At 42.8% G+C, this 144,179-nt stretch overlaps 2 protein-coding genes across 3 annotated transcripts in view; one reads left to right on the forward strand and one right to left on the reverse strand.

Moving 5' to 3' along the window:
* Window positions 1-2,905: 2,905 nt before the first annotated feature.
* On the forward strand, window positions 2,906-80,760 carry LOC126483931 (cytochrome P450 6k1-like). Of its 2 annotated transcripts, XM_050107208.1 has the most exons (8): window positions 2,906-3,081; window positions 11,845-12,082; window positions 21,545-21,783; window positions 35,368-35,630; window positions 43,237-43,427; window positions 55,049-55,255; window positions 59,938-60,183; window positions 80,335-80,760. In XM_050107208.1, exons 2-8 carry the CDS (start codon window positions 11,854-11,856, stop codon window positions 80,514-80,516), a joined length of 1,557 nt encoding a protein of 518 aa, XP_049963165.1. In that variant the 5' UTR covers window positions 2,906-3,081; window positions 11,845-11,853; the 3' UTR covers window positions 80,517-80,760. The 2 variants fall into 2 exon arrangements, with proteins under 2 accessions (XP_049963165.1, XP_049963166.1); XM_050107209.1 differs by lacking the exon at window positions 11,845-12,082.
* Window positions 80,761-94,162: 13,402 nt separating this feature from the next.
* Window positions 94,163-144,179, reverse strand: part of LOC126484767 (cytochrome P450 6k1-like) — a 77,668-nt gene continuing 27,651 nt past the window's right edge. Inside the window, exons 4-7 of the mRNA XM_050108364.1 lie at window positions 141,685-141,878; window positions 127,084-127,305; window positions 109,438-109,689; window positions 94,163-94,332 (exon numbers count right to left, since the gene is read on the reverse strand). Coding sequence (XP_049964321.1) covers window positions 94,163-94,332; window positions 109,438-109,689; window positions 127,084-127,305; window positions 141,685-141,878 — 838 coding nt within the window. The remainder of the gene's footprint in view (window positions 94,333-109,437; window positions 109,690-127,083; window positions 127,306-141,684; window positions 141,879-144,179) is intronic.

Here is a 144,179-nt window from a genome sequence, read left to right on the forward strand (position 1 = left end):
CCATTACACCCAGATTGCCACGAGATGGCGCAGTGGACGGTCGAGCATCGTGTTCTTGCTGTGGAACAGTTTTTCAGAAATGATGAATCGTTTATTACTGTGCAACGATTGTTTCGACAACGTTTTGGTGTAGCGCGTGATGGACCCATTCCAGATCGCAGACCCATATCACGTTGGGTGACTGCATTCCGGACAACAGGGTCTGTCAAAAGTGGTAAATCTACAGGGCGTACACGTACGGCAGTTACTCCACAGAACATTGATGATGTTAGAGCGTCAGTGCTGCAAAGCCCGCGTCGTTCCACTAGGCGTCGTGCTCAAACTTTAGGCCTCAGCCGTAGTTCGTTGCAGCGTATTTTAAGCCGTGAGTTACAGTTTCACCCATACAAAATTATGATCACGCAAAAGCTGTATGATCGTGATTTTGAGCAGCGAAGACGATTTTGTGAATCAATGCTTGACATTTTGTACTCTAATAATGATGTTGTGCTTCTTATGTCAGATGAAGCCCATTTCCATTTAGATGGCTATGTCAATAAACAAAACTGCAGGTATTGGGCAGCAGATAATCCCAGAGAATTGCACCAAAAGCCTCTTCATAGTGCTAAGGTAACAGTCTGGTGTGGAATTTCAAGATTGGGGATTGTTGGTCCTTATTTTTTTGAGGAGAACAACGCTACAGTCACAGTGAACTCGAAACGTTACGTTAACATGCTACGTAGCTTTTTGGTGCCGAAACTGCGAGAGTTACATGTAAATCGAGATCGAATTTGGTTTCAACAGGACGGGGCCACGGCCCACACAGCCAATGACTCCATGTGTGTTTTAAGGCGGATGTTCCCCCACCACATCATCTCGCGTTTTGGAGATGTCCACTGGCCCGCGAGATCACCTGACCTCTCAGCCTGTGATTTTTTTCTTTGGGGATACCTAAAGTCAAAAGTCTACGTAAAGAAGCCCCGAAACTTAATTGATCTGAAGGAGGCAATCAGTGCGGAAATTATGGCAATTCAAGAAGAAACAGTAGTGAAAGTGATGGAAAATTTCGAGGAAAGACTTGTGGAATGCATCACCGAGGAAGGACACCATCTTCCGGAAGTCATTTTCCGTACATGATTTTTTGTGGTTAGTTCTTGTAATTGGGTGCCTGGGAGCATTTAGTTACGTAATTGAATAAAATTAATTTGTAAAACTGATGGAGTTATAGTTATTTAAAATGTGACCATCCTTTTTGGGCCACCCTTTACTACAACTGACATGTGATTACATTTTCACGCAAATTGGGTGCATAGATCCTGAGAAATCAGTACCCAGAACAACCACCTCTGGCCGTAATAACGGCCTTGATACGTCTGGACATTGTGTCAAACAGAGCTTGGATGGCGTGTACAGGTACAGCTGCCCATGCAGCTTCAACACGATACAACAGTTCATAAAGAGTAGTGACTGGCGTATTGTGACGAGCCACTTGCTCGGCCACCATTGATCAGACGTTTTCAGTTGGTGAGAGATCTGGAGAATGTGCTGGCCAGGCCAGCAGTCGAACGTTTTCTGTATCCAGAAAGGCCCGTACAGGACCTGCAACATGCGGTCGTGCATTATCCTGCTAAAATGTAGGGTTTCGCAGGGATCGAATGAAGGGTAGAGCCACGGGACGTAACACATCTGAAATGTAACGTCCACTGTTCAAAATGCCATCAATGCGAACAAGAGGTGACCGAGACGTGTAACCAATGGCACCCTATACCATCACGCCGGGTGATACGCCAGTATGGCGATGACGAATACACGGTTTCACTGTGCGTTCACCGCGATGTCGCCAAACACGGATGCGACCATCATGATACTGTAATCAGAACCTGGATTCATCCGAAAAAATGACGTTTTGCCATTCGTGTACCCAGGTTCGTCGTTGAGACAACCATCGCAGGCGCTCCTGTCTTGTGATGCAGCGTCAGGGGTAACCGCAGCCATGGTCTCCGAGCTGATAGTCCATGCTGCTGCAAACGTCGTCGAACTGTTCGTGCAGATGTTGTTGTCTTGCAAACGTCCCCATCTGTTGACTCAGGGATCGAGACATGGCTGCACGATTCGTTACAGCCATGCGGATAAGATGCCTGTCATCTCGACTGCTAGTGATACGAGGGCGTTGGGATCCAGCACGGCGTTCCGTATTACCCTCCTGAACCCACCGATTCCTTATTCTGCTAACAGTCATTGGATCTCGACCAACGCGAGCAACAATGTCGCGATATACGATAAACCGCAATCGCGATAGGCTACAATCCGACCTTTATCGGAAACGTGATGGTACGCATTTCTTCTCGTTGCACGAGGCATCACATCAACGTTTCACCAGGCAACGCCGGTCAACTGCTGTTTGTGTACGAGAAATCGGTTGGAAACTTTCCTCATATCAGCACGTTGTAGGTGTCGCCACCGGCACCAACATTGTGGGAATGCTCTGAAAAGCTAATCATTTGCATATCACAGCATCTTTTTCCTGTCGGTTAAATTTCGCGTCTGTAGCACGTCATCTTCGTGGTGTAGCAACTTTAATGGCCAGGAGTGTATGTACGTACATCGTCGCAACTCGTTAGATAGAATGCCCTGGAGAGTAATCGATATGCGAAAGCTCTTCATGTTCACGCATCAAAATTTAAATGTCACCGTTACAAGTAGTGGAAAATGCAGGTGGCCCACTAACGCAACTGCACGAGAATCGCCTGGCACGGTTGCGACTTAGTAATCACACAATACACGTGCCCCGGTTCAGATAACATTCTTTATACACTATAGATACAGGCGCTCGGCTGCCACAGACCGCTTGTGACCTGTTTTTGCGGAAATTGTGGTCAGTTTCGTATCAGGAAGCTGCAGCAGAGCTTTCAGTCTGTGAGTAGGCTGCACAGGCGTCGGTTCACCGATCACGTCTGTAAACGTTTCAGCCTCTGATGTGCAAATACGCGAAGGAGTAGAAGGTTGCATTAGAGCTACGGGGACGTGTGCGTTATTGTCCATGCAATTCTCCGCATTTCCTCTACCGATTACCAATCTCTACGAAGCTTCGCACTCGTAACGGTCAGTAGTCACAATAACGTGTATTATGGGTTTGAAGCTATGTCCTACAGTTGCTTGTGTGTCTGTCTGTCCTTGTGCTATGCTTATTGTTTGCTTTAGAGTTTATAATTATCATTATTATTAGTAGTAGATCATAATCATTTAGTTTACATAGTTATTGTTATTGCGGTTACTTTTTATGTCAACAGCCCACCGGGTTTTCTAAGGTGTGTGCGTTAGTAAAAAAGAAAATGTTAAAGGCTGTGGTATGTTTGTCAGATTTACAGCCGGATCAAATGGCTCTGAGCACTATGCGACTTAACTGCTGAGGTCATCAGTCGCCTAGAACTTAGAACTAATTAAACCTAACTAACCTAAGGACATCACACACATCCATGCCCGAGGCAGGATTCGAACCTGCGATCGTAGCGGTCACGCGGTTCCAGACTGAAGCGCCTTTAACCGCACAGCCACACCGGCCGGCAGCCGGATCAGTCTGACACTAGATTAGATTAGCAGATGATGTCATTGACAAAGACAGTACACTGAGGTGACAAATGTAATGGGATAGCGATACGTGCACATACAGATGGCGGTAGTACCGCGAACACAAGATATAAAAGCGCGGTGCATTGACAGAGCTGCCATATTTATCCAGGTGATTCATGTGAAAAGTTTTCCGCACGACGGGTATTAACAGACTTTGATCGCGGAATGGCAGTTGGAGCTAGACACATAGAACATTCCATGTCGGAAATCGTTAAGGAATTCAGTCTTCCGGAACCCACGATGTCACGGGTGTGCAGAGAATACCATATTTCGGTTATTACCCCACACCATGGAAAACGCAGTTTCTAACAGCCTTCACTTAGCGATCGAGAGCAGCGGCATTTGCGTAAAGTTGTCAGTGCTAACAGACAAGCAACACTGCTTGAAATAATAGCTGGACCAAGGTGGGACGCACGATGAACTATCCGTTAAGACAGTGCGGCGAAATTTGGCGTTAATGAACTGTGGCATCAGGCGAACGACGAGAGTGCCTTTGCTAACAGGACAACATCACCTGCAGCGCCTCTCCTGGACTCGTGACCACATCACATGTTGGCATCCAACAAGTCAGCTGTAAGGTCATCTTAGGGGCCTGTGGACTAGATGGTTACGATGTCCAGTCTATGACCGTTTGTCATTGTGTATGGCTCTCCTGCACACGTGTCATTTGTGTTAAGGGTTCAAATGGATCTGAGCACTATGGGACTTAACTTCTGAGGTCATCAGTCCCCTAGAACTTAGAACTACTTAAACCTAACTAACCTAAGGACATCACACACATGCCCGAGGCAGGATTTGAACCTGCGACCGTAGCGGTCGCGCGGTCTCAGACTGCAGTGCCTAGAACCGCTCGGCCACCCCGGCCGGCTTTGTGGTAAGAATGTGCCCCATACTAACGCGATGTTACGCTATGTTTCCGTATGTTACCTAGCCTGTTAGGTTATATAACGGGCGACAACTGCGACAGATTTTGAGTGATCACTGTGGAAGTCGGGCAGCAGTAGAACAATCTCTCGTGGTGTTCCAGGCTGTCGTGGCTGCAGGTTGTCGTCACGTTGAGCAATGTTTGTAATCTGGAGCTTACACATCGTACGAAATTAACAAATGTTACCCTCAAAATATGGAAATTAAAATGTGTTTCCCTCAATGGATCATTCATTAGTACTCTTCTGCATGCCCTTGCAGATTTTTCCACAAAACTTCATTGTCCTACTATCACTGATTTTTCATGGGGTCTCTTTGCAGTATGAAAGTCTAACATAGGCTTCGAAACTATCTTGAATCCTAGAATTCACCGACAATGGTAGTCTGAAGCGCAGCATAAAAACAGAAGTTGTTGTGTTTTCAGCTGTAGTCGGCGAATACGTGATAAATACTTGTACGACAAACAGCAAGACGTACAAACAGTTGCATGGGTAAAATTTGCATACTTTTATTTACAATATTTACAGACAGCGAAGCTGAAACAGGCAATAACAGTATTTGATTTCTGTTGGATTTACAACAGTCTTTCTCAGTGAATTCTGTCCTTGGTTCTGACTAATGACTGTAAGTAATGACTGTAGTACAGGCGTCGAAAGCAGGCTTAAATATTTGGTGTGCCTTCTGACGGATCTCTGCGAGCGCCGACTAACAAAGAGGCACGTAAGGATGCAATTATTTGCCCCACTGAGAGTGTGGCCATTATCGGGGACCACTATCTTGATACGTGGCGCCGCCTGTGTGCCTTGAGCCGAGTGACGGAGATTCCGGAGCGAGCGCTGCGCCTACTTGCGGTCAGCCTCGAGTTTCCTCACTTGGATGAATTCAGAGTGGGGCGTTTGCAGCGTCGCGTGCGGTTGGCAGGAACATTGCCAATCCAGCAGACGCTATAATCAGCAGTACGTTTGCGCTCCTACCTCCCACTGCTGATCTTCTAAGTTAGTAGCAAAGAAAGGTTGGCTGCAAAGTCTTGAAGCTGTCAAATTCGTTCAAGATAGCTATGTCAAATGGTTTGTCTGTAAATAACTTTCCTGCTAGCCAGTCACGATTTTCTTTTATTTATATTTTACACGACGTGTTTCGGGAGACGATTCCCATTTTCAAGTATTTTTTTCCCTTTGTACCGTGCCATTTCTACGTAATGTTTTTGGTTTGTGATGTTCTGCTTTGTTCTGCTGATTTTATTCTAATACATTAAAATGGCGCAATTCTTTGTTCATTATCCATATTTTCGTATAGTCAGTGGCGTAATTTGTAAGAACTTGTATTACAAATTTCTTATGGTCCGTTTGTGCAGAGTCTTGCACATGCCAAACATGAGTCACATTTTTTTTCACACTAGCGAGAGTGGCTAACATACTCAAACAGTTACAAGGTGGTTTCAGATGTGGTCGACACACAGGATCCGACTCCATGGGGCCTGAGGGGGCCCAAGCCACCTCAAAAATTAGTTTGGGCGGAGAGCTTCTGTAAAGTTTGGACGGTAGGACACGAGGTGCTGGCAGAAGTAGAGCTGTTTAAGGACGGGGCGTGAGTTGTGTTTGGGTAGCTCAGATGCTAGAGCACTTGCCCGCGAAAGGCAATGTTCCCCGAGTTCGAGTCTCGGTCCGGCACACAGTTTTAATCTGCCAAGAAGTTTCATATCAGCACACACTCCGCTGTAGAGTGAAAATCTCATTCTGAAGTTTGCAATGGATAAATTTGTTACCAAAAAGGCGCGCTTCGAAGTTGACGATACTGCAAGTCAACCTCCAACAATTATTGTGTCGTCAATTGCTTCATCGTCTTCAGGCGAGAACCATTCACAGCCTAAACCTGAACAATCCGGCAAGGGAAGATCATTTCAGAAGCGTTGGTTGACCAGGTTGATCAAAATATGAAGCGTCTACTGAAAAAGTTTTTTGCAAAACCTACAAAGAGGTAGATGCTACAAATCTATTACAATTTTCTTCAAAAAAAAAGAAGATAGATTTATTTCCATAGGGTTTTCTACCTGGAAAAAGGGTTTGGAAAAAATCTGTCTTCATGAAAATACGTTTACTCATACAGAAGGTGTACTGAAAGTAAATTCTATCACTATCCTAAGTGTGGCCTCCCAATTGAATGAACAGTTAGACAGTGATATGATGAAAGGCCGTTTAGCTCTTGAGACAATTTTTAATACCGTGCAATTTCTATGGCGACAAGCACTAGTAATTAGAGGGCATGAAGATGTAAACTCAAATTTTTTCAATTGTTGGAACTCCAAAAGAATGACATACCTGAGTTTAAAGATTGGTTAGGGCATTCGGGGTATAAGTGAACGTCCCTCGATATTTGAAATGAGATCATTGATCTACTAGGAAAGTCTGTATTGAGAAAGGTATTGGCTTCAATGAAGAAGACTGAACATTTTTCTATTATAGTTGACAAAACAAGTGATTCTTCGCTTCACGAAAAAGTGTCATTTTGTATTCGTACTGTCGATGATTTCTTAATTATTAATGAAGACTTTATTGGGTTATACGAGACTCCCAACACTGATTCACAAATTCTGTTTAGTATTTTTAAAGACGTTTTTGCTAGTCTTGATTTGTCAATGGATAACTTAAGAGAACAGTGCTATGATGGTGTCTCGAATATGAGATGTAAGTTCAAAGGACTAAAAAAAGTCAGTTTTGGATATACAACCAAAAGCACGTTATGTGCACTGCGCTGCTCACAGTTTAGACTTCGCAGTTGTAGACAGTCTCCGCCATTTTACGTCTATGAGGCATATTATGGTTTTAGCCAAGGACTTAATAAACACCGTAAGGGAATCCAACAAAATGATGGGACTTTTCAGAAGCATACGCTGTGGAAACGACCAAGCTGTTCTACGACCCCTATGCCCGACTCAGTGGATTATGCGAGCTTTTAGTATCTTGAGAATACTGAAAAACTTTGAAGAACTTCTAGAGTTTTTTGAAACATTTTCTGCAGAGGACAAAACAGAGGCAAATGTGAATGCAGGCTTTCTCAGCGAATTTCGTACACGAAGTTTTCACGGGTTGTCAGCCGAGTAGCGTCGTCATCTCGTAACAACGTTTCGATGGAATGTGTCTCCATCGTCTTCAGGCGAGACGCATTCCATCGAAACGTTGCTACGAGACGACGACGCTACTCTGCTGACAACCCGTGAAGTCTTCATATATAAAATAACTGAGGTAGGTTACAAATGTGCAGGTTACCTTGAGTCAATGTTACAGTTCAAGGCTTATTTCTTTTTACATCTTTATTGCCATGCAATGAACCCAATAGAGGATGTCAGTGAAAACATTCAATGCCTTCATCTAAGTGTTGCTGATCTGGAGAAAGTACATGAAGGCTTGATTTGTGCCGGCAGCTGTGGCCGAGCGGTTCGAGGCGCTTCAGTCTGGAACCGCGCGGCTGCTACGGTCACAGGTTCGAATCCCGCCTCTGGCATGGATGTGTGTGATGTCCTTAGGTTAGTTAGGTTTAAGTAGTGCTAAGTTCTAGGGGACTGATGACCTCAGATGTTAAGGCCCATAGTGCTCAGAGCTATTTGAGCTTGGTTTGTTTACTGAGTGGAAGGCGTCGTACTTTCGAAAACTTTTGGGAATTGTGTTTAAAAGAAAATCCTTCCCAAGTTGATGAGCCTTCACTTCCTCGGAATCGAAGTATACCAGAGAAGTATGAAAATAACGAAGCCAGTTCACCGCGCACTTTCAAAACCCCAAAGTATTACTACAAAGCAATTTACATTGAAGTTTGTGAAACGGTGCAATCTTGCATTACTGAGAGGTTTGCTTCAACTGGACTCACACAGGTCATTAAAGTTGAACAAGAGTGCTTGCTTTAAGTAAACAGAGATGAAACAAATTTGGAAAAATCAACCGAGCTTTTAAAAAATGGCCTAGACATTGAGAGACTGCGCTTACACTTGAATATGTTAGCCGATATCGCTAATAAAAAGCATACGTGATGTAATAAACAACATTACACAAGAGCCTGCAGTTGGAGAAATGCTATGTGAAGTAGTGAAGTGCATTAAGCTTCTCCACGTAGTTACAGTCACGACAACAACAGCAGAACGGTCATTTAGCGCCTTTAGACGTCTGATGCCTTCGATCATCAATGGGACAGAAGCGATTGAACAACTTGGTTGTTCTTCATGCACACCGAAAGGTTTTGGATGAATTGGATATCCGACCAGTCATCAAAGACTTCATATTCAGTAATCCAGTAAAACGGTTGACATTTGCACCTTTCTAAAGATACTCTAGCCTTAATAATGGCATTCAGAGCAATATAAAAAATCTTCATAAAATAGAGAATTAAATGCATACACAATGTTAAATTTTCAGTTTCGAAACATTAGTACTAGTTTAGTACTGTATTACTATATTACTATAGTACTGTATAAGTAATTTTCAAATACATAAATATTTTTAGGTTGTAAGACCCAATTTAAACCCGCTTTTTGCATACTTTTTGACTGAAAGTATTAGGCATACTTTATTAACTGTATTAAAGTATTAACTTTGAGATACTGTTTTTATTTAATGAACACTGAGCCTTATTCAAAGTAAGCTTAAATTAGCTAATTCACTTATTAATCAAAGTGCTAGTACTGTGCGACAGCAACATTTTATGTTTTATTCTTTTAATGATAGCTTAGGATTTATTTAAATATAATTTCGCTATAATAGTCTGTAAGCATGATGATTACTGAAAATTAAATTAGCTTTTTACGAAAATACCGAGTATGTTTATGTTTTGTTTCTTTTTTCAAAGCCAAAAAATGTGTCAGGCTTGTCGAGTTTCCCAGAGTTTCGAGTTATCGAGAGTCCAGTTTTCGGGGTTGTAATGTTGGTCATGTGACTCTAAAATGCTTGAAAAAACTTTAAAACCCACTACTTTTTCTCTAAAATTAAGAAAATTTCCCGGGGCAAGACCCCCAGTATGGGCCCTCCCAATATCTGTTATAAGTCGGCGCCCCTGAGTCGACAGAGATAATGTTATAGGTCTCCTACAGATCATGATATGTTTTTGTGTAGAGGGTATTTATATTAACAATCTCGATCATATTTTGTTGATATTTATTTTCTAAGGGTAAGCATCATTGTAAAATAAATATAAACAAAATATGATCGACATTGTTAATATTAAGTGCCCTCTATACAAAAGCATATCATGCTCTGTGGAAGACCTATAACATTATCTCTGTCGACTACATCCGAAAACAACTGTGTAACTGTTTGAGTATGTTAGCTACTCTCGATATTGTGAACAAAACAATGTGACTGATGTTTAACATGCGCGAGACTCTGCACAAACGGACCATAAGAAAACTGCAGTTCACGTTCTTACAAATTTCGCCACTGACTACATATAAATACGGATAATGAACTACAAATTGCGCCCTTTTTATGTATTACAGCAAAATCAACAGGACAAAGCAGAACCTCACAAATCAAAAACATTACGTAGAAATGGCACAGTACTCTTGAAAATGGGAATCGTTTCCCGAAACGCATCGTGTAAAATATAAATAAAAGAAATCGTGACTGGTTAGCAGAAAAGTTATTTATAAATAAACCCATTGTTTTCACAGTCGCAAGTATACACAGACCATTTATAATGGATCAAATCAGACAGTTTATGACGGTGGAGCCGCGTATGGAGCCCTGTCACGATTCTCGATGAAGCGACAAGAACGAACTAGAAGACGCACTGACAATACACCCAAAGTGCTGCAGACACAGGTGCTGAACAATGAGGTAGACCCTGCTACAACTACAGGTGGGACTGCGAGCATTCGTCATAAGCATGTTGACAAGTGTGTCGCAAACAAATGAAGAAATACACTGATATTATTTATAGATGCAAAGTTGGACTGTATTTAGCAATTTATGCACATCTTACAAAACACTAATTAAAGGACATATTCGTCAATTTTTAGTGATTTACAATGGTACTTTTCATAGCAAACTTCCATTCCTCGTAGAATTTTGTATCGATCTGCGTCAGGCTAAGTATGTTCATATCAATGACTCAAAAACGTTTAAAAGTTCAGGGTTTCCACACGAACACTCCATGATTTTCAAATACAATTAAAAAACTACATGACATAGATACTTGTAACTTGCGGTAACATATAAAACAACGCCTACAGTTTTGTACAAATAATTAATATGCCACTACACGGGCACCTTTCGTAACCCTGAACATATCTTTACAATACCCTTTCTCGACCTATGAGTGCTGAAGCATGTCTGGGGAGATGGAGGCTATCACATCCATATTCCTTCTACGGACATCGCCAACGTCATGCGTAGGCGAGGCACATAACCCCACAGGAAGAAATCCAAATTGGTTATCTCCGGAGACCTCTGTAGGCACTTTGTCAGCCCATCACGTCCTTTTCACCGCTGCCAGAACCTGTCCGCCTGTTTATACTCCCGGTGGCTAGGAACCAAGCTTTAATCATTTTAACTTGTGGTGGTTACCTTCGAAATTCACGTCCGGAACTTCTTTAGACGGCAACGGAAGATTTCTTTACTGCATACAACATCACACTTTGGACCACCTCTTAATGTGCAGTGTTTCTGGCGATTATTCATCACCTGATACAAAAGAAAACGAATCGCTTGGAAAAAATCTACGCAGAACTTTTTGAGTTGCTTTACATGATGGCGCAAAGCTGAAGTATCGATGTCTCACATCCAAATTCCATTTGGACCTCATGTAGGTTTCATGTGGACACCTGTTTTATCTGATGTCTCTTGAGTAATTATGCTCAGAACGCAGTTTTAATGCGGCGCAATAATTTTTGGTATCCATACGTAATATTGTGCTTTCCCTGTTTGTCTCAAGTTTACATGCGGTTGCTCTTTAATGAAACTGCCATCTATATAATTAAATTATTCATTGAAATGTGGCCTATGAAGTATTTCACACATGTAATAAACTCCGAGTTACGGTATAAAGTAAACATTTTCTCCTTTACAAAAATGGGTAGTAAGCGTATGTGACTGCCATGTGGAAGACCTTGTTTCGAATTCCAGTACTGTCAACGATGTTGTCCTTCGCGCGAGGGCTGGAACAGGATGTACTTATACTCGTAAGTCTGGGAGATCGGCAGACTGTTCACATGCCGTTCCTACCGCAGCCAACGACGCCGTTGGCAGTGAATAGCACTACAGTCGGTTGGAATCGCGTGGCCCTCTGTGTCTGATCGCAGAGTTAAGTTGGATTCTTTTCTTTTTGTAGCCTTCCAGGATGGTCACAGAGAGCGCCCCGCTGGGCTCGTGGTCCACTGCACTACTCGCCGCTGTTGTACTGGGTGTTACGTCTTTCTCCTCATTTTTCGCGCTACGCTTCCGGTACTGGAAGAACAGAGGAGTACCATATATACCGCCAAGCTTCCCTTTTGGAAATATGCGTCGCTGCTTCTTAGGAAAGATGTCAATGGGCATGAACATCGCAGAGATATACAAAAGGATGAAAAGTAAGTGTGACATAATGCTGTGCCTATTTTAACCTGTACATAACTTGGTCTCATAGTTTTCCAGATGTTTATCTGTACCTCGTGGCAGGTTTAAGGCCCAAGCAACGCAAGCGGCCGCTCGAGTAGCCAAGTTCAACATTTGTATATGAAGTGTACCATAGCAGCAAACAACTGGCCTGTGTAAAGTATACGATAGTGGAACCAAAAACATTCCGGTGAAAATGTGGCCGCATACGAGCTGTTTGCGAGTTAATTGCTTGTGTGTGATTAGGTATCGTCCCTGACTTCAATCTCTGTATATATAAGGCAATGTCGCGACCGCCTGACTGACTGACTCATCTTCGGCCAGCCCAAACCGCTAAGGATAAGAACTTGAAATTTGGAGAAGGAGTGAATCTTGTGTTGTTGCCGTTGTTTAAGAAGGGATTTTTCGCAATTCGAACCCTAAGGGGTTGAATTAGGGGATGAAGGTTTTAGAAAAAATTCGCTATTAAGGTAATTTTGAAGCTATAACTTAGAAAACTGGTATTTGCTTTCTCGGTCAAAAACAAAGAAATATGTGTTTCAGCATTTTTGGAAGTTTAACCCTTTTGGGGTGAAATAATGGGCGAAATCTTTTTTTGAAAATATGTCATTATTAAAGAACTACTAAAATATTTTTAAACGTACATGCATGAACACTGGTATTCCACTAAACGGTTACAAACAAAAGAAATACGTAATGAGGTTTTCACTCTACAGCGGAAATACTTTCATAAAAGATTTCACCCTCTATTTCATTCCATATGGGGTGAATTTCCAAAACCAGTGACATGCGTATGTTTTATTTCTTTCTAACAGAGAAGCCATATACAAATTTTCGTAGATTTAGTTTCAAAACTATTTGCATAATGAAATATTTCCATAAAAACTTTCATCCCGGTTTTACCACCGTGGGGCTGAATTTCCAAAATCAGTGAAATAAGTATTTTCTTATTTCTAACGGAGGAGGCATATTTGCGGACAAGTGCTCTACCATCTTTATTTTTTCATTTTGTTCGGTTTTCTTCTTTGCGTTTTGTCTGGGCGAACGTCACAAGACATCCGTTCAAGTTGATCGTGGATTCCTTTTACTCAGTTTTTTATTACAGAGGGCGAGCAGCCCTCTGATCGAACTCGCTGAGCTACAGTGCCGGCTAAATGACGATGAAGGACACACAACACCAAGTCCCCTGCCGGGAATCGAACCCGGGCCCCCTGCGTGGTAGGCGACCATCTGAGCTACCCAAGCACGACTCACCCCGTCCTCACAGCTTCACTTCTGCCGGTCTCCTACCTTCTATACTTTACAGAAGCCCTCCTGCGAACCTTGCAGAACTAGCACTCCTGAAAGAAAGGATATTGCGGAGACATGGCTTAGCCACAGCCTGGGGGATGCTTCCAGAATGAGATTTTCACTGTGCAGCGGAGTGTGCGCTGATAAGAAACTTCCTGGTAGATTAAAACTGTGTGCAGGACCGAGACTCGAACTCGGGACCTTTGCCTTTCGCGGGCAAGTGCTCTACCATCTGAGCTACCCAATCACGACTTACGCCCCGTCCTCACAGCTTCACTTCTGACAGTACCTTGTCTCCTACCTTCCAAACTTTACAGAAGCTCTCCTACGAAGCATGCAGAACTAGCACTCCTGAGAGAAAGGATATTGCGGAGACATGGCTTAGCCACAGCCTGGGGGATGTTTCCAGAACGAGATTTCCACTCTGCAGCGGAGTGTGCGCTGATAAGAAAGGTTCGCAGGAGAGTTTCTGTATAAAGTTTGGAAGGTAGGAGACGAGGTACTGGCAGAAGTGAAGCTGTGAGGATGGGGCGTGAGTCGTGCTTGGGTAGTTCAGCTGGATAGCCGGCACGGTAGCTCAGCGTGTTCGGTCAGAGAGCTGGTTGGCCTCAGTAATAAAAAAAAAAACTTAGTGCGTCCGCAACGCTCGAACTCAACAATCAACAACGAAAAAAAAAAAAAAAAAAAAAAAAAAAGAAGAAGAAGAAGAAGATGGTAGAGCACTTGCCCGCGAAAGGCAAAGTTTCCGAGTTTGAGACTCGGTCTGGCACACAGTTTTAATCTGCCAGGAAGTTTCTTAAAAGAAATACATGTTTTCGTGTTTCTCGAAACTCAACCCCTAAGGGAGTGAAGTAGGGGATGAGGCTTTTTACGAAAATATTTTATTATGAAAGCATTTTAAGTGTATGATAATTTAAATATGGCTTCTCCGTTAGAAACAAGAAAATACTTATTTTTCTGTTTTTGGAAATTCAACCCTAAGGTGGTAAAACGGGGATGAAATTTTTTATGGAAATATTTCATTGTGCAATTAGTTTTGAAGCTAAATATACGAAAATTTTAGTATGGCTTCTTTGTTAGAAAGAAATAAAACATACTCAAGTCACTGGTTTTGGAAATTCCACCCCTAAGGGATGAAATAGATGGTGAAATATTTTATGAAAATATTTCATTGCGAAAGCGTTTTTGAAGCTAAATCTCTGAAAACTGCTCTTGGTTTCTCGGTTAAAGATGAAAAAAATACGTGTTTTACTGTTTTTGGAAATTCAGCCACTAAGGGAGTGCAATAGAGAATGAAAGTTTTAAGTAAATATTTCGTTACATTAAGAAAAATTTAAACCTAAATTTATTGAAATCATTATTTAACTTCTCGGTTAGTTACAAAGAAATATTCGTTACGGGATGATATTTGCTATGGAAATATCTCCGCAAGAACATAAAACGCATGTTTAACATAACCTTTGAACTCCAGCTACCAGAATCGCTTTTTGGTCAGAAGTACATTCGGAAAAGATCACGCTTATATGGCCTTAATTAGCGTGAAAAGAGTAAAAGGTGTTGCACTTTGCGAACGAAAAAAATTTCGATGAAATGAAAAGAAAATAATCTCTGCATGCCATACAGTCTACGTGAGCGAAGCAGCGGGTGCTAAGCTAGTATCAAATATTGTCCTAGTTAGTATGAACGTGCTTGAAACGTAAACTTTTCGATTATGTCCCGTCCAATTCGGCTTAAGTTTCACCAAGCGATGAAGACTTGATCTTGGAGGCCACTCCTTGTGATTTAAGTTCTCCAGAGAGCTCATCATCTTACATTAGAAAAAACAATTTTACTGACATTTTTCCCATTATTTTTGCTAGCACATGATTCTCTTTAGTGTAACTATATAATTAGTCAGTCATGAAATTAGTTATTCAAAATTCAGTACTATCTTAGGTCTATGCTTTCTCAAGGACGATTGTGTGGTGTGCAAATTTAGTCACTGAAAGTGATATCTTGAAATCAATATATTCAGATTCTATGTTGAAAGATTTTGCAAAGTTAAAACGTAGAAAAATGCTGATTTGTCTTTGTCCACGGGAAATTGTAGAAATTATACATGACTTTATTAATAGAATATTTCTCATTTGTATCAGTCACAGACTGGTATTTTCATTTTCAGTTGCGTACATAGTAACTTTGATCACGTTCACCAACATTCAGTTGCTTTTACGGCAATTTTTCTTAGTTTAACTACTTCCTGGTGAATTTTCTGCACATGTAACACACAACTTACAAAGTCTTTTGTTTAACACCTCAGTATAAAATTAAAATATATTTTTGCATTTCTGTTTCATTTTTCCCAATGGAAAGTAAAATAATTCTTAAGTTATAGAATTAAAAGTTTCCATTGTTAAACTATCACAAATTTTATATTTCCATTCTTTCCACTAAGATTACTATATGGATTATTTATTGAAGATAGTACCATACAATAGGTCTAGTTTTTTCTGCTTTCGCTAAAAGTATTTAAAGATGTCAGGAATCATTTTAAATACAAATGAATTTTTTCCCATCTAACATTTAGAGCTCGAATGAGATGAAGAAATTTATTTCCATTACAGAGAAATATCTATGTAGTACTAATTTTAAAAGAACATGTAACTCATTTCCACGAGAACTAGATTTACATTCATTTTTAAATGTCTAACGAGAACTCAAGGAAAGGCAGCTTGTACCTGGGATGGGAGGGGGCAAAGAGGGGCTCCAAATGATATGTTGCTTCCGTGGAACAATGCCCTTACATTGGCCCTACCTTGAAGACACATAATATGGTATGCATTGCTGTATTATCTACAGACCTCTAAATATGCTCATAGATCTAATGATACCTGCTATGATTTGTATACTGATAAGTTCACTATTAAATTACACTTTGGGTAGGAAATCTACAGATAGTGAAATACTCAGTACAATAAATATAAACGAGTATGTTTTTCATTTCAAGATTGGTAACACACAAAGCCGAAAGAATCGTTTCGTACTATCCATATGTTAATTATAATTTCCCATCTGCTCGCGCTATTTTCTACGAACAATGCCAGACATAATGGTCTGCAGTTACCACAAGATTTTCTCTACTGTACTAATACGACGTTGTAAGCTTTGAACGTTGACACTTGCACTGCCATTAACGTACCCGTTCTAGATTGTGTATGAAGAACTTCACTCAGTTCGCTTCTGACGACGGACGAATTGATGAGGAAGACATTTGTAAATTTTTTGTCCATGAATACTACGTTTTACAACTTCATTGAATGTAAAGGAAATGCTTAATGAATAAAATACTTCCATTAACATGGCGGTTACTTTTTTGGCCAAGGAATCAGGTGGGCATCAACAGGAAATCAACCATGCCCCTGAAATAAAATTTGGGATTCTGAGCACAAAAAAAAGGGGATAAGATGAACACCAAGAGAATTAAACAAGGACAATGGAATGTACTCAAATTATACCATTACATTAGAAAATAAGACACTAAAAGTAGTTGACGAGTTTAGCTATTTGGCAGAAAAATAATTAATGAAGTCCTAATTAGAGAGGATATAAAGTGCAAATTGTGCAACATCCATAAAACTATGCCTGAACAGGTATATTTGTTACCATTGAATATAAATTTAATTTATAAGAAGATAGTTTTGTAGGTATTTTTCGAGAGTTATAGGGTGTAGCCTCATATTCGGATGATAATCAGTTTAGGCAAGAAGAGAATAAAAGCTCTTGAAATCTAGTGTTACAGAAGAAGGCTCGAAATTAGATTAAGTAGATGAGATAACTAGTGAGAAAGTACTGAGTTGAGTTGAGGAGAAGATAACTTGACTAAAATAAGAAGTCTGGTGATAGGACACGTACAAAGGCAGCAAGGAGTCATCAGTATCCAGAATGAGATTTTCACTCTGCAGCGGAGTGTGCGCTGATATGAAACTTCCTGGCAGATTAAAACTATGTGCTAGACCGAGACTCGAACACGGGACCTTTGCCTTTCCCCGGCAAGTGCTCTACCATCTGAGATACCCAAGCATGACTCACGCCCCGACCTCACAGGTTTACTTCCGCCAGTACGTTAATGAACTGTGGAAATGGGGGAAGTGGGCAAGAGTAGTGGGAGACGAAGGCTTGACTGTTGATAGAAATGCGTGTAAGTTTCAGTAGTTATGCAGAGAAAGACCCTGTACAGGACAGAGTTTTTGTATCCCGCCTGGAAGGCGGCGCGTGGGTCTGCTTCTGAAAACTGGAAGGTTGGCCGAATGACGAAAGCGAGTAGGAACAGGAGAGGTAAAACACTTCGGTACTGCGAATAAAATTATAGATGTTTACTATAGGCAAAAAAAGTTTGTACGTTGGTGCGAAATCGTATTCCCGTCGTAAGTAGTACAAATTCTCAACAGCAAGCCAACACCCTCTGAAGTTGAAGCGATGTGTCCCGGCTATCTGCTCGTGATCAAATGGGCTGAATCTGGAGCGGCGCTCGTAGAGCTCAACAGCACCTGCTAGAGGGCGCTGTTGTCGGTGTCGGTCCTTACAAGGGAACCTCCCCATCGCACCCCCCTCAGATTTAGTTACAAGTTGGCACAGTGGATAGGCCTTGAAAAACTGAACACAGATCAATCGAGAAAACAGGAAGAAGTTGTGTGGAGCTACGAAAAAATAAGCAAAATATACAAACTGAGTAGTCCATGGGCAACATAGGCAACATCAAGGAGATTGTAAGCTCAGGAGCTCCGTGGTCCCGTGGTTAGCGTGAGCAGCTTTGGAACGAGAAGTCCTTGGGTCAAGTCTTCCCGCGAGTGAAAACTTTAATTTTTTATTTTCAGACAATTATCAGAGTTCAGGCACTCACACATAATCAATATCGCTCTCCAAAATTCCAGGACATGTTCAGATTTGCTTGGACATATGCAGGGTTTGACGGTCTACACACGGAAAAATTTGAAAACGTTAAAAACATATGTTTTGACAGAGCACAGAGAAAACTGTGCGACTGTGAAACTGTTGCATTCATTTGTTACAGTTTATGTGACACACTCTTACGTTTCCATCACTTTTTTGGAAGTGATTATCACATCCACAAGAAAACCTAAATTGGGCAAGGTAGAAGAATCTTTTTACCCATTCGCTAAGTGTGCAAGTTAGGTGGGTCGAAACATATTCCTGTCATGTGACGCACATGCCGTCACCAGTGTCGTATAGAATATATCAGACGTGCTTTCCTGTGGAGAAATCGGTTGACCTATGACCTTGCGAACAAATGTTTTACGTTCCCATGGGAGAGGCACGTCCTTTCGTCTACTAATCACACGGTTTTGCGGTGCGGTCGCAACACACAGACACTAAAATTATTACAGTGAACAGAGACGTCAATGAACGAATGGACAGATCATAACTTTGCAAAAATAAAGTAAGTAAACTTTTCGCTCGAGGGAAGGCTCGAACCAACAACCTTTCGCTCCGCAGCTGCTCACGCTAACCACGAGACCACGGCCCGCTTATGCGCACTTCCTCCTTGATATTGCCTATGTTGCCCATGGACTACTCACTTTGTATATTTTGCTTATTTTTTCATAGTTCCATACAACTTCTTCCTGTTTTCTCGATTGATCTGTGTTCAGTTTTTCAAGGCCTATCCACTGTGCCAAATTATAAGTAAATGTGAGGGGGGTCCGATGGGGAGGTGCCCTTGTTAGTGCCAACCTATGAACTTGCACCTACGCCGTGGCATCGTAGCTATCATAACACAAGAGTAGTGTGAAGAGGAGAATCAAACCAGCTTTCGGGCTGAATACAACAACGACAACAACAACAACAACAACGTGATTCCGAGACCTATCTGAGTTTGATCGAGGACAGACTGTGATGGCCCATAGGCTCGGCACGTGCATTTCGGAACAGCACGACATGTCGGGTGTACGAGGAATTCTGTGGTGCCTTCAACACGTGACGAAACCAAAGTGAAACCACTTCCAGACGTCGTGGGGTTGGGCGGCCATCCCTCATTACAGATGTCGGACATTGCAGGCTAGGCAGATTAATAGAACAGGACAACCTTTAATGCTGGGGAGAGTACAAGTGTATCTGAACACACAGTGCACCGAACACTCCTAACGATGGGGCCCCACAGCCAACGATCCATGCATGTACCTTTGTTAACACCATGACATCGGCAACTACGACTGAAATGGGCACATAACCACCGGTACTGGATGTTGGCGCAGTGTCAGAGCGTTGCATGGTCTGATGAATCCCGATACCTTCTTTTACACACCGATGGGAGCTCGTGAATCCGTCGTCTTACAGGAGAACAGCTCCGAACCACCTGTACTGTGGGACGAAGACAATCTGGCAGCGGCCATATTATGCTATGGGGAACATTCACATGGGCGTCCACGGTTCCAGCGGAGCTCGGTGCAAGGCACCATAACGGTCAACGAGTATCGTACACTGGTTGTAGACCATGTACACCCCTTCATGACCCTCATGTTTCCCGAGGGCAGTTGCATTTTTCAACATGATCAAGCGCAATGTCACAAGGCCAGGAATGTGATGGAACACAGTGGCCAATTTCAACTCCAACCTCCGCCAGTCGCCAGACCTGAACACGATCGAACACATCTGGAATATGACTGAACGTGGCGTCAGTGTTCATCGCCCCCTCCCCAGAATTTATGTGAATTAAGCGATTTGTGTGTGCAGACGTTGTGCAGCTCCCTCCACGACCTACTAAGGCCTGATTGCCCCCATGTCGCGACGTGTCGCAGCTGTTATCCGCTTCAAAAGTCTACATATCGAGTGTAAGGTAGGTGGTCATAACGTCTGACTGACATATTCACTCACTCATTGACTCATCACGGGCCATTCCAAACCGCTAAGGATAAAAACTTGAAACTTGGAGAGGGTGTTGATGTTATACTGTACGTGTCGTTTAAGAAGGAAGGGAATGAAATGCCTTTTTTCAAATTTGTATGTGGTTCAAATGGTTCAAATGGCTCTGAGCACTATGGGACTTAACATCTGAGGTCATCAGTACCCTAGAACTTAGAACTACTTAAACCTAACTAACCTAAGGACATCATACACACCCACGCATGAGGCAGTATTCGAACCTGCGACCGTAGCGGTCGCTCGGTTCCAGACTGAAGCGCCTAGAACCGCTCGACCACTCCGGCCGGCTTGTATTTGGTGTCTCGGTCAGAAATAAGTACATGTTTTAGCATTTATGGAAATTTAACCCTTAGGTGGATGAAATAGTTGGTGAAAGTTTTTTTGAAAACAATTCGTTATTAAAGAACTATTAAACTATTTTGAAGCTACATCTGTGAAAAGCGGTATTTGGCTTTTCGGTTACATATGAAGAACTACGTGTTTCAGTGTTTTTGGTAACTCAGTCCCTAAGGGGATGAAAACGAAAATAAAAATTATAATGAAATAGTTAATTATGAACGCATTTTCAAAGCTAAATCTATGAAAATTTGCATTTGGCTTCTCGCTTTGAAACAAAAAACTACATGTGGCCCTGTTTTTAGAAATTCAGCCCGTAAGGGGGTGGAATGGAGTACGAAAATTATCAAGAAAATATTTAGTTTCATTGAAAATTTTTAAAGCTAAATCTATGAAGATTGGTATTTAACTTCTCGGTTAGATATAAAGAAATATGTGGAAGGGTGTGGAAGTTTCCATGGAAATATCTCCAAACGAACGTAAAGGCGTGATTAAAAAAACCTTGGATTGTAGCTATCAGAATCGCAGTTTGATCAAGTACATTCGGAAAAGACCATGCGCCTATGGCCTTAACTAGCTTGAAAAGTTTAGAAGGTGTTGCAATTTGTGAACAACGTAAGAATTCGATGAAAAAAATATCTGAGCAGACCATACAGCTTACGAGAGCGAAGCCAGTTTACCACTATACTTAACAGTTTCAACGGAGATAATGCAAAAATACTCCACGAATTCATACTTTGTGAGGAGATTGTCCCCAGATGTTATCAGTTGTATGGCTTCATCCTCAAGCTTAATACAGTACATTTTTTTCCGATGAGTTACAGACTAAATAATTTGTTTTCTGCAAGGTGTCTGCTATTGGCTACAATCCTGAAGTTAGTTATTCTGCACAGGCCATAGATTCGTGGGAATCTACGCTCTGCTCCGGCCCGTTCTGGTCATTATCGACCCCACCCTGGTGCACTGCGTGCTGGTGAAGGATTTCCACATGTTTTACGATCGGGGCATGAACCTGGACGAAACAATGCCACTCAACAGGCAACTGTTCTGTCTCGCTGGCAACAACTGGAAGAGGCTGCGACTCAAACTGGAACCAGCATTCGCTGCTAGCAAGCTGAAGATGATGTTTCCTGTAAGTACACACTATTTATATATCATGTACATTGTATATGTGGTTCTTTGAAGTATGTCCGTCGACATTAGTGTTTCAAACGATTCAACCTCTTTTACAAGACTATGTTGTAAAAATGTAGAAACATGAGGTAATTTTGAGCTTATGCATCAGAACTTACTACCGGTGGGGCCCTCAGTGGTGCACCCTATCGTTCATTATCCAAAGTGTGCCGAGTCAACATGGCAACAACACAGCAACAAAAGGCGTTTTGTGATCTTCGCTTAAACATGTGCAGTTCAGTTAAAACTGTGCATCGTGATTTTCTCTGAGCGTATGGCACTGTACCTCACACAGCTCAAACCATTCGACGATGGCGCCAGCAGTTTTGAGACACTGGTTGTTAATACAAATCTGCCTGTCGCTCCTTTGTGTTTGTTCAAGACGTGGAGCACACTCTTCAATCTGTCACTCGTCGCATCAGTTGAGAGTTAGATTTTCTTCATGTGTCTGTGTGGCGTGTTTCACGGCAACATTTGTATTTAGAAGCACATAGTAGTCAGTAACTACAACCCGTTCATGATGGTGATAAATAATAATGTGTAGAGTTTTGTGAATTCATATTGGCCCTGGAAATTCAAGGCCATGATTTACTTTCAGATAAGATTAGGAATAGATTTGTCTCTGAACTGGTATACAGAAAATGGCTCTAAGCACTATGGGACTCAGCATCTGAGGTCATCAGTCCCCTAGACTTAGAAGTACTTAAACCTGACTACCCTAATGACATCACACACATCCATGCCCGAGGCAGGATTCGAACCTACAACTGTAGCAGCAGCGCGGTTCCGGACTGAAGCCCCTAGAACCGCTCGGTCACACGGTCGGCTAACTGCTATACAGGATGTTCGGAAAATCCCGCTACAATCTTCCAGGACTTGTAGAGGGGAGTGAGTACGTAATACTTTGAATAGGAACCCATGTCCTGCAATGTCATCCAACGACGCTACAGAGCTTCAAACTTATAAGCGCCGAGGTCTGTAAATGTATGTATATACAGGGTGATTCCTTGATGATGTTACAAATTTTCCAAGATGTTGGAGAAGGTGAAATGTATCGATTTGAGATAATGGTTCCCGTACCGGAAACGAATAAGTCGAAAGTTATAAGCGAAAGCCGTTCTGATATCTCCCCCCCCCCCCCGAGTCCTTTTGTATACCCCTCCTCTGCCGCCTTTCCCCACTCCCTGTCGCGTCTGCCCAGCACCCACCCCCCTCTCTTATGGGTCCTCGTCCTCCATCGGCTCCTTTCCCCCCTCCCCCCAATTCGTTTTTTCGTCTCCTGTCATCTGTCCAGTTTCCCCCCATCTGCCCTCGGCTGTGGTATATCATATTTGTGCCAATTTTTTAGTGCAGTGTTCAAGTGAATGTTCAGTGTTGTTCTTCTTTCCAAAGTGTTGCGAACAGAAACCATGCTGTCCGTGGGTATAAATTTTATATCTCTTGCGAACAGAAACCAGACTGTCGCCGTGTTATTTAACTGTCTGTCTATTTTTTTACCTGCCTGCTTCATATGTATTTTATTAACATCATCACTTCTTTGTTCTATGTTTCAAGTTCCACGATTTTCCACCATTTTGACATTTAAGTCACCGATTTTATCGTCTGCTTTTATTATTTATTATCTTCATGTTTTTAAAACAAATTCTGTAGGCTGAAGAGCGGCGTACTAGGCTGCTGCCAGCCCGCCCCCTTCGGGGGAATCGAAACTCAATAAAGAAAAAGAAAAAATGACATCTCTGGCAGTAGAATGCATGTAGTGGTACCATTGTTACTAAGATTGTAGGGTAGGCAACTTTCAGAGGAGGTAGTATTGACCAAAAAAAGAAAAAAATGTCCAGTAAACGTGTGCTAGAAAATGCGTGCCTTAAAAGCTATGAGCACTTGTTCATTAGAGGAGATGTATAACCGGCCGCGGTGGCCGAGCGGTTCTAGGCGCTTCAGTCCGGAACCGCGCGACTGCTACGGTCGCAGGTTCGATTCCTGCCTCGGGCATGGGTGTGTGTCATGTCTTTAGGTTAGTTAGGTTTAAGTAGTTCTAAGCTCTAGGGGAGTGATGACCTCAGATGTTAAGTCCCATAGTGCTCAGAGCCATTTGGAGATGTGTTTCACAGTAGCGAAGATGAACAAATGATCATAGCTCCTCAGGTACGTATGTTAGAGACCATGTGTAATAGAGATTTCTTTCCTTGTTTTGGTCCATGTTACCACCTCTGACGGTTGCTTACCCTACAGTCCTAGCAACAACAGTGCCAATATAATTATTCCATAGTCAAAGGTATCAGAACGGTTTTCGCTTATAACTTTCGACTCGTTTCTTTCCGGTACTGGAACCCTTATCTCAGACTGCTACATTTCTACTTCTCCATAGTCCTAGAATCACGGGATCACCCTGTATAAACATACATTTACGCTTCCGGACATGGGTTCCCTTCCAAAATATTATGTACTCACTCCCCTCTACAATTTCTAGAAGTTTGTAACTGGATTTCCTGAACACGCTCCATATAAATCCTCGTATAGATACCAGGTGCATCTGAGGATGAGGCAATAAAAACAAACTGGCAGGGCTTGGCAAATGATCCCACAATATAAACAAATGCATCGCATTGCTTATAAGTAGGCGGAAAGATCTGTATAATTACGTGATCGTCGAACAAGTACTGGAAGCAGTCACGCCCATTTAATATCTGGGACTATGCATATGGAGTTATTTAATGTCGAACGACCATATAAAACTGATCATAGGCAAGTTAGTTGGTAGATTGAGATTCGTTGGATGAGAACTCAGCAAGCGTAGTCCACATATGAAAGAAGTAGGTAACAAAACCCTCGTGTGAATGATACTATAGCAGTGCTTGACAATTTTACAGGGTAGGGTTTGTTGAGGAAGTAGGTAAGATCCACAGAATAGCAGCGCCCTTCGTCACATACTGACATATTAAACGCCAAAACGACAAGGAGGCATACAATAAAGTAGCTTGTGGGGTACAGATGTTGACGTAAATTTCGTTACTGGCCGCAGAATGTGAATACTTGATGTTCGTTGATGTTCCGAAACACTGTTTCTCAGCCACTTAGCCATAAAAATTACTTGAGGGTAAAGGAGCAAGTTCACCTTTCTTTCCCATGGAGATAAATATGTATACAGGGTGGACCATTGATAGTGACCAGGCCAAATATCTCACGAAATAAGCGTCAAACGAAAAAACTACAAAGAACGAAACTTGTCTAGCTTCAAGGGGGAAACCAGTTGGCGCTATGGTTGGCCCGCTAGATGGCGCTGCCATAGGTCAAACGGATATCAACTGCGTTTTTTTAAATAGGAACCCCCATTTTAATTACATATCCCTGTAGTACGTAAAGAAGTATGAATGTTTTAGTTGGACCACTTTTTTCGCTTTGTGATAGATGGCACTGTAATAGTCACAAACGTATAAGTACGTGGTGTCACGTGACATTCCTCCAGTGCGAACGGTATTTGCTTCGTCATACATTACCTGTGTTAAAATGGACCGTTTACCAATTGCGGAAAAGGTCGATATCGTGTTGATGTATGGCTATTGTGATCAAAATGCCCCACGGGCGTGTGCTATGTATGCTGCTCGCTATCTTGGACGACATCATCCAAGTGTCCTGACAATTCGCTGGATAGTTGCGTTATTTAAGGAAACAGGAAGTGTTCAGCCACATGTGAAACGTCAACCACGACCTGCAACAAATGATGATGCCCAAGTAGGTGTTTTAGCTCCTGTCGCGGCTAATCCGCACGTCAGTAGCAGACAAATTGCGCGAGAATCGGGAATCTCAAAAACGTCGATGTTGAGAATGACACCAACATCGATTGCAACCGTACCATATTTCTATGCCCCAGGAATCCATGCCGACGACTTTGAACGTCGTGTACAGTTCTGCCATTGGGTACAAGAGAATTTACGGGACGATGACAGATTTTTTGCAAATGTTCTATTTAGCGGCGAAGCGACATTCACCAACATCGGTAACGTAAACCGGCAAAATATGCATTATTGGGCAACGGAAAAACCACGATGGCTGCGACAAGTGGAACATCAGCTGCTTTGGCGGGTTAATGTATGGTGCGGCATTATGGGAGGAAGGATAATTTGCCCCCACTTTATCAAGGGCAATCTAAATGGTGCAATATATGCTGATTTCCTACGTAATGTTCTACCGATGTTACTATAAGATGTTTCACTGCATGACAGAATGGCGATGTACTTCCAACATGATGGATGTCCGGCACATAGCTCGCGTGGGATTGAAGCGGTATTGAATAGCATATTTCATGACAGGTGGATTGGTCGTCGGAGCACCATACCATGGCCCGCACGTTCACCGGATCTGACGTCCCCGGATTTTTTTCTGTGGGGAACGTTGAAGGATATTTGCTATCATGATCCACCGACAACGCCTGACAACATGCGTCAGCGCATTGTCTATTCATGTGCAAACATTATGGAAGGCGAACTACTCGCTGTTGAGAGGAATGTCGTTACACGTATTGCCACATGCATTGATGTTGACGGACATCACTTTGAGCATTTATTGCATTAATGTGGTATTTACAAGTAATCACGCTGTAACAGCATGCGTTCTCAGAAATGATAAGTTCACAAAGCTACATGTATCACAGTGGAACAACCGAAATTAAATGTTCAAACGTCCTTCGTTCTGTATTTTAATTTGAAAAACCTACTTGTTACCAAATGTTCGTCTAAAATTGTGAGCCATTTGTTTGTGACTATTACAGCGCCATCTATCACAAAGCGAAAAAAGTGGTCCAACCAAATCATTCATATTTCTTTACGTACTACACGAATACGTAGTAAAAATGGAGGTTCCTATTTAAAAAAAAACGCCATCTAGCGTGCCAACCACAGCGCCATCTGGTTTCCCCCTTTAAGCTAGACAAGTTTCGTTCTTTGTAGTTTTTTCGTTTGACGCTTATTTCGTGAGATATTTGGCCCGGTCACGATTAATGGACCCCCTGTATTTACGCATTTCTTCGTGTTACACACGCTATCTACTTAACATTTACATTGTTATTTCCACAGCTGATAATTTGTCATAATATTCTGGCCGGTCAGTACGTACGTCTAATTAATACCAGTGTGGGTTACAAGCATAACAGATACAGGAAACAGACAAGATATGACGAGTTTTACTGTTGCTGTGTCCATCGTTAAGAATGGCAAACAGCTATACCAACACAGGGCGCCACAAGCCACATATTTATGATACGATGCCATTGCGGTGCCCATCGTTAAGTATGGCACACAGCTTAACCACAGTTCTAGACCATGTTCTGGATGTGTGTGTAGTACAGACGTCAAGATCTACGCCTTGTGCAAGCTGTGGTGGCCGATCGAACATCATCCAGAGAAGAAATCCGTGCGCATGTTGTACCTGGCGTGTCATCAAGGAGCATTGGGAACCATCTGCTTACTACAGAATGAAAATTACTCGTGCCTTTGGCCGGGTTACCACGGACAAGACGACATCGCCAAACACGGATACTCTGGTGTAGTGAAAGAGTCGACTGGAGAACAGAATGGCGCTCTTGTGTCTTTAGTGATGCGAATAGGTTCTGTCTGTAAGCGAGTGATGAACATACAGGTGTGCGGTGTAGAACTGGTGAGCGGCCTGTCATGGAGTGCATCTGCCCACGAGACACATCTGCCACCAGCTTTATGGTGAGGGTTCAAATGGCTCTGAGCACTATGGGACTCAACTGCTGAGGTCATTAGTCCCCTAGAACTTAGAACTAGTTAAACCTAACTAACCTAAGGACATCACAAACATCCATGCCCGAGGCAGGATTCGAACCTGCGACCGTAGCGGTCTTGCGGTTCCAGACTGCAGCGCCTTTAACCGCACGGCCACTTCGGCCGGCCTATGGTGTGGGAGGGGGGGGGGGGGCTGCAGGCGGTACAACTCGCGGTCATATTTGGTGCTTCTGCAGAATAAAGCAACCAGAGCTCTGTTTGATTCTTCTCGCAGTGTCATATATTCCATATCATCTTCATCTACGTCCACTTCCCTTTCCACAATATTGCTTTCAAGTTCATCTCCCTTGTATAAATCCTCTATAAAATCCTTCCACCTTTCAGCTTTTCCTTCTTTGTTTAGGATTGGTTTCCCATCTGAGCTTCTAGGAGTCATACGGCTGCTTCTCTTTCCCAAAAGGCCTCCTAAATTTTCCTGTAGGTGGTATCTATCTCTCCCCAACTGAAATATGCTTTTAAATACTTACATTTGGTCTCTAGCCATTCCTGCTTAGCCATTTTGCTCTTCCAGTGAAACTTATTTTTTTAAATGTTTGTATTCCATTTTGTCTCCGTCACTGGCTGAATTTTTAAATGTTCTCCTTGCATCAGTTAAATTCAATATCTCTATTATTATCCAAGGATTTCTACTAGGCCTTAACTTTTTACCTATTTGATCCTCTGCTGTCTGCACTATTTCATCTCTTAAAGCTGCCCTGTATTCCTTTCCCTGGTCTAGTCAGTCGTTGCCCAATGCTCCCTCTGAAACTCTGGTTCAAATGGCTCTGAGCACTATGGGATTTAACTTCTGAGGTCATCAGTCCCCTAGAACTTAGAACTACTTAAACCTAACTAACCTAAGGACAGCACACACATCCATGCCCAAGGCAGGATTCGAACCTGCGACCGTAGCGGTCGCGCGGTTCCAGACTAGAGCCGCTCGGCCACCCCGGCCGGCTCTGAAACTCTCAACACTCTAGTTCTTTCAGTTTATCCAGGTCCCATCTCCTTAAATTTCTACCTTTTTCCAGTTTCTTCAGTTTTAATCTACATTTCATAACCAATAAATTGTGGCCAGAGTGCGCATCTGCCCCTGGGTATGTCTTACAATTTAAAATTTGGTTCCGAACTCTCAGTCTTAGCATTACATAATCAATCTGAAACCTTTTTCGGTGTCTCCAGGTCTCTTCCACAGATTGATTCTATAACAAACATAGGGTGGGCGACACAATGTTACAAGATAAAATACTCAACTTAGTGTGATGAACGAGTGTGGCACTGAAGCAAAAGTTATTAACACTGGTGTAATCTAACACAACGTACATTAGCTTCATAATCTGATAGTTGCTCAGTCCGGACTGCTCTCAGACAATTTATGGTTCATAAACACTTTGACGCACAGCATTGACTATCCGATTATAATCAGCCGTTGATAGCTGATGGGGTATAACTGCAGCACTGCAGATAACTGCTCGGTAACTGCTGACCTCCTACAACTGCTGACCGAGTAAAGCTGTGCGTCTGCATTTACCTGCCAAGGGCGTAAGGATGTCCATCTGTGATCTACACTGCCGGAAAATAAAGATGCATTTACCTCAAGGACAAAGTCATTTTATTGACAATTGATGTGACGGGTAGTTTCAGTAAAGGACGGAGGCCCAAACAGTAGCATTAACGTATCTTCTGGTAAACCTTCCGGGAAGTAAGGTCGTGGTCCATGAAACTCTTCAGCTCCTAACGTTTCGTCCAGAGCTGCGCTGGACATCTTCAGAGGGGTGTTTCTCCTCCGGTGAGTCTTGCCGGCAAGACTCACCGGAGGAGAAACACCCCTCTGAAGATGTCCAGCGCAGCTCTGGACGAAACGTTAGGAGCTGAAGAGTTTCATGGACCACGACCTTACATCCCGGAAGGTTTACCAGAAGATACGTCATCCGGTCGTGAAAGCCTTCATACTATGAGTAGCATTAACGCACAGCGGACCTCTCTCTGGCGCATGTATTCTCGCATGCAAACAGTGATAAAGGTGCCGAATGGCATTCTGCAATAGATTGTCCGAAGCGTCTTGGGCCTTTTGTTGCAAACGGCGTTGTTTCTTGCAGACCCAGTTCCCGCTTCATCATGTCCCATATTTCTTCAATTGGCGAGAGATCGGGTGATCTGATGGCCAGGCAGGTGTTATACACCACGAAGTAAGTGCGTTAGCGTGGGGGTAACGACCTGTGCAATGTAGCGGCCGCTGTATTTTACGTACTATAAGATGCCCTTTCCTCTTCCAAAAACTGACTCCAAAATCCATGTTCGTCTTATACTCGGAATTAATATAAAAATTTCCAGTCTTTAATTTAAAATCTCCGCACGTCTTATACTTCACAATTGCTGCCTCTCGATGTCTCAATAAACAAACCATTTAAAGTGTATATGAGACAGGAATGGAACAAATGGCTGATGGATGAAACCCAACATGAATTCACGCCGAAGGGAGATTTAAAACAATGGATAAAACAGTCGTGATCTAGAGTGAGAGAAGACATTATTGTTAAATCTTTCATCAGGTGCACATTTTGCGGACTATAAGACACACTTTAATTTTTAAGCAATTTTATTAAAAAGTAACATCTTTACCACTTTTATTATTATAAAGCCAGACTAAAAAAATTTCTTAGTTTATAAAACTGAACTGACCTTTAAAATCCCTGAAAACATGCTGTAGATGTCAGTGAAGACCATCTTATATATGAAGAGGATTACGATAAAGTGGAAGAAGAAGAAGAAAGTGCAGATGACGATTTTCACGGGTTTTGAAGGTCAGTTCGGTTTTATAAAGCAAGAATTTTTTTTAGTCTAGTAGTCTGGCTTTACAACCTAATAATAAATATGGTAAAGATGTTATTTTTTAACAAAATTGCTTAAAAATTAAGGTGTGTCTTATAGTCCGTAAAATTCGGTACTGGTTACTTTATTCTGCAGAAACACCAAATATGACCGCGAGTTGTAGCTGAAGCTCGCCTGCCCCTCAGCCTCCCCCCCCCCCTCACCATAAAGCTTTGGGGTGGTGGGGTGGCAGATGTGTCTCGTGGGCAGATGCACTCCATAAGATGCCGCTCACCAGTTCTACATCGCATGCGCGTATGTTCATCACTCGCTTACAGACAGAACCTATTCGCATCACTAAAGACAGAAGGGCGCCATTCTGTTCTCCAGTCGACTCTTTCACTACACCAGAGTATCCGTGTTTGGCGATGTCGTCTTGTCCGTGGTAACCTGGCCAAAGGCACGAGTGATCTTAACGAGTGATCTTAATTCTGCAGTAAGCAGATGGTTCCCAATGCTCCTTGATGACACGCCACGCACAACATGTGCAAGGATTTCTTCTCTGGATGATGTTCGGTCGGCCACCACTGCTTGCACAAGGCGTATAGATCTTAATGTCTGTACTACGCAGACATCCAGAACCTGGTCTACAACTTTGAGAATGTTCCACAGACCACTGCTGAGAGCAACGACCCACCAGCGATACACAGTGCCCAACATGTTATTATCCACTCGGCTTCCCGTAGGCCTCGTTCAAATGCAGTCCGTACGGGTCAGTGGGGTATAGGATGAATGTTGCAAACACTGCTCACCTCTAAGCTCTGCACAGTTACTGCCCCAAGAACAAAAATAGAGGGCGCACAAACGGGCCTCCTGAGCGCTATCTGATCTCCGATGACCGTGACAAATGAATCACCAACACTACAACATCTCAGTATCCACCTGCTGTCGCTGAATATTGTCCTTGGAGATGGCGGATGCAGAAAGTAGTCCCTGGTGTCAGTGCCCTCTGTGGCGGCGGAAACAACTTTCGGCGGAATGAGCGGGCTATTTGTAAGTCTTATGGTGGAAGCAGAATTAGGCCCATCTGTATGGCGTTGTATCATAATTATTTTGGCTTGTGGCGCCTTCTGTTGGTATAGCTGTGTGCCACATTTAACGATGGATACGGTAACAGTAAAATTCGTCACATCTTGTCTCTTTTCTGTATCTGTTATGCTTGCAAGCCACACTGTTATTAATTAGACGTACGCACTCATCATCGAGAATATTATGACAAATCATCTTCTATGGAAATGACATTGTAAATGTCACATATATGACGCGTGTAACTCGAAGAAATACATAAATACATATTTATCTTCATGGGAAAGAAAGGTAAACTTGCTCCTTTACCCTGACGTAATTTTTATGGATAAGTGGATGAGAAACAGTGTTTCGGAACACCAACGAACATCAAGAATTTTGCAGTGAACACATAGTGAGTAGTGGGGCGATCACTGTGTTGTAGAAATAATCCAAAAGCCAAGATCGCTTATGGGGACCACACTCTGCTTCTCTAACCCATCTTAATTTAGGTAAGTATTTGATCCATTTCTGAAAAACCTATTTGATGCAGGACCTTAATATATTTACTGTATGTAACATGATGCTAATAGAGTCAACAGTACTAAAATCTACTTTATCCATTTTATAGTTTTTAAGAAATACTTTTATAAATTTATTAACAAAAATATTAATGTTTTTCTGCAGAAATTATTTTTTTATGAACTTCCTAATTGGGGAATATTAATGAATGTAGTACCAGAGATGGCTTTTTATGTTATGCAGAGTCTCTGAAATTTTCATTCATTTATCTATGATAGTTTCTGATATGATTGGGCATATGTACTGAAAATTTTAGTTTACGGGAAATAGACTTTAAAGAAAAAACTTTTGAAATTTGTTACTTACAATTAATTAAAACTGTCCTGCTGCATATGATGACCAATCTTTGGCCTGTAACAGGTCTTCCAGCTTCTTTCTCACCTTCCTGGATGTTTGTCTTGCTTTCTTGGCCATATTAGATGCAGACCTGTCTGCATCGGCTATCCTCATTTTGTCGCAATGTTGCAGCCCAGTGATCATATTTTCACAAGGATTAATTCCCAGCTTTTTCAGTGCCCAACACTTTCCAATATTACCACAATTGAATGTAATAACAGCATCATGAACTCCTAGTTTCATTGTATGCATGTCTACAAATACAGTTTTAGGAAGGCGGTTCCAAATTATGCTGTTGAAACATTCATTTGCTTTCTGTATCTGCCCATGTAGACATTTCCTTAAAATGACAAGATGAGTCAAGTCTCTGAAATTAGGTTTAATTGCTGTAATAACAGCAGCAGGGAGAGAATGTTGGTGAGAATAAGATTCTCCAGTTGCCTAAGCCCTATTGTATTTGCACCACGAATTTTCTCCTGATGAACACAATCCATGACATGGCTTATCATCAGTAGATGACTTATGGAAGAATATGGCCCAAACATCTCTCTTCATTGCCTCCAGATTTTCTTTATTTCTCCTAATTGCCTGCCCATAGTATACCTGCAAGTTTTCTATTTCAGTTTTTGTTAACCGACCCTGTCCGGTCAACAATTTTCCATCTTCTGATTTTTTTCCTCCCGTATCAACAGTTAGTTTCCTCAGCCTTGTTCCCAAACGTATTTGAACATGGCCTACACATTCTATTTTGCTAATAATGCCATCTCCATATGACTTAGAGATCACCGCATTGTTGTATGCCTTACTGTCACAATCGCACAAATATTTGGTGTACCATACGGCTCTTGTTTCTATGGAGCGACGAAATATTTGTTGTACTCCATGAACTTCCATACCTCCACTTGTTCCTCTAAAATTAGCCACACAGTTGTGTTCTTTATGTTCATTGACTTTACAACATTTGCAATATTTTCACATAATCTCCACATCTAACACTTTACCGGTGTCTACACTCGTGGCGTTCACTACTCCATTCAGAGAAGTATGTCCTCTTTTCTGCCATCTTCCATCAAGTGCAACTGCAAATATCCTTACATCCATCATTTTCTTCCACTGCTTCCCTAGCAGCCAGTTTCATGCTTTCCTCACTGACCTCACATAGAGCTTTCTCTAATATTGCAGTCGGTTTTTCAAATTTATTTGGTGGTTGATGTAAGATCTTCACTGAACGAAATGTTCTCCCTGCAGTCATGCCCTTGCCAATTGATCGTAAGGCATAAACTAATCTAGTATTGATTTCAATAGGGGCCCCTTGCATCTGGTTTTGAAGAATTCATAAATGAAATCACAGCTGAGCTTTTAGTGCAAATTAAATCCAAAGCAATTCCTAGGCCTTTTCCCCACTGGCACTCTCACAAATTTTCACACTCTGTGACTCACCACAATGTCTAGACTCTAGATTGTACAAGTTTAGAAATTACATCTGATAATATTGTCAAATTTATAATAATGTTCAACTTTTGTGGTCCTGTCCTCCTCAGTTGCGCGCAATACTACGGTTTATTGATAATTTTCACTTATGGACCGTCTGACAGCAACTGAATAAAACACAATTTTAGTGCCATACGCGTTTCGCCTTTATTTTCTGCAAGGCATCATCAGTGGCCTGGAATATGTACATATGTTAGCTATTTTATTTACATTTTTGTCACTGTGCCTATAGGTTATAAACAGTTCTGGTGGTTGGTATTTCCTATTAAGTAGTAATGTTTTGAACTGTACTTACAGGTTGCGTAGACAGTTTCTTACATATTACGCTCCTGCTGCATTTTTGGTGTTGTTCTTCTTCCTATGAGCGCCAATTTGCTGTTTTTTCCCGCATTCCACATCACATAATGTTACTACACCCCTTGTCACTTACAGAAGATTTATTGCAACTCTCTTGAAATGGTGAGAGCTTCTTTGATGATGCACTTGTTGAAGAATTGCAATAAGAAACATCGTTGCCAGGCGGCATAACCTAAACTTGTTTCCTCTAAATTGTCGTTTCTTGAAAATGCCTTTACGTTTCGTCATCTTCAATAAACACAACAAAACACACGTAAACAAGCACTGCAAACGTAATTATAACAACTACTCGCAATCACACTTTAACAAAACTAACCACATGTTTGAAAGCGTGTTGTTTACAAACAGCAGAAAGGAAAGGATACCGACCGTTGCATTCCAAGGATAGCCAACACACTCTGGAGTAAAAAAAATCCCTACTGCAATGTAGGGGATATAAAGACCCAAAATATATGCAGAAAAGTGGGCGTGGCATATAAACACACGTGGTAGGAAAATTCTCTTTAAATGCTCGAAAAAAATAAAAAAAATTTTCAGCAAAATCCTTTTCAGAGTACTTAATCTATCGAAATATGATGAAAACCGAAAATCGATTTTTTGCGACCTGAACCATGGAGTGGTCCCCTTAAATACTGTTTACTGGATAACCGGTTTCAATACACTAAAGGTGCCATCATCGGATCTGAATGTAGATTAACATTTATAAACCATTTGGACATAACGATACATGAGGCAGACCAGCTGATATAAAATCATTGTCACAAAAAATGAAAAACAACTGCTCTCATGGTCATTCTTTTCCATATCTTATGGAAAATTCACCCCTTGAGGGAGAAGAGACTTCTCGAGTGCAAAATGCGAATTCTCAGTCCTCCAAATGCATCAATTTTGCTTCGTTGCTTAACCAAACCAACTAATACCCATCATGACCCGCGGCCAACCGTGTAGTTTGAACGTCAATACGCAAACTCTACAGAAATTATGACGATTTTATTTCATATAGTTAAATAATTGTCTCCCCTTATGAGATCTGAATAACCTTTATTGACATTAAAACATTTAAATACAGCACACCCTGCAGAATAAGTCATTTGTCTTCTGTTACCGGGCGTTCGCAGGCGATGCGGAAGCATGCTGTCGACCTCTGTGAAGTGCTCGAGTCGGCGGCGGCAACTGGCGATATCGCTGACATGCACGAACTGGCGGCACGGTTCACCACTGACGTCATCGCCTCTCTAGCGTTTGGCGTGCAGGCCAACTCCCTGCGGAACCCCGACTCGGAGTTTCGCCAGTGGGTACGCAGGATCTTCATGACGTCGTTCACCAGGATGCTCTCGGTCGTGGCACTCTTCCTTAGCCCAACGTTATTCAAAATTCTCAAGTAAGCTATAACCCTCCTACGCCTTTTTAAGTTAAATCTGAGTAAATAATTGCTTCCACAGGCTTCAGTTCCAATGCCCTGAAAGTATTCCGCTCCTGTACAAAATTTTTAGCCATGAATGAACATTAACGAGTTGTGACTTCTTTCTGCGAGATTTTTTGGACTCACAAATGACCTTCATTGCCAACGATAATGTCCAGAAAAATGTAGACACTCTCTGATAGTTAATATCTCTGGAACAAAATGACATATCGCTGCAGTTTTGCGCAGTAGCGTAGTCTGTTGTTTTCTCAATAGATCTTGGTGTGCGTTTTCCAGCAACTGACAGTGCAGCAATGAATGAAGTAAGATTGTCGATCGAGCAACGCAAGGCTATATTGAAGTGGTACTGGAGGTACGAATACATGATGGAGGTACAACGGCAACGGCGTAATGTGTACGGAACTCAGCCACCAACAGGTACATCAATTTATCGTATACCAGATAAATTTGAAGCCGGCGGTAGTGTTCAGGATGTGCGTAAGGAAAGGTCTGGCCGATCGAAAACATCGACAAGTCCAGCTTCCAGCGCTGCTGTGTTGCAACATTTTACTACGTCACCTCAAAAATCTGTGAAGCAGGGAGCGCGTGAAGGAGGGGTAACTCGATCAAGCATACGACGAATTCTGAAGGGTACAACAAAGTGGAAAATGTACATTCCAAGATCGCTGCACGCTGTGACAGAGGACAACCTGGATCGGACAGAGTACTGCGAATGGTTTGATGGCATACTTCACGAAGATGAACGGTTTGCATTGATGGTTATCTGGTCTGACGAGGCGAAATTCAAACTGAAAGGTACTGCAAACCGCCACAAAAGCGTGTACTAGGCTCCTGAAAATTCTCTAGTTCACGTGGGCAAATATGTTAATTTACCGAGTGTGTGGTGTGGTCTGTCACCGCGCGGTTTGATTGACCCATTCTTCTTTGAAGATACCCTAATTGGTGAGGAGTATCTTCATATGCTGCAAACAGCCGTTTTACCTGCCGTCCGATTTTACCTACAACAAGATGACGCTCCGGTTCACTACCACAGAGATGTCAGAGTCTGTTGTTGTTGTTGTTGTGGTCTTCAGTCCTGAGACTGGTTTGATGCAGCTCTCCATGCTACTCTATCCTGTGCAAGCTTCTTCATCTCCCAGTACCTACTGCAACCTACATCCTTCTGAATCTGCTTATTGTATTGATCTCTTGGTTTCCCTCTACGATTTTTACCCTCCACGCTGCCCTCCAATGCTAAATTTGTGATCCCTTGATGCCTCAAAACATATCCTACCAACCGACCCCTTCTTCTAGTCAAGTTGTGCCACAAACTTCTCTTCTCCCCAATCCTATTCAATACCTCCTCATTAGTTACGTGATCTACTCACCTTATCTTCAGCATTCTTCTGTAGCACCACATTTCGAAAGCTTCTATTCTCTTCTTGTCCAAACTGGTTATCGTCCATGTTTCACTTCCATACATGGCTACACTCCATACAAATACTTTCAGAAACGACTACCTGACACTTAAATCTATACTCGATGTTAACAAATTTCTCTTCTTCAGAAACGATTTCCTTGCCATTGCCAGTCTACATTTTATATCCTCTCTACTTCGACCATCATCAGTTATTTTACTCCCTAAATAGCAAAACTCCTTTACTACTTTAAGTGTCTCATTTCCTAATCTAATCCCCTCAGCATCACCCGATTTAATTTGACTACATTCCATTATCCTCGTTTTGCTTTTGTTGATGTTCATCTTATATCCTCCTTTCAAGACACTGTCCATCCCGTTCAACTGCTCTTCCAAGTCCTTTGCTGTCTCTGACAGATGTACAATGTCATCGGCGAACCTCAAAGTTTTTATTTCTTCTCCATGGATTTTAATACCTACTCCGAATTTTTCTTTTGTTTCCTTTACTGCTTGCTCAATATACAGATTGAATAACATCGGGGAGAGGCTACAACCCTGTCTCACTCCTTTCCCAACCACTGCTTCCCTTTCATGCCCCTCGACTCTTATAACTGCCATCTGGTTTCTGTACAAATTGTAAATAGCCTTTCGCTCCCTGTATTTTACCCCTGCCACCTTCAGAATTTGAAAGAGAGTATTCCAGTTAACGTTGTCAAAAGCTTTCTCTAAGTCTACAAATGCTAGAAACGTAGGTTTGCCTTTCCTTAATCTTTCTTTTAAGATAAGTGATAAACTTGTACTACTGTAGTAGGCATGGGCTTTGTGTCTATCTTGGCCACAATAATGCGTTCACTATGCTGTTTGTAGTAGCTAACCCGCACTCCTATTTTTTTATTCATTATTAAACCTACTCCTGCATTACCCCTATTTGATTTTGTCAGAGTCTATTTGGATGAAAATCTGCCTGGACGTTAGATAGGTCGAAGAGGAGCTTTTGAGTACCCGCCACGGTCTCCAGACCTTACACCTCTTGACTTCTACGTGTGATTGACCCTGAAAAGTGAATTTTATCAACAGAAGCCAGCTACACTGAACGAGCTACGAGAAACCATCGAGGAATCCTGTCGCCTATCACACCAGCAACACTGACAGCCGTAGTTCGGTCAACAGTTCAGGGGCTGCTAATGGGAAGAATTGTAACGCTATGTCATTTTGTTCCTTTGATACTGACTATCAAAGAGGGTCTACTTTTCTGGACCCCTCTGCATAAAAGATCTTGTATATATGTTTGAATAATACATGATGACGACCAATACACCCAAACCTGTTAACACAACCTGAAAGCGTACTGCATCCTCCTTTATAGAGAGGGTGTGTGCAGTGGAGATGTTCATTTCATGTTCTATAGCGTCATAAAAAGCGTCGATCACGATAGTTCCTCTCAGCATACTCAAAATCAACACGTGTCTCGAATTTCTCAGCAGCTCATTTATCCCTTGTTCTTGCTGCAATATGTATGCTACCATGCAGTATAACTATATAATCTGCTGATGGCAGCTTGTCTAGATAACGATTCCACTGAAGCCAGAAAGTATTTAATTAAGTGTGTTCATGTGAGCTACGACTTTAGAGAAAAGGTAAATGAGCACGTGGCAGCGACCTTGAAAGCGTGATAAAATGTAAGTGGCTTCCCGACCAGAATAAATTGAAGAGGAATTAGAATAATTATTGATCGTTGCTGAAGAAAACCAACCCGATAGCTCAGCAATAAGATTGCAAATGTTCTCTATGGGACCACGTGGGACACTATTACCAACAATCGTCAACTTAGAAAAAAGGAACCCCAATAATTTTTAATCCCGTACTAATACTAAACAGTGGGATAGTAACATGTGCCATTACCCATATTCACCAGTCAGCTACTGAAAGACCGATACTGATCCTTGAACATGGTATGAAGACTCTCACTCTGAACAACAGATATAACCTTGGTCACAAAGAAAGCACTAATACAAAGCTGAAAGTTATGGGAATAAGATATTGCGCCAAAGCACGCTACCAAGCAACGTTCTCGCCACGCATTCCTGTATGTTGCAGCGCAGAAATGGCCATCGAAATGAAACATTAGACAAAGAATTTGAACCAATAGAATCATGAAAAGCGAGGGCAGCGTCCTCTCGATGCCACTACCCCGGCCTCCGGCAGAAACGTGTATGCTTGGTCTCTCAGTTCCACATGGTCACCTTAACTCAAATTTCCGACGCCTGGTCAGTCAGGTATCGCCACCAAAGTACAGCGTATGGATATGGTTTCACTATACAGCCAAAGACTGTGGCATTCCTAACAGACGAAACCGTGCGTGGACTGACTTTGCGTCTGGCCAGCGAGATGTATTTCGCATAAAGATAAATGAGATAAAAAAGTTTTCTAACAGAAAGCTTGCCAAGTCAGCAGTTACAGCTAAATGTCCATGTAGAACTAGAGCCCTAATACGATAGTGATCAGTTACGGATATGTATATAGAAATGGAAATATAAAGCTCGAAAATGGAATAGCCCTATTTATCCTCACCGAAACCGACGAAATTGTCAATATATCGGCAGTAAGGTGAAATCTAATTGGCGCGAAAAGAGCACGTTAGAATACCATGCACGTGGAGCAAACAGTGCGCATTATTCACCTCTCGTATGATATTATCAGCTAATAATTAAAAGAAGTTGACTTGTGCTAGTGTGCATTGGTGTAGTTTTCCAATATTTCAATGGAAGAACATCACTATGCGTGGATCAGTTGCGACCATTAGGTACCTATTGTTTGACTCCCTTTGGTATCCATTACCATTGCAAATATTGCACCCATTGATTTACAGAAGTCGATGCCACTTAAAATGCATTCGGAGTAAAGACATTTCATTCTGAGAATTGCGTACACAAGACAGTACATGATCAATTGCGAAACGATTTTTGAACTGTGTGAGTGCAGTACTTTCACATTTATATAATATTTATTTATTTTTTAATATGGTCCATATAAGTTTGAATAGCCCTGTTATTTTGTATAACCCGAATATCTGAAATACCTACTGCAGCATTTTTTTCATTATCTTCATGGAGTATTTCAGTTTCCACATAAAAAAATGTGTTTTGATAAATCGTTTGTCACGCTGCTTTCTTAGCCACTTTTCATGACTGTGTGACAACCCACTGAAAAAACGTAACTTAAAAATCTTATTCTTCCTAGAAGGTTTGTCTGAAACGATTATATTATTATTACTAACTCTTCCTGGCCACGCGTTGGAGGGGCTCAATATGTTTCAGTTGAAAAGAAAAAAAAAGAGAGAAAGCACACGTTTCTAACATGTAATATGCATGGGAATTGGATGTACGTGCTAATCTCTTCCTCCTTCTCCCTGTCTTTGTCCATCTCGTCCTCCTGCTCTCCTTGTCCATCTCCATATACTCCCTCTCTCTCTGTCTATCTCCTCCTCCCCTCCCCCTCCCTCTCCCTCTTTTCCTGCCCCACTGTCTCAGCCCCACTCTGTACATCAACTCTTCCTTCCCCCACTGTCCACCGCCTCATGCCCCCTTTCTCTCTCAATCTCCTCCTCTCCCTTCTCTCTCCATCTCATCCTAGCCTTTCTCTCTGACTACCTTTTCCTTTCCGCTTTCTAAGTCCATTTCCTCCCACCCCTCTGTCCATCTCCCCCCCCCCCCCCACTCTGACCTAGTTTGTTGTTATTTTAAAATAGGTTCTGTAATAATATTGTAATCATAATCCAATAAGCCATAAATACAAATTTTCTGTTTGATAAGACAGTTTCGTTGTTGTATATTTCCTATAAGTATGTACATATTATATACGTTAAAAAATATGTAACCCATATGTGTCCAAGCGTTTATTCGGGAACGTATAAAAATTTGATGTAAATCGGCCGAGTACTTTTTGAGATTTTCGGTGACAATGTTGCCCCTTTCTGTATTGCATATATATTTATATATTATACATATTAAAATATATAGCCTATGCTGTCCCAATGTTCATTAGAATACTGTGTAAAAATTTGAATTAAACTGGTCAATAACTTTTTGAGAGCTTTGGCAGCAACTTTTCCACTTCATCCATTATACACTCCTGGAAATTGAAATAAGAACACCGTGAATTCATTGTCCCAGGAAGGGGAAACTTTATTGACACATTCCTGGGGTCAGATACATCACATGATCACACTGACAGAACCACAGGCACATAGACACAGGCAACAGAGCATGCACAATGACAGCACTAGTACAGTGTATATCCACCTTTCGCAGCAATGCAGGCTGCTATTCTCCCATGGCCGGCCGCGGTGGTCTAGCGGTTCTAGGCGCGCAGTCCAGAACCGCGCGACTGCTACGGTCGCAGGTTCGAATCCTGCCTCGGGCATGGATGTGTGTGATGTCCTTAGGTTAGTTAGGTTTAAGTAGTTCTAAGTTCTAGGGGACTGCTGACCTCAGAAGTTAAGTCCCATAGTGCTCAGAGCCATTTGAACCATATTCTCCCATGGAGACGATCGTAGAGATGCTGGATGTAGTCCTGTGGAACGGCTTGCCATGCCATTTCCACCTGGCGCCACAGTTGGACCAGCGGTCGTGCTGGACGTGCAGACCGCGTGAGACGACGCTTCATCCAGTCCCAAACATGCTCAATGGGGGACAGATCCGGAGATCTTGCTGGCCAGGGTAGTTGACTTACACCTTCTAGAGCACGTTGGGTGGCACGGGATACATACGGACGTGCATTGTCCTGTTGGAACAGCAAGTTCCCTTGCCGGTCTAGGAATGGTAGAACGATGGGTTCGATGACGGTTTGGATATACCGTGCACTATTCAGTGTCCCTTCGACGATCACCAGTGGTGTACGGCCAGTGTAGGAGATCGCTCCCCACACCATGATGCCGGGTGTTGGCCCTGTGTGCCTCGGTCGTATGCAGTCCTGATTGTGGCGCTCACCTGCACGGCGCCAAACACGCATACGACCATCATTGGCACCAAGGCAGAAGCGACTCTCATCGCTGAAGACGACACGTCTCCATTCGTCCCTCCATTCACGCCTGTCGCGACACCACTGGAGGCGGGCTGCACGATGTTGGGGCGTGAGCGGAAGACGGCCTAACGGTGTGCGGGACCGTAGCCCAGCTTCATGGAGTCGGTTGCGAATGGTCCTCGCCGATACCCCAGGAGCAATAGTGTCCCTAATTTGCTGGGAAGTGGCGGTGCGGTCCCCTACGGCACTGCGTAGGATCCTACGGTCTTGGCGTGCATCCGTGCGTCGCTGCGGTCCGGTTCCAGGTCGACGGGCACGTGCACCTTCCGCCGACCACTGGCGACAACATCGATGTACTGTGGAGACCTCACGCCCCACGTGTTGAGCAATTCGGCGGTACGTCCACCCGGCCTCCCGCATGCCCACTATACGCCCTCGCTCAAAGTCCGTCAACTGCACATACGGTTCACGTCCATGTTGTCGCGGCATGCTACCAGTGTTAAAGACTGCGATGGAGCTCCGTATGCCACGGCAAACTGGCTGACACTGACGGCGGCGGTGCACAAATGCTGCGCAGCTAGCGCCATTCGACGGCCAACACCGCGGTTCCTGGTGTGTCCGCTGTGCCGTGCGTGTGATCACTGCTTGTACAGCCCTCTCGCAGTGTCCGGAGCAAGTATGGTGGGTCTGACACACCGGTGTCAATGTGTTCTTTTTTCCATTTCCAGGAGTGTATATTTACTGATATATTATATATTCCTAAAAGTAGATGTAATAAAAACACATGCGTATTCGAGTGGGACGTTCTGTCAAAATTTCGAAGCAGTCGGCAAAGAACTTTCGCAGATTTAAGATTTTGAACAAACGAACATTTACATTTAGATTTTCCCTGTAATTATTACATATATATTTATGTATTATATGTGTCGTTCCAGTAGGGACATAGAAGAAATACTGATGTATTCCAATGCAACGTTGTTTCAAAATGTCAAAGCATTCGGTGAAAAACTTTCGTAGACTTGTGAATTTGAACAAACGAACATTTGCATTTTTATTTGTATATATCTCTCATTTGCCACAAGATACGAGTTTGATATATATTTTTGTGACAGCGTCAATTACGTTTGTTCATCTGATTTGGTACAGGCTGATAGGCGAAAAAAATCCCACATCACAATACTTCATAAAACTGGCGAGGTATACAATCACCTTCAGGGAATCGAACAATGTCACCAAGAATGATTACATGCAGCTACTTATACAGTTGAGGAATGTGGGGACTCTGGACGATGACAGGGGGAGGAACGGCGTTGAAGATGTGGGGGTTATTCGTTGGAGTAAGTATTATGATATTCTTTGAATGTAGTCAGTAATTTGTGACGTCTGTTACAATGTTTGTAGGTCCAAAAATGAGCAATTTAGTTAGCAACTCATGCCTAATAATGTGTCTAGCATCAGTCTCATTTGAAGACCTCGGCTGCAAACAATTAACGTTGTTGGTTGGTTTCAGAAACTGCGCAGTAAAGTTGCAATAAAATCGCATAAATAAGATTTTTCAAGTACCTGCAATGTAATGTTTTTTTTTTTTTTCAGATACGTCACTGTTTTCAAATACATGGTGGTCAGAATCAGTCTTAAATGTTTGTGAGGCTGTTGCTCAAGAGAGGTTGTATTGAGAAATAATTCTTGGAAAAAGTTCGTTACGTTGCCCCTTTTACGATTTAATTAGCATTGAAGTTTAACATTCAGGTCGCTGCGCGTGCAAATTCAAGCAACTGCAAACGCTAAAATACGGTAATGCACAGACATATGAGCGACCCGGAGATGCTAATTACCAGTTCAAATGTACCGTTTTCGGATGTGATAAATTTAAATTATGTGAGCAAAAGCTACGTTTGTTCAGATCGAGGAAACCAAAGGAAGAACGCAGTTGGCGATACTCTCTGGCAGGCTACTTGAATCTGCGCGGGCAACGGCCTGACTGGTTAACTTCAATGCTAGTTAAATCGGAAATAGCACGACGTTTCGAATTTTCTTCTTAGACATTATTTATCAACACAACCTGCACTGCAACACCCTTATAAGCTTTTCAGGCTGTTTCTGACCGCCCTGTATATCAGAGTAACGACCAATTTGAAGTGGTAAATTCTATCTAAAATTTTATTCTTAAAAAATCGTCATTGGATATTTATTATTGTTTACTTTTAAACTCGATGCACTTAATGTGGGTTAATATGACCTTAACATTGTTTACTTGCTGGGCAAATTAACGAAACTTTTCAGTGAAACCGCTAAAAAATACAAATTTCAAACACCCAACTTGCATTCACAACTTTTGCAGTAATGAAAAATAACAACCTCTAAAATTAAGAGGAGTCGTACCTTCCTATCTCGACAATGTTAAATTGGCTATATATATGCCCCGTTTTTTGAGGAACTGTTGAGTATATAAATGTGGTGTTTTTATCACATGTTCTCCCATGTTTTTTGACTCTATTGCTCTACAATCACTTTAAAAGAACAACTGGAAAAAAGTTTGATTTTTTTCCCTAAACATATAATTTTTTGGTGTAAATTTTCACAATTTTAATTTCTTGAATTTTAACTATTACAGTAAATACTACTAAAGTAGAGCTACAACATCATTGTACTATCTATGTTATGTGCTAAATAATTCATTGATGTAGATTCAGAAGTTTCTGAGGAAAAGGGGCTTTTATACTGAAAAATGTCATGTTGAGAAAATTGCGTTTAAAAACAAATTTTAATATACAGCCAACTGATACCTAAAAAATATGTTAGACTCCTCCTGGATGGTAGTCCTCATCTCCTCCTTCATCTTCCTCACCCAGTGCTGCCCTCCTTCTCTTGGATCTGGCTTCTTTTGACATATTGTTTGTTGCAATCTCTGCCTTCATGATTCGCAGTTGGTCCAAGTCCATCACACTTTTAGTGGTGTTGTAGCCATTATGAACGCCAAGATATTCCAAAACCTATAGTCTTCCAGAATAGCCATCATTAAAAGTAAGAACAGCATCCAAAACACCAAGTTCAAAGACTGACCTTCCAACAAACACGTTTTTTGGTATTCTTGACCATACAACATTGTTAAATGATTCATTCGCGTTTTGTGTTTTGCCCTTGAGACATTTCTTCAACAGCTCTGGTTGGGTAAGATCCTGAAACACAGGTTTCATCGCAAGCATAACAGCATTTGGTATAGTAATTTTGTGAGAGAAAGTGCCTACTTTACCCTCCTCTTTTGCCTTGAAGTGTTTACACCATTCAGTGGAACACAGGCTGTGTATTGGTTCAGCATCTGTAGACAGCTTGTGAAAATAAATTGCCCAAACAGATCTCTTCATACCATCTAAATTATCTCTGTTACTTCTAAAGCCATACCATAATAATGTGTAATCTGATCAATTTGTTTATCAGTCAGTCGACGTCTTATACTTAGACCATCAGATAACTTGGTATGATTCTTCAATTTCTCCAGGCGTATTTTATGACGAAATAAATCTCAGGTGAACAGCCTGGTATGAGTGTGCATGCACACTCATACCAGGCTGCCCATCCGAGGTTTATTTCGTCAGATAACTTGGTACTTCCCAACTGCTGTTAGAGCCTACGTGGTATTGTGCCCATCCTCTTTTGCACATGATTAATGCGCTCTAGTTTTGTAATTGACAAATCACCATAGGCTTTACTCTCCACCACTGCCTTATACAATCGTGAGTCCCCATCTCCAAGAAAACTCATGTAGCGAACAGCACGGTCATGCTAGGGACGTTGGAACATTTTCACTGCAGAAGCAATCTCCATCCCTCCACTAGTTCCTTCATAGTTTCTCTGAAAATTCATTTCATGCTTAGTTTGCTTTTCAGTACTCTTGCCTGCTTGCCTACAACCCTGACAGTACATAGTCAACACATCAACATCCAACACTTTCCCATTGTCGACGCTGATAATAGATGCACATGAATTCTTTGACTGGAAACCTCTTTTTTGCCAGGATCCGTCGAATGATATTGCTATGTCAGAACTACCATTTTCTGCTACAGCCTGCTATGTGGCTGTAGTCATAGACTCCATAGCACACACCTTGATACTACTTCTTACTATGGAGTTGTATTTGATAGATTCTGTAGGGGGACTAGGGAGGTTCAGCAAGCCACAAAGAACCTTACCAGTGTAATGGCCTTTTCCTATGCATCTAAGTCCATAGACGTATCTTAGATCAGTGTCAAAAAGTCCATTCTTTACACTTACTTCTGAAGTCTTGAAAGTTTTTTCGCTTTTACAGTCCAAACACATTATTTGCAAAGTGCACACCAGACCATTGCGTTGAGATAGCTTTTCAGAAATTCCAATTTCCCCTCCACATATACTACAACACACTGTTTCACACAAAGCTGAGTTAAGTATATGGGGATTACTGGTGATATTGCAGTTTGTTTCACTGTCTGGAGCTGTGTTGTATTTTACATCATTACCCAGCAATTTTTTCTTGGAAGCACTCGGAGGAGTAGAAGGACTGTCACTATTTACAACCAAATTATCACGCCCTTCGGCGCTAACCACTCTTACTGCTGCTATCTTTGTTCTGTAGCATCTGTTTCCTTTGTTTCATAATTTTTTAAACACTCCTTTTGGTTTATTCATGACTAAAACTATCACAGGAAACACAGAAACTAAAACGCGGCTAGTGGATAACTGTTGTTGTCAAACACCAACGAAAGTACAGTTCAAAGAGTTTACTGCGAAGTACCGCCAGTGTAGACAACTTATGAAACGGACAGTTCTCTACAAAACAAGAAAAAAGCACAGCCTTCTAGACTATATAGTTTCAGAGAAAAATTCCAATATGCGAAATGATGGAAAACAAAATTCTCGGAAATGTCACTGCATGATTATTTTCAAATATTTATTTAAAATAGTGAATAATCGAAGGATACAAGACAGGGATACAGTCTTTCGCCGTATTGTTCAACCTAAACGGTCTTCATTAAAAGTGACACTTTTTAAAATTTGAAATTAAAAAGGCTCTCAACATATGAAAGAACATTGAGCTTTACTTTGAAGCTTACATATTGCAGTTGTGTTCTGAACTAAAATCTTTCAAATATTCGCCATTGGCTTGAACGTACTGACGCACACGATGGTTCCTTACGTCTGCGATAGCCTGACGAATTTTTTCCTCCAAACGTTCCGAAGTTTGTGGCTTGTTAACATATTCCTGGACTATGATATAGCCTCAAAGAAAAAAAAATCGTGGGTGTTAAGTCACACGACCGCGGCGGCCAATTTACAGATCTATGTCCTTACATAACAGGGTCGCCAAACTTCTCCCTTAGAAAATCTACTGAAGCATCAGCTGTGTGTCACGTGACGCCACATGTTTTCAGTACCTATGGTCTCAAGTTGTTGCCACATAAAATCGTGCAAATTGGGTGTTAAATGGTCTCCATTGACGTAAAGGTTCTTCTCTCATCATCTTTAACGAAATAAGGCCACGTCATAAACAGCACCACACAGTGAGTTTTTCTGAAATGAGTGTCGCCTAACGGACCATTTGTAGTTTCCTCCTTCACCAACAACGACAATTTTCCGTATTGACGGAGACAATAAGACAAAAATGTACCTCCTCTGAGAAGATGATTTTTTTATTGTAATCAAATTCAGATTTCAACTGCTGTACAGTTCAATCAGCGAACCCACGTCGCTGTCTGTGATCGTTTGGCTGCAAGTGTTGAGTCAGTACAACTTTTTATGGGTGCAGGACTCAACCCTTTCGCAAGATTAGCAGAGTTGATTTGTCAGATAGCCACAACCGTGGAGATCGTCTTCAAACTGACACATTCGGTTCTTCCTCAATACTCGCCGCTACTACAGCGAAATTGTCCTAACTTCGCACTTTACGTTGTTGTCTGGTCGTGTGGAGTGAAGTTTCGCTCAGACTTGGCACATTGAGGTGTATAGCCTGAACAGAGAAACGGTGACGGCGGGCCAATTTGAACAAATGACGAGCATCCACATCTGAGCTGCCACTTTGGTAAAATGTTTTAATGATTTCTAAACGTACGGGAAGCGTGAGTCGTTCCATGATGAAACTGCAAATTGTACTGGATATTTTCACACCTGAAAGCACACAAAAAATGTATTAGAAACTGGAGATTTCGATTTTAAAAAGTATCACTCTCATTGAAAAACCCCATATTTTAATGGCCAGGGATGAGTGGCCACTGCTGTTTGGTCGGCTACAGTCTGATCCGCTTCCATGGCCCCTTGCTTTAGCCGTGTCAGAGTCACTATTTTATTCAGTAGCGCCAAAAAATAGTGGTGGCGCTACACAACTCATCTAAGACAACAATGATGGTAATAAAATAAAGGTTCAAGAATAGTATTAAAATTTAAAATGAAAGAATATCAGTGCTAAGACTCTCTGATGATGTCGCTATCCTCAATGAAAGCGAAGAAGATTTGCAGGATCTATTGAACAGAATGATCTGTCTAGTGAGTATAGAATACGGAGAGAGAGTAAACCGAACAAAGATGAACGTTGTGAGGGGTATCAGAAAAGATAGTAAGGATAAACCTAATGTCAAAATTGGGGACAACGAAGTTGACGAGGCCGGCCGGAGTGGCTGTGCGGTTCGACGCGCTACAGTCTGGAACCGCGAGACCGTTACGGTCGCAGGTTCGAATCCTGCCTCGGTCATGGATGTGTGTGATGTCTTTAGGTTAGTTAGGTTTAAGTAGTTCTAAGTTCTGGAGGACTGATGACCTCAGAAGTTTGAGTCCCATAGTGCTCAGAGCCATTTGAACCATTTGAAGTAGACGAAGTTAGGAACTGTTCTATCCTGGAGGGAAAAAGAATGTGACGGCCGCAGCAAAGAGGACATAAAAGCAGAGGAACACAAACAACGACGGTGTGGATGGATAAAGGACGTCTATTAATATCAGACATAGGCCTCAACCTGAGGAAGAAATTTCTGAGAACATACGTTTGGATACATCATTGTAACTCATGGGATAGCGATATACAGATAGTGGCAGCATTGCGTACACAAGGTGCACAAGGCAGCGCATTGACGGAGCTGTCATTTGCAGTCAGGGGATGCATGAGAAAAGGTGTCCGACGTGATTACGGCACACGACGGGAACTAACAGACTTTGAGCACGGAATGGTAGTTGGAGCTAGACGCATGGGACATTCCATTTCGGAAATCGTTATGGAATTCAGTCTTGCGAGATCCACAGTGTCAAAAGTATGCCGATAGTACCAAATTTCACTGGCATTACCTCTCGCCAAGGACAGCGACGTGCCGATAGCCTTCACTTAACGACCGCGAGCAATAGCGTCTGTATAGAGTTGCCAGTGTCAACAGACAAACAAGACTGCGTGAAATAACCGCAGAAATCAATGTAGAAGGTACGACGAACGAGTCCATTAGGAGAGTGCTGCGAAATTTGGCGTTAACGCACTGTGGCAGAAGACGATCGACGGGAATGCCTTTGCTAACAGCACGACGTCACCTGCAGCGCCTCTCCTGGACTCGTGACCATGCCGGTTGGACCCTAGACGACTGGTAATACGTGACCTGATCAGATGAGGCCTGATTTCAGTTGGTAAGCGCTGATGGTAATGGTTCGAGTGTGGCGGTAATTCCACAAAGCCATGGAGCCAAGTTGTAAACAAGACATTGTGAGAGTTGACGATGGCTCCATAATGTTGTGCACAGTGTTTACAAGGAATGTACTGGGTCCTCTGGTCCAACTTAACCAACCATGGACTGTAACTGGTTATGTTCGGCTACTTAGAGATCATTTGCAGCCATTTATGGACTTCCTATTGCCAAAACCTTGGTCCACAATTATTCGCAATTGGTTGAAGAACTGCCTGGACAGTTAGAGCGAGTGATCTGGCCACCTTGATCGATCGACATGAATCCCATCGAACATTTATGGGACATAATAGAGAGGTCAGTTAGTGCACGATATCCTGTACAGACAACACTTTCGTAATTATGGACTGCTATAGAAGCAGCAAGGCTCAATATTTCTGCATGGAACCTCCAACGACTTGTTGAGTCCATGTCACGTCGAGTTGCTCCACTACGTCGGGAAAAACGAGGTCGGGCACGATGTTAGGAGGTTCCCCATCACTTTTGTCACCTCAGTGTGTACCAGTGAATCATGGACTTTGCGAAACAGGAAAAGAAAGGAATCGAAGAGTTTGAGATGTCCTGTTATGTCTTGTAAAATTACATGGTTCTTGGAAAACAAAAAAGACTTTGGATGCACATGTGCAAGTTGAAATTTATTCCAAGTTTCTATCATGAGCCAGGTAGAAAATACAGTGGAATGTTTTTGGAATAAACTATGTGTTATGTATGTTAATGAACGGTTGATCATTAGCAGCAGCGCAGAAGAAGTTGGCCTCCAAAAACTATGCTACTTTCATTGTTTTTCCAGTATTTTGTGTGTAGCAGCATCAGCTTTAGAAAAGCCAAATGTCTATAGGTAGACTTAACCAGACGGATCTTAAGTGACAAACGAATAAGTTTTCGTTTGGAAGTATTTGCCGTAAGGTGCAATTCAAAATTAAACCGGAATTTTTGTTCTAGGAGTCTTTTTGTAAAAGGAGGACGGCGCAATCTCTGCTCTCTTTAGCTTTAGTTTCCACTGATGTGCTGTCAGAATCGCAATGTCAGAGCAAGAGGGAACCGTCATCTGTTGTGCAAAGCATTATAGTCAAGTTTCTCACTATCCAAAATTTTCAGAAGACTTGCGGCACAGTTGGAGGACAACACCCTGAGAAAGGGCAGAAACAGTTTTTACGAGAACGAGAAACAGTTCAGAAGGCAACTCACCTGTGTAGCCGGAGGACCAGCATGGCTGAGGAGAATATTCCTGCTGTTAAGCAGCTTATTGGAGACAATCGGCGAACAACAGTTGGTGAAATTGATGCTCTCATGATGATGCCATTGATGCCACGGCCGGAGTAAAAGACAGTATATTGCACGGTGTTGTACAACAGGGGACGTTTTGCAAGGACTGAGAGCGTTCCTTTAGGTGATGGTAGGTGGGGCGTCATGCCCAGAGGCTATTGTGTTTCCAAGTTCTACTTTTATGTCTTGGGCTATAACTGGTTGCGTGTAAGTTTGCTTCTGTTGTGTCAGGTGGTTATTGGAAGCGGAGGGCAAGAGATGGGATAGTTGTGCTCGTGTCTCAATCGACATATGACATCCCTCCCTCAATAAACCACCTATGAAGCTATATCCCACAACTCCACCAGCCAATATTCTCCTACCAGCCCGTGCTTCTCTCTTCTTTCCACACGTCATTGATATCTGAGATCTGGATACTCTCAAGCACCACTTACAACTACAGCGGCACATTCGAAATCTCCTACAGGCAAGGAAAACTCGCGACTCGTGAAAGGAGTGCAAAAAACACGAGCCAAACACATTATAGAAATGACAGGAGCCGTGACTTTCGTATAGACCGTGGGAATAGCAACCTGCGAATGTCAAACAACGCTGCTTCAGTGGAACAATATCCAGCACATAAAATTCCCACCGATCTCGTAATTAACTCCTCTTAGACACCAACAGGGAACACGACCAGAATTCTACGCTTATCCAAAATGGAGGGCACACAATTACCTTCAGAATCCCTTTCTCCTCTCCAGCCAATCTCAGCGGAGTATTAAAATGAGCAGCCAATCAGAATGAAGTTTCAATGTTGTTGTTGTTGAGGTCTTCAGTCAGAAGGCTGATTTTATGCAGCTTTCCACGCAGCTCTATCCTGTGCTAGTCTCTGCATCTCCGAATAACTACTGCAACCTACATCCTTCTGAATCTGCTTACTATATTCATCTCTTGGTTTCCCTCTACAATTGGCGCTCCCCAAAAGCCTCTCAAATTCTAAATTGGTGAGCCCTGATATCTCAGAATGTGTCCTACCTACCGGTCCCTTCTTTTACTCAAGTTACGCCACAGATTTCTTTTCTTCCCAATTCCATCCAATACCCCCTCATCAATTACGTGATCTACCCACCTAGTCTTAAGCAGTCGTCTGTAGCAACACATTTCAAAAGCTTCTGTTCCCATCTTGTCTGAACTGTTAATCATCCACGTTGCTCTTCCGTACAAGACTACAATCCAGACAAATACCTTCAGAAAAGACTTCCTGATTCATAACTCTATATTCACTCTCAGCATATTGCTCTTCTTCAAAAACACTTTTCTTGCAGTTGCCATTCTGTATGTTATATCCTTTCTACTTCAGCCACCATCAGTTGTTTTATTGTTCAAAAAGCAAAACTCATCTACTACCCTTAAAGTCTAGTTTCCTGATCTGATTCCCTCAGCACAGCCTGATTCAATTCGACTACATTCCATTACCCTTCTTTTGATTTGTTAATATTCATCTTTCACTCTCCTTTCAAGACACTATCCATTCCGTTGAACTGCTCTCCCAAGTCACAGACCTAAAAGCTTTTATTTCTTCTAGCTGAGATTTAATTTATTCTCCAAATTTTTTTTGCATTCCTTTAGTGCTTACTCAGTATACAGATTGGATATCTTTAGCGATGGACAACACCCATATCTCACTTCCTTCTCAGTCACTACATCCTTTTCATGCCCCTCGTGTCTTATAAATGCCGTCTGGTTTCTGTAGAAGTTATGTATAAAATTTCACTCCCTGTATTTTACATCTACTACCTTCAGAATTTTAATGAATGTATTCCAGTCAAAATTGCCAAAAAATTTCTCCAAACCTACAAAAGCTGTAAACTCAGGTTTATCTTTTTTTAATCTATCTTCTAAGATAAGACGTAGCGTCAGTATTGCCTAGCGTGCTCCAACAGTTCTTCCATTCTTCTCTAAATAATATGTGTCATTGTTTTTCAACCAGAATTTATCAAGCTGATAGATCGATAATATTCACAATTATCAGTACCTGTGTTCACATGTATCAGCACCTTTGTTATTTGCATTGGAATTGCTTTATTCGTCTCGAAGTCTGATGGTACTCATACATCTTGCACACCAGGCAGAAGAGTACAGTCACGGACGGCTTTTCTAGGGCTATCAGTAGTTCTGACGGAATATTGTCTACTCCAGGGGCCTTTTTCCGACTTAGATCTTTCAGAACTTGACACTGTGAAGATTACATACCCTTTTTTTTGCATATCTTGAACTTGATATTTTTACATTTTGTGTGAATGGGTTGGAGAAAGGGGGGTTACAAAGCAAAACTGTGCTAGCAGAATTTTTTAAAAGTTTATTTGATTTATTTACGGAAAGTACAGCTGTAGTTTTAGTACATAAATAAAAAAATTCAACTAGCACAGCTGTGCTTCGTAGGTCCCCCTCCCTTCCACCTCCACTCCAGTGAACCACAACGTAGTATTAAAATTATATGTAAAATATCAAGACATGCAGAAAAAGTTACACTAATGAGGCAAAAGATTATGACCACTGCCCTCTGCGAGGCTGTGTGCTGCTTGGTGACTCTTAGGGCACGTGACGCGGTAAAAGAGGTATATGAGCGAAGCAAATACGAAAAAGGAATCATTCTAGCTACGATAAGTAGCGCAAATGCGGAAATCAGCCGACTTAAGCTACTTTAACAAAGCCAGATTGTTGTGGCCCAGTTTCTGGGAGCGAGCATCTCGGAAGCGGCGAAGCTGGTCGGCTGTCCGCGTGCTACTGTCGTGGGCGTTTATGGAAGGTGCTTGAAGAATGCTGAAACTGCGAGTAGGCGACAGGAAGTTCGACGTCCGTACCTCATCACAGAACATAGGGATACGAGGCTTTCCCGCTCTCTAAAACAGACGGTCTGTGGCAGATCTGACGACAGAGTACAGTGCTGGTGCAGGCGTAAGTGTTTTGGAACACACTCTTCAGCGCACAGTGTTGAACATGGTGTTCCGCAGCAGAGGACCCCTGCGTGTCGCCATGTTGACCTAGCAACATCGTCAATTTTGATAGCAGTGGACTCGGATCAATGGAATCTTGTCGTCTGGTCGGACGAATTCAGTTTATTGTTAAAACAGGTCGATGGTCGATCCAGATTCACCGTCATCTAGACGAACAGTTGCTCGAAACATGCAGTGCACCACAGGGGCAGGCCGGTGGGAGCAGTATTATGTTATGGGGGACATTCAACTGGGCTGCCATGGGGCCTGCGGTGGTAATCGAAGGCGCCATGACATCTGTGGACTACGTGAAAACTGTCAGGCACCACCTGTAACCACTTATGCGTGATGTCTTCCCCAACAGCGACGGCATCTTCCAAGAGGATAACTGTCCGTGTCAAAAGGCCAGAATCGTGCTGCAATGGTTTGTGTAGCATGATAGCGTACTCACGTTGATGCCTTGGCCATCAAATTCGGTTTATCTGAATCCAAGGAAACCCAACTGGGAACCTATCATGGGCCAGCTCTGCGACTACAAACCAACCGCCCATAAACGACAGGAAGTGTGTGGCCTGTGCTTCGGTATCTGGTGCCACAAACCTCTGGAAACGTGTCAAGTACTTGTCGAATCCACGGCGCTCAGAACCGCTGTTAATTTGCGTTTCGGAAATGGACCAACACGCTTTTAACTAGGTGGTCATAATGTTTTGGCTCATCAGTATGTGTAACCTTCACAGTCGCCAGCCATCTGTAATTCAGAACTAATATTGGTTCGTTGAGGCACGGGGAATACGATTTATGCTGTGGCTTGCCTCGAGTGGTGCCAAAGCTGGAACTTGGCAGCTTTGCACAGAAGTACCGCACCTTCTCTGTGTTTTCCCTAGTTTGTGGATCGCTGTATGTTTAGACCAAAGTCACGCATTTACGACGCTGCAATTAGTATTTTTCTGACTAGGCACTATTTTTTCATAACAAATCTGTGCAATATAAATGTGAAACTGAAAAGAAAACGAGTAAATTTTTCAGAGCTTCCGCTACAGGATGTAGAAGCTACAGCACTGATGTTTCTCATAACTGGCTTTGAGACATCGTCTGCAACTCTGAGCTTTGCTCTCCACGAGCTGGCTGTAAATCAGGATATCCAGAGGAAGTTGCAGGATGAGACAGACAGAACGTGGGCCTTCACGTGCGACTCCGTCTTGCAAATGAGGTACCTCGACAAAGTAGTGAAAGGTAAGTCTCTCAGCTACATTTACCGTCATATCGTAAAATATACTCTCACTGACGCCAGTTCGTTAACGGCCACATTTTTTTCAAGGAAATACCTATTCTTTCTGTGTTTATACAATGCGCAGCACAATTAAAGGATCACAGTTTCGAAACCCCGTAATTTTCTCCCACTGCGACGCATAACTCGGAGATTTGTGTCAAAGGTGTCTACAAACTTCCTCTATAACGGTGCAAAAGCGTAGCACCCTGCGACGTCGCCCTCGGGCTAGGCGACACTTCGAACAACTAGGTGTCGGCGTATGTGGAAGGAAAGGTCAGGGCTCAGAAGTTCATTTGAGGTGTTTGGTAGGTTAATGATGTCACATTGGCACCAAATTTCAGCACAACTGTACCCAACGCCACCATGGACGTTTCGCTCTCACCCACATTTCATCTCTTTGCTGGTGCCTCTGCGATGGACGTCAGAACTGCGATGTCTAGCATTGAAATCACGCGGATTTCCTATGGGTGGCAGAATCGACACGAAAACGCCTCAGGATGTGGCATAAAGAGCGTCAATGAACAGTGCGACCAACAACAGGACGACGTTATTGACAAATTTTGTCACTGCTGCCATCCCTCTATTCGACCCGATTTGATCAGATTTGTATATGATCTGAAACGGAAAAGGGTTTTGTCCTAATTCATCCCTCTTAAGAACCCGGCTGGGCAACACCATCGGTACCACCTGTGCACCTCTGTTGGGCACTTTAAAATTGTCTCTGTACAGACCTCCATCTACCGATCTCTAGCCGCCTGTCGCATAGGCAACCCTTTCGACACCCCTCTGCTTTCGTTTGCGGCCAGCAAGCGCTGTTGTGAAGTGAGTAACTCGTTCCGACTACAGGTAGGGATTGTGAGTGAGCATCTTTGTACATGGATATTTATAAAGTGCCCAACAAAGGCGCTCGAGTGGGACCAAGGGTGCTGCAGAACCGGGAAGTCTAAGAGGCAGCCTTTGCCATTTCATTCACTTACATGTCAATATCGCACACCTCCGTTCACATTCCACAGAAGGGCGCAGTAAAGGAGATATGATAAAGCACAAATACCCTTTCCGTTGCCGATCACGTACAGATTTCGTCGAATGGTTTTGAACGGTCGCTAGTGGGTCCACCCTGAATACCAAATCAAAACTTGCCATCACAGTACATTACAAAGGTACGATATCACGTTCAATGAGGCTGCAGCCCGCCAATGTTCTTAGAAAACGGGAATGGCAGCAGTTGCAAAATTTGTCAATAACGTCGTCTTGTTGTACATAGCACTGCAAATTGTCGTTTTAGAGCGGGTAATGTGTGAAAATGAACGCCCCTAGGGAACGGGTGGTTTCATTGACGCCCTTTATGCCACATCCTGAGGCGTTTTCGTGTCGATTCTGCCCCCTGTAGGAAACACGCGCGATTTGAATGCTAGGCTTCGTGGTTCTGACCTCCATCGCAGAAGCGTCGAACGAAGGGGTGAAATTTGGGTAAGAGCGGGCGTGACAGCCTCCCCAACGGGTTACACATCCACGGTGGCGTTGGGTAGAGTAATGGAGGCATATAGCGTCAGTGTGATATCATTAACTCACCTTTCAGATCACGTGAACTTCTGAGTTCTGGCCTTTTATTTTGAATGTACCGACACCTTGCTGTTTGAAGTTGCCGAGTTCGAGGGTCACAGAGCTCCACGCTTTTGCACCGTTACAGAGGAAGTTTGGAGGCAACTGTGAGTCAAAGTTGAAACTTCTACGTCGCAATGGTAGACAGTTACGAGGTTTCCAGAAGGTTATCCTTCAATTGTGTTCTGCAGTGTATTTCCCACAACTTGCCGAGTTACAGTGCTATCTAGTAACAGCAACAGTGAAATACGTTATTTGAGGGTATGAAAGTGGCATTGATATAAGTAAACTTTAGTTTTCCATATTTTGGTACATGATGCGCAATAAGGTTAAGTCTCAATTCCAAGTTAATATCTTTTGCTTAGACTGCTGTCTAAAGTAATTGTATTGTGTGCTTTTAATTCAAATGATTAAACTGAAATATTATGCTGGTATAAAATTTCATCTTTTGGACGGCTTTAACGCGAAAAAATATTTATTCAACTTTGGCAGAAATTTGTAAACCTGCTTCTTCGTTTGTGACGACTGAGAAACGGGAAGCTAAATTCAACGTGTCTACATTTTTCTTATGTTAATCCATGTGAAGGACATTCCATACACCATCAACGTGTGTTTTTCATGAGAAATAAAAAGGGCGGAAATGATGTTTATGTTGATCTCTATTCCAATTTCCTGTACAGGTTCGGGAACTCTCGGAACCGAGGTGATGCAAAACTTTTTTTGATGTGTGTAGTTGATACAGACATGTGGGTCGCTTTGGCTCAATTAATACAATACCATACTAGCAAAGTTAGTAGTAGATTCAATATACTCAAACAGTAGACCCCATGACGAATTCAGAATGCAAAAGGTTCCCAACTAAATGTAGGACTCTCAGCCAGCAGTACCATATCGACCACACGTCCTTTTGGCACCCTTCTTTTAACAAACGTCGATTTTTGCTGCAGTCATGCCTTGGTGTGATACCGATGCAGATGCAAAGTTAAACTGCAGCCATTCTTCGTATAAACAGCCTGTGGTCTAATGTCCGGGCTGGCACTGCATTTGTACACGCTCATTCACATATATTACAAATGTTTTATGTTGTATATAGGCCATTTAATATTTTCTGCAGATTTATATCCACTGCGCGCAGAGTCGCGGCTTTGGATGCACACTGATTGCCTAGCAGGTTTACTGCTTAACGACTGTACTGTTTGGTTTGTAGCTTAGCTTGTAGCTGCACTGGGTAGTAGAAACTACTTCGCTGAACGATCATTCGGCGCGAAGCCGATAACACACGAGGTGACTCAGCTCTACTTCGTTACTGAGTTTCGGCGCTTTGGCAGGAGAGTAATCCGTCCACAGTCTATCACAGCGGCCAGACTATATTCAGTCCACACAGTTTCTCAGGTATGCTCGTATCGCCATTTGTTGTCCGTGCCTCACTTCTCTTTATGACGTGAGGCATCAACTATTGTATCTTCGTTAAACTGAGACGTGAAGCTTCGGAATAAATCTTGCAGCTCACAGAACTGGAAATGCTTCATTAAACAAGGCAAGAGGCTGCTGTAAAACGTTTTATGAGGCGTTTATCACCGGCCGCTGTGGCCGAGCGGTTCTAGGCGCTTCAGTCTGGAACCGCGCGACCGCTACGGTCGTAGGTTCGAATCCTGCCTCGGGCATGGATGTGTGTGATGTCCTTAGGTTAGTTAGGTTTAAGTAGTTCTGTGTTCAATGGGACTAATGACATCAGCTGTTAAGTCCCATAGTGCTCAGAGCCATTTGAACCATTCGAAGCGTTTAACTCGCGTAATGACTATGAAGGTAAAATGAAAATAAAAGGTGGGTCTGTACAGAGGATGTACTAATCTGTTAGTATTGACGGTGAAGAGTGAGGAGCAAAAAGTCGTGGCCTGTACAAGCAAACATGGTCAGAGGAAGGATTTTTAAGATTTTTGTTATGTGATATGGAGAAACCCATTTGTGTAAAATTGTTTGGTGGGACTTTTGTGCGGTATAAGGAACAGTCAAACTAATACGAGACGTATCGAAAAAAGTAAGTAAACCATCTATTATTTCCAAAGTAATCGACATAACTGTTAATACACTTGTCCCACTTCCTGAGACAATACGGTCAATGCCTTCTTGGAAAAATGTTAGAAGTTGCCGACGGGGCCATGATTGTACCCAGGCGTGCGCTTCTCCGTCCGAAGCAAATCGATAGCCACGAATGTCTTTCTTCAGGGCTCCAAAGATAGGGAAATCTCATTGGGAGGGATCGGTACTATACGGATGATGTGGGCGAGCCCATATGTTGCCAAGTTTGTATCGATTACGCTGCAGAAGTTTCGCTGGGAAGCCGTTACACGTCCTCCACACAGTCTCCATCACTCCCCAAGCGATTTCCATATGTTTTGAGCACAGAAGAAAGACATTCGTGGCCACCGAATTGCTTCGGACCTAGATGTGCACGCCTGGGTACAGTCATGGTTCCCTAGGCAACCGCAAACATTTTTCCATAAAGGACTGATCGCCTTGTCTCACATGCATTAACAGTTATGGCGATTAGTTTTGAAATAATAAACAGTTCACTTACTTTTTCTTCCCATCTGTTTCGCTTTTATTTTACTGTCCCTTACGCTGTGTCTGTCCACCCCGGTAGCTGAGTGGTCAGCGCGCAGGCTTGTCACGCCAAGGGGCCCGGGTTCGATTCCCGGCTGGGTGGGAGATTTTTCTCCGCTCAGGGAGTGGGTGTTGTGTTGTCCTCATTATCATTTCATCATCACCAGTGGAAGGCAACGGGAAACCACCACTGGAATCACTTCCCTAGACGCTCATGCGGTGGACGTCTCTGACGAGGCTCCCCCATGACAAGACCTGGCGTAAGGCAGAAAACAAAGTTAGTTATATTGTGTCTGCTGGTCGAGAACCACTCATTTGCTTGCGATTTAATGACTTCGGTCATAAAGGTAGCATACAGCACAGCAGGTTGCAAAAAGTGAAAATTTATTTTATTGATTAAGTAAGTTTCCTTTCTGATACCTATAATTTTTGATTGCAGAGACACTGAGGAAGTACCCCGTAGTGCCAGTCCTGAACCGTAAAGCTTGTGTGGACTACAAGATACCAGACAGCGACGTCGCGATTCAGAAGGGCACACCGGTGATGATATCCGTGTACGGGTTGCACCGCGACCCTGTGTTCTTTCCAGACCCTGAGCGCTTCGACCCTGAGAGGTTCTCGAAGAAGATCAAGATACACCCGTGGGCCTACCTTCCTTTTGGGGACGGCCCGAGAAACTGCATAGGTCAGTACGTATTGTGTTTTCTTGACCTGGAATCTCGTTCACTAATTCTGTATAGTTCCTCAGATTATCTCCTTCAGAAGTCCACCCCGATAGCTGAGGATAGAAAAAAAAAGAAAGAAAAAAAGTGTTCAACGTGGGAACCCAGGTCCGTTTCCTGGCTGGGTCGGATATTTTCTCCGCTCAGGGAGTGGGTGTTGTGCTGTCGTCATTATCATTTTATCATCATCAGTGGAAAGCAACGAGAAACTTCCACTGGAACCACTTCCCTAGACGCTCATGCGGTGGATCTCTCTGACGAGGCTTGGCCCATGACAAGACCTGCCGTAAGGCAGAACACAAAGTTTTAGTTTTTATCTTCAAAACGAGTTCTGTGTTCACTTTACTCATAATCCGGGACTTCAGAAAGTAGTACGTATACTGTCCCCCAACACTAATGGTCGACAGCACTAGCCTCGGTCAAGAAGCAAGATAACCAAAATCCCTTGATCACGGTTAAAAGGAAATAATGTTTAAAATGTCTCTGAGATGCATCAGAGTTAATTGCCAGTCAGCAAACCATCGTCAGCCAACCGTGCATTTGCCCGTGGTTAACACCACGTGTTGCAACGGAAAGCGCCCTGAAGATGCAAAGACATGAGTTTGCAAACGGCCACCTATAGACATAAGTTTTCTAGACAATCACTGGTGAGTGGCGTCTCTCATGCTCTCACTTTTATCAACAGAGAGAAGTGTGTTTATATTTCGCTGTCAGTTCTTTAGTTTATATTTACTGAAACGGAAAACAACAAAAGATCACCAAAGTTTTCGAAGTACGAGATGAAGGTACTTCTCGAATTGATTGGTGCGAACGCATTAGTTCTTGATAACAAAAGAACTGACGTCTGTAGCACAAAAGAAGAAATGTACAGAGTCCCGCTTCGGTCATTATCTCCTTCGTTTTTTTGCCGTTCAGTTCGAATAAGTACGCCATTTAAATATAAAATTCATCAAGTATATGCTAATTAACACAGCTAATAGACATTTTGATGAAAAATTCTAAGAAACATAAAAATATGATCAGCAAAATTTTAGTTTCTAAGTGGGTGTGTAGCGTCGCAGCTATTATGCGACTGCAGATTTTTTCAGTAAGTTTGTTACGTTATGGCAAGGTGTTTAGGGAATCCTGCAGTGTAGTAGCCTTCGGTGGCGGCCGGCATGTGGCCTGCTGTATATGTCATAGCCCCACCTGTCGCTAAAGCGGACCGTGAGAATGCTCACTAAAATCACTCATTCACCTCACCTACGAAACTAAATAACTACGTTAAATATTAGCTGTTTTATTCTAAATTTGGTACATGACCTTTTGTTATTCAGACGGGCTTTGTGTCGAAATTTGATACCGTTGCCTATAACAGTTTCAAAGATATAAGAAACCTATTAAAAAGTACTTAACCAACACTTAAGAAAATAAATCCAGATAGTAATTATTTGAAAACAGTAATATCACTCTTAGAGTGCAGATTTATTTTATAAAGAATTTCAGTTATTCACCTCACCTAAGAAACTAAATAACTGCCGGCAGAAGTGGCCGTGCGGTTAAAGGCGCTGCAGTCTGGAACCGCAATACCGCTACGGTCGCAGGTTCGAATCCTGCCTCGGGCATGGATGTTTGTGATGTCCTTAGGTTAGTTAGGTTTAACTAGTTCTAAGTTCTAGGGGACTAATGACCTCAGCAGTTGAGTCCCATAGTGCTCAGAGCCATTTGAACCATTTTTTTTGAACTAAATAACTACGATAAATATTAGCTGTTTTATTCCAAATTTGGCACATGGCCTTTTGTTATTCAGACGAGCTTTGGGTCGAAATTTGATACCGTTGCCTATAACAGTTTCAGAGATATAAAAAACCTATTAAAAAGTACTTAACCAACACTTAAGAAAATAAATTCAGATAGTAGTTATTTGAAAACAGTAATATCACTCTTAGTGTGCAGATTTATTTTATAAAGAATTTCAGTTCTGAACTTTCGATAATTTTTCATTCGTAATGGAAATAACAGTTTAATAGTTAATATTTGTATTTTGTGTTAGGGGGAGAGTAAATGAGAGTGAATGTGAGTGTGTATGTGGGACATACGTCAAATTTCAATTCTATATTGTATTAGACCTTACGTAACTAGCAAGTGTTACGTCTTCAGGATGTCATGAAAAACTGTGAATCCCCCTAACTGGCGGATGACGTATGTCTATGAGCGTTTGCTTTTGTAATAATGCAGCCAGAAAAGTAGTAAGAGGATAATTAGTTTTAAAGTATATTTCAAGCATAGTTTTCTCTTAGTTTTCGTTTCGTTTGGTTGGGTGGAACGTTTTGTTAATACTTGCAGCATGAAATGACGTAGATGCATCTGCGAAGGTTGATTGGAGTAAAGCAGATTGAGCGCGAATATGATCATGAAAGATTAATCTGATTGGCTGTTCGTTTTGATCAACCAATGAGAGTGAAGTCTTTCCCGCGCATTGGGATGAGTTATATGCCCCGAAAGCAACGGCATTCAGGCAGTCGTGGACTAGCTGCCGGACGAGAAGGTCACGTTAGACGTGTCCGAAAAAATTATTTGTAAAATGAAGAAAAGGCTGTTATATTGCCTTCGGTTTGTATTGCCGTGCAAGCAGATGCAGTTATAGACAGTTCTGTGAAGTTTGGGAGATTTTGGAGTGTTTGTTGAGAAAAGCGCGTGTGAAACTATCGGCCTTTTTAAAGAATTCTGCGTGGCGTGTTCAGTATGCATTTACAGAACATTTTTGGCGAGCATCTTCATTTGAAGAATCCACTGAATAGGACCGAGTGTGAAACTCATTTCGTAGCAGAGTATTGACTGTATTGCTCTCGTAATATTTCGGGTTGGACTTAGCACATTTCTGGCTGTCTTGCGTGTGACATAAGCTGCATGAACTAGTAGCGGATATGGTATCGACGAAAATGTGGGCTTGTTGACACCATAGCTAAAAGACAATAAAAAACATTAGTATCGATAAGCGAATATTTTCAATGAAGGAAGGAAGCATCCTCTTATGCCCGTTATTACTAGGGATTTGCAGGTTTATTTTGTTACCTGAGTTACGCGAACTATGCTGCTTTTAACATCGCCTGTATAAGTACCTACGAATGCAGAGCAACGGATGGTGAACGAACGCTATACTGAGGTAGGTGAACATTAATTTTGCAGCTTGCTTCACTCACTGCAAGCGATCATAGAGTGATAGAGTGACAAACCGCCCCGCCACACCTCGTCCTCCACGCAACGCGCAAGCGTATCACCCAGCTGCATTGGTTGTGGTGAAAATAGAGGAAAAAAAGTGTAGAAGTCAATGTTAGTCGATAGTTTTTGAGAGTTGCATCGAAATGCTTTTGCGAGGCGTTAGTTCGAGTTTTGATCTTCTCGTGCCATAAATATAAAAAAATTACAAAGATCCGAGTGTCGTGTGGGCCGCTTGTTACAGAAAAACAGGCAGTATGATCACATGTGAATGAACAATTTAATTCTACTCCTGGTTTGTTTCATTCATAAACTAATAAACTTTCTGGGTTCATCTCAATTGAAAGGTATTGTATACGATGCCTTGAGTCTGTCTCTGTAAATCGCAGCACTCCGCCATCTTAACACCGTACTCTTATAAAACCCTAGTCGTCTCGAGAGTGCCACTCAGGAGCCACCGTCAAATTTAAACGCGGTCAATTCTCTTGTTTAACTTTGATGGAGGTGGGTGCACGAAAATTTTGCGTTGAATGGGGCTGAACGCCGACTACACCGCGGTTAAATTTTGATCGTGGTTGGTGCACCCGGCCGTAAGACCATTACCCGACACGAGTGGCGCAATGTTACAAGGGTGTACATGCTGCGAGTTCCCTTTCAAATGGCTCTGAGCACTATGGTACTCAACTGCTGAGGTCATTAGTCCCCTAGAACTTAGAACTAGTTAAACCTAACTAACCTAAGGACATCACAAACATCCATGTCCGAGGCAGGATTCGAACCTGCGACCGTAGCGGTCTTGTGGTTCCAGACTGCAGCGCCTTTAACCGCACGGCCACTTCGGCCGGCGCGAGTTCCCTGCAGACACAGATCTGCTATGGCACGGATAACAGATGAAGCACAGTGTGCGATTGTACTGGAACAGCAACTGGAAAGGCACTCCAAAGTTGAAGCACACGTTGCAATACGATTCTTGTGGTCAAAACATCTAAACTGCACACAGATTCAATGTGAAATTCTAAAGGTATGTGAGCCAAACGCAATGTCTCGTGTAGCCACGGTGCTAACCATTTGACCAAGGCCGCACAGACGTGGGTGGTGCCGATCTGGATGCTCAGATCTTGCACCACGCGATTTCCATCTTTTCGGCAAGCAACATCTGCTGGGAAAAAGAATTCTCAATGATGAAGACGTTCACACTGCGGCTCCTGGATGGCTTCATGACCGTGAAATCATGGAACATATTTTGTGTTCAGGCATAATGACCTTTCCAGACTCTGAGAAGCTCATATGCAGAAACCACCACGGTTATAGGAAACAGCGCCCATGCGAGGCACAGCTGGCCCTCTTTGTGCACAATATAGAACAGGCTCTAGATACCGGCTCCCAGATTGATGCCATATTTCTCGACTTTCGAAAGGCGTTCGACTCAGTTCCGCACTGTCACTTGCTCCAAAAAGCGCGCGTTTACGTCCTATCCGATGACATATGCGGTTGGATAGAAAGTTTTGTAACAGACAGGGAGCAGTATGTCGTCATGAATGGGGTGACTTCAACAGAAACAAGCGTAACTTCAGGTGTGCCCCGGGGCAGCGTAATAGGTCCGCTGCTTTTTACGATTTACATGAACGATCTGGTTGATGGTATTGACAGCGGCATTAGACTGTTTGCCGATGATGCTGTAGTCTACAGGAAAGTAGTATACACGAAAGTTGTGAACAAATCAATGAGGATTTGCAGAAAATAAATTCGTGGTGAAATGACTGGCAGTTATCTCTCAATATTAGTAAGTGTAACCTACTGCGTATAACATGGCGAAAATTCACATTAACGTACAAGTACAAAATAAATGCCCAGTCTTTGGAAGCGGTAACATCCGTCAAGTATCTGGGCCTGACTATTCGAAATGATCTCAAATGGAATGATCAGATTACAGAAGTAACGGGCCAGGCGAACTCTAGATTGCGGTTTATTGGTAGAATCACGAAGCGATGCAGTCCCTCAACAAAGGAAATTGCTTACAATACTTTAGTTCGTCCGGTCTTAGAGTATTGTTCGTCTGTATGGGACCCTTACCAGTTGGGTCTGACTCAAGAGATTGAGAAGGTCCAACGAAGAGCGGCAAGATTCGTGACTGGTACACATTTAGCCATCGCGAGAGCGGTACAAATCTCATAGAAAGTTTGAAGTGGGACACACCTGCAGATAGACGGCGCACTAAACTGAAGGGGCTGCTCACTAAATTCCGAAATCCGATTTTCGCCGAGGATGTAGGGCATATATTTTTACCACCAACTTTCAAATCGCGCGATGATCACCATTCAAAGATAAGGGAAATTAGGGCTCGTACTGAGACGTTCAGACAGTCGTTTTTCCCTCTCGCGATCCACGAGTGGAACAGCGGAGGGGGGGGGGGGGGGATGGAAATACGACATTGGCTCGAACTGTGCCCTCCGCCACTCACCGCTTGGTGGCTAGCTGAGTATTTATGTAGTTGCAGATGAAACATATTTCTATCGGTTAGGAACCGTTGCTTAGAGAACATACATAAATGATTTGGCGGACAGGGTGGGCAGCAACCTGAGGTTGGTTGCTGATGACACCGTGGTCTACGGTAAGGTGTCGAAGTTGACTGACTGTAGGAACATATAAGGCGACTAGACAAAATTTCCAGTTGTTGTGATGAATGACAGCTAGCCCTGAATGTGGTAAAAGGTAAGTTGATGCGGATGAGTTGGAAGAACAAACCTGTAATGTTCTGATACAATATTATTAGTGTCCTGCTTGACACAGTCAAGTCGTGTAAATGTCTGAGCGTAACGTAGCAAAGCGATATGAGGTGGAACGAGCATGTGAAAACTGTGGTAGGGAAGGCAAATGGTCGACTTCGGTTTATTGGGAGAATTTTGGGAAAGAGTGGTTCATTTGTAAAGCAGGCCGCATATGGGACGCTGGTGCGACCTATTCTTGAGTACTACTGGAGTGTTTGGGATCCGTACCAAGTCGGATTCAAGTAAGGCATCGCAGAATTCAGAGGCGGGCGGCTACATTTGTTACCGGTAGGTTCGAATGACACGTAAGTGTTATGGTGGTGATTCTTTGGGAACTCAAATAGGAATCCCTGGAGGGAAGGCGACGTTCTTTTCTAGAAACACTATTGAGAAAATTTAGAGGGCCGGCATCTGAAGCTGACTGCCGAACGATTCTGCTGCCGCCAACATACATCGCGCGTAAGGACCACGAAGATAAGATAGGAGAAATTAGGGCTCATATGGAGGTGTACAGACAGTCGTTTTTCCCTCGCTCTATCTGCGAGTAGAACAGGAAGGGAAACGACAAGTAGTGGTATAAAGTACCCTACGCCGCGCACCGTACAGTGGCTTAAGGAGTATCTATGTAGATGTACACTCGACAGCAAAAAAAGTTGCTCATGCCTGAATTCCAACGTGTAGGCTGTACCTGAATGTATGCAACCACCATAGCATATCTGTGTTGCACATCGTCGCAACCCTCCACAGTCGTTGTAAGATACACACAATGGGTACTGCTAGAGGCTACTAGAGAGAACCGGTCTTTATGACAGTCCGTCCAGATGTAAAGTAACACCACAATAGTACAGAAGAGACCAGACGGTCCTTAACGTTTGTAAACTAAACTTAATTACAATAAGTGACATTTCAACCGTTATGGGAAACTAATTTTGTCACATAAATCGTTCAGTAATCCTTAGGCACAATTAAATATTTGAGACAGTATATGGATTTATAAAGTTGTATGGCAATTGAAAACAAGTTCTTTTCTGTCTAAAAGGCTTACCCAACACATACTGGACGTCGTTCAATGTTCAACGGGGAGTGGTTTCGCATCAACTTTATGTAATACTAAGCAGTTAAAAGAAAACGTGATTAACGGCGGCAAGCACTCTGCGGAAATCCCAACATTAACAGCGAATCACAAGTAATATCATTGTTCACATTACTCATCAACGGTTACTTGTACACAAAGTTGTACTTTAAATGGCATGACCAACGTCTTCGTTCTGGATCCGGATGCAAACCCAGAACGAAAAGCCATTGTTAACCAAGTAAAGCTTTGTGCCTTATCGATACTCGATCACTAGGCAGATGGAGACGTCAAATATTGACGTTTGCACCAGTATCAGTTATCAGTTCTCAACTTGAACGTAAATGACGATAATGTTTGTATGAAATCAGGAACCCTAATATGACAATTACTTTCTTGGTAATTAACCTCTAAAGACGTTGTATATTGTTGCATTGTCAAGGAACAAAGGATGCACATGTTTAAAATTGATATGCCATCATGTAATGCTGGTGACAAGGATGCGAACCCGGCACCTAATCGTATTGTTGAATAAGTACGTAAAATAAGAATGTACATATCACAGTTTGTCACCAGTAGTGAGGTTCGAACCTTAAATGACGACGGAAGTCGTATTGCCTGACCGGGATTCGAACCCGGCGCCTACCACCGTCGTTTTCTAACCAGGAACAGACGAGAAATGTCCAATGTTGGTCCACCATTAGCGAGACGTGCGCACGTATAACTAAAAATAAGGCGACGAAAACGTCTATACTGACTGAGAGTCGAACGCCGCACACATGGTTATGAAGACACGTTAATAATCAAATTCTTATTCAGTAGTAGCTAGGAGTAGCACGTTTAGTTGCAAACCTTACGGCCTTTCGCATCCCTAGTAACGTGTTGCCTAATATCTGCGATATCATGGTGTTTATTTACAAGTAGTTTGACTGCCATAAAGAGCAATGTTCTCTAGTAGTCGTGTATCATTGAGATGTAAATGAAGTGCCTCAGCAAAAAGTAATTTCCGTCGTGCAGCACGTATTGTTTCAGAGAGACTGAGTACAAAACGTGTATTATATACTACGTATATACTATTATTTGGATGGCCGAGCGGTTCTAGGCGCTACAGTCTGGAACCGCGCGACCGCTGCGGTCGCAGGTTTGAAACCTGCCTCGGGCATGGATGTGTGTGTGATGGCCTTAGGTTAGTTAGGTTTAAGTAGTTCTAAGTTCTAGGGGACTGATGACCTCAGCAGTTAAGTCCCATAGTGCTCAGAGCCATTTGAACCATTTTATTATTTGGAGTTGCTGCCGCCAAACCTGTTTACTTTTACATTCCGCTTAGTTGTCGTGATTTCCTTAAGGCTACATCTAATGGAGAGCGCTTACAAGAAAGAATAGTTTCCTGCGTCATGCTAGGTGAAATATTTTGTGGTATTTATGTTTAAAATGAATGTATTTTTGAACGTATTGTTCATCAAATATTTGAATGAATCGACAACTGTAGGTGTGCCTGCACACGTTATAGCATAATAGCTGTAGCTGCGTTAGTTTATACTACAGACTTGGGTAGGTTAGGTGTAACTTTTGATCCTTCACGGGGTGATCGTGGCTGTGTGGCCCGGGTCTGTACTAGCCGCGGCTCACGAGCTACGGGCCAGCCAGGCTGGCCGAGGCGAGACGCAAGTGAGCGGCTGGCGGTGGCGTTGGTGGGCCAACAGCCCGGGACGAGCCAGCACGGCTGCACCGCATGGCTCTGCCTCTGCCGCTCCGTTTGACGTAAATATGTTTACCTCCTCTCCTGGCTTCAGTATAAGAGCGGCAAGCAGAAATACACACCAGGCTGTCTGCCGTAATGGCTCACTGGGAGAGGTCTATTCGAGATAGAGCCGTCGCTCTCATTGAAGAAGGAGGATGTACCATCAGAGAAGCTGGCAGCCGATATGGCGTACGACACACCACTGCAACGAGATTGTGGATGATCTGCCTTGAAAGAGGCACCACCAACAGGGCTCCTGGCTCAGGCAGGAAGAGAGTGAGCTTACGGCAGGAAGACAGGGACCTAGTGTCTAGGAGCAGAGAAAATCCCTTTCTGAATGCGAAGCAGTTGCGGCGGGAGACCAACTTCCCCGGCTCCAGTGAAACGATTCGCCGAAGGCTGAGGGACGCTGGAATGCATCCACGACGATCCGCCATGAAACAAGAGCTCAGCGAAGACAACGTTTTATACCGGCTAGCATTTGCGGAGCTCCATCTGAGGGCGTCGTGGGACAACGTCATTTTCACTGATGAGAAGGTGTTTTCCATCAGTAACGACGGTCCACGAATCGTTTAAGGCCGCAATGGACTCACCATCGACGCGAATATGTAACCACGACGAGAAGTAGTGGCCGGCTGTCTGTTACCTGCTGGGGTTGAATTTCTGCGAGAGGGGCGGGAATTCTTCACAGGATAGAAGGAACTCTGGACAGCGCGCAGTATGCCCACATATTGGAAAATGTGATGCTTCCGTCAGTGCGAATGCTGTACGCAGAAGCGGACGTCACATTGCAAGAGGACCATTCTCCCATTCACAAGTCTGCATTTGTTCAGCAGCGGCTCTCCACGATTGGCGTCAACGCCATGGACTGGCTGCCACGGGCGGCTGATATGAACCCCATGGAAAACATGTGGGCTGAGGTCGCCAGAACATTAACAGAGAACTGGCCACGAAACCAACCAACTACTGCGGACGCTCTTTGAGACTGCCTTCTGGAAGCCTGGGAGGAAGTTGCTTCTTCATGCTGATACGTCCGACGGCTTATACATTCTATGCCAAGACGCATGATAGAAGTACAAAATAATGAAGGATTCTGGATAAAATATTAGAGTCCTTAAAATGTTTTGTTATGTCTCCTTTTTCGTTATTTTTCCTCATTGGGAGCTAATGGAACATCGCGTGGCAACAGAAAAGATACATTCACATTATGTTTAACGTTGTTAATATCTCCTCCATTCTCTCTCACTCTCTCTCTCTCTCTCTCTCTCTCTCTCTCTCTCTGGCACTATCGCCGCAAGTGCCCTTCTATTCCATTGCCCCAAAACTTTATAAACAAATCTAGCGGTTTCCACTGACGCTACATTTTCTCTTTTAAATGGTGCTGTCTTTACTCTCTATCATTCCTCTCAACACCTATGAAATCGTATTCTTTGATCTCCCCTTCCCTATAACCCATTCTTCGTTCTGAAAACAGTCCTTCCTTATCTCTCGATCCTAAGATAAAACGAACTGTTGCACACATCTAAGTAAGCAATACTTTGCAAGCATTTCACGCTTATATTTTGCACTTTTGAACTTCTGTCCATTCCCAGATACCGCCCTCCTTCCTGTTACCCGTCCCTTGACATCTGCATCTAGATCTAAATAAATGCTCTGCAATTCACAATTATGTGCTTGGCAGGGGGTTCTGTGGTCTGGTGGATTAATCTTCTATTGATGCTTAAAACGTGTAGGTTCACATCTCACGTCAGGCGTAGATTTTTAACACATACAAGTAACTCTCCTTCGCCCCTAATAACGCCAAGTGCAGAACGCCAGTAAGCTCCGTAGTTCAATATCCGCAGTAAAGATAACATCCCTTCGTTGCCGACTGGGGCAGAGCGGCATTCGTTTGAGCTGTGACAGATGGAGAAACCCCGGAAGGCAGAGACTCTGTCACCAGCAAGCCGTCACAAACTAGAAAACGTATTTCATTTAATGAACCAATGGCCATGTAAGTTCACAAGGCTCTTACTTTATTTGAAACTGAGACGTTGAAAATTGTGGTGCTGGACTGGGATACGAATTCGATTTCACTGTGTTCCCCAAGATTGCAAACTCTTCTAGGCCTCCTCGAAAGGCACTTACCTGGTTCCGAATCCTGATCAGCTCAAAATATTCATTTTTTAGTTTCAAGCCCTAGCCTGTGCACTCCGAACTACTAGTGAAAAATAGTTGCATATTCAACGTCTCTTCGTGCGCTGTCAGCTGTAACGTGTTCGTTTCAACTCACAGCCACATGGTGAGCTCTTTATCACAACATTACAAGATCAAACGTTTCCTTACATCTTTACAAGTTCAAACATTCCCCTCCATCGAACTGGCGAAAACGGATTTGGGTTTGACGTTGTGTTCATTGTGATCACCAATGACGATGTGTTGTGGATTCAACATCTAGTCAGCAGAGTATTTTCTATCACATCATTGAAAGTACAAACATGCCACTCCTAACTATTATTGGAAAAGAGTTTGATAGTTAAACTGTCTTCATGACCACGTGTGCGGTGTTTGAATTCCATACAGCACAGAACTTTTCGTCGCCTGATGTCTAGCTAAACATGCGCACATCTCGCTACTGGTGAACCAACAATAGCTGTTTATCGTCTGTTCCTGGCTAGAAAACGACGGCGCTAGAAACTGGGTTCGAATCCCAGTCAGGCAAAAACAATTCTATCGTCATTTAAGGTTCCAACATCTCGCTATTGGTGAAAACATTTGATATTTAACTTCCGATTTTACGTACTTCGTTAACAATCCGATTAGGTGCTGGGTTCGCATCCCTGTCACAAGCTTTACATGATGGTATTTCAATTTTAAACATCAGCATACCTTGTTCCTTGTGAATGACACCATATTAAACGTCGTTGGGTGTAGTTCCCAGGAAGATAACTGTTATGACAGGATTCCCAGTTCAGTACAGACATTTTCGTCATTTATTTTCAGGATCTGAATTGATAACTGATACTGGTGCAAACGTCTATACTTCACGTCTCTTTATGCCTAGTGATCAGGTCTCAATAAGGCACAAACAAAGCTTAGCTTAGTTAGCAATAGCTATAGGTGCTGGGTTTGAATCCAGGTCCAGAACGACGACGTTAGTCATGTCATTTAAATTTCAAATTTGTGTACACGTAGCTGTTGATGTGTTACGAGAACAATGATATTACTGGTGATTCGCTGTTAATGTTGAGATTTCCGTAGAGTGCTTGTTGCCGTTAATCGCGTTTTTTTACTGGTTCGTCCAATATCCAGTTTCCAGAGCCACTCGCCGTTGAGCGACGTTCAGCACGTGGATGGAATACCTTTTCGAGAGCGAAACAGTTTTTCCAATTGCTGTACAGCTTTGTAACTCCATATATTGTCTCAAGTATTTAATTTTGACTAAGGATTACTATACGATATATGTAAAATAAACCGTTTTCTCAGAACTTTTGGAATGTCACTTGTTGTAATTAATGTTAGTTTATGAGTGTTATGGGGTGTCTCATCGCTAAGAACGTGTTTTCTAACATGTTTTGTATGACGATATTAGTTGACGCTTAGACTGACTGCCATAAAGACCTTTGGTCTCTAGTAGTCTATTGCGGCACCCATTGTGTAGTGAAACGACTTTACCCCACGGGGTTTTGGTGTTTAGAGGACCTGCAAGGAACTACGTTATGTTGGTTGGAGCTGGGGCCGTCCGGGAGGGAGTGGGACGAGGGAAATTAGTCATTCCTTCCTAGCGTTGAACCCAGAACCAGAGTCTAGCGCTCCTGTCACTAGACCATCACGGCCAAGTAGGAAAAGAGCACACTACTTTTTCTGTATGGTGAGTTTCAGTTGTACGAAATTCATCAAAATTCGTTCCACACATACTTTCGAATTATTGATCCTTCACGTTGTCTATGAAAAAAAAAAATTAGCTACGAGTTTATAGGTTTGCAGCCGAGCTCTCATTTTGTCTTTACACGACATCTCGTGACTTTTCATAGTTGTCTGCATCCTGTGTCACGTGTAGATTTCGTTCTTACCTGTTTTGTCAACCATACCGAAAACACGACACAATAAGCGCTTTCTTTCGTGGTACTTAGCCTACATTTTTAAATAAATCTTCCACTGTTGCCAAAATAGACATTGTGCGAGTAATAATCATAAACGTAGATATTACAACTTTACAAGCATTTCCATAAATGGTCATCCTATTCAGTGATATTTGTGCATAGTGTTGGGCAATTGAGAGAGAGAGAGGTATGAAATGAAATCATCATGTACACTGACAGAGAAAAGTCACAACTCTAAGAAGGAATTGTGCGACATGAACGAAAGTTGGCAGGCGTGTTTCTGCATCTGAAAGATGGCGTCTGCTCAGATCTCGCGCCAGTTGCATAAGAGCGGCGGTAGTAGCTCCATTATGAAGATGGAAATCAGGTTTGCTTTAAATACACGCTGTAACTGCCGTGAGCTTAGTTACCTTTGAGATTGGACGTGGTGAGATGATGATAGTCAAGAATGCCTTTAAGGCGTCAAAGACGTCATGATCAGCACTTCACTCAGTTTGAGGTCGTGTAACAGCGCTACGAGAAGCTGGATGTTCCTTTCGCAGTACTGTAGAAGGGTTTGGCTGGAATGTAGCTAATGTACATGGTAGCTGCCACCTGAGGCCACGAGAACGTATGATCGGAAAAGACCGGGCTCCGGGTAGCCAAAGTGAAACTACCGAGAGGGAAGACCATAGCGGTTCTAGGCGCTACAGTCTGGAACCACGTGACCGCTACGGTCGCAGGTTCGAATCCTGCCTCGAGCATGGATGTGTGTGATGTCCTTAGGTTTAAGTAGTTCTGAGTTCTAGGGGACTGATAACCACAGCTGTTAAGTCCCATAGTGCTCAGAACCATTTGAACCATATTTTTTTTAAGACTGTCGTGTTCAGCGCACGGCTGTGGCACACCGTATAGCATCTGCAACAGCAATCTGAGCAGCAATTGGCACCACAGTGACACAACGAAGTGTCAAAAAACCGGTGACTACAAGGATATTTCCGAGCCAGACGCTCTGTAGCGTGCATTGTACTCATTCAAAACCACCGCCATTTGCGGCTTCAGTGGTATCAAGCGAGAGTTCATTGGAGGGCCGGGTGGAGGTCTGTTGTGGTTTCTGACGAAAGCTGGTTCTGCCTCGATGTTAGTGATGGCCGTGTGTTGGTTAGAAAGAGGCCACTTGAGGGCCTGCAAACAACCTGTCTGCGTGCTAGACACACTGGACCTACACCTGGGGTTAAAGTCTCGGGTGCGGTTGCGTATGACAGCAGGAGCACTCTCATGGTTATCCCACGCACCCTGACTACAAATTTGTGCGTCAGTCTGGTGACTCGATGTCTAGTGCTGCCATTCATAAACACCATTCCAGGGGTTGTTTTCCAACAGGATAACGCTCGCCTGCATGCAGCTTTTGTCACCCAACAGGCTCTACAGAGTGCCGATATGTTGCCTTGGCCTGCTAGAGCACTAGATCTGACTCCAGTCGAGCACATGGTACATCCTCGGACGACGATTCTACCGTCGTCCACAAAAAACATTAACCGTACCTGTATTGATTGGCCAAGTGCAACAGGCATTGAACACCATCTTACAAACTGCAATCCGGCACCTGTACAACACAGCGCAAGCATGTCTGCGTCCTTGCATTGACCATTCCGTAGGTTCATACTGATTGTTAATGTACCACCACTTCACCTCTGCAATGGCGATTCTCGTGTTCGCAGTAACCTGTGATCTTGCAATTCAATCACTTTCATATGTTACCTAGAGAAATTTACTCCCGAAATTTCATTGCCGGCCTTTGTGGCCGAGCGGTTCTAGGCGCTTCAGTCCGGAACCGCGCGACCGCTACGACCGCAGGTTCGAATCCTGCCTCGGGCATGGATGTGTGTGATGTCCTTAGGTTAGTTAGGTTTAAGTAGTTCTAAGTTCTAGGGGACTGATAACCACAGCTGTTAAGTCCCATAGTGCTCAGAACCATCTGAATCATTTTAAAATTTCATTACTCTATGTTAATTATTTTTTGGTGCTGCGGCTATTTTCTATCAGCATGTAGTATTTCTCAAGTCAACATAACTTTTTCTGAACACATACTAATCGTACAGGACTTAATGCGGTATCATTAGAAACGTTTTTTTAACTAGCTTCTGACACTGATTATGCGCTAAAACTTACTATTTGTGGAAAATTTCAACATAAAAGTGACTTTTAACCATCACAACCAAAAGGGCATCATGGATGCCCAGCTTCATACTTACATTTTATGAAGCTAGCTTACTTATCACGAATAAGAGACTGCCTTTTAATATTTTCTTATTACAAATGCCATTTCATTTTGTTTACAGAATTTATTAATTGAATAATTTCTATACAGCATTGCCATACATATTAACTGTGACTGCTGTAGTCCATTATCTCTGCCCGTCGTACAGGTTTTCCGAAACGAGAAACACATTTGTCATTGTCGCCTTGAATTGTGCTTTGCCTATTGTTACTACGGCCTAAAGTGCTTACTGTAACTGAAAATGTTTGTCGAATTACATTATAGGTTATGCCGACCTACTGACAGTGCCTGACTCCTGCCCATCGAACAAACCGGGACAAACATTTCGAATGCAAAACACATTTTTGACGCATGGGGATGTATATACAACAATGTATCATAAATTTATGAATATAATTTCTCGTCGTTTGGCTCATTTTTGAAGATGGTTTCTCTTCATTCCCATAATTACCCCTCTCCCAACGACTACACTTATTCCAAATATTATCATTATTTAAAATTATCAAAATGCGGAAGTTTCGCACGGGTCCCTTGATTTTGTATGTATTACACCAGATTACTAACACATAGTTATAAAAGAAGGGAGCAGGCTTTTATCTAGTTTTAGTGGAAAAAGTCTGGATTACTGAGTGATCTGGCGTTGAAAGATTAGCGAAATTATTTTGGTACTGAGAATAATTGAAAAACAAACAGAAATTTGGTAAGGAATTAAAGTTCGCAGAGAACAAATAGAAGCTATAAGATTAATCGAGGACATAATTCTGTCTGAGATAGCAAGGGAGTTAAAAGATTAGTTGCACGGAATGGATGAAGAAGGTAAGGTAAAATCCCGCATTCCTCTGTCGATGGCGTCCACGGATGCGGTATGGAAAGGTCAGCACACAGCTCACCCGGTCGTTGTTGGGTTTCTTTACCTTGGAACCTCTACTATTCGGTCAAGCAGCTCCTCAGTTGATTTCACGAGGCGCAGTGCACCCCATACCACTCCTACCACCAAAGAAAAATCTTTGGTAGTAGTTGAATCGAACCCAGGTCCCTCTCATGGCTATCGACCGCGCTGTCCACTCACCTACGGAGGCGATCGAACTGAATGGATAGTCTCTTGTAAAGAAGTTATAAGATGATTATCAACAGAAGTAAATCAAAGTAGTGGAGTGTAATCCAACTACACTGCGCAACAGAATTAAAGGACCACTTTTACGAAACTACGTAACTGTGTCCCATTTAAAAGCATGTTTTAAATTTGGTTCAAATGTGCGTAAAATATTCGTCTGCAAGATGCAAAAGCGTGGCGCGCTGCGACGTCGCACTGGGGTTCGACGACTCTTCAAAGAAAGGTTTCGATACTTGCGAAAAACAAGGCAAGAGCTCAGGTGTAAAGTGGGTTAATGATGCCACATTGGCACCAAATTTCACCATAATTCTGCCCAACGGCATCGTGGACCTCCTGCGCGATAGAAGCGTTGCAATCACGCTGATTTCTTATGGTTGGCCGAGGAAAGTATGCCAGACGTATCACCGCTCAGAATTGACACCAAAAGCCCTCAGGGTGTGGCATAAAGAGCCTCAACGAAACGACTCCTTGGGGCGTTGAGCTCTACACATATCCTGGCTGAGAACAACAGTTCGTAGTGCAGCAGGAGAATCTCTGTGCTTTTTCAGCCCTCCTGTTTCGGTCCCTCCTGTGGCGTGATCAAGGGGAGGGGGAAGGCGGAGGTGCAACACTAACATGTGCGTCAATAAGACGGCAAAGGGTCCCACAAACAACACCAAGTCGGCAACACCTTCAGTACCACCCACGCATCGTTGTTGAGCACCTGTCAGCCTCACGATTCCTGTAACGCCTGAGGGTTAGTTAACCCCTTCAACACCCATTAGGTGCGGTTTGCCTGCCTTCAGGCGCTAAAACAGCCGCAAGGCTGAATGGTTGTCGAAGTTTCTGACAGGTTCATTTTTCGAGTATAATGACTTTTCTGGAAACTAGAAATCTACTCTGTAGGAATCAGCATGGGTTTCGAAAAAGACGATCGTGTGAAACCCAGCTCGCGCTATTCGTCCACGAGACTCAGAGGGCCGTAGACATGGGTTCCCAGGTTGATGCCGTGTTTCTTGACTTCCGCAAGGCGTTCGATACAGTTCCCCACAGTCGTTTAATGAAAAAAGTAAGAGCACATGGACTATCAGACCAATTGTGTGATTGGATTGAAGAGTTCCTAGATAACAGAACGCAGCATGTCATTGTCAATGGAGAAAAGTCTTCCGAAGTAAGAGTGAATTCAGGTGTGCCGCAGGGGAGAATCGTAGGACCGTTGCTATTCACAATATAAATAAATGACCTTCTGGATAGCATCGGAAGTTCACTGAGGCTTTTTCGGATGATGCTGTGGTGTATCGAGAGGTTGTAACAATGGAAAATTGTACTGAAATGCAGGATGATCTGTTGCTAATTGACGCATTCTGCAGGGAATGGCAATTGAATCTCAATGTAGACAAGTGTAATGTGCTGCGAATACATAGAAAGAAAGATGCCTTATCATTTAGCTACAAAATAACAGGTCAGCAACTGGAAGCAGTTAATTCCATAAATTATCTAGGCGTACGCATTAGGAGTGATTTAAAATGGAATGATCATATAAAAGTTGATCGTCGGTAAAGCAGATGCCAGACTGAGATTCATTGGAAGAATCCTAAGGAAATGCAATCCGAAAACAAAGGAAGTATGTTACAGTACACTTGTGGTTGATAGAAGAGATAGAGAAGATCCAACGGAGAGCAGCGCGCTTCGTTACAGTATCATTTAGTAATCGCGAAAGCGTTACGGGGATGATAGACTCCAGTGGAAGACTCTGCAGGAGAGAGGCTCAGTAGCTAGGTAAGGGCTTTTTGTTGAAGTTTCGAGAACATACCTTCACCGAGGAGTCAAGCAGTATATTGCTCTGTCCTACGTATATCTCGCGAAGAGACCATGAGGATAAAATCGGAGAGATTAGAGCCCCCACAGAATCATACCGACAATACTTCTTTCCACGAACAATACGAGACTGGAATAGTAGAGAGAACCGATAGAGGTACTCAAGGTACCCTCCGCCACACACCGTCAGGTGGCTTGTGGAGTATGGATGTAGATGTAAATGTAGATGTAAAGTGCTCAACAAAGATGCGTGGGTGGCAGCAAGGGTCTTGCCGAACTGCAAGGTCTTACAGGGACCATTCGCCATTTACGTTGCACTCTCCTCGTGATCACGCGACGGGAGGGCTGAAAAGGCACAAACACTCTTTGCTGCTTCAGATCACGATCGGGTTTCGTCGAACGGTTTTGAACGGTGATTCCACCTTGCGTACAGGAGGAAAAATTGGGGTCGTACTACACTCCAAAGGTGTATGATCACGTTCGGTAGGGTTGCAGTCCCACGATGTCCTTAGAGTCGGGTTTAAACAGCGAGTGGGTGGCAGCAGTGTCGGAAGTTATCAAGAACGTCGTCCTTTGGCTTATTGCACTGCAAACTATCGTTTTCGATAACGAAATGTGTGGGAATCGACGCCCCAAGAAAAGGGTGGTTTCATGGTTTCATAGAAACCCATCATGCCATACCTCCCCCCCCCCCCCCCCTCTCGAAGCCTTTTCGTGTCGATTCTCAGCAGCGATGAGCGATGTATCTGAAATGTTTTCCTCGGCTACCAAGAAGATAACCGCGTGATTTCAACGTTGGGTGTAGCGGTTCGGACCTTAATCGCAGAGGCGTCGAAAGTAGGGGTGAAATTTGGGTAAGAAGGGGTGTGACGACCTTCCCAGCGTACACACGTCCACGGAGGAGTTGGGGAGAATCATGGTGAAATTTGGTGCCAGTATGACATCATTAACCCACCTTATACCTCACATGAATTTCTGAGTTGTGACCTTTTCTCCGCATATGCAGGCACTTTACTGTTTGAAGCCATACCGAGCTCGAGGTTGACGCCGCAGGGCGCTAAGCTTCTGCATCATTACAGAGGAAACGTATAGACAACTTAAAGCCAAATTTCAAACTGACGCGCTGCAATGAGAGACAATCATGTGATTGCGAAAACTTAATCTTTAGTTTTGTTGCATAGTGTACAATGGACTCGCTCGTATTCGGGAATAGGGGGGCTCAGCTCCCCATCTGGCCACCCAGACTTTTTTCTGCAATTTCCGAAAATTTCTCAAGGAAATAGCAGAATGGGTACATTGAAAGGGACCATCCGAATTCCTTCCTGTCCTTTTCCAATCCGAGGTTTTGCTCCGCCTCTAATGACCTCGCCATCAGTGGAATGTTAAGCCACAGTCTTCCTTCTTAGCTTCCTTCCTTCTTTTTTCAGTTTCCTCGTCGTTATCGCACCTCGAAACAACCACATCTCTCTTCTTTCTTTCTTTATGTACAGTGCTATCTATAGCTTATATTATAGCATTATTTCAATGTTAACTGTAAAATCTTAAGTTTATGGATATGGTTTTTGGCTGGTCTTCAACTGGTGGAAAAATTATTGCTGTTATTGGTGTAAACTGCCAATTACTTTATCTTTTCTTATTCTTATTCTTATATTCATTTTGACCACCTGTGCACCGCCTTAAGTGCAATCAGTTTCATTTCTTTCCGCTTTATCCTTGTTCTGTATGCCCACATTTTGCAACCTTCTCGCTCCTCTGTCAATAATATTTTCGTCCTGGATCTAATTCTGTCCTGGAAACCTGTGACAGCGCGCTTTTCGATATGGAAGTTACCTTGTTGTAAATTTCTGTTACCAGTATTTCAACTGTTTCCAGCTCTCATTGTAACTGCTATAGTCGTCGCACTTTGGTGTTATCGCTCACACGAACTTATAGTATCCTATGTTTAAATCACCCCTCTTCCGTTCTACAAATGCGCACGAAGAACAAAGTCCTTTTCTTGGTAGTGTCCGAGATATTTACGGTCTGTTCATATTGTTTTCATTACTTTATCTTTGCTAATCAAGGAATTGTTTTTCTTTTCAGGAATGGACTTCGCTCTTCTACAAGTTAAGTTGGGTCTTGTACACATATTGTCGAAGTTTAGCGTCGACATCTGCGATAGGACGAAAACCGGACTCCAGTTTTCTGCAAAATCGTTCATACTCGCGCCTGATGGAGGAGTTCCTCTGCGATTGTCGAAAAGGAAATCAAGGAGAGGAGATTAAATTAGAGTTGTGCGACGAGGACAGTTACATTTGAAACGTTGTTGCATTAATTTGATCTGCAAGCGGTGCTGCTATTCAAGACCATAAAAGTGGGTTAAAAGCTGTGAGCTGTCTGGGGAAGTTAACCTTGCATTACTGAGCAACTGTTTCACCAGGTATCCAGTCTAGCTTACCAAATTCCCAACCAGACTAACATTAATTATAATCTTTTAATAGTCATACGACAACCGGTGATATGTATAGAAAAAAGACAATTTAAATAAAAAGAAATAAATCAGTTTATATTTGTAAATTTATTTTAACATTGATCATTGAAATTTCAGCATATTAAACTTGATTCCTAACTAAACTGGTGCCTTATATAGGATTGTGAAAATGTGAGATTGTAATCTTACGGAACACATCAAATATGGAGCCAAGATTGGGAGACTGCGTACAACACTGCATTCATAAAACAACACACAAAGAACGTTGAAACATATGCAAGAGAAAATTAACCACTACCAACCGATTCAATTTTCACCCAAAGAAGGTACGTTCATAGCACAATCCTGTCCGTCATGTAATTACCACACACTGGTATACTAAATTCATATTAACTCTTTGTGAAATCTTCGCGAAAAGAATAGCTGAGGGCTACTTTGATGATTACACCACGTGCTTCACGTGGTCAACTTGGTTTACCCAAAGAGTGTAACTCCACGATAATTTTGATAATTAAAATAAATTAGATCGAAAAGCAATTTACAAAAGAAAAACCTCGAACTGGTTACTATCGTCTTACTATTAACCTGATGGGTCAAACAATTGTATAAGCACGTGGTACTGGTTTCACAAAGTACACCTCACGTGGGTTGAACATAAAGCAAAGTTGCTATATTGAAAAATATTGTCAAGACGAGACGTTATAATCTCACGCACATTCGCATTTAAGATTGATGAACTTAGTTAGAGTTACTGATCAACACGTGGTCCCACTTTACTCACAAAGTAGTGACAAAGCAACTACCGGAATATATTCTGAACTTCACACGAGAATTACACTGCGCTGCAATTTAAGATAACATTAGATATTTTAGAGCTAAACCTGAAATAAAGGTGATTAAATTTTCAGTTAGGCTGAACTTAAGAAATCCATTGTCCTACGGACTTAGCAGACACGCGCTTAGCCGGAGATCTTACCACTTCAGACGCTCGCCACGGACCGACTGACCTGGTCCCTTCCTGAGGGTTGGCTCACAAATACAAACGGAAGTGGCCAGAGCGGCAGCTTCCTGTACCAACATGACAAAGGACAGACAGGACCATACTAAGGATAGAAACCTCTTTGCTTTTAGAAAGCGTAGCTACCTGTTCCGACGTTGGTCCTACTGTTCTCTAGCAGACAGGCTTGTCTGCTACCCTGAGGCATGCAACGAGAAATACATTTGCTCATTCATCCTCTCACACAGAAGGGAAGGGGGTTGACAGTATCTTATCATATACAGTGTGGTGTCACCGCCAGACACCACACTTGCTAGGTGGTAGCTTTTAAATCGGCCGCGGTCCGGTAGTATACGTCGGACCCGCGCGTCGCCACTGTCAGTGATAGCAGACCGAGCGCCACCACACGGCAGGTCTAGAGAGACGTACTAGCACTCGCCCCAGTTGTACAGACGACTTTGCCAGAAGGGGATCACTGACGAATGCGCTCTCATTTGCCGAGACAATAGTTAGCATAAGCCTTCAGCTAAGTCATTGGCTACGACGTAGCAAGGCGCCATTACAAGTGTATAGTAAAATGGAGATTATATCTGTACAAGAGCGATGTACACCGATTATGGATTAAAGTTAAGTATTCCAGAAGCTACGTACTTTTCTTTATAGCATTCATTACGTATCCTGTTTCAGACCTCACGCCAGCCTGCGTGAGTTTAAGCGCGTGGTTTTCGGCTTCCTCTCATTGTGTCTAGGCTGTCTTTTCTAGACACAACATACAGTATATAAAAGAAAGTGGATGTAGGTTTCGTATGAGACTGCGTGACATGAATTACATATAAACTGTGTTTTAAAGTCTAGTAGTGTGACAGATCGTTCTTGTTTATGTGTAAAAGTAACACGTTACACTACTCAGTCTCCTCCCAGATAGTCAGAAACGCCACAGTAAATTTAGAACAGTAATTTATGCCGTAAATGACAGATTTAAGAAATCAAACATGAAAGGAATCCAACAGAGACCTTTCACATTATACCAAAAGGACAGTAATTATTCGAGACATTAAACAGGCACTTCCAGGTAGACTTCATGATTTTTATAAGCATTTTCCTATTACCTAAACATTTATTATGATCCTTATCTTCACTCACGACCCAAAACTATCCTTGGAATTATATTCTCTATGGTGGGACTTATAAGTACAGTATTATGTAAATAGTGTGCTTAAATGAAATGTGAAGTTTTATAAGAAACAATACATACTGAAACACGGTTTTCATTTATTCTAAATGTCGTTACCATTTTCATATTACTACAATCATATTATAATTTCCTGCCAATTTATAAACGGACCAGCGTACTATAGTACGTAATATCATAGGCATATTATGCGTGGAGATCCATCAATGGAAGGCGGTGCTGATTTTGACGTGTGTAGTGTTGGACCAACTTCCACAGATGCCCTCAACACGCCCAGTGCATCCTATAGCTGGAGTGTTTATGGTTGGCAGAAGGATGTACCTCCGGTGGACAAGAGCTGGGGGAACTGTAATCGACAGGAAGGTTACCCCTGCATATCACTCAGAGGAGAGGTGACGCATTGGGTTTGTTTTTTACTTACCGCGACACTCAGTGTGTGAAGTGATGTACCAACTGGCCATTAAAATGGAAACAGACAGATGGACACTAACGAAAAAAGCCGCCCATAATGTAGCAGCAAGTAAAAGACTAAATTTTGCATCCATATCAACAAGTAAACAAGTCACGGCAATACATTAAAGCGTGTCCCATCCTCGTGTCACAGAGCCAGCACCCAGCATTATGCTAGAAATAGTGATGTAACTTCCAGAAAATCATCTGAAGCTGAACCTCAAAAGATTCAAAAACCGATTCATAGAATAAGAAACGACTATTCAAGAAAGTTACTGGCAGCGTCTTATGTACTTACACTAACATTGTATTCTTCTATGGGTGTACGTTCTATGGCAGCTTTCGACAACTCTCAAACTGCGAAGCATATTAGCCCATTCAACGAAGACCAAGAAAAGGTCGAATAGGGAAAAAATTCATGTAGTCTCAAATTTTTGCACTGTCTGATAGGAGGTAGTGTCCTAAACAACGTACAAAGAATCCTGACCGGTGGAGTGTGAGCATGGAGCTGTGGATGCGTTTAAGTGGCACTTTTTAATGTTTTTATTGAATACCTCGAAAGTCGCGGCTTCTAACGAAAATGTTTCCCAGTACAAAATTAAATTACATTGAATTTCCTAATAAAAGGTCAATTCATTTATTTCTCTAGGACCAATAGTGTCCGCGTTGCAGGGCATGAAACAATCACAGATTGTTAAAAATGCTGTTTTAATGGTATAAAATTAATGTGAGTTATTAAATGAAGAGGATTAAGAACAAATATTAAATCTGTGTACCGCACCTAAGTACAGTAGAACCGTACCAAGGGATAAACTGGGGTCTGGGGCTGTGGCAGGTTTGAAAGACGGAGGGGGTGGAGATTAGAAACGTGAGGTCGTCAGATTGCAGTCATGCACCTCCCTCCTTCACAGATCTGCAGACTGAAATACCAGCAGGCGATTCCCCACTCTGTCTGATGCACCAAGTCACAAAAAGCAACTACAGGGTGTTTCACAAAGTTAGACCGCCCCTTCCACAACGAGTCTTACCACTCACTTCATTTTTATAATCTGCGATTTTTCCACGCCTTGCAACGAGAGAACTATTAGTCCTAGAGAAATAATGGTAGGACCCATTTTGTAGGAAATTTAATGTAGTTTAATTTTGTATCTAGAATCCGTGGTTCTCGAGGTACTCAAGTATACCGTAAGAAAGTGACGCTCACATCCCACAGGTCACGACTTTTAGTATGTTGTTCAGGACAGTCCTTACTACCACTGTACAAAAGATTGTGACCACATGATTTTTTTACCCCTAATGTTCGTTCGTTGACGGGACTGTATCGAGAGGACCCTGAAAACCAAGGGACAGCTGATGTCTCTATCGTGTGAGGAATGATCTGTTGTACAACTTAAATGACTTTCAAAAGTAGACACATATGTTGTCATGGAGCGTCTAAATCCCTGGAAGGTATGGTTCGCTACACCAAATGAACAGAGCCATGGATCTAGAAACCAAAAGCTAGAACGGCTTCCCGGCCAAAAATCTTCGAGGCTGTCGGGTATGTTATGTACTAATTCTCAGTATATGACTGCGACCACAACGTGGCCCCCCAGTAGAATAATTTGTATTTTAGTAGTTCTTTATGCATCCCTTGAGATTTCCAGGAGGCAACATAGCTTACGAATCTTCAGTGGTGATTGTACGCAGAGGGTCTCACATTTGACAGTAACTTAACTCGAGTCTGTTTGCAGTGTCAGAGTTTTTATTAGCTTACTCGGGTCGGAGGTTTTGTATTGAGGGTGGGTACCACACCGTTGAAGTGTAAGTGATGTGGATGACGACACGAATGCATGTGCTGAGGCTGATGTTAAAGAACAAAGACCATGTGTTCTGTGTTCTTGCGCCATTGTCCCACCACTTTCCACTGTTGGATATTCCTACGCAGATGCTTGTGAAAACTTTTATGACGCTACTGGTGTGGATTTCGACATCACGGTGCTGCTATGCTAATTCACTGCCCAGGCAGAGACGCTACAATTACTGTACTTGCGAGATGATGGAGCCTTCATCAGAGACTGAGAGCCGTAATCGGAAGACAGGAAGCATCATGCCAAAGATGACGATCAGCTACTGAGCCGTGGCGGCTCATATCGATAGTGCCACTCTGGTGGTTTATCTTTCCAGCCACGGTCAGGGCGGTAAGCAACGCTCTCTGGGGTCTACGCGAGGAGTAACGAGGCGAGGTCCTGTGGGGGTGTGCTCCGGGACGTGGTGGAAGACGGTTGTTGGGTTGGCACAGCGACTGTAGGACCGGACCTATCACATGGAGATATACAAGTTGGCTCTGAACGGAAGGCGGCGTAGCAAGCAGCGGGAAGCGGGCGTCCTGTAATTTGTGTGAAGGAGTAACGATTTTTGCATTGGATGTCCCAGAGGTTCCCGAGAGTTGCGGTGGCTGCTTTCGGGGAAGAGAATTGGTAAGAGCATGTGTCTATGCTCTTTTCCGTACGATGTTGCTGCCTGCCGTTATAAACGGCTGAAAATCAGGCGCTTGTATTGACTATATGGGAACTGGTGATGTAAAATTACATTTGTGATTGAGTCTCACTTGTACTGTGACAATTTAGAGGCGAAAACTGTGGTGGTTTCATTAGGTCTGGTTCTTTGCTGTGCAACTAAGGGAGTCAATTATTTGGGGTAACTGAGGGAGCACCATTATGTTGGTCTAAGTGATACGTTCTCCACGTTTTGTCTATGGCCTTGCGAATCGAAATCGTGGGGGAGTACATGTGTGAGTAATTTGCTATTGTATTGATGGTTGTGTTGTAAAGACTGTTCTCTGGTGTGTTAAATCACACGCTGATTTGTAGCCAATCTAAACAGAAGTTACCATTGCTACTTGCTTGTGTGCTACTGTCCTTATAATTGGCGTTGTTTGTCTTTTTATTGTGGGTGTGCTCATGTTTAAAAAAAAATAAAATTACGGCTACTATTCACAAGGGTTGTCTAGTAAGGAAATTGCTTATGCTTTATCATATGCTGGTCTGTTTGCCTGTCACATTGGCTTTCTATGCAGTAACTGAAGGAATGTGTATGGTGGTTCAAGATTGTAGGCTGACTAGTATTTGAACTGGTGTTGAGGTTAGGGGTGAGATCAGCATGCTGCAAACCCACACACTGTGCGTGGTTAAATGTTCCGCTATTGGGGAGCCGGCTCTCTGTTCTTGGATTTTGTAAGGATACATGATGAGTGCATCGCTATAGTTTTTCGCGTGCTAAATTTCTGGGTGTTGGTGGCGTCCTAGGGCTAGACTTGTGATTTATGTTATGTTGAAAGGAATTAACTGTACCAAACTTAAGAGAGCTTTTAGTTTGTTTTAGGTCTGTACATGGAATTATGTTGATATTTTGTCGATTGCGGCAATAACTTTCTGTGTGGGAGATCGTCTGAGGGACTTGTATTGTACTGTTGCAGTGCAGTCCATCTGAAATGTCCTGCTTAAAATTTGGGACTGCAGCTCTCTGATGTTATATATTACTGTTTAATCTTAAATGTTTTGGATGTAATATGGTTGTTGAGGATTATGTAATTAATTTTGATCGCTGGTTCCTTAAAGGAAGTATTTCGTTTTAAAATATGTGCTCGGTCAGAGCCTATTTAAATATGATTTTAACTCATCATTCAAATTTTCTAGTCTTGCTTTCTTAAAAGGCTTTCAGTTAAATCATTGCTATTTGCCTGTTTGAATGTTTGAGTGACTTAAAGGAAAAGAATATTATTTTGTAATTTGTACTGATTGTTCCTTTTGGGTAATACCTGACTTATGTGTTCAATAAATGAGCGTCTAGTCAATGGTGATGCACTGCTCTATTTCTAGCCTACCCCTTCCACTCCACAGCCTACTGAGGTGCTTTGTGTCGAAATTGTGTTCAGAACACCCCTCTGACCTGACACCTCAGCTACATCTATAACTTGATTTCTGTTTGTGTTATTTACAATGTGGAGCGATTAATTTGACGTCCAAAAAGGCACGGTCATTGGCTTTCAGGCAACGGTGGAAGCTGTTCGTGTGCATCCGTGGTTAAAGTACCCCATGCGTGGCAAAATGGCGCTATCCAAACATGGCGGCCAGTCAGCTGTGATGCAACACGGGCTATAAATGATAGGGGTAAACTTCGGCTGTGAAGATGTGTACTGGCGAGTAGACGTGCAACTGTTGAATAACTGCCTGCCCAAATGAACCAAGGGGCTTCCATCAATGTCTCCTCAACGACTGTTCAGCGAACGTTGCTGTGTATGGGCCTCTGTAGCAGAAGCCTGGTTTAGGCACCCATGCTGATTGCTGTTCATCGGTGACGAAGGCTGGAATTTTCACGTTAAAATCTCAACTGGGTGTCCACTGAGTGGCGACAGCTGGCATTTTTTGGGTGAATAACATTTTATACTGCATCGGACAGATGATCTTTGCCGTTTACGACTCTCCAACGATCGTCGGAACCAGGCCTGAGAAGGAAGCAGTATGCACTGAGGAATAGCATTCCCTGGGTGATCTTGTCATTCTGGAAGAGACAATGGATCAAGACAAGTGTACATCTACCCTTGAGGCTCATGTACGACCCTAATGCAGTTTGTTTTTCCTCGGCGCAATGGTATCTACCAGCAGGACAATGCAATGTGTCACGCAGTTCGCAGTGTACTACTTGGTTCGAAGACTAGCAGGATGAATTTACCATACTCTGCTGGCCACTAAGTCCCCCCAGATTCAAGCCCAGTCGAGAACCTGTGGGAACCGCTTCCACAGGGCTGTTCGTGCCTTGGATCCTCAACCGTGAAACAAGGTCATGGCACTGGAGTTGCGTGGCTCCACGTCCCTGTCAGTAACTTCAAGAAACTCACTGACACACTTCCTACACGTCCGCATTGCTAAAGGTGGTTATTCAGGCTTTTGACAGGTGGACACATTAATGTGACTGGACGCGTAGCTAACACAGTCTCATCTATGTGAGGCTTGAGTTCTTAATTGTTCAAGCGAATTTTAAATCTCGGTATGCGTGGTATTTGCTGGCAAATAACATACACATACCCACCGCAAACACTAACGCCACCACACAACGAAATGCGACCAACATGAAAAGTTATCGATACTGAATGTTAATTATCAGCAGGTGAGTTATCATTACTTCTGTCCCTCGGTTGCCAGCCGCTGTGGCCGAGCGGTTCTAGGTGCTTCAGTCTGGAACCGCGAGACCGCTACAGTCGCAGGTTCGAATCCTGCCTCGGGCATAGATGTGTGTGATGTCCTTAGGTTAGTTAGGTTTAAGTAGTTCTAAGTTCTAGGAGACTATTGACCTGAGATGTTAAGTCCCATTGTGCTCAGAGCCATTTTTTGTCCCTCGGTTCTTTGACCAGGAAGAGGCCAGGATTCCACGCATAATTTAAGCAGAAACCTTCATAGCTATTTACGAGGGGCGTTTGAAAAGTCCGTGCAAAGTCCGAGAGGTGCCACCACCGGCGCGTATCAAGCTCTGAGTACTATGGGACTTAACATCTGAGGTCATCAGTCCCCTAGAATTTAGAAGTACTTAAACCTAACTACCCTAAGGACATCACACACATCCATGCCCGAGGCAGGATTCGACCCTGCGACCGTAGCGGTCGCGCGGTTCCAGACTGAAGCGCCTGGAACCGCTCGGCGGCGTGTATCGAGGTCATGTTTAGTTAGTAGCATCTTTGGAAAGAGCGCACAGCAAGTTTCAGCCATATTGGTTTATTTCTTTGTGTTTGGCATTCGTGTGAATCAAGGAAGTGGAGTAATTGTCAAAAAATGGACGAAAAAGAATTTCGTTTGGTGATTAAGCATTACTTTATGAAAGGCAAAACGCCTCACTAGACTAATGAGAAGCTTGATAAATATTATTGTGACTCTGCACCTTCTTTTAGAACAGTTTATAAGTGGTTTCAAAATTTTTGGAGTGGCCATATGGTCACAAGTGATGCTGAACGTTCTGAACGCCCTGTGGAGGTTACGACTCCAGAAATAATTGATAAAATCCATGATATGGTGATGGATGACAGAAGAGTTAAAGTGCGTGAGATTGCTAGTGCTGTGGGAATCCCGAATAAACGGGTACATAATATTTTGCATAAACATTTGGACATGAGAACGCTATCAGCAAGAAGGGTTCCGCGATTGCTCACGCTTGACTAAAAACGGAATCGTGTGAAGTGTCGCCAGGATGGTTTGCAACTGTTCAGGAAGAATCTGCAGGACTTTAAGCGTCGTTTCGTCACTGTGGATCAAACATGGATACATTACTATACACCTGAGACCAAATAACAATCTAAACAATGGGTTACCAAGGGAGAATCTGCACCAAAAAAGGCGAAGACCATTCCTTCGGCCGGAAGGGTTATGGCGACTGTCTTTTGGTATTCGCGAGGGATAATCCTCATCACTATCTGGAACAGGTGCATATTATTCATCGTTATTAGACCGTTTGAAAACCGATCTGCAAGAAGAACGCCGGCGGATGGACCGCAGCAAAGTCCTGTTCAATCAGTACAATGCAGCAGCACACACCTCAGCAGTAGTGCTCGCAAAATTAATGAAAATAGGATTCTAACTCCTGTCATACTCCCCCCCCCCCCCCCGGTCCCCTATTCTCCAGACTTGTCTCCCTCAGACTACTATTTGTTCCCCAATTTGAAGAAATGGCTTTCGGGACAAAGATTTTATTCAAACGAGGAGGTGATTGCAGTAACTAATAGCTATTTTGCAGACTTGGACAATTCCTACTATTCGGAAGGGATCAGCAAATTAGAACAACGTTGGACGAAGTGTATAATTCTAAAAGGAGACTATGTCGAAAAATAAAAAAGGTTTACCCCAAACACGTACGTAGTTTTTATTTTTGCACAGATTTTTCAAACGCCCCTCGTATAAAGTCACTTGCTAATTCAGTCTCAACTCCTTGCTGAGCGTGTGAGACGCGTATGCTCAATTCACCGGTCCTCCACGGTTCTGATGGCCTCACCAGTGTATAACATGCCACAACTGCAAATCGTCCGCCTTACGCAAACCCTATTATCCTTTACAGGTACTAAAAGAGCCCTAATCTACAGACCCTGGCCGAAAAACTCACGTGACGTGAAACTTCTGCACAATACGACCAATCCTGTTGAAACGCTGCCTGCGTAAGGCAAAAAGGCCTTAGACTTTGGTGCCACCTCGTTATTTTCATCAATCAGGCGATTCACGTTTAGTCGATGGTGCAACGCCTGTCTGACCTGTCCTCCACCATAACCATTCTGGTGAAAGATGACTTCGAGGTGCGCTAACACTGTTGGCAAAGTTTCAGGGTCTGAGATGGCGTGGGCCATATGTACCAAAGTACGTGGTACCCCTCCACGCTGAGCTGGATGGTGACAACTATCAGCTTGAACCAAAATCAGTACAAACTGGCCTCGAATAAACGGCATATCCCAATTCATCATCAATCTTCCTATTGGACAAAACTTCATAAAAGGGAAGGCAGCCATCCTTCTCCACTTCCATCGTGAAGCGAATATTCGAGTGGATTAAATTAAGATGTTCTAAAAATGTAATTATCAGTGACTGTAGTCAGCTGAATATGGCATACTTGGGAAAACTTGTCTTTCTCGGCGAAATGAAATGTTATACGGTGTTGGCGTGATGTATCCTTGGCGGTAACAAATTTTTTGCCCGATCTGCTTATTTTGTATTATTGTTTGCCTCGGCAGGTGATTGAAACGGAGATCAGGGTGCTCTCACCGATGCAAGTTCTTCCTGTGCAATATTTCAGAGTCGGTGCATTTATTCCGACTTTCCCATTGACGCACTAACATTGAACATAAAGAAAACAAACCTCCAATTTCAGCTTGCTTAGGGTAAATAATGTTGTCCAATGAAATTATGGCTCAAATGGCTCTGAGCACTATGGGACTCAACTGCTGAGGTCATAAGTCCCCTAGAACTTAGAAGTACTTAAACCTAACTAACCTAAGGACAACACACACATCCATGCCCGAGGCAGGATTCGAACCTGCGACCGTAGCGGTCACGCGGTTCCAGACTGTAGCGCCTAGAACCGCACGACCACTCCGGCCGGCAATCAAATTAAGTCATAAATACATAGTTTATGAAACAAACGAAATAATTTTAGAGATAAAGATTGACTGCCAGCAGCAGTGGTATGAGCGCAAGACTGTCAATATCTTACGTCTTAAGGACCTTGACATAGGACCGTAGCAGCAGCTGCCTCGTAGTTATATACAATTATCATGTAGTCCATATTACTAGTATACTTACCCTATTTCAAATTCCTAAGCTCTATCGTTCATTACGAAGCGTTGCATGAAGTATGTATGGTTAATGTCTCGTTGTGCACGTGCGGGAAGGAAATAGGATTTCAAAACAAATAGGGTATGTGTGAATTGGTTGAAACCGTGTACTTCCTTTTGATCATGGAATAAACTCTAATGAAACTGAGTGATTATTTTTAATATTCCAGTGAGACTTTCACATAAACTTCTGCCCATTATAGTTCATCCCACATAATAATGGCATTTCTCAGCGGAAGGCATCCGCCCCCAGAAGCTGAGTGGCGTCGGCAGGGTAGCTTAGCGTGTTCGCTCAGAGAGTTATCAGCCCTCTGTAATAAAAAGAACTGAGTCAACGGCTCAACACTGAACTAGAACGGGTGTCCTGGGACATCCACATCGAACAAATGCAACGAACAACATCGAACGAAATTAGAACAATTAAAAAAAAAGTGGTCAGCGCGTCAGAATGTCAAACTCGAAGGGCCCGGGTTCGAAATCCGGCTGGGTCGGAGATTTCCTCCGCTCAGGGACTGGGTGTTCTGTTGTCCTAATCATCATCATTTCATCCCCATCAACTTGCAAGTTGCTGAAGTGGCGTCAAATCGAAAGACTTGATCCCGGCGAACGGTCTACCCGACGGGGGGCCATAGTGACACGACATTTACACTTTAGCGCAAGGTCATATCTTACAAATAATGAGAAATTTGGACAAGGGGTTAAGGCTGATTGCTTACATTATAGAAGGTGAATGTTTGTCTTCATCAGGGTTCGTAATGCAAGTCTTTTATTTTTAGGAGCGCTTTACAAAAGATGAATGTCTTAGTTTAATCTGAGTTAGGATTACACCGAAAGAATATGACAGAGTAGATGGACGAAAGCACCTAGATGTTTAGTTCCGTTTGACCTGCTCGTTCGTTGAATAAAACGACAGATCTTTATGTATTAAAAAACAACACCTCATAGACATTGCTTCATTTTGGACACTTTGAAGTAGAAACTTTTATTGGAAGATATCACTCGAAAAGAAATTACCAAACGTGACTCAAAATTTGTCGAAGCAAAAGTATTTAAACAGAACTAATTTTAGCCAGCTAATTTTCACAGTACTACGTTCGCTCGAGTAAGTACATGTAACGTCGTCGAGCACTCTGTGTAATATGTACACCCTTAGCGATAAAGAGTAGATAAGTTCAAGTGGTCATTTCTGATCCATTTAATAAAACAACAATTTGCCTCTGAACTTTAAGTCATTCTCCCTGTTCCACCCAGTGTGTCTCATAATATGACTGATTCTTTATTGTACGTAATGTTGTAATATGACGTTTGTGTAAAGATTTGTTGTCGTTAAGATGGTGAGACATCCTTCACGGCTATTGTTGAAGTCGGAAACAATGGCGGCTGATTGACGGTGCATTCGGTGACGTGAAATTATGTCCACTTTCTAGGAGCATTGGACACCCTGCCGCAGTCTATTAGACCGCACCGTACTGTGGGTTTCCCGCGTGAGCCTCTGCCCTACTCAGTCACCCTTTGTTATCAGATGGTGTAAGTCACTATATTCAGGTTAACAGGGTTTTATTGATGCTTTCAGAAGACAGCCTTTCTTTAGTAACAAGAGCATTGTCTGGAAACTGTTAAACACAGCGAAATTTCTTTCTGACTTCAGCCACTGAAAAATGAAGGCGATAGTAAATAAAAGAACTTTCAGCATTGTAGGGCGTCAGCAATCGTAAGTATCGAAATAATCATGAAAAATCCGCCTCGATTGCACAAACTTCCTGGTGTTTACCTATGTTTCAGCGTGGGTAACCACGCCTTCTTCAGAACAAATATATAACAAACTGCTTTATATTTGTTCTGAAGAAGGCGTGGTTACCCACGCTGAAACCTAGGTAAACACCAGGTAGTTAGTGCAATCGAGGCGGATTTTTCATAATTATTTCGATAGTAAATAACGTAACACAGCTGCCTCCTCGACAATTCTGCTGCAGTAATTGAACAATAAACGGCGTTTGGCTTGCGCCAGAGATACGATTAGAGGCCGCATGTTTGGAGTGCTTGCTACGATAACAAGTACCGCCCATATGGCGTCTCAAGGCCAAGGCAGACGACCCTTGGTACAAGGCGATTGAGTATCTAATCGCAACTTATCACGGCTTCAGTAATTATCTGTGGGTTTTTCCGCACTGCTCTGCCTGCCATACTCTTGTTAGGCTGCACGAGTACTGGGGATTCCCCAAGTAGGCCTCTAGTTCACGCAGTTACCTTTAGATATCAGAGATAGGGATGAGATTTCCTTATTTCATTTTGTTTTCAGACAACCAAACACACACAATTGAAGAAGACACTGATAGATTGTTGGCTTTCATAGAAATGACGATTGTTAGAGATTTATTGACGATACACGTGGTACACAGATATAGAGTATACGGCCTTCTCGTAAAAGTTTCTGTTAGGACAGTTAATCTTCACTCTTCACACAGATCTCTTCTTCGCTCGCAGATGAAGCCCAGTTGCGGGCATAAACACTATGGTTAGTGGATCGAATTCAATTGGAATTTCAGTCTCATCGCATTTCTGGAATTCGATCTTTGACATCAGGTGAGCGAGGCCGATTTTAGACTGCAGGAGACCCAGTCTCATGCCTGTGAACAGAAAACGGAACAATTTATGTTTCACTGTCTTAACGTTTAATACGCAGTATAGCGATAACAGCGGGTTTTTACGATGATTGCTGTAGTAAATATACAACGACGATGATACTTTGCGATAAGGGCGCACAACATTATCATACAACCAAGCTCTCACAAGATACGTATTCAAAAGAATCCACAACTGTAGATACAAGAAAGTATAAAGGAAGCAGTTCAGATTACGTGACAGACTACTTCGGGTAATAAACTCCAAACTTACAATTTTCACTCCACAAATGAAACTATTGTCTAACAGTTTTAACCTTAAATTCACTCGTAGTGGAACAAGAGACGCAGACATTTTCTCCATTCGGGCTACCACAGAAGCATATTTGCTGTAATGTTCTCGGCTCGGCTGTTGTTTACGCGTATTTACTTTATTTAATTTTTCACGATTGCCCAATTCCGGCCTTATAGAACGTTCTCCTGCGCTGTGGGTGCCTATCCGATGCCGGCTGCTAAATAATCGGATATACACTCCTGGAAATTGAAATAAGAACACCGTGAATTCATTGTCCCAGGAAGGGGAAACTTTATTGACACATTCCTGGGGTCAGATACATCACATGATCACACTGACAGAACCACAGGCACATAGACACAGGCAACAGAGCATGCACAATGTCGGCACTAGTACAGTGTATATCCACCTTTCGCAGCAATGCAGGCTGCTATTCTCCCATGGAGATGGTCGTAGAGATGCTGGATGTAGTCCTGTGGAACGGCTTGCCATGCCATTTCCACCTGGCGCCTCAGTTGGACCAGCGTTCGTGCTGGACGTGCAGACCGCGTGAGACGACGCTTCATCCAGTCCCAAACATGCTCAATGGGGGACAGATCCGGAGATCTTGCTGGCCAGGGTAGTTGACTTACACCTTCTACAGCACGTTGGGTGGCACGGGATACATGCGGACGTGCATTGTCCTGTTGGAACAGCAAGTTCCCTTGCCGGTCTAGGAATGGTAGAACGATGGGTTCGATGACGGTTTGGATGTACCGTGCACTATTCAGTGTCCCCTCGACGATCACCAGTGGTGTACGGCCAGTGTAGGAGATCGCTCCCCACACCATGATACCGGGTGTTGGCCCTGTGTGCCTCGGTCGTATGCAGTCCTGATTGTGGCGCTCACCTGCACGGCGCCAAACACGCATACGACCATCATTGGCACCAAGGCAGAAGCGACTCTCATCGCTGAAGACGACACGTCTCCATTCGTCCCTCCATTCACGCCTGTCGCGACACCACTGGAGGCGGGCTGCACGATGTTGGGTCGTGAGCAGAAGACGGCCTAACGGTGTGCGGGACCGTAGCCCAGCTTCATGGAGACGGTTGCGAATGGTCCTCGCCGATACCCCAGGAGCAACAGTGTCCCTAATTTGCTGGGAAGTGGCGGTGCGGTCCCCTACGGCACTGCGTAGGATCCTACGGTCTTGGCGTGCATCCGTGCGTCGCTGCGGTCCGGTCCCAGGTCGGCGGGCACGTGCACCTTCCGCCGACCACTGGCGACAACATCGATGTACTGTGGAGACCTCACGCCCCACGTGTTGAGCAATTCGGCGGTACGTCCACCCGGCCTCCCGCATACCCACTATACGCCCTCGCTCAAAGTCCGTCAACTGCACATACGGTTCACGTCCACGCTGTCGCGGCATGCTACCAGTGTTAAAGACTGCGATGGAGCTCCGTATGCCACGGCAAACTGGCTGACACTGACGGCGGCGGTGCACAAATGCTTCGCAGCTAGCGCCATTCGACGGCCAACACCGCGGTTCCTGGTGTGTCCGCTGTGCCGTGCGTCTGATCATTGCTTGTACAGCCCTCTCGCAGTGTCCGGAGCAAGTATGGTGGGTCTGACACACGGGTGTCTATGTGTTCTTTTTTCCATTTCCAGGAGTGTATTATGACATGCCGACACCTACAGCACTTGTGAACGGACTATGAGGCCGAAATCGGCCAATCGTAGGAAATTAAATAAAGCACATAAGTGTGAACAGCCGAAGTGGAACAATTACAACACCAAATAGTCGCAACGGAAAAAGTAGAGTATTTCGACAATTTTTAACGCAAGATGGGGAATCCAAATGTAATTATTAGAGCCCGGATTTCATGTAATTACATGTTTTATTCATTTATATGTAGTTATAAGAAAAAAAACCAAGAACCACGGACCTTGCCGTTGGTGGGGAGGCTTGAGTGCCTCAGCGATACAGATGGCCGTACCGTAGGTGCAACCACAACGGAGGGGTATCTGTTGAGAGGCCAGACAAACGTGTGGTTCCTGAAGAGGGGCAGCAGCCTTTTCAGTAGTTGCAGGGGCAACAGTCTAAATGATTGACTGATCTGGCCTTGCAACACTAACCAAAACAGCCTTGCTGTGCTGGTACTGCGAACGGCTGAAAGCAAGGGGAAACTAAGGCCGTAATGTTTCCCGAGGGCATGCAGCTTTACTGTATGACTAAATGATGATGGCGTCCTCTTGGGTAAAATATTCCGGAGGTAAAATAGCCCCCATTCGGATCTCCGGGCGGGGACTACTCAAGAGGACGTCGTTATCAGGAGAAAGAAAACTGGCGTTCTATGGAGCGGAGCGTGGAATGTCAGATCCCTTAATCGAGCAGGGAGGTTAGAAAATTTAAAAAAGGAAATGGATAGGTTAAAGTTAGATATAGTGGGAATTAGTGAAGTTCGGTGGCAGCAGGAACAAGACTTCTGGTCAGGTGAATACAGGGTTATAAATACAAAATCAAATACGGGTAATGCAGGAGTCGGATTAATAATGAATAAAAAAATAGGAGTGCGGGTAAGCTACTACAAACAGCATAGTGAACGCATTATTGTGGCCAAGATAGACACGAAACCCACGCCTACTACAGTAGTACAGGTTTATATGCCAACTAGCTCTGCAGGTGACGAAGTAATTGAGGAAATGTATGATGAAATAAAAGAAATTATTCAGATAGTGAAGGGAGACGAAAATTTAATAGTCATGGGTGACTGGAATTCGGTAGTAGGAAAAGGAAGAGAAGGAAACGTAGTAGGTGAATATGGATTGGGGCTAAGAAATGAAAGAGGCAGCCGCCTGGTAGAATTTTGCACAGAACATAACTTAATCATAGCTAACACTTGGTTCAAGAATCATGAAAGAAGGTTGTATACATGGAAGAAACCTGGAGATACTAAATGGTATCATATAGATTATATAATGGTAAGACAGAGATTTAGGAACCAGGTTTTAAATTGTAAGACATTCCCAGGGGCAGATGTGGACTCTGATCACAATCTATTGGTTATGAACTGTAGATTAAAACAACGAAACTGCAAAAACGTGGGAATTTAAGGAGATGTGACCTGGATAAACTGAAAGAACCAGAGGTTGTACAGTGTTTCAGGGAGAGAATAAGGGAACAATTGACAAGAATGAGGGAAAGAAATACAGTAGAAGAAGAATGGGTAGCTTTGAGAGATGAAGTAGTGAAGGCAGCAGAGGGCCTAGTAGGTAAAATGACGAGGGCTAGTAGAACTCCTTGGGTAACAGAAGAAATACTGAATTTAATCGATGAAAGGAGAAAATATAAAAATGCAGTAAATGAAGCAGACAAAAAGGAATACAAACGTCTCAAAAACAAGATCGACAGGAAGTGCAAAATGGCTAGAGGACAAATGTAAGGATGTAGAGGGTTACCTCACTAGGGGTAAGATAGATACTGCCTACAGGAAAATTAGAGAGACCTTTGGAGAACAGAGAACCACTTGTATGAATATCAAGAGCTCAGATGGAAACCCAGTTCTAAGCAAAGAAGGGAAAGCAGAAAGGTGGAGTGAGTATATAGAGGGCCTATACAAGGGCAATGTACTTGAGGACAATATTATGGAAATGGAAGAGGATGTAGATGAAGATGAAATGGGAGATACGATACTGCGTGAAGAGTTTGACAGAGCACTGAAAGACCTGAGTCGAAACAAGGCCCCGGGAGTAGACAACATTCCATTAGAACTACTGACGGCCTTGGGAGAGCCAGTCCTGACAAAACTCTACCATCTGGTGAGCAAGATTTATGAGACAGGCGAAATACCCTCAGACTTCAAGAAGAATATAATAATTCTGATCCCAAAGAAAGCAGGTGCTCACAGATGTGAAAATTACCGAACAATCAGTTTAATACGTCACGGATGCAAAATACTAACGCGTATTCTCTACAGACGAATGGAAAAACTGGTAGAAGCTGACCTCGGGGAAGATCAGTTTGGATTCCGTAGAAATGTTGGAACACGTGAGGCAATACTGACCCTACGACGTATCTTAGAAGCTAGATTAAGGAAAGGCAAACCTACGTTTCTAGCATTTGTAGACTTAGAGAAAGTTTTTGACAATGTTGACTGGAATACTCTCTTTCAAATTCTGAAGGTGGGAGGGGTAAAATACAGGGAGCGAAAGGCTATTTACAATTTGTACAGAAACCAGATGGCAGTTATAAGAGTCGAGGGGTATGAAAGGGGAGCAGTGGTTGGGAAGGGAGTGAGACAGGGTTGTAGCCTATCCCCCATATTATTCAATCTGTATATTGAGCAAGCAGTGAAGGAAACAAAAGAAAAATTCGGAGTAGGTATTAAAATCCATGGAGAAGAAAAAAAGCTTTGAAGTTCGCCGATGACATTGTAATTCTGTCAGAGACAGCAAAGGACTTTGAAGAGCAGTTGAGCGGAATGGACAGTGTCATGAAAGGAGGGTATAAGATGAACATCAACATAAGCAAAACGAGGATAATGGAATGTAGTCGAATTAAGTCGGGTGATGCTGAGAGAATTAGATTAGGAAATGAGACACTTAAAGTAGTAAAGGAGTTATGTTATTTGGGGAGCAAAATAACTGATGATGGTCGAAGTAGAGAGGATATCAAATGTAGACTGGCAATGGCAAGGAAAGCGTTTCTGAAGAAGAGAAATTTGTTAACATCGAGCATTGATTTAAGTATCAGGAAGTCGTTTCTGAAAGTATTTGTATGGAGCGTAGCCATGTATGGAAGTGAAACATGGACGATAAATAGTTTGGACAAGAAGCGTTCTAAATGTGGTGCTACAGAAGAATGCTGAAGATTAGATTGGTAGATCATATAACTAATGAGGAGGTATTAAATAGGATTGGGGAGAAGAGATGTATGTGGCACAACTTAACTAGAAGAAGGGATCGGTTGATAGGACATGTTCTGAGGCATCAAAGGATCACCAATTCAGTATTGGAGGGCAGCGTGAAGGGTAAAAATCGTAGAGGGAGACCAAGAGACGAATACACTAAACAGATTCAGAATGATGTAGGTTGCAGTAGGTACTGGGAGATGAAGAAGCTTACACAGGATAGAGTAGCATGGAGAGCTGCATCAAACCAGTCTCAGGACTGAAGACCACATCATCATCATAAGAAAAACCGAAATGTCGATGAATTACACTAAAAGGACCCTTATTTCATGGTTTTAAATTACATATTTTGTACATTTTCTGGTACAATATATATTTCACACCGTTTTACATAATTCTACTTATTTTAATATTATTGCGGGATTATTATAGATTTTCGGAAGTCCCATACATTTTCGTTGCATAGGAAGAAAGCGAAAAAAATTAAATTGTGTTACTATGTTTCTCACACTGTCGTCACAGCCTTTACATTCAAAGCTACACTGCACAAGTTCGATGCGGACAACTATGACTTGTTTTAAACCGTTTGCTTTCTTGTTATCAGACGCTTCGCTATGTGTTAACACTCACTTGCATTTACGTTAACTATGGTACTGTTTGCGTCTTCATTGTCATCAAAGCTCTAAACATGGATTTCTATTGACAGTGCCTTAACAACTGATGACAGATTAGTTCTCTGCCAACTTTGTGATAAGCGTACGGTAACGTATCATACTGAACAACATTTACTGAGCAATCTACATATTAGGAAGAAACAATAGATTACTTCAAAGAAACAGGTCCTAATTAAATAGTTGCACGGAGAATCTACACCATCTAACAGAGAATTTGAAAAAGAAACGTGTCTTGCTATGGTTGCAGGAAACATAGCCTGGAACAAAGTTGAAGTACTTGAATCTAAACTTTTCTTACAGAAATACCTGAAATGCAGAAGAACCTGAATTTAAACATTTCCTACACAATTACTACAACTGCAACATCACCGACGAGTCAACTCTCAGTAGGAATTACCTGAATTGCTGTTACGTTGACTTGTTAGAAAAAATCAGGGCTGACGTTGGCAAATCACCTACTGTAAACGGATTTCTATGAAGAGACGACGCATGCCGCAGGTTGTTTCTTCACTAATCTAACGTTGGGCAAGCTGGACTTTAAGGCTGTATCCAAACGCTATTTAATTTATTGTAAACCTTTGAATGCAACAAATAGTGCAACATTTCATTAATGATAGACTTAAGATACTACGGCCAGATGGCTTAAAAAGATAGGGTCTTACTGATATACACAGATGCAGCTCCATACATGTTGAAAGCGGGGAAATCGTCTAATGTACTTTATCTAAACTTAGTGTACGTTGCGTGAACGGCTCATACAATGCAACGAGTGGCAGAGACATACATAAATTCCCAGTCGTAAATTCACTGACATCAGCAATGAAGAAGGTTTTGCTGAAATGTCCTTATCGTGTAAAACGCTACAAGCAGCAGCTACTTGATGCATCTTTGCATCGGGAGCCGTGATAACAAAGTGGGCAACATGGATTGAAGCTGTTGCTTTGTACAGCAAGCACTCTGAAGCTGAGAAGTCCATGATGGAAAACTTTTGCTTCTGATCCAGCAGTGTCTGTGAGTAAATCCTTGTCAGCATGCAACAGTTCTAAAGTGCTCAGTTCAGTTTCAGCTAGACAGTATCAAGAAACTGGAGACGTCAAATATGGGTCTCCAAGAGGCAAAATGAAGTTCGGAAGGTCATTATTGTACCAGGTGAAGAGGGTGATGTAGTTTCTAGTAAACTGCAACCTGTGCTGAGTAAGAACTCTGGGTATTCAAAGTTTTTTATTTTGTCTCGCTTATTTAATGATGAAATCGTACATAGAACCTCCTGAAAACATTATACGTAGCACCATCACTCTATATAAATATGCACCGTTGATTTCTTGCGAAGTTGAGGGTTTTTCTCTTTTTATAAAGAAATGTTGTCAGACATAAGACTGTGCGTGGCAACAGAACATCTGGAAAAGCGTATTATAATTAATTGTGCATCCCCTTCCATTCTGGCTCAAAAGCTTGAGTAGGAGACACTTGTACTTCAGTACTTTGTAGCAGAAGTGAACTAATTAAGAAGTCGCATAGGGATATTTGTGGTAGCCTGCCTGTGGACTTACATTTTCTAGAAACAAAATAAAATTTGTAATTTTACATATAATTTTTTATTACATATTTATTCATATGTTTAGAATCTCAGTTCGATGCGCAAGTTGCCGAAGTGTCGTCAAATAGAAAGACTTGCACCCGGCGAACGGTCTGCTACGCGGGAGGCCCTAGTCCCACGACTAATCTTGGTTGAATAATTATGCACATATTTCTTAATTTGATATTACATGAAATCCGAGGTCTAGTAATTACAATTCCCTAACCTGCCAATGGAGAGGCAATACTGACAGATTCTACTGCTGCGCCTTTATAGCGACCCAGCCATTATAATCTCGTTGTTCACCGTCTCGTAGATCTCTTCTTTCTTTCTTGTCCTAAAGCGGGATGCGGAGTGGACATAGGTGGGGAAATTGAATTTTATTGTCCGACTGATAATAGCCATTTATTCTTGCTGATAGCTTTTTCCTCTATGATAATACTTGACGAATATTATATGCCACAGTCTTCAACTGTTCTGTCTGATCAGCAGTATAATTAAACCTTGGACCATTCCGCACGACGAACTTACATTTCAGTAAACTTCGTTATCATCCACAGACGAATCAAAGTGTCGGGACCAAAGCATACCTTTCTTTACTAAGACAGCTCGTCAACGACTCTGCCGACCCAGTCTTGCCAGTCCTCCAAAAGGAAATGAGCTAAATGTGACTCCAGTTATATGAAAAAAAATTGATCAATTTTTACTCACACACAACCCAGAAGGTAATCAACGCTGACATAATTTTGATGGATTTTCTTTGTTACTTTGGAATCAAGTTCTTCAAAAAAGTTATTCGAGTCTACTCTCATCAGGTGTGTAATTCAGTTTAAAGCAACGACAGGAAATAATTATTCCACGGGATTTTGCATCATGTCTTAAATGGATGTCTGACGCTTCAATTTAATGGCTTTAAGAGCCAGCGAGAAGATGTATATTTGTTCAATAACGCAAAGCTTCCAGAATGATTTCTAGATGGACTTCTACTTCGAATGCAGTTATAACAATTTGAGATTTTATTTCCGAAACATGAATATCAAGTATCAGACCATATTTAAAACCTCAATATTTTTATCCGTAAACGTATTTAAACTTCTTCGTGCCAGTTTCTTTCTCATAACTTCCTTTTTCTCACAATAAAAATCTGAATAATCTTTCTGCTAGGTGGACCAACTTAAGAATAAACTTCAAAATAATTGCACTGTAATAATGCGTTATTTGTCACTCTTAGGAAACTACCGCGCTCAATAGAGATTCGATGTTCATCTCCTAAGTCAGTTGCTGGCATGTTGTTTGCTGTAACTGTGAAGCGGATGGCTTCCGATTCATCGTGCATAAATTAAACTCTGCTTTGCCTAGAACAGTTTCCTTCATTATTGTGAAGTTTCGATAATTTGATGATGTCACTTTTGTTCCAAACTGTTTCCAGTAAGGCCCTCAACCGTTCACATTTCGTAGTTGTGGTTTTGGTGTTCTGTGTATGTATGCTGACAAGCCCAGAACACACGCCTATACAGTTTTAGTTTGGTTTGATGTGCTTTATAATAAAATCTAATAATAAATTTTCATGGAATATTGAAGCGGGTTTCGAAATCTTAGTTCAATGCAAACAATTTTCCTTTGATCAATATGGGTTTTAATGCTTTCCTACAATCAAGGAAAAAAGCTAGACAAGAAGTCAAATGATTGTGATAAATCCATACTTCCGGACCCCAGCATAATCACTTCTCTGCGAGCTAAACAGTGTCACAAAGAAGCCACAGTTAAGTCTTTAATCAGTTTTTTTACTGATTTGGCAAAACTATGCCGACCGACTGTTACTGCCCAATCCATTTTTATGCAAACGAACCCACTGTTGTGGCCGGAGACGCAGTTTCACTTTTCTCAATCCTCGCCAATACTGTTGCCGGCTAAGCTCGTATCTAAACATTGATATTCGGACGAGTTGTGAGAATAGCAGCCTTACGTCTTCAACTATACTCTTCCCAGCTAAATGGCGCCGTGGCAAACGCTGGACGGGAAATCGGTTCAAAAACGCCTTCCAGCCATCCAATTTGAGTTTCCGTGATTTTCCTAAACTACTTAAGCCAAAAATCGGGATGGTTGCTTGGAAAGGGCACTGCCAATTTCCTTCCCCATTCTTTCTCAGTCCGAGCTGGTGTTCCATAATTATTCAATGACTTTTTCGTCGACGGGACGTTAAGCTTCAGTCTTCTGATTTTCTACTACACACTGTTTTGTATCAGCTTACTAACGTCACCCCACCAAAAGCTTCAGCTAGGTCGGCGTGCTGGTTTTTATAAGCACTGTTTATCGTTTTCAGTACTTTTGCCGTTGCGGACTCCAAAGAACAGTGTGCTAACACGAATAAAATCAAGGGCCTAATAAGAAATTCTTGTTAAAAATCACGAGGGTCGATGTGAGCTCTTACTCTTATGATCAAGACACTAAGCAACAGTACAGCAAAGGGAAGCTCCTTCGGTACGGTAAGTGTAGAAAGCAAAACAGGTGGAAACTAACACTAAATCAGATTCTGTTTTTTTTTCGACATTAAAGACGGATCACAAGCTAGGGTTGGGAAAGAACGACAAAGGAAATCAGCCGCCCCCTGTCAAAGGAATCATCCCTGCATTTGCCTTATCCTAGCGAGGGAAATAGCGGAAAATTTGAATCTGAATGAAAGGCGGCGGATTTGGAGAGCAGGTCATCCAAATACGCGTCCAGTTACACAGAACTGTGATTCGTCGCTCGGAGAAATCAGAGATTACGTAACACGACCAACAGGGTGTTTATAGACACTATTGCTTTAAAAATGAGACTCCCCACGGCGTATCAAGAAGAGTGACTGTATATATCCTCATAGTTTCATCTGAAGGTTCCCCGTGCATAGCTTTGACCGCCAAGGCTTTTTAACATTTACCTGTTCCGCTGGATCCCTCAGTTGAAGGAAGGGTGCTGGAGCTCTGATCGAAATCCTTTTAACTTCTTATAATATGGGAAAACACCACCAACTAGACTGCTATGCTAACTATAGCTTCTTGTCAACGGAAAGTTAGGAGACTACTAGAAACCTCACATTGTTGGTAGCAACCTATGACGCAAAACAGAGAGAAATATTTCGTCGTGGGATCTTAGTGCACGGTTCTCTAGTTATGGATTAACCTTCCTCCTTGGATCAAACGAAATGCACTCGTAGATCGAAATATACCACCAACGAAATATTTTCCAAATCATCCTACGTCGATTATAATGAAACTGTCGTGAGCATCTACCACAGCTTCTAATACAGCAGAATGACTATTTTTATAACTGAAAACACTTGTTATTCTGGGAGTTTTAAACAAATGTATTGCTTCCTGCTAACTTTTACTGAATAGACAGACCATTTAATGTTCTATTTGACATACATTAATACAAACGATAAAACCTACGATACAGTAAGTGGATACACATCCTCAATTAAACATTACGCTGATAGTGAAATTATAATACCATCTCTTTAATAGAATCTATCAGATACAGTAAGTCGAGCGATCGCAAAAGCCAGTGCGAAATGAACAAAGTGTAAAATTCAGATCTGGGGGTGGGAGGTGTCATACAGGGGCCGGACAAAAATATGCAATACCCGCGAGAAAAGGTTGCTTCAACATAATGCTAGCCAAGCCTGCAGGTCGATCTGTTGCATTTGGCAACGAACGGCACCTGTGCAACGTCCTCAACACGTTGCAAGGGTCATTCGTGGTCACAACAGTTTTCTGAATAGTTGCGAGTGCATTACGTCGGAGAGAGGTGTATTCTAAAGTGGCAAATTGTTGGTGTTCGTTTGACGGGTGCTTGCGTAACCAAGATAGCCGAAGTGTCTGGAGTGTCAAGAGGCACCGTATCGAAGATTTATACCGCATACAGGGAAAGTCAAGATACAAAGCGGACGGAAGTATGTTTTGAGTGATCGTGACAGACGCTCAATAAAGAGGATTGTAACGAACAATTAAGGGGACAATAACTGCAAGAGTCACTGCAGATATGAATGTTGCATTCTCGAACCCTGTCAGCACCAAAACAAAACGAAGAGAGCTCCATAACCAGGGAAGTGCAAGGCGAGCTGGAAGTCCAAAACCACTCATCAGTGATGCAAATGCCAGAGCAGGAAAACGTTGTGCTGAAGCCATAGAAAACCTGGACTATGGAGCAATGGAAAAAAGTTATTAGCTCGGATGAGTCTTGTTCGTTACTGCTTCTGGCCGAGTTTACGCCCCAAGAGTGAAGCGTGCAAGGGGTCCGGTGATGGTTTGGGTAGCCAAACCGTCGTACACCAAGATCCCTTGGTTACGATGGTTTGGGTAGCCAAACCGTCGTACACCAAGATCCCTTGGTTACTTTGTAAGATCACATTACTACCAAGGGCTATGTGACCATTTTGGCCGATCAGGTACATCTCAGTGTACAATGTTTGTTCCCCAGTGGTGATGCTATGTTCCAAGACGACAAATGCCCTCTTCACACAGCGCGCATGCTCAGGATTGGTATTGTGAGAACGAGGATGAATTCTTGCATCTCTTTGATGACCAATCACAGTCACCAGATCCCAATATTACTGAGTCTATATCTACATCTACATCTACATGGATACTCTGCAAATCACATTTAAGTGCCTGGCAGAGGGTTCATCGAACCACCTTCACAATTCTCTATTATTCCATTCTCGCATAGCGCGCGGAAAGAATGAACACCTATATCTTTCCGTACGAGCTCTGATTTCCCTTAGTTTATCGTGGTGATCGTTCCGCCCTATGTAGGTCGCTGTCAACAAAATATTTTCACATTCGGACGAGAAAGTTAGTGATTGTATTTTCGTGAGAAGATTCCGTCGCAACGACAAAACGCCTTTCTTTTATGATTTCCAGCCCAAATCCTGTATCATTTCTGTGACACTCTGTCCCATATTTCGCGGTAATACAAAACGTACTGCCTTTCTTTGATCTTTTTCGATGTACTCCGTCAGTCCTATCTGGTAAGGATCCCACACCGCGCAGCAGTATTCTAAAAGAGGACGAACAAGCGTGTTGTAGGCAGTCTCCTTAGTACGTCTGTTACATTTTTTAAGTGTTCTGCCAATAAAACGCAGTCTTTGGTTAGCCTTCACCACAACATTTTCTATGTGTTCCTTCCAATTTAAGTTGTTCGTACTTGTAATACCTAGGTATTTAGTTGAATTTACGGCTTTTAGATTAGACTGATTTATCGTGTAACCGAAGCTTAACGAGTTCCTTTTAGCACTCATATGGATGACCTGTCACTTTTCGTTATTTAGGATCAACTGCCACTTTTCGCGCCATTCAGATATTTTTTCCAAATCGTTTTGCAGTTTGTTTTGATCTTCTGATAACTTTAGTATTCGATTAACGACAGCGTCATCTGCAAACGACCGAAGGCGGCTGCTCAGATTGTCTCCCAAATCGTTAACGTAGATAAGGAACAGAAAAGGGCCTATAACACTACCTTGAGGAACGCCTGAAATCACTTCTGTTTTACTCGATGACTTTCCGTCAATTACCACGAACTGTGACCTCTCTGACAGGAAATCACAAATCCAGTCACATAACTGAGACGATATTCCATAAGCACGCAATTTCACTACGAGCCGCTTGTGTGGTACAGTGATTTACTTCAGGGAGAAGACCTCGTGATCGCTCTTCACCTCCATCATCGTTACCTGAACAACCTGGCACTATTTTGCAGGAGGACAGTGTAACATTCCCTTGAAAGCAATACAGGACCACATTCATCCATTCCGCTGAAAGCTGTTTTGGATAGCAATGGTTTTCCTCCGTATCAGGCATGATAATATGTTTTTGGTGTTTCCATAGTTTACTGCTCTCGCTGAAAATAGGCAGGCTATGGAGGTACATTGTTCACGTTGATTAGTAAACCAGCAAAGACTTACTTTCACGAATTGTAGCGTTCTAACGATACTTTTTCACGTAGATTTAAAGTTCAGAACCATGAGATACGAGGCATGTTTGCATCAGGCAACACGACCAGGCTCGTTACACAACAAATACTCACAGTTAACGTCTACTTAAAATGTCCTATTGGTTATAAATTACGAGCTGCAACTCAGAACAAACATTAAGACACGGGAAAGGGACATTTCACAGGTTGGATCAGTGAAGAGAGAAGACGTTTTAGTTCAAAATTATTGGTAATAGCAGCGGGACAGCTACCGTCCAAGGTACCTTCTAACAGCCGTGTACCGCAAGTCAATAGAGGAACGAAAGGTTCCAAATGATTGGAAAAGAGCACAGGTAGTTCCAGTTTTCAAGAAGGGTCGTCGAGCAGATGCGCAAAACTATAGGCCTATATCTCTGACATCGATCTGTTGTAGAATTTTAGGACATGTTTTTTGCTCGCGTATCATGTCATTTCTGGAAACCCAGAATCTACTCTGCACGAATCAACATGAATTCCGGAAACAGCGATTGTGTGAGACCCAACTCGCTTTATTTGTTCGTGAGACCCAGGAAATATTAGACACAGGATCCCAGGGAGATGCCATTTTCCGTGACTTCCGGAAGGCCTTCGATAGAGTTACGCACCGTCGTCTGATAAACAAAGTAAGAGCCTACGGAATATCAGACCAGCTGTGCGGCTGGATTGAAGAGTTTTTAGCAAACAGAACACAGCATGTTTTTTTCAATGGAGAGACGTCTACAGACGTTAAAGTAACCTCTGGCGTGCCACAGGAGAGTCTTATGGGACCATTACTTTTCACAATATATTTAAATGGCCCTGTAGATAGTGTCGGAAGTTCCATGCGGCTTTTCGCGGATGATGCTGTAGTATACAGAAAAGCTGTAGCATTAGAAAATTGCAGCCAAATGCAGGAAGATCTGCAGCGGATAGGCACTTGGTGCAGGGAGTGCAACTGACCCTTAACATAGACAAATGTAATGTATTGCGAATACATAGAAAGAAGGATCCTTCATTGCATGATTATATGATAGCGGAACAAACACTGGTAGGAGTTACTTCTGTAAAATATCTGGGAGTATGAGTGCGGAACGATTTGAAGTGGAACGATCATATAAAATTAATTGTTGGTAAGGCGGGTACCAGGTTGAGATTCATTGGGAGAGTCCTTAGAAAATGTAGTCCATCAACAAAGGAGGTGGCTTACAAGACACTCGTTCGACCTATACTTGAGTATTGCTCATCATTGTGGGATCCGTACCAGATCGGGTTGACGGAGGAGATAGAGAAGATCCAAAGAAGAGCGGCGCGTTTCGTCACAGGGTTGTCTGGTAACCGTGATAGCGTTACGGAGATGTTTAGCAAACTCAAGTGGCAGACTCTGCAAGAGAGGCGCTCTGTATCGCGGTGTAGCTTATTGTCCAGGTTTCGAGAGGGTGCGTTTCTGGATGAGGTATCGAATATACTGCTTCCCCCTACTTATACCTCCCGAGGAGGTCACGAATGTAAAATTAGAGAGGTTCGAGCACGCACGGAGACTTTCAGGCAGTCGTTCTTCCCCGCGAACCATACACGACTGGAACAGGAAAGGGAGGTAATGTTAGCGTTTACTTCGGGAAAACGTTAAATTCCTCCTGTTTCTCGACTCCGGCAATTACAGCAAAACACACCAGCCTGACAGAGGTGAGGACAGTGAGACTTACCTACGCAATTGCGTGGTCCCTCACCGAAGGGAAGATACACGTAGGGGTGCCTCTTGGCTTTCTCCTCCTCGGAGAAGCGCTCCGGGTCAAAACGCTCCGGGTCAGGATAGTACTTGGGGTCGTGGTGCAGCGCGTAGTTGGACACCGCGACCCCCATGTCCTTGTCGATGACCACCTTCGTGCCTCGAATCTGGTACGGGCGGGTGGTCTTCCGTGGGAGGACCGCCACCGGCGGGTACTTCCTCAAGGTCTCTGTAACAAAAAGCCAATAACATTGATAAGTACATTCTGTGACAAATTGTAATCTTTTAAATTGATTGTGAAAAAAAGTAATTAATCTACCTTTTCAGGATGCCACAGTGTCATTAAATTTCCAGAAGGAATGCATTCCGCCACTACTTTTCAAACTTTTACTTTCGATGATTGGCAAGTTTCGACAGAAATACCATTAGCAAGTGGCAACTGCAACGAGAGACCCTATCGGAAACTAAATTCAGTTTTCGTTCCATAGAACTAAAAATGATATGATTGTTCTGGATGAGGACCATATCAAAGTATAACATAAAAAACATAGAAGATTTTAATATAATGCTCAGTTTCCCGATCATTTTTCAGTAGAGTGTCAAGATATGCGAAGACATTACAGTAAACTGGAAATGCTAATATTTACAGAATTAGTACAATGTCAGAATGAAGCAAAGTTATGCACTTTTAATGAATTTATCATAACACAAAATACGTAATCTTGACTGTTGTGACCAAGTGTTGTCAAAACTGAAATCAAACAGAAGGAGTTGCCTACCAAAGAGTCTTTCAAACTGTGCTTTAACTGGAACGAAGTTTTTAATGCTGCTGGCAATTTATTGAAAATGTGTGTTCCTGAGTATTGGACCACTTTTTGGACCAAGATAAGTGATTCTAGTTCTTTATGGAAATTGTTCTTAGTACTAGTATTGATACTATATATTGAGCTATTGGTTGGCAATAGAGACGTATTATTTGCAACAAATTTCATTAAGAAATACATATACTGAGAAGCAGTTAGGATACCCTAAAAGTCCATTCAACAGGTTTCTAAATAATGTTCTTGAATCTACACCTCAAATGAGTCTGATTACATGCTTCTTCATTCTAAAAAATTTTGCTCAGTTTCATGAGTTATACCAAAATATGACCCCACATGAAATAATAAAATCAAAGTAAGTAAAGTATGCAAGACTTTTCAGAGTAATGTCTCTTGCATCTAACACAATTTACGTTGTAAATACTGACTTGTTTAGGCGCTTCAGTAATTCTATGGTATGCCCTTCCCAACTAAATTTATTATAGAGTTGTACTTCCACGAATTTAACGCTGTTAGTCTCTTCTACCTGCAAGTCTTCATATGCTGGAAGGAAATGTCTTATAGGTTCCGAATCGCATATAGTGCCTTGCAGACAAACAAAAACTACACGAAGCGAAATGTAGTGTGTGGAGGGCTAAGCGAGAGGCGTTCAATGAATTCGAAAGTAAAGTTCTTTGTACTGACTTGGCAGAAAATTCTAAGAAATTTTGGTCTTATGTCAAAGCGGTAAGTGGATCAAAACAAAATGCCCAGACACTCTGTGACAAAAATGGTACTCAAAGGCCGAAATACTAAATGTCTTTTTCCAAAGGTGTTTCTCAGAGGAAGACTGCACTGTAGTTCCTTCTCTAGATTGTCGCACAGATGACAAAATGGTAGATATCGAAAGAGGTGACAGAGGGATAGAAAAACAATTAAAATCGCTCAAAAGAGGAAAGGCCGCTGGACCTGATGCGATACCAGTTCGATTTTACACAGCGTACGCGAAGGAACTTGCCCCCCTTCTTGCAGCGGTGTACCGTAGGTCTCTAGAAGAGCGTAGCTTCCCAAAGGATTGGAAAAGGGCACAGGTCATTCCCGTTTTCAAGAAGGGACGTCGAACAGATGTGCAGAACTATAGACCTACAACTCTAACTTCGATCAGTTGTAGAATTTTGGAACACGTTTTATGTTCGAGTATAATGACTTTTCCGGAGACTAGAAATCTACTCTGTAGCAATCAGCATGGATTTCGAAAAAGACGATCGTGTGAAACCCAGCTCGCGCTATTCGTCCACGAGACTCAGACGGCCATAGACACGGGTTCCCGGGTAGATGCGCCGGCCGCGGTGGTCTAGCGGTTCTAGGCGCTCAGTCAGGAACCGCGCGACTGCTACGGTCGCAGGTTCGAATCCTGCCTCGGGCATGGATGTGTGTGATGTCCTTAGGTTAGTTAGGTTTAAGTAGTTCTAAGTTCTAGGGGACTGATGACCACAGACGTTAAGTCCCATAGTGCTCAGAGCCATTTGAACCATTTGAACCCAGGTAGATGCCGTGTTTCTTGACTTCCGCAAGGCGTTTGATACAGTTCCCCACAGTCGTTTAATGAACAAAGTAGGAGCATATGGACTATCAGACCGTTCGCAGCTCGTGGTCGTGCGGTAGCGTTCTCGCTTCCCGCGCCCGGGTTCCCGGGTTCGATTCCCGGCGTGGTCAGGGATTTTCTCTGCCTCGTGATGACTGGGTGTTGTGTGACGTCCTTAGGTTAGTTAGGTTTAAGTAGTTCTAAGTTCTAGGGGACTGATGACCATAGATGTTAAGTCCCATAGTGCTCAGAGCCATTCGAACCATTTTTTTTACTATCGGACCAATTGTGTGATTGGATTGAAGAGCTCCTAGATAACAGAACGCAATATGTTATTCTCAATGGAGAGAAGTCTTCCGAAGTAAGAGTGATTTCAGGTGTGCCGCAGGTGAGTGTCGTAGGACCGTTGCTATTCACTATATATATATATATATATATATATATATATATATATATATATATATATATATATATATAATGACCTTGTGGATAACATCGGAAGTTCACTAAGGCTTTTTGAGGATGATGCTGTAGTATATCGAGAGGTTGTAACAGTGGAGAATTGTACTGAAATGCAGGAGGATCTGCAGCGAATTGACGCATGGTGCAGGGAATGGCAATTGAATCTCAATGTAGACAAGTGTAATGTGCTGCGAATACATAGAAAGAAAGATCCCTTATCATTTAGCTACAATATAGCAGGTCAGCAACTGGAAGCAGTTAATTCCATAAATAATCTGGGAGTAGGCATTAGGAGTGATTTAAAGTGGAATGATCATATAAATATGATCGTCGGTAAAGCAGATGCCAGACTGATATTCATTGGAAGAACCCTAAGGAAATGCAGTCCGAAAACAAAGAAGTAGGTTACAGTACATTTGTTCGCCCACTGCTTGAATACTGATCACCGGTGTGGGATCCGTACCAGATAGGGTTGGTAGAAGAGATAGAGAAGATCCAACGGGTTGGTAGAAGAGATAGAGAAGATCCAACGGAGAGCAGCGCGCTTCGTTGCAGGATCATTTAGTAATCGCGAAAGCGTTACGGAGATGATAGTGGAAGACTCTGCAAGAGAGACGCTTAGTAGCTCGGCACGGGCTTTTGTTCAAGTTTCGAGAACATACCTTCACCGAGGAGTCAAGCAGTATATTGCTCCCTCCTACGTATATCTCGTGAAGAGACCATGAGGATAAAATCAGAGAGATTAGAGCCCACACAGAGGCATACCGACAATCTTTCTTTCCACAAGCAACACGAGATTGGAATAGAAGGGAGAAACGATAGAGGTACTCAAGGTACCCTCTGCCACACACTGTCAGGTGGCTTGCGGAGTATGGATGCAGATGTAGATGTATATGTAGATGTAGATGTAGATGTAGTGGGTCTTTTCAAAGATTAATTTCAGTGTACTAGCTTTAAACCATTTATTAATGTCAGTGAAAATTTGATTAGCAGCCATTTCTAAATCTGTACTTGACTTGCTACGTATTTCAATGTCTGTATCATCTGCAAACAAAACAAACTTAACATGTGGCTATGCAACAGACTAGAGGTCGTTAATGTAAACAAGAAGAAACAACAGACCTAAGATGGAGTCTTGAGGAACACCACATGTAATTAATTCCCTATCAGATGAAGATTGATTGCTTACTCCACAGGTATTTTGCAACGACACCCTTTGTTTCCTATTAATTAGGTAAGACTCGAACCATTTTGCTTCACTGCCAATGACACCATAAAATTCTGACTTACCTAAGAGAATACTGTGATTCACACAATCAAAGGCTTTTGACAAGTCACAGAAAATGCCAGTAACATCTAATTTGTTATTTAATCAATGAAGTACAGTGTTACTACATGTGTAAATAGGCTTCCCTATATCGAAACCCTGGAACATAAACTATGACTTGGACAATATGTTGGTTGCAGTAAGATGCTTAAGAATATGGTTGAACACAGCCTTTTCAAATATTTTTGAAAAAGCTGCCAAAAATGAAATTGTCAATAGTTTAATGGTATCTCACTATCCCCTGCTTGAAAGAGACTTAGCTTCAGCATATTTCAGCCAGTCTGGAAATGTTCTGCTGATAATAGATTGATTACACAAATAACTTAACATAAAACTCAACTCACATGAACATTCTTTGATTAACTTTGTTGATATATTATCATAACTACTAGAATAATTTGATTTTAAGCATTTTATGATGAATGCTACTTCTCTGGGAGAAGTGAGTGTTATTTGCATTTCACTGAAGTTATTTGTAGAGACTGGTCTCAGATCTCCCATTGCACTGTTTGCTGAACCTGATAACCCCAAGCTGTCAGTAACAGAAACAAATCTTTCTGACAAATGCATGTAGTATTATCAACACTACATACATTTCTTACCAATGCCTGATTTATTTTTAGAGCTGTCTGTTCCCCTTCCTTTCTGGCCCCATCTGTCTATGCCTTCACTAAATACCATGCAGTTTTTATCTTGTCTGCTGTAATTATGTTTTTCTCACAATAAAACTGCTTCCATTTCTGTACTAGTTGCTTCAGTAGTTTGCAGTATTCTTTGTAATGCATCGCAGTGCTTACATCAGAGGTGTTCCTAGATAGTAGAACCAGTTTCCTTTTTGTCCCACATGATATTTTTATTCCTTGTGTAATCCATGGTCTATTTTTAGACTTCTGTTTGAGTTCAGTTACCTTTAGGGAAAAACAATTTTTTTCAGATGAGGGAGTAGCTTTATTAACGAATTCCTCGTATTTGTATTTGACGCAGAAGTGTCATAAACATCTATCCAGTTCTAGTTTTCAACCAATCTCCTAAAATTCTCAGTGAGGAAGTAATTTTATTAATGAATGCCTTGAATTTTTATTTGACTCAGAAGTATCATAAACATCTACCCAGTTCATGTCTTCGAGCAATCTCCTAAAATTCCCAATTTATGACCGACTTTTACCCTTCTGTGCTCAGACTTAATAAATTTTATATCCTGACAAGTTTTAACACTTAACAGAAAATGTTGCATGTCATGATCAGATAGGCCATTTGCTATTGATTTTGTGATATGATTTTTTCCTCTAGATTTGTCTATGAAGATATTATCGATGGCAGTCTCAGAGCCTTTACATACCATAATTGCAAGGCTCACAATAGGAATTAAACTGACTTTCAGTGCTACTGATTGCAATAATTGTTCACTGTCAGAGCTTTTCAATAAATCCACATTAAAATCATCAGCAACCACTATTTTCTTCTTTTATATTGTGAGATGAGACAATAGAGCTTTCAGATTTTTTATGAAGAGATAAAAGTTTCCTAAAGGTCCCTGTTCTCTTCAAAATCCAATATGTATGACATCTGTACAATGTTTGGTTCTTGTGCTATAAATAATTGAAAGTGTTCCCAGACTTTATGTGCACCCTGTACTTACTACTATAAAGAACTTATTATGAAATGCTACTTCTGTTGCACAAGCTTCTAAGTGCTGCTCTGAGCAAAACTTGTTACTATCAGTATTCTTCAAACTAAAACAGTTTCGGACAAATGTGGGAACTCAGGCTTTTCCATTTTTTCTGTACAGAAGTAACAGCCTAAGTTAAATCCTATAACATTTAACATATCTATACTATTGGTCCCATGATGTTCAGAGAGGCAGATTATATCAACTGGTTTGCTCAACTCTAATTCTTCAACATAAATAAGCAACTCATTAAGCTTACTCCTCAGTTCCCAGACATTCTGATGCAATAAGGATACATGTTTTTATGCTCTGGCTGAATTACAACTAGATGAATCTAATTTTTCTGTCAATTCCTGAGCATCTCCTGTTTCAATTAGGGGCTATTTGAATGAATTGTACGTATTAAAATGTGCTTTCTGGCTGGCTGTTTTAACATATGGATGTTATTTTCAGCCAGTCTCTGAACATCTTTTGTTTCTGCCCTCCCTACCCTAAAAAACTGTTGTTCTGTCACTTGTAACCGCTGGTACTTTACCACATGTGACAGTGCCACACCCCTTCTTAAATTATTTGAAAAACTGCTTATTGATAAGAATTGTAAGGTAATGGGCATTTTGGAGGAAGTTGAAATCCAGATCAACTTCGGAAGGATTCAACAGATCTTTTAAATGAGCAAACTGATGTACGTCGTAAAAGGTATTTGGAAAAATTCGTTCATATTATACATGAGTGGCATTGATACCTTACTTTCTAAGCTAATTTATCTGTCTGATATGTAAGTTGCTCCAATCACTATTTTTAAATAGGGCCGTATTCGTATACTTTTACGTTTGAACCACAACGGTTTCCATCTAATGTCTTCTACATTTTTTGGTTTATACACTGAAGCGGAAAAAAGGTCATGGGATACCTTTTAATATCGTGTCGGATTTCCTTTCGCCCCGTGTAGTGCAGCAACTCGACGTGGCATGGACTCAACAAGTCGTTGGAAGTACCCTCCAGAAATACTGAACCACGTCGCCTCTACAGCCGTCCATAGTTGCCAAAGTGTTACCAGTGCAGGATTTTGTGCACGAACAGACCTCTCGATTATGTCCAACAAATGTTCGATGGGTGGCCAGATCATTCGCTTGAATTGTCCAGAATGTTCTTGCAAACAAACGCGAACAATTATAGCCCAATGACAAGGGCGCACTGTCATCCATAAATACAGGGTTATTACAAATGATTGTAGCGATTTCGCAGCTCTGCAATAACTTTATTATTTGAGATATTTTCAGAATGCTTTGCACACACATACAAAAACTGAAAAAGTTTTTTTAGGCATTCACAAATGTTCGATATGTGCCCCTTTAGTGATTCGGCAGACATCAAGCCGATAATCAAGTTCCTCCCACACTCGGCGCAGCATGTCCCCATCAATGAGTTCGAAAGCATCGTTGATGCGAGCTCGCAGTTCTGGCACGTTTCTTGGTAGAGGAGGTTTAAACACTGAATCTTTCACATAACCCCACTGGAAGAAATCGCATGGGGTTAAGTCGGGAGAGCGTGGAGGCCATGACATGAGTTGCTGATCATGATCTCCACCACGACCGACCCATCGGTTTTCCAATCTCCTGTTTAAGAAATGCCGAACATCATGATGGAAGTGCGGTGGAGCACCATCCTGTTGAAAGATGAAGTCGGCGCTGTCGGTCTCCAGTTGTGGCATGAGCCAATTTTCCAGTATGTCCAGATACACGTGTCCTGTAACGTTTTTTTCGCAGAAGAAAAAGGGGCCGTAAACTTTAAAACGTGAGATTGCACAAAACACGTTAACTTTTGGTGAATTGCGAATTTCGTGCTGAAGTGTCGTTGCACTGTTATGACTGACTGATGTGAGTGCATTTCGAGCACGACATACGCTTTCTCGGCTCCTGTCGCCATTTTGTCTCACTGCGCTCTCGAGCGCTATGGCGGCAGAAACCTGAAGTGCGGCTTCAGCCGAACAAAACTTTATGAGTTTTTCTACGTATCTGTAGTGTGTCGTGACCATATGTCAGTGAATGGAGCTACAGTGAATTTATGAAATCGCTTCAAACATTTGTAATAGCCCTGTATTTCATCGTTGTTTGGGAACAGTACGTCAATGGTTGACAGTGATCTCCAAGTAGCCAAATATAACCATTTCCAGTTAATGATCGGTTCAGTTGGACCAAAGGACCCAGGCCATTCAATGTAAATACAGCCGACACTTTTATGGAGCCACCACCAGCTTGCACGGTGCTTTGTTGACAACTAGGTCCTGGCTTCGTGGGATCTGCGCCACACTCGAACCCTACCGTCGGCTTTTACCGGGACTCGTCTGACCAGGCCACGGTTCTCCAGTCGTCTGGGGTCCAATCGATACGATCACGAGCCCAGGAGAGGCGCTGCAGGGGAATTCGTGTCGTTAGGAAAGGCACTCGCGTCGGTCGTCTGCTGCCCAGCCTATTAACGTCAGATTCCCTAGCACTACCCTAACGGATACGCAGATGCATTTATCGTCCAGATTGATTTCTGCGGTTATTCCACGAAGTGTTCCTTGTCTGTTAGCACCAGACAACTCTACGCACACACCGTTGATCTCAGTCATTAAGTGAAAACCGTCGGCCACTGTGTTGCCCGTGGTGAGAGGTAATGCCTGAAATTTGGTATTCTCGGCACACTCTTGACACTGTGGATCTCGGAATATTTAAATCCTAACGATTTTCGAAATGAAATGTGCCATGCGTCCAGCTCCAGTTACCATTCAGCGATGAAAGTCTGTTAATTCCCGTCGTGGGGCCATAACCACTTCGAAAACTTTTTCACCTGAATCACCTTCCATATGACAACTTCGCCAATAAATTACCTTTTTATACCTTGTGTACGCGGTACTATCTCCATCTATATGTGTGCATATCGCTATCCCATGACTTGTGTCACCTCAGTGTACGTTGCTCACAGTCCACTAGATGGCTCATCTTAGTAATGAAAATTGCGCCTTTGCGTCATGTCTCTCTACACTCTGTGCTTATATCACTTATAATCTGGATGGAGATGATCTCTGCCGAGCCCTACTTCTCTCTGTGAACCGCTAGCCGATGTTCATCTGTGTGCGAGACATGTGGATATCAGTGCTTGTTGGTGTTTACTATTGTCAGGCAGTGCCTGATGTTAATTCTCAATTTTAACTGTTCCTGATTAACAACCCTATGTCAAACTTTTACTCTGTTTGAACTATCCTAAGTGAGGAAAATACGTCATTAATTTTACAATATGACGCATGTATGGGCAACCATATGATAGATAAGCACTTTTTTTTTATTTCGTTTGGCATCAAGGATACATTACTTGAATTGAACAGCAATGATGTTACTGGTAACACAATATGCATATACTACAAATAAAATAGATTACATTCATTTATGGTAATAAAAGTCTTAGATTAGATCGATAAATCAATAATATACATATGGATAAAAACACTAGGATGAGTTACATGTAAAAGAGAAAATGTGGTTCTTATAAACAGTAATATTGACAAAAAGAGCTTCAAGTTGTAATAAAAACTATAGGTTAATATCTAAAGTATCCAGCTAGGAGATTGCTTCCTCAGAGACCTCATGTAGACTGGTCAGAGTTCCAGCATATTTCCGTAGGGGACACTCTGTGACTATATGGTGTATTGTTTGTCGTTGGTGTCCGCAGTCACACTTGGCACTTTCAGCGATTCCCCATTTATGCTTCAAGTCCTGGCATCTTCCGTGCTTGGTGCGTATGCGATTTAGGGTGGTCCACGACCTCCTAGGTAGGTGGAATCCAGGAGGGACTCGTGTAGGATCAGCAATGAGACCTGCAGAATCGGGATTGGCTGCGAACCATTCTTCCCGCCATGCTGTTTCTGGTTGGAATCCTTCAGAAGTAAGCCTTTTTCCAAGTCTCCAGGAGGGTTTCCTGGACTTAAGACGTTGCCTTTGAGTGGCATCACAGTTCTGGTGTAGCGGTAACTTGGGATTCTTGGAGCATTTCTCCCATTCCCTTTTCAACGCTGCTTGACGTCGTAACTTCGGTGGTGCAATATTAGACAGAACAGGTAGCCATTCTGTGGGTGAGGATTTTATTGTCCCGGATACGCTTCTCATGGCTACTTTTAGCTGCGTGTCTACCATGGCTGTATGAGCGCTGTTCAGCCATACTGGGCTGCAATATTCCCCAGAGTATACAAGTGAGAGGGCAGTTGCTTTGAGTACTGATGCCTTAGCTCCCCAGCTTGTTCCCGAGAGTTTGTGTAATATATTGTTTCTGGTTCTCATTTTTAAAGCTGTTTCAGTTAGGTGTTTTCTATATGTTAGCGAACGATCCAAGGTCACGCCGACATATTTTGGGAATGGGTTATACAACAGCAACTGATTTCTAAAGGAAATTTGCGGTTTATAGCGAGCATGCCTATTACTCAGATGGAAGGTGGAGGATTCAGTTTTATTTCTGTTTACTTTGAGTCGCCATCCATTAAAAAATTCATCTAGAATTCGCAGATCCTGAGTGAGAGTCATTTCTGAAGTTGTAAAATCGTTAGTCTGAGTCACCAAGGCTATGTCGTCAGCATAGATAAATGTTCTTGCTTTCGTTTCTGGCAAGTCAGCGGCATATAAATTGAAAAGTAGGGGGGCCAATACTGATCCTTGTGGTAGTCCGTCATTTAAATTGTATACCTTGCTTACTTGACCTTTTAGGCGAACTTGGAATTTCCTGTTGGACAGCATGTTATTGAGTAGTTGTGCAATTCCATTACATGGAATTATTCTTAAGAATTTAAGAAGCATGCCTTTCCACCACACTGTATCATATGCTGATGCTAGGTCAATAAACACGGCCATTGTTTTCTTCAGGTCTTCGAAGCCCTTCTCTATGTATGTTGCCAACGCTAGCACTTGATAGCTACAACTGCGGTCTCGTCTGAAGCCAGCCTGTTCTACAGGAATGTGTTTCAGGATAGTTGGTGCAATTCTATTATAGAGTACTCTCTCCAGCAGTTTATAGCAGACACTTAGAAGTGCAATGGGTCTATAGTCTTCAGGATTGTTACCAGATTTTGACGGTTTCAGGATGGCAATTATTTTAGTTTTCTTAAAAAGATTTGGCAGTCTTCCTGTTGCGAGAATTTCATTAAACAGTACAGTTAGCCACTGCACTGCACCTTGGCCAGCATGTTTAAGGAACTCCGGGTATATACCATCACAACCAGCCGCTTTACTAGATTTCAGAGTACCTAGGGCTGAAACAACTTCGGCTGCAGAGATTTTCTGTGCTAATTCGGAGGGCTGTGCTTGAGACATTTTAGACTTTAGCTCATATTTAATTTCTTTGGCTTTCTGTTTGTTGTTGTTGCTTGGTGTTCTTGTTATGTTAACAATCCTGGCTGCTATTTTGTTAGGATTTATTTTGTCTGATAAGATATTAACTTTTGTGGCACTGCCAAGCTTTCTTAATAAATTCCAAGCTTTCTTACTCGAGTGTTGGAAATACATGTTTTCAGTTAGTTCCATCCATTTCTTTTGCCTAGCTGAATCTAGGGCCGAAATCAATTCATCTGCTACCTTAGTGTCTCGAGTCGTTTTAAATACGTCATACAATTCTTGACATCTAGGGCTCCATCCAGGAATGTAGTTGTCTCGGTAGCCTCTTGGAATATGTTTTCACTTATGTACACGATACAAGTCTTACGTTTAAGATTACTTTTCCTATGACGACTGAGAGTGTTTCCTCTCTTGTCTTCCCCGTTTGCACGTACGTTTGTTTCTTCGTGTGCCTCACATTTAAGTAAAAAAACTGTGATTGCTGTTGCCACTGGAAAATGGTATTTTTGTCGCAGTTGACCAATTGTGGAAACGTGGTGAAAAGTATTCTTTCACGAGCTGAAAAGAAAACGTGATATAACGAAGATTTTAATATGTATGTACTGTTGTTTCCAGGCAATGAGGATGTACATTCATGTATGGTTTGCATACATCTGCAGTGGCGGCACCTAATACTATCACACGAAGAGAGCCGCTTCATATGCACTAAAAATAACCAAACTATCCATGTATGTATGTGCTAAAATAGTTTAAATACGTACTAAAATGACTCAGATATTCAGTAAAATACGGGAAATATGCACTACATTATATCTACATCTACTCGTAAATCTATATTCAAATCCTGCAAACCAGTGTGAAGTGCAGGGCATTGTACCTTGTATTACAGTTTTATAATCAGTCTTACTTTGTCTTCCCAGTCCCCAAGGGCGCGATACATAAGGACGTGTAATAGGATATATTCCTTGATTTCTCACCTACTACTGGTGTTTGAAAATATGTGTATGGTCTTTCGCGAGCTAGTTAAATACCTTCAAGAATCTCTGTAGGCAGACAAATTAAATATCAAATATACGTCTAAGCTCTTCGACAGCTAAAACGACAGTGTCCTTCGTCAGCATTAATTTTGTCATCTTCTTCCTCATTCAGAGGCAGAGTGAGTTCAAATGGTTCAAATGGCTCTGAGCACTATGCGACTTAACTTCTGAGGTCATCAGTCGCCTAGAACTTAGAACTAATTAAACCTAACTAACCTAAAGACATCACTCACATCCATGCCCGAGGCAGGATTCGAACCTGCGACCGTAGCGGTCACGCAGTTCCAGACTGAAGCGCCTAGAACCGCACAGCCACACCTGCCGGCGGCAGAGTGAGCAACTGAGGTACAGGGACTAAATACTTTTCTGATTCATAACAACAAGTAGCGTAATGTAGAAACGGGTACTAATCACATGAATTTAAAGGAAAGATTTCTGGTGCAAGGTAACGAGAAACTGCAAACGGAACCGGTGGAACAGATAGCCAGCCACAGTATCGCAGCAGAAACGTTAAAGCTAATACTATACGTAATGCATACGTTACCCGTCCATTGAGTCTCAGAAAGTTGTGAATGGTGAGGGATCGGAATGCCATTGCCGTGCAGCTCTTGCTCGTTAACTTGGGAATGAAATACTTGGGTTGCTCATCGCACGCAGGACATGCTCCTGCATCGCGAATGTGGATTACACACAGGGTTTGGACAAAAGTATGCAAAAACCGCGAAAAATGAGTACTTGAACATAAATCCGAATGCTAACCAAGCCTGCAGGTTGTGTAGTTCTGTCTGGCCGCGAACGACATCTGTGCAATGACCTCAATACGTTTCAAGTGTCATAAGTGGCCAGAACAGAGTTCTGTGCAGTTGTGTGTGCGTTTTGTCGGAGCTTAAGTGAATTCGAATGTGGGCAAACTGTTGGTCCTCGTACGATGGCTGCTTCCGTACGAAGGTCGCCGAAGTGTCTGGAGTTTCAAGAGGCACCGTATCGAAGATTTACACCGCATAAGGAAAAGCAAAGTCGCAACGCTGATGGAAGCGTTTTGCTCAGTGATCATGGCAGACGCTCATTGAAGAGGACTGTGACGAGAAATAAGGGGATGACAGCTGCAAAACTCACTGCAGAAATGAATGTCGGACTCGCGATCCTATGCAACACCAAAACAACACGAAGGGAGCTCCATAACCTGGGAATTGCAGGGCAATTAGGAGTTCCAAAATTACTCATCAGTGATGCAATTACCCATGACGGAAAAACATGATGCCGAAGCCATAAAACTTTGACTATGGAGTAGTGGAAGAAAGTCATCGACTAGTATGTGTCTTCTTTCAACTTCTGGGAGAGTTTGCGTCCCAAGAGTGAAACTTGGTGCGGGTTCGGTGATGGCTTGGGCTGTCATATCGTGGTATTCCATAAGCCACGTGGGTTCTGCGAAAGGTCTCTTACTGCTAAGGATTACGTGACTATTTTGGCTGATCGGGTCCATCCCATGATACAATGTTTGTTCCCCAATGGTGACGCGACGTACCAGGATGATACGGCGCCTGTTCTCACCGCTCTCATCATCCAGTACTGGTTTTGTGAACACGTGGATCAGTTGTCGCATCTCCCCTGGCCACTACCGCGACCAGATCTTAATACACTACTGTCCATTAAAATTGCTACAACACGAAGATGACGTGCTACAGACGCGAAATTTAACCGACAGGAAGAAGATGCTGTGATATGCGAATGATTAGCTTTTCAGAGCATTCACACAAGGTTAGCGCCGGTGGCGACACCTACAACGTGCTGACATGAGAAAAGTTTCCCACCGATTTCTCATACACAAACAGCAGTTGACCGGCGTTGCCTGGTGAAACGTTTTTGTGATGCCTCGTGTAAGGAGGAGAAATGCGTACCGTCACGTTTCCGACTTTGATAAAGGTCGGATTGTAGCCTATCGCGATTGCGGTTTATCGTATCGCGACATTCCTGCTCGCGTTGGTCGAGATCCAATGACTGTTGCAGAATATGGAATCGGTGGGTTCAAGAGGGTAATACAAAACGCCGCGCTGGATCCCAACGACCTCGTATCACTAGCAGTCGAGATGACAGGCATTTTATCCGCATGGCTGTAACGGATCGTGCAGCCACGTCTCGATCCCTGAGTCAACAGATGGGGACGTTTACAAGACAACAACCATCTGCACGAACAGTTCGACGACGTTTGCAGCAGTATGGACTATCAACTCGGAGACCATGGCTGCGGTTACCCTTGACGCTGCATCACAGACAGGAGCGCCTGCGATGGTGTACTCATGATGGTCGCATCCGTGTTTGGCGACATCGCGGTGAATGCACATTGGAAGCGTGTATTCGTCATCGCCATACTGGCGTATCACCTGGCGTGATGGCATGGGGTGCCATTGGCTACACGTCTCAGTCACCTCTTGTTCGCACTGACGGCACTCTGAACTGTGGACATTATATTTCAGATGTGTTACGTCCCGTGGCTCTACCCTTCATTCGATCCCTGCGAAACCGTACATTTCAGCAGGATAATTCACGAATGCACGACCGCGTGTTGCAGGTCCTGAACGGGCCTTTCTGGATACAGAAAATGTTCGACTAGTGCCCTGGCCAGCACATTCTCCAGATCTCTCACCAATTGAAAACGTCTGGTCAATGGTGGCCGAGCAACTGGCCTGACACAATACGCCAGTCACTACTCTTGTTGAACTATGGTATCGTGTTGAAGCTGCATGGGCAGCTGTACCTGTACACGCCATCCAAGCTCTGCTTGACTCAACGCCCAGGTGTATCAATGCCGTTATTGCGGCCAGAGGTGGTTGTTCTGGGTACTGATTTCTCAGGATCTATGCACCCAAATTGCGTGAAAATGTAATCACATGTCAGTTCTAGTATAAAATATTTGTCCAATGAATACCCGTTTATCATCTGCATTTCTTCTTGGTGTAGCAATTTTAATGGCCAGTAGTGTATTATTGAGCGTTTCTGGTCTACTTTGGAGAAAAGGTTGCATTATGGCTATTCAACTTCAGATAGTTGCGTGACCCTGTCGCTGTTTTGCATGATGATTAGAAACGAGCGATTTGGAGTGGTGCGTCACGCTATACCCTGCAGCCATCTTTTAGAATGGTTTGGATTCGTGGAATGCCTGGAGGACGCTACTTGCTAGCAGCGTACTTCCAACTGTGATATACGAAGGAGGTGGCGTTACGATATCGGAGTTTTTCGCGGTTGGGGTGTGGTTCCCTTATTGAGCTTAAGTAAACGCTAAATACGGAAGGACACAAACTTATTTTACGTCACTATGTACTACACACAGTTGAGGAACTGTTCGGAGACGATGATTGTTTGTATAAGAATAACAATGCTTTCTTTTGTAAAGCAGCACATGCGAGACAATGGTTTGTGGACAATAACGTTCCTGAAATATACTTGCCTGTCCAGAGTTCCGACCTGACCCCAACGGTACACTTTTGGGATGGGTTAGAATCTCGACTTCGCTCCAGATTTCAGCTTCCAACGTGACTACCACCTCTGGTTTCGGCTTTGGAGGAAGAATGGACTGCCATTCCTCCACGAACATTGAGACACTTCGTCGAAAGTATCCCCAACAGAGTTCAAGCTATCATAAAGTCAAAGCGTGGACACACCACACATGGAAGTGCATTAATAGGTACGCTATCAGATCGTGTACAAACGGTGCAGACACTGTCGCTAACAAGTCATGCTACCGAACCCAGATACCGCCAGTCTCGGACCATCTCTTCGAAAGTATCCAGCGAGCTCTTAGGTGGTTTCTAACGAGAAATAACCAATTCATATTAAAATACGACACTAACAATGCCTGTAGCGAAGTGTTGTTTCAATCTCACGAACATGCGATAGCGGAACACAGAAGTCGAGTTTGATAAAATGGTTCAAATGGCTCTGAGCACTATGGGACTTAACATCTGAGGTCATCAGTCCCATAGAACTTACAACATCTTAGACCTATCGAAGCTAAGGACATCACACACATCCATGCCCGAGGCAGGATTCGAACCTGCGACAGTAGCGGTCGTGCGGTTCCAGTAGCGCCTAGAACCGCTCGGGCACATCGGCCGGCCTAGATGAAAACCAGGCCATTTGGAGTCCTCTGAAAATTCGTGTAGATGTAGATGTAGAACATAGCACCGTTATGTTCAGTTTCCCGTGTCATCGGGCTATACTACTTACGATCTAGCTACCTAAACAAGCTCAACAACTCGCAGAAACCGTTAAAAAACTGTAACTTGTATGAAATCTTTAATGATTCTAATAAGAGAAATCGTGTCGAAGAGCAGTGGCCGTTGTTGAAATAAATTATCATAAGCAGAAACATCCATAAAATGCAATCTACCAATTTTCGGAAGATAGCACTGGTACCTCTTTGCAAATGACAAAATCAAGACAAACGAGAAAAAACAAAATTCGTCTGTGTCCTACATCAACATCCGAGTTTTGTGGGCAGAAAATTCGGGTGCGGAAACGTCACCACAATAGTTTCATTTCTGCGTCGCAAATCGTTTATTATAGACCTAACAAATCGAAATTATATCGACATGAAGGAATTTTTTCATCCCGATTAATTTCGATACCTACACACTAAAAACAATACATCAACTTGTGTGATGGGATACACAGTGACAAAATGTACATGACCATTACGCCAAGCTCGACGATAATTACTGATACGCCGAATGCAACAATCATGTAATAAGAACCCAGGAAAAGTATCAAGACAGGTACGGTAGCATACCAAAAATTAAGACTGACCACTAACGACGCCACTATATTAAACAAAAAGGATTGCAAAAAAGTAACAACCACAACAACACCGTTCAGATTGTAGCCGACGCTGTCCGGTACCGTCGGATGGTAATGGTTTACAACGTGTCCAGTCAATTGAGTATGCGACGAATTCGTTTGCCAAGCACTGTCACGTATCTTCACCTACAAACTATTGGTTGACTGTCCATGAATCTAGGATCTTCCTGAAACTAAGTATTATTTGTATTCCATGCAATCTGTATAAGAAATGCTATTCAGCAAAAGAGGGGTCAGGAAACAATAGGAGAGACGGATTCTACTACACCGCCCTCCGCAGGGCACAAAGAACCACCAGGGTGTGCTTAAGCAACAATGAAGCGCCGCCTGGAATATGGCACGCAAAGAAGTATTCTTATTATTATTTATGACTTGATTTGCCTCATGATTGTGCGCTAAGTACAGAGTATCTTACTAACACATAAAGGCATACAGTAAAATGCTGAATAAATGGGTTAATGCACTGTCGTAAACTGGGGAAGTGTGTGCTGTATCCTGTGTCCTTAACTGGTGGAGCTACAGCACTGACCTGAGACGACCTTGTCGAGGTAGGGCATCCCCATGACGGCGTCGTACGTGAAGCGGCCGCCCGTCCTCTGCAGGGTTTCGTCCACCTCCTGGTGGAGCCGCCGCTGCACCTCCGGGTTGAGGGCCAGCTCGTACAGCGCGTAGCTCATCGTCGTCGACGACGTCTCGAAGCCCGCCGCGAAGAACAGCACAGCCTGAGCCGCCAAGTCTCCGTCGGATAGCTCTGCCAACGTAGAGGTGATCATGTGCAGTAAGATATGATACCGTGTAAGGTAGGCATGTCGTTTTGATTTTTGTATGTTATCGATGTGCAAATCGGAGAGAGAGCAAGCTATGTTTCTGTTAAACAGACTTTGGTCTTGTTGTGTGGCACAGTCTTCACCTCTGCGCAGTCTGATACATTCTTAATTGAAATGTCGTAGGTGATGCGCGTATTCAGTAGTGATGTGTTGACTTGTGATTGTATCTGTTAGCTGAAAAAACATATATTCTAAGGGACGGCAAAGATGAATACGATGTATATATTGGTAGGCGAAAATAATATAAATTTTGAATAATATTATTTTTGAAAAGAAGACGTACACCAGTGGCAAAAAAAAAAACAAAAAAAAAAAAAAAAAAAAAAAAAAAAAAAAAAACAGTCAATACCCTCACTGCGCGATAGCGATGGAAATGTTACCGATGATGGTATCACTAAAGCGGAGTTACAAAATACTGTTTTCCGTAATCCCTTCACGAAAGAAGACGAAGTAAATATTCCAGAATTCGAAACCAGAACAGCTACAAGCATGAGTGACATAAAAGAAGATATCTTAGGTGTTGCGAAACAACTCAAATCACTTATGAAAGGCAAGTCTTCCGGTCCAGATGGTATACCAATCAGGTTCCTATCAGAGTACGTAGACACAATAGCGCCTTTCTTAGCAATCATATACAGCCGTTCACTTGACGAAAGATCTGTTCCTAAAGACTGGAAAGTAGCACAGACCACACCAATATTCAAGAGAGGAAATAGGAGTAACCCATTGAATTACAGACCCATATCACTGACCTCACTTTGCAGTACGATTTTGGAGCATATACTGTACTCGAACATTATAAATCACCTTGAAGAAAATGACTTATTGATACATAACCAACACGGATTCAGGAAATATCGTTCTTTGTACAACACATTCCCATGAAGTAATGAGTGTTGTCGACAAGTAATGAGTGCTGTCTCAGATCGATTCCATATTCCTAGATTTCCAGAAGGAGTTTGATACCGTTCCTCACAATCGACTATTAATCAAATTGCGTGCATATGGAGTATCGTCTCGGTTGTGTGACTGGATTCGTGATTTCCTCTCAGAGAGGTCACACTTCGTAGTGATGGATGATAAATCATCGAGTAGAATAGAAAAGATATTTGGCATTCCGCAAGGTAGTGTCATAGGCACTCTGCTGTTCTGATTTATATAAATGATTTAGGTGATAATCTGAGCAGCCCTCTTAGACTGTTTGCAGATGACGTAGTAATTTACCGTCTAGTAAAATCATCAGTCGATCAATTTCAATTACAAAATGATCTAGAGAGAATTTCTGTATGGTGCGAAAAGTGGCAACTAACCCTAAACAAAAGTGCGATGTCATCCACATTGGTACTAAAAGAAATCCGATAAATTTGGGTATGCGATAAATCGCACAAATCTAAGGGCTGTCAATTCGACTAAATACCTAGCAATTACAATTACGAACAACTTAAATTGGAAAGACCACATAGATAATATTGTGGGGAAGGCGAAACAAAGATTGCACTTTGTTGGCAGAACCCTTAGAAGATGCAACAGACCCACTAAAGAGACAGCCCACATTACACTTGTCCGTCCACTGCTGGAATATTGCTGCGCAGTATGGGATCCTTAGCAGGTAGGATTGACGGAGGATATCGAAAAAGTGCAAAGAAGGGTAGCTCATTTCGTGTTATCGCGCAATAGGGGTGAGAGTGTCACTGATATGATACGCAAGTTGGGGTGGCAGTCACTGAAACAAAGGCGGTTGTCTTTGCGGCGAGATCTATTTACGAAATATCAATCACCAAATTTCTCTTCCGAATGCAAAAATATTTTGTTGACACCCACCTACTTGAGGAGAAATGATCATCATAATAAAATAAGAGAAATCAGAGCTCGAACGGAAATATTTAGGTGTTCCTTTTTCCCACGCACCATTCGATAGTGGAATGGTAGAGAAGTAGTATGAAAATGGTTCGATGAACCCTTTGCCAGGCACATAAGTGTGAATTGCAGAGTAACCATGTAGATGTAGATGTAGTTGTAGAAGTCTGAAGTGACACTGTAGCCCTGTGCTAGTTGCTTTTCGAATTGATTATTGTCCGCTAGTTGTCTTTGTTAACTTACTCACAGTTGAGAGAAAGACCACCCCACTTCCCTGAGTCATGGATTAAGATATCAAATGATTAAGCCGTTTGGTTTTATAGAAATTCTCTGTTAACATTATACCCTTTTCAAGTCATTGTTCACTTTTTTAAGCATAGTACTGTTCAGACCAATGTTATGTGTGAAGATCACGCGAAATTTTACTCTGTCTTCCTGAATACGTACTTCATTCTAAAATCGTTGTCTTGGTATATCACTTTGTAGGAATAGTTTCTCTTCCCTTCCCACTGTTTAAAGAATGTTTATCGTTACGCATTACCACATTGCATCATATTGTATGCAACAGTTTGAATATTGTTTGCAAATTTTATTTAAAAATGGAAGTCTAGCTTAGCCTGTTTGTTGTTTGCTGCTGTGCTTTCGAGAAATCTACAACAATATTGTGAATGTACGTCAATGTCAATGTAAGTCGAAATTTTTATTAGGGCCAGATAATTATTTCACTTTAGTGCGCATTTAATACAAAGATAAGTTGTATTCAGACTAGCTACAGTTCAATTCAAATTCGGTTCTGTTTAGCCAAAGATTAGCATACGGGGTTACAGTTTGTGGCTGAATAGTTTTGGTAATACGTAGTGGGAGGTAAATTTGAACTAAATTTCATACAAAAACACATAGTGGGGAGCTTACAACCGCTCGAAACTCAAAAGGCAAGAATACGACTTTGTTAAAACTCGTATTTGAGCAAGGCAATGGCTGGTTAAAAACAATACGGAAGCATCAGTACGGAGTTTACGATGCACCAGTTGCCCAAATATAAGATTTATTTAATTTCAAAACACAGCTTGTTTCAGGGATGTAAAAGCTGAAACATAAAATTAGCACAGGTTAACATCTGAGGTCATCAGTCCCCTAGAACTTAGAATTACTTAAACCTAACTAATCAAAGGACATCACAGACATCCATGCCCGAGGCAGGATTTGAACCTGCGACCGTAGCAGCAGCGCGGTTCCAGACTGAAGCGCCTAGAACCGTTCGGTCACAACGGCTGGCTATGAAATAAGATTGTGATCAGGTATGTGGGTCATACGTGAAGAAGCTTTCAAATAAGGTCCAAAGAACATAATGATCAAGAGAATGGGTCATTGAAGTTACCAACGCACCTTAAAAATAACCAACACTCGCTAGGAAGCATCACGGACAGCTGGAATACATTGCATATAGAAGAAAAATGTCGGTTGCTGCCAAATTTAGAAGAGATATTAACATTTTGCGGTTTCAAAGATGAACTAGTCAGCTTGTTACACAAAAGACAGAAGTATCCTTTACGCATTTCTGGCCCACTTTAGCGATATGAAAAGCAGACAGAAGCCTGATATCCTTAGTAGTAATTAAGTTTTGTTTTGATGTTATGTTTAGAATGTTCAAAAATGGTTCAAATGGCTCTGAGCACTATGCGACTTAACTTCTGAGGTCATCAGTCGCCTAGAACTTAGAACTTATTAAACCTAACTAAGTTAAGGACATCACACACATCCATGCCCGAGGCAGGATTCGAACCTGCGACCGTAGCGGTCGCTCGGTTCCAGATTGTAGCGCCTAGAACCGCACGGCCACTCCGGCCGGCTTTAGAATGTTTCTCATTTACAATGTAAGTAGGGAACACATTTTGGAAGGCGGATTAAGCGTCAGTTGTGAGGATTCGATTGGTTACCAATGTTTGCGTATGTGATATGAATGTCAGTGAATGCCACTTTGTGCGAAATTTCAGTAGACTCAAAAATGGTGACTCAGATGTAAAATTGTTTTTAGGTTTTGATTAGAGATATACACGGATGTTGAAATGTCTTTTAGTCGAAAGCGATCGCTGACGGCGCTGATGCGTACGCAAGAAGATACGTGAATATAGGCTCTTTTGGCGTATACTGTTGGAGAAAACTTCTCGGGTATCGAGACGGATGTCGTTGTTTAAAATACCGTGACGTTTCGACGAGTGTTATACTCATCATCTTCTGGCGAAGTGTCGAGATATGCGGATACTTTGATATTTATATTAGTGGACATGCGGATACATTGATATTTATGTTAGTGGAATACCGGGAGGGTAGGGCGGTGCAGCTGTAGTAGTGAGGGTAGCGGGTACTCCGTGTAGGCTATCGTGCCGCCTCTTGCTGGCTGGATGGTTGTTTGTGGTCGCGCTCCTGTCGCACTGCCGCTAACGTCGGATGCCATGCCGCACTTACTTGGCATCATTCGTCTCTGTTGACAAGATGTCGTGAACTTATGTTTCAAAGGATCTACATCTACATCTACATTTATACTCCGCAAGCCACCCAACGGTGTGTGGCGGAGGGCACTCTACGTGCCACGGTCATTACCTCCCTTTTCTGTTCCAGTCGCGTATGGGTCGCGGGAAGAACGACTGTCTGAAAGCCTCCGTACGCGCTCGAATCTCTCTAATTTTACATTCGTGATCTCCTCGGGAGGTATAAGTAGGGGGAAGCAATATATTCGATACCTCATCCATGCGTTTAAACTGAGGTGACAAAAGTCATGTGATAGTGATATGCACATGTACAGATGACAGTAGTATCGCGTACACGAGGTATAAAAGATAGTGTATTGGAGGAGCTGTCATTTGTACTCAGGCGATTCATGTGAAAAGGTTGCCGACGTGGTTATGGCCGCACGACGGGAATTAACATACGACAAGCGTTTGAAAAGTCCGTGCAAAAATAAAAAATTACTTACATGTTTGGGGTAAACTTCTTTTTAATTTTCGACATAGTCTCCTTTTAGTCTTATACACTTCGTCCAACGCTGTTCTAATTTGTTGATACCTTCCGAATAATAGAAATTGTCCAAGTTTGCAAAATAGCTATTAGTTGCTGCAGTCACCTCGTTTGAATAAAATCTTTGTCCCACCAGCCATTTCTTCTAATTGGGAAACAAACAGTAGTCGGAGGGAGCCAAGTCTGGAGAATAGGGGGGGATATGAAACGAGACGGAGTCATATTTCCATTAATTTTGCGACCACAACTGGTGAGGTGTGTGCTGGTGCGTTGTTGTGATGGAAAAGGACTTTTTTGCGGTCCAATGGCTGGCGTTTTTCTTGCAACTCGGTTTTCAAACGGTCCAATAACGATAAATAATATGCATCTGTAAAAGTTTTACCCTTTTCCGGACAGTCAATGAGGATTATCCCTTCCGAATCCCAAAAGACTCGCCATAACCTTTCCAGCCGAAGGACTGGTCTTCGCCTTTTTTGGTGCAGATTCTCCCTTGGTAACCCATTGTTTAGATTGTTGTTTGGTCTCAGGAGTATAGTAATGTATCCATGCTTCATCCACAGTGACGAAACGACGCTTAAAGCTATGCGGATGCTCCCTGAACAGCTGCAAACCATCCTTGCAACACTTGACACGAGTCCGTTTTTGGTCAAGCGTGAGCAGTCGCGGAACCCATCTTGCGGATAGCTTTCTCATGTCCAAATGTTTATGCAAAATATTCGTTCATTCGAAGTGCTCACAGCACTAGCAATCTCATGCACCTTAACTCTTCTGTCATCCATTAATTATTTCTGGAGTCGTAACCTCCACAGGGCGTCCAGTACGTTCAGCACCACTTGTGCCGATATGGCCACTCCGTAAGTTTTGAAACCACTTATAAACTGTTCTAATCGAAGGTGCAGAGTCACCGTAATGTTTATCAAGCTTCTCTTTAGTCTCCTGAGGCGTTTTGCCTTTCGTAAAGTAATGTTTAATCACCACACAAAATTCTTCTTCGTCCATTTTTTTGACAATCACTCTACTTCCTCGATTCACACGAATGCCAAACACAAAGAAATAGACCAATATGGCTGAGACTTGGTGCGCGTTCTTTCCAAAGATGCTACTAACTAAACATGACCTCAATACGCGCCGGTGGTGCCATCTCTCGGACTTTGTACGGACTTTTCAAATGCCCCTCGTACTTTGAACGCGGACTGGTAGTTGGAGCTACACGTTTGGGACATTCTGTTTCGGAAATCTTTAGGTAATTCAATACCCTGAGATCCATAGAGTCAAGAGTGTGCCGAGAATAACAAATTTCAGCCGTAACTTCTCACCACAGACAACGCAGTGGCCGACGGCCTTCATTTAACGACAGAGACCAGAGGCGTTTGCGTACAGTTGTCGGTGCTAACAGACAAGCGACAGTGCGCGAAATAGCCGCAGGAATCAGTGTGGGACGTACGACAGACGAACGTATCCGAGAGGACAGTGCGGCGAAATGTGGCGTTAATGCGGTATGGCAGCAGACGACCGACGCGAGTGCCTTTGTTAACAGCACGACATCGCCTGCAACGCCTCTACTGGACTCATGACAATATTGGTTGGACCCTACATAACTGGAAAACTGTGAGCTGGTCAGATGAGTTCCGATTTCTGTCTATAAGAGCTGATGGTAGGGTTCGAGTGCGACGCAGACCCCACGAAGCCATGGGCCATAGTTGTCAAGAACGTACTGTGCAGGCTGATGGTGGCTCCATAATGGACTGCGTCCTCTGTTCCAACTGAACCGATCATTAAACAGAAATGGCTATATTCGGTTAATTGGAGACCATTGCCGTGGAATTACTACGGACGACAATGCGGCCCATGTCACCAGGCCGCAACTGTTCGCGATCGGTTTGAAGAACATTCTGAACAGTGCGAGCGAATGATTTGGTAGCCACCCGGATCGCCCGACATGTATCCTGTCGAACATTTATGTGACACAACTGAGAGGTCAGTTCGTGCACAACTCCTGCAACGGTAACACTTTCGCAATTATGGACGGCTATAGAGGAGCATGGCTCAGTTTTTCTGCAGGGGACTTACAGCGTCTTTTGGAATCCATACCACGTTGTGTTGCTGCACTAAGCCGGACAAGAGGAGATTTGACACGATGTTAGGGGGTATCCCATGACTGTTGTCACCTCACTGTATGAAGCTGTCTTAATAGCTGGTTACTCGGCGAAGCACCTTGGTGCTCTGGAAGTCACAGGCGTGGTTTTACTTGAGGTTATGCTGTGCTGTCGGTGATTTTTCTGTCCACCCACTCGCACATCCCCGATGTTCTTCTCACAGCGTTCCGAAATACAGCACTTCGTTTATCCAACGTATTGTTGGCCACGTTCGCAGGCAATTCTGTATATACGCAGTACTTCCATTTTTAGTGGATCTTTCACAGAGCCAAGTCATTCTTTTGTCTTCGGCGGTGGTCAGGTGACGGTTGTTTTGTTGAACTTTTCGAGTAGCCTCGCAATTTTGGCTGAGGGCGGTGCCAGGTATCGGAGGAAAGCGAGTCTCTTGTCTTCTTCTTAGTCTTCCTACTTTCCAGCATCTTACTTCTTCTATAATTCCATAATCTGCGCTTCACTGTATCCATTTTTGCGGATTACTTCCTTCATGTTTTTGGTTCGTTCTGGGGAGATTTTTACCACAGATAATGTGCACCCTTTGTTGCGGGCTGGTACAGCCTCACCCCGCCTCCCACCCCCACCCACCCACTCCGGCCCCCAGCCGGACTGTACGCGGCCGCTCACAGCCATGTGGAGGGGGGCACTCCACTAGTATAAATATCATAGCATCACCATATTTAAGCGCTTCGCCAGAAGTTGGTGAGTGTGACACTCGCCGAAATGTCGCACTATTTGTCCTAACCCTACGCACAGTCATTATGCTAGCTGGGCTGGTGGTAAGACTTTAGACCTCACGAATGATTCATTGCACTCATTTCATTCGATTTTCTACATCTGCATCTACATCTACGTGGATACTCTGCACATCACACTTAAGTCTTGGCAGACGATTCATCGAATCACCTTTCTAGTATTCCAATTTCGAACAGCGCTCGGAAAAAACGAGCACCTATGCGTTTCCGTGCGATAACTGATTTCCCTTATTTTATTATGACGATAGTTTCTCCCTATGTAGGTCGGCGTCAGCAGAACATTTTCGCATTCGGAGGAGAAAGTTGGTGATTGAAATTTCGTGAGAAAGTTCCGTCGCAACGAAAAACACCTTTGTTTTAATGATGCCCACTCCAAATACTGTATCATGTTCGTGACGCTCTCTCCCCTGTTTCGGGATAATGCAAAACGTGCTGCTCCTCTTTGAACTTTCTAGATGTACTCCGTTAATTCTATCAGATAAGGATCCCACACCGTGTAGCGGTACTCCAAAAGAGGACGGACAAGCGTAATATAGGCAGTCTCTTTAGTAGATCTGCTACATTTTCTAAGTGTTCTGTGAATGAAACGCAGTCTTTGGCTTGCCATCCCCACAAAATTTTCTGTGTGTTCTTTCCAATTTAAGTTGTTCGTAATTGCAATTCCTAAGTATTTAGTTGATAATACAGCCTTTAGTTTTGACTGATTTATTGTGTAACCGATGTTTAACGGATTCCTTTTAGCTCTCATGTGGATGACCCCACACTTTTCATTATTCAGGGTCAATTGTCAATTTTCGCATTACACAAATATCTCCTCTAAATCGTTATATAATTGGGTTTGATCTTCTGATGACTTTACTAGTCGGTAAGCGACAGTGTCATCTGCAAGCAACCTAAGACGGCTCCTCAGATTGTCTGCTAAATTATTTATATAGATAAGGAACGCCGGCCGGTGTGGCCGAGCGGTTCTAGGTGCTTCAGTCTGGAACCGCGCGCCCGCTACCGTCGCAGGTTCGAATCCTGCCTCGGGCGTGGATGTGTGTGACGTCTTTAGGTTAGTTAGGTTTAAGTAGTTCTAAGTTCTAGGGGACTGGTGATCTCACCAGTTAAGTCCCATAGTGCTCAGAGCCATTTGAACCATTTGAAGATAAGGCGCAGCAGAGGGCATGTAACACTTCCTTGTGGAACGCCAGAAATCACTTCTGTTTTACTCGATGACTTTCCTTCAGTTACTACGAACTGTGACGGCGAATCACGAATCCAATCAGATTAAAAAGTCGCTTGTGTGGTACAGTGTCAAAAGCCTTCTTGAAATGTACAAACACCCTCCACAACGCTCGACGGCCTGCCTATTCTTGGCTTAGCTGCTGTTATTCCTTCGCGTTTCCACTTCAGAATCTCTTTGTTACTCAGGTGAGATCGAATGTTGTTGTTGTTGTGGTCTTCAGTCCTGAGACTGGTTTGATGCAGCTCTCCATGCTACTCTATCCTGTGCAAGCTGCTTCATCTCCCAGTACCTACTGCAACCTACATCCTTCTGAATCTGTTTAGTGTTTTCATCTCTCGGTCTCCCTCTACGATTTTTACCCTCCACGCTGCCCTGCAATACTAAATTGGTGTTCCCTTGATGCCTCAGAACATGTCCTACCAACCGATCCCTTCTTCTAGTCAAGTTGTGCCACAAACTTCTCTTCTCCCCAATCCTATTCAATACCTCCTCATTAGTTACGTGACCTACCCACCTTATCTTCAGCATTCTTCTGTAGCACCTCATTTCGAAAGCTTCTATTCTCTTCTTGTCCAAACTAGTTATTGTCCATGTTTCACTTCCATACATGGCTACACTCCATACAAATACTTTCAGAAACGACTTCCTGACACTTAAATCTATACTCGATGTTAACGAATTTCTCTTCTTCAGAAACGATTTCCTTGCCATTGCCAGTCTACATTTTATATCCTCTCTACTTCGACCGTCATCAGTTATTTTACTCCCTAAATAGCAAAACTCCTTTACTACTTTAAGTGTCTCATTTCCTAATCTAATTCCCTCAGCATCACCCGATTTAATTTGACTACATTCCATTATCCTCGTTTTGCTTTTGTTGATGTTCATCTTATATCCTCCTTTCAAGACACTGTCCATTACGTTCAACTGCTCTTCCAAGTCCTTTGCTGTCTCTGACAGAATTACAATGTCATCGGCGAACCTCAAAGTTTTTACTTCTTCTCCATGAATTTTAATACCTACTCCGAATTTTTTTTTGTTTCCTTTACTGCTTGCTCAATATACAGATTGAATAACATCGGGGAGAGGCTACAACCCTGTCTCACTCCTTTCCCAACCACTGCTTCCCTTTCATGCACCTCGACTCTTATAACTGCCATCTGATATCTGTACAAATTGTAAATAGCTTTTCGCTCCCTGTATTTTATTCCTGCCACCTTCAGAATTTGAAAGAGAGTATTCCAGTTAACATTGTCAAAAGCTTTCTCTAAGTCTACAAATGCTAGAAACGTAGGTTTGCCTTTTCTTAATCTTTCTTCTAAGATAAGCCGTAAGGTTAGTATTGCCTCACGTGTTCCAACATTTCTACGGAATCCAAACTGATCTTCCCCGAGGTCCGCTTCTACCAGTTTTTCCATTCGTCTGTAAAGAATTCGCGTTAGTATTTTGCAGCTGTGACTTATTAAACTGATAGTTCGTTAATTTTCACATCTGTCAACACCTGCTTTCTTTGGGATTGGAATTATTACATTCTTCTTGAAGTCTGAGGGTATTTCGCCTGTCTCATACATCTTGCTCACCAGATGGTAGAGTTCTGTCATGACTGGCTCTCCCAAGGCCATCAGTAGTTCTAATGGAATGTTGTCTACTCCCCGGGGCCTTGTTTCGACTCAGGTCTTTCAGTGCTCTGTCAAACTCTTCACGCAGTATCTTATCTCCCATTTCGTCTTCATCTACATCCTCTTCCATTTCCATAATATTGTCCTCAAGTACATCGCCCTTGTATAAACCCTCTATATACTCCTTCCACCTTTCTGCCTTCCCTTCTTTGCTTAGAACTGGGTTGCCATCTGAGCTCTTGATATTCATACAAGTGGTTCTCTTCTCTCCAAAGGTCTGAGATCGAATGACGAGTCCTATTTCGAAGTCACCGAGCTCTCCTGAGCCCTGGCTGACCTGTTCTGCGCTTACCCCTTGTCCCTTCTCTACTGATAACGCACTACCCCCCACCCCTCCGCCCGCCCCCGCCTCCTCTTATATTGGTGCGTCCCTCTCACGTCGCATCCATTGGTCAATTCCGCATTGCCTGTCCATATATTTTTGATCAGGTAGTCTTGGTAAGATAGACTTCTCTTACAGATATTTGACAGCTACCACTCATTCTAGTGACAGATCGCCCTTGATGTACTCAAAGATATTGTGCCCTCTGACCTATGTACGTATATTACATTACCATTGTCTACGTTGAGAATAAGCTGCCTGCCCTTGCAGCAAGTTTTCCTGCAGTTCTTAAACCGCTACTTGGCCTCCACGTCTACAACCGCGCCTTCTGCAGACCTCCTCAGAGAGATGCGATCGTTATCTGCAGGTCGTCTATACGTGTATTGGAACAGCCACAATATTATGACACTTCCCTGAGTAACGCCAGACGCTCCCCAGCAAGGACTCCTACTGAATTCTGTTTGCTAGCTAGTTCTCAAAGTAGTCTAATAACTGTTTCGCTGTTCTGTGATCACGTATTTTGTTTGTGTTTTCGCCGCTTGTGATGCCTTAGCTAAACACTACTGTCGGCTGTGAATTCATTTCGAACTGTTTCACTGAGTAATAAACAGCGTCTCACGCCATAGGACAAGATACAAATAATCGACCTGTCATTTTGTTGTAGGCTTTCCTAGTATTTGCAAATCGCTTCGTACAAATACCGTAACATTTTGTTTTTGAAGTTACATCCAGTGTCCTTTGCCACCCCTATCCAACATAATTACCGCTCCATCTCTAATACTGTCTCCTTTCTGAAACTTCACTCGTGACCTTAGTCTTCCTGACAATTTCTTTGCAACTCCCACAAACTTATTCCTGCTTTTTACAATTATAAACACTATGGAGAAAGACTTCTAATGTGCACTATCGATAACTACAAAAGGGGAACAATATGAATGGAAGGGCAAGAAAGAATTACTCCGTTTAGAACGGGCGTCACGTAGAAACACTATCTTTCTCTTCTACTGTTCTACGTGTACAATAGCTCAAAAGTGTCGGGAAAGACCTACGATAATGATCACCGGATGTCAACAGAGGCGAAATCGCCTGTATTTAAGTAGACGGAGAGTACTGTGTTGTTAGTAGAGAAGTTCAATGACTTTGAAGGTCGACTAGTAACTGCGTGTCACCTGACTGGGAAATGCATCGGGGACATTTCAATCATTTTAAAGCTGCCCAAGTCGTTTGTTGTTGGTATGATCGTCAATTGGAAATGCGAAGAAAGAACCATAGCTAAACCAAGACCAGACATACCTCAAGTACTGATGGATGCCAACCTTCGAACATTGCGGGGGATGGTTGTACAAAAACCCATGATACGAACACATTTCACACCGTCTTACATTAGGTGCAGTAGAGGCACAATTCTGAGACTCTCATTGTTTTCATCAGCACGATGGACCCTGTCATAAAGCAACATCTGTGAGGCATTAGTTTTGGGACAGTAACATTCCTGAAATTGATTTGTCAGTCCAGAGATGCTACGTGAATCCAATGGAATACTTTTTGGATGAGTTAGAACGTGGACTTCAGTCTAGATCCCAGCGTCCGACGTCAATACTTTCTCCAGTTTCGGCTCCTGAGGAGAATGGTGTGCCATTCTCCACGCTCATTCAGACACCTCATTGAATGCGTCCCCAGCAGAGTTTAACCGTCGAAAAGACAAAGGGTCGACACAGCTCACATTAATATCCGATGATTGGTGCCCTAATACTTTTCATCAGATAATGAATGTCGATGATACAAGGGAAATAAAAGATGCGGTTCTCAGGTGAGATTATAATTTGGGGTGATGGGGTGTAAATGATAAGATTTACTGATGACACTTTTGTCCCATCTGTAGGTGGGGAAACATTACAGGACCAACTGAATAGGATAAACAGTCTATTGAATCCAGACTGTGGTTTGAGAGTAAACGAAAAGATGAAAGTATTAAGGAGAATCAGAGTGGGGAGTTCGTGGTAAGCTATGTGATGGAATTATGCTGAGTTGGAAGCAAAATAATGTTTGACAGAAGATGTAACAAGCATATTAGAAACGGACTATCAAAGGTGAAGAGAGCATCCTCACCACAAACGGAATACTCCTATCAAACATAGGCCCTAACTCGAGAATAAAATATCTAAACCTCTACATCTGGAATACAGCAATGTATGAAAATTAATCACGTACTATAGGAAAATCTGAAAAGAAGAGAATCGACGCGTTTTAAATTTGGTGTTACAAAAGGATGTCGTAAATTAAGTACACTGATACGATAAGAAATGACGTACTCCACAGAACCGATGAGGAAAGAAATGTATAGAAAAAGTTAAATAGAAGAGGGAATAGGAAGACAGAAATTGTGTCAAGACATCATGGAAAGTTTTAATGTGTTGGAGGAAACTGTAGAGTCCATGGATAGTAGGGGAAACATATTAGAATACAGAGAAGAAGTAATTGAGGCTATGGAGTGCAGGTCTACTTTGAGATGAAGCGACTGGGACAAGAGAGAAAACTGTAGTGACACGTCAAACCACTCGGAAAATTAATAACCGAATAATTAAGAAAACATTGTGAATCTCCTTCTAGGACGTTGAACTGAATGTGCACACACTACTGCAGGCAAGACGCCAACACATTAGCAGTATTTCTATGGCTGCGTCATGTAAGCTTGTGAGTGGTTAGAGTAGTATAAGAGGCAGTCAAAGGAAGACGAGGCAGATGGAAAAAAGTAAACTGTTTATTATTTCAGAATTAATAGCAATGATTTTTAATACATTTATCCTTCTTAAGGCAAAACGGTCAATGCCTTCACAGGAAAATGTTTGCGGTTGCCTACGAACCATGAGTATAATCATGCGTGCACCTTTTCGGCCGAACCAACTCCTGCAGCGTAGCCGAAGCAACCTGCGAACAAAATGCTTGCCCAAATGTTGCCGAAGTTATTGGACTATTCTCCAGAAGTTTAGCTGGAAAGCCGTCGATTTGCTTCGCACGAAGAGGCGCACTCCTGGGTACAGTCATGGTTCCGTAGGCAAACACAAACATTTTTCCGGGAAAGCATACACCGTTTTGTCTCACAGTGTGCTGCATGTATTAAAAGCTATGGCGATTACTTTTGAAACAATGAACACGTTACTTGCTTTGTTCTGTCTGTCTCGTTTTGTTTTTCGTAATACATATTTACTGAAAGAAATTCAGAGTGGATTTAGGATTAAATAACACAGTAAAAGACATCGTTCATCATTGTTGTTGCGGTGTTTACAGTTTACTTACTCCAGTTACTGTTTTCGTCGTCTTGGGCCTTTGCACTGCCGGACTTCTCGTCGTCCATGAAGCCTCTGTTCTTGAGCTGTATCAGCATGTGCATGAAATCATTGCGTTCCACCTTGTTACGCTCCCGGTAAGTCACTGTATCCCTCACCATATCCTCGAAATACTTCAGAACGTCCTTCCTCCCTATAAACGCCCTGAAATGGGGGGTAGACAGCAAACAACGTTGTTAGTAGCGTTATGACAAAACTAGTGACAGTTAGACAAAACTGTGAAGGACAGAGAATATTACATTATTTGTAGCAAAGTTTTCGTGTTTAATCCTGTGTACTGCAAGTACATACTTTTAGATGTAACGTTGACGCTTTCTTTGGATGTTTTCAACTAGACTTTCGCTCAGTGGTAACACCAGAAGTAGATAAAACATCTGGCTGTAAGTACTGGCAGCATTTTTTCAACTGGACTGTCGCTCAGTGGCAACAACGGAAGTGTACAAAACACTTGGCCGTAAGTACTGGTAGACAGATGTCGTTATTCCCGTTGTGCATACGTGACTTTCAGATGTAAGTTGAGAGGCGGCATTGTACAGCTTTCTGAAGAGAATACCACTTACTGAAATGTGTCCTCTTTTCTCAAGAGTTCCTATGGTATAGCTGCCTAACACCGCGAGGAATATTGATGCTAGTCATAGTAAAAAGACGAATGTACACTACTGGCCATTAAAATTGCTACACCACGAAGATGACGTGATACAGACGCGCAATTTAACTGACAGGAAGAAGATGCTATGATATGCAAATGATTAGCTTTTCAGAGCATTCACACAAGGTTGGCGCCGGTGGCAACATCTACAATGTGCTTACATGAGGAGAGTTTGCAACCGATTTCTCATACACAAACAGCAGTTTACCGGCGTTGCCTGGTGAAGCGTTGTTGTGATGCCTCGTGTAAGGAGGAGAAATGCGTACCATCACGTTTCCGACTTTGATAAAGGTCGGATTGTAGCCCATCGCGATTGCGGTTTATCGTATCGCGACATTGCTGCCGGTGTTGGTCGAGATCCAATGACTGATAGCAGAATATGGAATCGGTGGATTCAGGAGAGTAATACTGAACGCAATGCTGGATCCCAACGACCTCGTATCACTAGCAGTCAAGATGACAAGCATCTTATCCGCATGGCTGTAACGGATCGTGCAGCCACGTCTCAATGCCGAAGTCAACAGATGGGGACGTTTGCAAGACAACCATCTGCACGAACAGTTCGACGACGTTTGCAGCAGCATGGACTATCAGCTCGGAGACCATGACTGCAGTTACCCTTGACGCTGCATCACAGACAGGAGCGGCTGCGATGGTGTACTCAACGACGAACCTGGGTGCACGAATGGCAAAACGTCATTTTGTCGGATGAATCCAGGTTCTGTTTACAGCATCGTGATGGTCGCATCCGTGCTTGGCGACATCGCGGTGAACGCACATTGGAAGCGTGTATTCGTCATCGCCATACTGACGTATCACCCGGCGTCATGGTATGGGGTGCCATTGGTTACACGTCTCGGTCGCATTGACGGCACTTTGAACAGTGGGCGTTACATTTCAGATGTGTCACGACCCGTGGCTCTACCCTTCATTCGATCCCTGCGAAACCCTATATTTCAGCAAGATAATGCACGACCGCATGTTGCAGGTCCTGTACGGGCCTTTCTGGATACAGAAAATGTTCGACTGCTGCCCTGGCCAGCACATTCTCCAGATCTCTGCCCAATAGAAAACGTCCGGTCAATGGTGGCCGAGCAACTGGTTCGTCACAATGCGCCAGTCACTACTCTTGATGAACTGTGGTATCGTGTTGAAGCTGCATGGGCAGCTGTACCTGTACACGCCATCCAAGCTCTGTTTGACTCAATGCCCAGGCGTATCAAGGCCGTTATTACGGCCAGCGGTTGTTGTTCTGGGTGCTGATTTCTCAGGATCCATGCACCCAAATTGCGTAAAAATGTAACCTCGTGTGAGTTCTAGTATAATAAATTTGTCCAATGAATACCCGTTTATCATCTGCATTTCTTCTTGGGGTAGCAATTTTAATGGCTAGTAGTGTGCTTTATTGACACTTTCCTTTTATCCGATGTTAGAAGCTGCCACATCCAACAAGAGCGTGCTATGTTGCAAATCGAACTTGAAGATAAAAGTACGTGTTAAGTATTGAGAGTTATTGTGATGTTTTGTGAAATTATATTTTTTTAGTCAACGTGTAGAAAAGCGCAGTCATAGATAATGTAAATTATTCACTGATATGTAACCAGCAGTTAATTCAAAAGGCTGATTTGACTAAAATATTTGTTGACACCATTCTCTGTACTGTTGTACCAATTTGAACCTAGACAGTCAATTTAATGAAATTCACAAGTTTGATGTATTAAGAAGAAATGGCTATTAAAAGAATAGCCGACAGATAAGGACTTACCGCAACCGACGATATAGATTCGTGGAGAAAG

This window comes from Schistocerca serialis, chromosome 6 (genome assembly GCF_023864345.2).
Source record: "Schistocerca serialis cubense isolate TAMUIC-IGC-003099 chromosome 6, iqSchSeri2.2, whole genome shotgun sequence".
Lineage (NCBI taxonomy): Eukaryota > Metazoa > Arthropoda > Insecta > Orthoptera > Acrididae > Schistocerca > Schistocerca serialis.

Bases quoted from the DNA above. Each gene is read 5' to 3' on its own strand.
- LOC126483931 (XM_050107208.1), top strand. From the start codon at position 11,854: ATGGTCACAGAGAGCGCCCCGCTGGGCTCGTGGTCCACTGCACTACTC. The intron at 12,083-21,544 runs GTAAGTGTGACA...TATTCTGCACAG, and splicing joins GATATACAAAAGGATGAAAA to GCCATAGATTCGTGGGAATC. The intron at 43,428-55,048 runs GTAAGTATTATG...TAAATTTTTCAG, and splicing joins TGTGGGGGTTATTCGTTGGA to AGCTTCCGCTACAGGATGTA.